Source organism: Apteryx mantelli, chromosome Z, assembly GCF_036417845.1.
Source record: "Apteryx mantelli isolate bAptMan1 chromosome Z, bAptMan1.hap1, whole genome shotgun sequence".
Classification (NCBI taxonomy): domain Eukaryota; kingdom Metazoa; phylum Chordata; class Aves; order Apterygiformes; family Apterygidae; genus Apteryx; species Apteryx mantelli.
The window spans coordinates 40553111-40680104 of NC_090020.1; the positions used below are offsets into that span (position 1 = coordinate 40553111).

General features: G+C 38.6%; 2 protein-coding genes across 6 annotated transcripts; one reads left to right on the top strand and one right to left on the bottom strand.

Annotated features, from left to right (window-relative positions):
• Window positions 1-23487: 23487 nt before the first annotated feature.
• PPIC (peptidylprolyl isomerase C) lies at window positions 23488-31132 on the top strand. Its single transcript, XM_067316057.1, has 5 exons — window positions 23488-23679; window positions 26611-26724; window positions 27214-27307; window positions 28879-29063; window positions 30390-31132. The coding sequence occupies exons 1-5, from the start codon at window positions 23488-23490 to the stop codon at window positions 30516-30518; spliced, it is 714 nt and encodes a 237-aa protein (XP_067172158.1). The 3' UTR covers window positions 30519-31132.
• A 1400-nt stretch (window positions 31133-32532) lies between these two features.
• SNX24 (sorting nexin 24) lies at window positions 32533-120368 on the bottom strand. Of its 5 annotated transcripts, none has more exons than XM_067315378.1 (7): window positions 120179-120368; window positions 76159-76242; window positions 70730-70834; window positions 40625-40719; window positions 38906-38938; window positions 37970-38034; window positions 32533-33507 (listed from the first exon to the last, which is right to left on the bottom strand). In XM_067315378.1, exons 1-7 carry the CDS (start codon window positions 120236-120238, stop codon window positions 33437-33439), a joined length of 513 nt encoding a protein of 170 aa, XP_067171479.1. In that variant the 5' UTR covers window positions 120239-120368; the 3' UTR covers window positions 32533-33436. The 5 variants fall into 5 exon arrangements, with proteins under 5 accessions (XP_067171479.1, XP_067171482.1, XP_067171480.1 ...); XM_067315381.1 differs by lacking the exon at window positions 76159-76242 and adding an exon at window positions 69672-69786 and having other exon boundaries at window positions 120179-120256; XM_067315379.1 differs by lacking the exon at window positions 120179-120368 and adding an exon at window positions 69672-69786 and having other exon boundaries at window positions 76159-76240.
• Window positions 120369-126994: the final 6626 nt, after the last annotated feature.

Genomic DNA, 126994 nt, shown 5'->3' on the forward strand with positions numbered 1-126994 from the left:
CAACCAGACCGGCCTTATTATTTCACTTTGTGCATGTGTGCTAAATCTACACTGGAAGCTAACTCCCTTGTTCGGAGAAAACAAGCAGGTTCTCTGTATGCTGTCACAGATACTTAGCCTCCATCCAGCTGAACAGACATGGAAAAAAAAAACTTTTTGTGCTTTTAGTGCAAAAGATGAAAAAATTCTCCAAAATACAATGTAGCACAGATAAAGAGCTGGAAAGACCAGGGACACCAGTGATGCTACAGGTCTCTGCACTTGGAAAGGAATTTGTCAAGTGAAAATATCCAGGGAACCTTAGAAAGAGAATAGCCCCTCACAGAACAGAGGAAATCAAAATGTCTCCAGTGGTCCAGTGATAACCACAGGGAAAGGTTCCACTAGACCAAAACGTAATGGTCAGTTTTATCTCAGAAAAGTAAGAAAATCCTGGCCAGATAATCTTGAGATCCTCCAAGGTGCACATCAATGCAACTTTAGCTATTTCTGATGCTTTAAAGAAACAAAAATAATGTATCAAAACACTATCTTGCATTAAGAAAAACAAAAACAAAACCACAGACAACTCACTTCCCCTATGGTATTTATAGAGACAACACAAGGAAAAAGGAGGTGGGAGCTAGCCTATAGCAGTTGGGCTCAGGTAACATCCGTGCTGGCAGTCTGGAATAACCAGCAAGGAAAATCAAGGGTTAAACATCAAACAACAACCTATAAAACTCCCTTTAATTTCTTGGCAACAAAATGATGTGTGCAGGAATGCTGGAAGACAGAGCAGCAGGGACTTAGGCACTGGCTATCCAGGCCCTTGCTGCTACCACGCAAACTGTCTACAGAACAGCTAGCAGCTAATGATGGATATACAGAAGGAACTTGAGCAGAATGTGAGGACTTAGATGGCCTTCAGTACCGCTCCGTGAGGATGACTGAGTGAAATGGCATGAACACAAGCTTAAACTCCTGCCTGACAACCAGCACAGACAAATCTCACATCTTTAATCTAACACATATCAGAGTCACTGGCTAAACCATGCTCACTTGCAAAGAGTGTCAAATCTATATACATGATTCATTACCTGCAGCCACTGCAGCAATCACTGGACTTCAGTGCCTTCCCAAAGCCAAGAGCAAACCTTGGAATTCTGTTCCTCCTCCCACACTCCACTTCTGGTAAGCAAACAGTTCCTCCAGCAAAATGAGTGGGATATCTCCTCCCAGTTAATCCCAGAAGGATTACCATTACTGCTTTTGTTCAAGTGAGAGAAGCCTGCTGCAGGGATACCTTCACAACAGCACAGAAGGAAGGCCTTCCTGTTTGCAAACTATGAAATTTGATTTTCTAATGTTCTTTTATATTGGTCATCTAATTTACAGTATGAGAAAGTGCACCTAAAAAACAGTTTTTACAGTCTATACATACTCTGCCATTTTTATGAGAACATGTTAGTAGTAAGGTACCAGCGTTTCATACATTTGTCACTTAACCACACTTAAAGAAGATGGGTCCACGAGGAACTTGTAAAATGACCTCTGCACTCAATATGAAGGCATTTGGGACAACTTTAAGATTTCTTTCTCTGGAAAAGGTCTACTACACAGAATGTGCTTAGTGCTGATCTTGAAAATGTGCTTATTTGCTACTCTATTTTAAGCTAATTAATCATACAAATGTACTCATTCTTTTATTGCAGAGTTTCTGGTAGGAGCTATTGCTTCCACTAGAGCCTTTACAATTTTGAATTTTCCAGAAAAGAATATTTTCATTCTATTACATTTATATTTCCAGGGAATATCAAAAAAGTCAAAGACAAGTTGCCAATGTAATGTATGATCAAGATCTTAAATGTCAAAGAGTGCCAGTTCAATAGAGTTTTTTCCACAGTCAGATTAATCTCTACTTGTGTTGCTTCTTTTCAGACATGCAACCCCAAATTACACTTTTCAAATACACATGGGTTACTATGCTATTCATCTGAAATGGATTCATAACATTCTGGAATGCTTATCACTACTTTTGATATGAAACCACTCATTCCTCTATTAGAATAGACTTTTAATGCATGCCAGGCAAGTCAATTACCTTGTGTCCTCTGACTTTCATTTCAGAATAATTTCCTGTCTACTCTGCTCCTACACAGATTATTAAAATATGCCACATGCTGCAATGCAATGGCACTACTTAAAATAAAATTCCCAAAGAAACACTGAAAATGTAAGAACATTAACAGTGACTTAGTTTGTACTATCTAATTGCTGGCAAGGAAACTCTAGTATTTCATATTAAGCTTAGGGCCCAAGCATGCTTCGTTATAGGGATGGAACAAACTGACTTATAACACAAATCTGAGCTAATCTAAACCGTGAGCTGTCCTAGCCATCTGAATTAAACCTGCAATATTTTTAACACAAATCTGAGCTAATCTAAACCGTGAGCTGTCCTAGCCATCTGAATTAAACCTGCAATATTTTTAAAGTTCCAGCTGGTTTCAGTAAGAAATTAAGTCCACTTTACTGTCCCTGATGCCAGGCTGCTGCCCTCTCTATTCCTGAATAGTAGCTTCTAGTTACATCCAGAGGAGGTGAGACAGGTACATTCTTGACCCTATTCCCCTACCCTGCTAACCTTCCCTTTCCCGGAGCAAGCCTGGCACCTTCCTTTTGAAATGTCTTCTTCCTGCCATTTTCACTGGTTTGATCACCCACCATGCCATCTGGCTCTTCGTAGAACCTCCTGAGAGTTGTTCAGATTTGGGAAACAATCACAGAAGATCAGTCCAGGCACTCACAGAGGCAGAAAGGCTGAGCAGCTGCAAGAGAACCCAGAAAAACTTCCTTCAGAAGTAAGCATCAGGAAAGACTTAGAAAACATATAGGTGGCATTTTTCTGGACACCTCTCAGCTCTCTCAGGTCTCAAAACAAACACTTTACAGAGTTGAGGTACAATAGCAATATTGAATTCCCCCCAGCGCATGCAGAAACTATGTAAGTAGTGTAAAACACAAGGAAACTCTGTATTTAAGAGTTTCTTTTATTATTATATATAGTTTCAAAGAAAAATATTAAGGCTAAAGGAAAGGAAGTATGTTAAGCAAAGACAGAACATGCACTTTAGGAAGCTCCCTATCACTTTCCTCCATTTTGTTTAAGAAGTATTTGGTAAGCAAGAGTAAAGAATAATAAGAATGGGCAAATTTTGCTGCTGTTGGCACACCCATTCTCCATCTTACTATTGCTGGGAAATACTGAGCATTTGCACGCTTTGATCACATATATTAGACAAAAGCAGTAAGAATAATTTTAATATAGATTTCTGTTATGGCAGAGGACCACAGTAGTTCTCTAGAATAGTGACTTGGAGGGAAAATGATTTCTCAGCTAAAACCACACGACTTGAAGAAATGACAGAATCATTATTACTTTGTCTGCCTTCATCATCATCGTTTTTACTTTGTTTAATCACGCACAAAGGGGAAGAACAGTCCTGCCCTGTGCTCACAGTAACCTCAGAACCTTTTTCAGGTTCGGTGGGAGAATTCAGTTTGTTCCACAGGTATATATATATATATGAGCAAAGCTTTTTTAGGCTTTGAGCAAGGCAACATTCAAGGGCACACTTAACTTTCAGAGTGTATCTTCCACTGAGTATGCTCAATGGCTGTTTTCTGCAGTATTTTTCATAATAGAGAGTTTTCCAGAAAGGGAAATGGTGTGCTTATGTGTGTATAGGCAATATAGCATTCCCTGATACAATTTGAATTTGATTCGCAAAGCAGTTATCCCCATCCACTTCTGCCAAAATCTATAGATGTGGACTTAAAAGAATTCTGGAAATTAATCTGATGTCTATGGGCTCTGCATAAAAGAGAGAGTTATACTGTATTTATTAGATCTGGTTTTGTATTCATGAGAATTTTGGAGCATATTTTCACTTGACAAATGACGATGAATATATCTGAGAAAAAGATTAGTTAGTTAAATGTAGTCACCTACTAGCTTGAATAAGCATGTAGGAGCTACCATTTTTTTAAAAAAGTTAATTATTGTCAAGCTGACTTAATTTCAGCTTATTCAATGGGAAGTTTCACACCGTACTAAAAACATTTCTTAAAGCTTTTGCACTAAAATCGGTATAATTGTATCTATTTAAGATCCAAGTGTGACTGTAGTCACCAAAGTGACTATGTAAAAATAGCATATTTTACTCATATTTACTCCTAGTGTGCATTGAGTTATAGATGCTTTTCCTTCTTCTATTTTTCTGTGATTAAAATATATTTTTTACCACTTTTAATTCCTGGTAGTTGTGCAGAATCAACACAGCTGTGGGAGAATGAGCTAGATACTTTTCCATTTGTGTAAGATAAGCAGATTTATTAGCTAACCTCTGATTCTTTAATCTTTATTATCTGTGATATGGTGTGATCAGAAAAAAAACAGCTTTACTTTGAGAACCCAGGTTAGGTTTTCAGAACTGGCTGTATTGAAGCCCCTCAAAAGAACAAATGTGATACAGAAAATCTAAGGGACAATGAAAACACACAACTCTCTTTAAGTTATAGTTGCAGTCACTTAAAAGCCACGTTTTAAGCATTTCCCCACATAATGTCAGCTGAAAAAATTGCCAGTACTTGATACCTTGATTGCTCGATTACTGCACTCATCTCAAATATATTTTTGGTTAAGTACCCCAGTAATATTTCATACATTCTTCTAGTTTCATGACTTGTGCATAAAAAAAATCTCTGGGAAACAATGACCCAAGAAGAATGGAATTAAGATTTCATTCTTCTAACCTTAAAAGATTGGAAGGGAACGTCTCCTCTTTTGTGATTTCACTTTCTACTTGAGGAAAGTCAGATCTCCTATTGGAATATCCCGGATAATTTCAAAATATTCTGGAGAATTGATGTTGACATTAAGAGGGCTTGACTATATAAAACATTTAAAATAATCTAATCTACAAAGAGGAATGAATCAGTATTTTGGCAGCCTCTTCAAGAAACACAATTCCAACTAATTCCAAATGTAACCAAAAAAGACTGAGAATACTACCTATTAGGAGTCTACAAGATAAGAGATACTAAAAAAGCACATTTGATTTATGAGGCAGGAATACGTTGAGCAGTCTAAAATCATCAATGAAGAATGCAAATAAGGAAACTAGCTGCAGTTCTTCTCTGGAACCAACAACTTGTGATTTAGTTTTACATGTCTCAGTTTTACATTTCAAGAAAAGCTGAGCAAAATACCAGTGCTAATAGACACAGCACAGAGAAATGGAGTGATTTAACATCTGAATACCTAAGAAGACTGTATGGCATTAGGTTACATTAGAGCAAATGAACGTCCAGTCGGCTGTGCTGTACCAATAAAATGTCCTAGAACTGAACTTTTTGTGGACAATAGATCAGATTCAGCCAGAGACAAATAGAATCTAAAAGAAACAGGGCCCAAGCCATAATCCTGTTTATATCCTGAATAGTGAGCACAAAACTCTGTCAAATCAATATGCTGAGACAGGATGACTGAAAAGCCATGAGACTTCAGTAACGATACCCCTTTGGTCATGAGCCAGTAACTTGGTTCCTGTTCCCAGCTCAGCTCTGTCCCAAATCATATAATGGGCCAACTTCCCTTCCTGAAACTAGCATCTCTGTAGACATACTACTTCTTATCCATCTCTGTAAAAAGCTTTTACACCTTCAGATGAAAAATAGTGTAAGTGCTAGATTTGACATCTATTATTTAAAGCACAATGAATTAACCTACACATTGGCCAGGAGAGAGGATTATTAATCTTCAGAGCACTTCTGTTTGCCTATTTTGTGCTATGTTATGTACAAGATACTCTTGAGCGTGTGTGCCTGCAAATATATGCGTGAGAGAGAGGGAAAGAGAAAGGCAGAATGACAGTGTGCATAATAGATCTCAATGAAAACAAAAGCTAGTTTGGCAGTCTGGGTTGCCAAGAGACCTAATATTCTATTATGATCAAAATAATGCCAAAGGAAATAGAGAGGTCAAGCAGCAGCAGCAAAAAATTCATCATCAGTCAGGGTATGAAGATCAAAATAAACTCTTAGGAGTGTTGTTGCACAGTGCAGAGGACAGGATCCAGCCTGAGAGTAAGCCAAGAGATCTTGCTTTGAAAGATATTGCCACAGTTGCAGTGTGTTACACTCACTAAAAAAAAGAAGGAAGGTTGAATATTAGATGGCAACATGCTGGATCTTCTATTGGTAACAGATTTTTTTCTTAAAAACTGGACTGATAATTGTTTTACTTTATGGCATTATTAAGAAGTTCTCCACCATCAAAGAAAGATTAACAGTGTGAGAACCCAGAGGGATTAGAGAATCAAGAAAAACTGTAACTATTTAGACCAAAGATTTGGCAAAACATAATAGTGCCCTGAGGAGTTAGAGCATAAAACGCCAGAAGTATTTGTAGCTTGAGAATTGTGACAGGCTCAGGATTTGGAATTACAGAATTGTTAGTGTTGGCAGCTTCGTTAGAGGGCAGCTGACTCCCAAGGATCTTAATTTGGTTCTCAAAGTGGGACGTGAACAGTTCACAAAGTTCTGTTGATGGAGGAAGAGCCAGATTAGACAGCTTCCCTGCAATAAAAAGTTACAAGAGAGTAGGGCAGTCTGCCCGTTCAGCAATTAAGTTGGAATAATAAGCAGATCTGGCTTGTTTCAAAACATTTCTGTACACATTTATACGGTCCAAACTTGTAAGTGTACATGCAGTCAAGAAGTCCTCAAACAGCATTTAACTTATGGCCCAGAACCTTCACTTTTGAGTGCATCTGCCAAAGAGGAGTCTACAGAAGTGGTATGTCCTTTAGGACATTATGAAGATGGTTCAGCTATTCTATATTTAAGAAAAAATAGAGAATTTCATGAGGTAAACAATAATATAACAGAAAGCATTATTTGTCTGGTAGATGACTGTTCAGTTTAGAATGCATAAAAAGATATCAAAAACCTTATTTAGGTTTTACTCGGCCTTAAAGAGATTTGGGGGGATTTGGGCAAGAATAAATGGTAGAAACAAATAACAAGAAATGGTGGCAACTGGCACCTCCCTCACAATTTTTATCTACAAAGCCTCTTAGGAACATCAGTCACACTGCAGATGGCTATCCTCCAGATGAAGAAACCAAGTCAGTGGAAAAAAAAATGGGGCTTGATCCTACACAGAGTAAGTATGGGTTTAGGCTTCACACATAAAAATATATTCTTTGAAATCAATGGAACAAATGTCAGGTGCACAGCTGAACATATGTGCAGTATTTTGGGGACTTCTGTTATATATACACAAACATAATCACTCTGAAACAGAATTAGGACACTGGAATCTCCCACCCCTACTGCCTCTGCCTTTTACAGCTAACCGCAAATAGAGATCACACTGTCACATTTCATTCCCAGCAGCTGAAGAAAAGATGACCTTATAAAGTGCTGAGCACACCTCTGGCACTTTTAAGGTGACAACTTATGACAGAACAGCTTTATTTTATATTGTTTTCCTTCAAGTAGACTATCTTAAAGTTATTTGACTAATGTGAGCACAGTGTTGAACTTTAAAAAAAACAGAGATGAGAATTAAGAAGTACATGGTAAAAATCAGAGATGCTTTAAGAGTATCTGAAATGAACTCAAAAATAAGGGAGGGGAAAAACTCTGAAAACACTACCCTTTCCTCCAGGAGGCATGGAGCAAAAGGTTCCTGCACCACCTGGGAAGCAGGCTAGTGCCTAGGCAAGAAGCATGAGTGGAAAAAAGGTTAGAGCAATCTCTCAAAATGATACCCTTGCTGATAGTGCAGGACTGAGGCAGACTGACAACAGAGGAAAAAGCATTTACTTTATTCCACAGCTGTATCTTCTATGACATATGTCTGTCCCAAACAGCTTGTGGTCTCGACTGATCTTTTAGGAAGCCCCACCAAGAGAGACAGTTAGAATTGGACTATGCAAAGCCTTGGAGATATATTCTGTAGAGGAATTCTGTGCTGTGAGGGGAAAGTCTGTACAACCACCAACTTCAGCTTTCATGTTTTTGATTCTGGGCTTCAGCTGTAGCCCCCATTTCTTTTACAGCATTGAAACAAACAGAAAGCTTAAACCTGGAAAACAAAATCAAATAGCAATACAAATGGATCCATAGATCATCATAGCACATACCAAAAATTGTTCCAATGCAGGAGGAGCACCTCTATATCACAAGGGACACAAGTCTGTTTGGGAGGCACGATCTAAGAGTGCTAGATATTCTTCAGCTATCACTGCTTGATATATGAAGTACATGGTGCGTACTGCAATAATAATAATTCCAATGAACTAATGACATTCTTCCAGAGAGAATGGAGCACAAAGATGACAACTTCATCTGAAAGCCTGAGAAAAACTGGACAGTGGTCTTGTCCACCTGTGGCTGGAACCAGCCACAGAACTGAAGCATTCAGATTGTTTATTTAATGAATTTTGCAGTGGATTCAGTGGAAAGTGGTCCAGAAGTGAATCAGTTTCCTTTGCCTGTACCCTTAAATTTGATGAATAGAGCCTTTGGTAAAGCTACTGAAAGTCCTATTCGTGACAGCTAGATCGTGGAGTACAATGTTCTTGGAACTAACTCTGAGAAATAGGACATGTAAGATTTGGGGGTTTAATGACATATTGCAAAACCTTTCCTAAATTGCCTCCATATTCATATAGGTTTTGCCTTGTTTCTCTTATGCTTTTTCCATATTAATTAGTAGCAGAGACTTCTTCAGTTACTTCTGCATGATGAAGAAGAGGATAACATGTTACTGTTTGTCCTATTTTAGGAAACTGAGCAATTTGCTTCACCCTCAATGGCTTCAGAGTTTATTTTTGTAAGATTAAAGACAGAGTGCATATGGCAGTAATTCTGGTGTTTCTTCTTGTGGGTAAATCATACAGTGCAGTTGGACACATTGGGAAATCATATTATTGCGCATTTTATCATCAGAAAGGGTCTTAAGCAGTAAGTGATAGAAGTTTAAATTCTTGGTAATATCAGGAGGCTAGTACACTTCCAATCATCCCCTTCAGCATTAAAACATTATGATGCCAGACAGTAACTGGTTTTCCTGATTTGGTATCTTAGTTAACAGTATAGATTAATAATGTAAATTACAGTGATGCTATAGAGAAGAACTCTGAGCAGGCAGCTCAGAAAGCAGGGCAGCAAGAAGGCTGTTTGCAAGAACTGTGTGTGTGTGTGAGCACAGCTGCACATTTTAGCTCAACTACCTGAACGTTTTGATCAAAACAAAAACAAGACCATCATTTACCACCTATATAACTCTTAACCTTTTTGTCTCGGGCCTCAGTCCTGCGAGGGGAGAGGAATTCCCTCCTGCTCCTTTCAGAAAGCCTACTGCATTAGCCTAGTTCTGTAGGGCTAGTGAGACGCAAAAGGTAGTAAGAAATAAGATAAAAGGAAGTTGGTAACAGCAAGGGAGTGCAAGGTGGCAAGCCATCACTAGGATACATATCACATCCTGAAAGGAACTGTGGTGTTAAATTAGTCCATTCTCTTTGCAATGCTTTGGAAAGAAAAATACAAAAGCATTATGGCAGTGTTCAATGGAAAAGAAACAGGTACAAGGTCAAATAGACTGTGAGATGCTAGAATCACATCCTTCCTAGATATGTACAGCTAGTTCTAGGGTGCACCTACATGTTCAGTTTAATCTTACCTAACAGCAGGCTTCTCCCACTCTACAAAAAAAATCTACAAAAAAAAAAAAAAAGAGAAAGATTACTTTTCAGTCAGATCAGCAGGTTGATCTGACTCTCTGTACAGCTGCCTGATCCCTGTAAATGAGATAAAAGACTGGCTAGAGCTTGGGATGCACAGGAAGAGAGAAGAAAAAGTGGAATCACCTCTTTTGGCAACCACCCACAATTTCGTCAGGTTGGGTGTAACACAAAAAGGCACCTTCACGGCGCAGTAAGTGCAGTTTCTGAATCCTGCTAGTCCTGCTGCGCACACAGACTGCTGTCAGTTTGGAGTGTTTTATATCTGCTCGCAGACCCTGCCTCCCCGCAGGCCAAGCTGCCAGCAGCACCTTGCTGCAGTGTCGCTACGTGCTGGACCCCGTAACATCTCCTCTGGTTCTTACATAGATCGGCTCCCCACTTCAATGACTGGGGAAGAGGCCTTGGAGAAGAGCAGATTAAGGAGTGCAGATTAAGAAACATCAAAAAAAACCCCTGCATTTCCAGTTATGGAGGCAGAGAATAATCTTTTCACCAACATATCATTGCCTAATCCTCAATAACATACAGTAACATGCAGGGGTCTACTATAAAACTGGGGGCTAATGTGGGGGAATCTGAAGTGAGTGACCACTCTGACTCCATATCTTTTCTGTCCAATCCTGTCTAGTTCCAAGATGCCTGGTTGAAAAGTTTTATGCATAAACACAAAAGGTCTTGATACAATGCCCCTTCCTCCTCCCCTGGAATTCAACAGGAAATGCTCCCTCAGTGATCTTGGCATGCAATGCTATCATGACGGCTTCATATTTGGAGATATGGTAGTCACATTTTGGGCTGATGATGAAGCCACAAAAACCTGGCATGTTCTTGTCTTGATGAACAATCCTGGCTGCTGACTGGACACTACATTTAAGACAGGAAAAAAAAGGGTCAGTAAAAGCAGGTGAACTCCAAAAACAGCTCCATATCTAGAGTACTTATCTCCTGGCCTACTGTTCTGCCATGCTTAGTAAAGAGCAAGATAGCTCTGGTAATAGTTTTTAGGTGACTCTGGCAAATTAATCACATTCAGACAGGACTGGCAACTTCTGATGCATCGACTTTAGTTCTTCTGCTGAAAGAATCCTTTGGTGTCCAAACAGTACGCCAGTCTAATCAAAGTAAGTTCACCCTATTTCTCTACATGTTCCTCAAAGTCCAATACTGCTACTCCTATTTCTTTCATATGTGGACAAAGGTAGGAGAAGTGAATTAAATAAAAGCGAATATAATGGAAATAAGCAATCTATAATTGCTTATATTAATAAAAAAAGGTTATGCCTACATGAATCATATCAATAGTTCTTGGAAATAAAGAACATTTCCATTCTTGAAATATTTTGAACATGTTTCCTCCTGAAAGAAAGTATCTCAACTATTTCCTAGTAACCAGAGTTTGAATAAAGACTGGATTTTATATCATCCCTTCTGAGCCTTACTCCTATTTGAGTCAAGAAAAGTTAGCCACTAAGCCTATGTGTTGTCACCTGGAAACTTTCATAGCACACTTTTCTTGCCTTCAAGTGAGAAAGAAAATAGAAGTTCGTTTTAAAAGTCTGTATTTTCAAGTGTGATTTGGCCTTGTTCTTATTATTTTCTTCCTTCCGTCTTTTCTTTTTTGCTGTTTGGCCATTTCTTGGGGAAGAAAAACACCCTTCAAATAAACATGAATAAACATTCAAATAAACATCTGCTCATCAAGATTATCATCTTTTCACTGGTTCTTTTCCTTGCTATTTCACTGTTTAAACTTTGCAAATAAGGATATGAAAAATGAACTAGCATCATCCTAATTATTCCTTTATTTGCAGGATAAGCTAGACTAAATCTGTTCTCCAAGTCCTACTGAATTTATCACATCGATCATAAGACAGGACTAGAAGCAATGCAATCTCTTAAGTACACAAGATTTGACATAGCTGAATACGGTCTTTCCTGGGGTTGTGGCAGTACTAGCCTGAACTAGATCCCCAAGCCGCTCTTGACACCAGACTTTCAGTGATCTAAGGCCTCCTGAAGTCAACGGCAGCTTTGATGACACCTGAAGTCAGGCCAGGCACTCACTACCTCTGCTAGCCTGCTCACTCTACTCTCACGTGCATTTATGGCTACTCTTTTCAGAAGCTTTTTAAGAGTTTCTCACAGCACTTCCCAGGCTAGTCTGTAAAATTCCTAGCTCATTCTCAAAGTCAAATCATCGAAATACCAAACTCTCTTTTCAACTGCCAATATTTTTTATGAGAGCAATGGAACTGCCACCACAGCTTCTGAGCTTTTATAGTCAGAGATGGCTGTGACAGCCCAAGCAGCCTTTTTCCTGCTCTTCAGTCACACAGTCCTCTTATATGGAGCCTACTTGTTTTTCCTGCCCCTGGACTGGCTCTTGTCAGGTCGCAGACTGTGGACTGCTACCTTATCGAGCTGTCAGGGCTAACGTTCTTAATAAAACAGCAACCAGCTCATGATCTATAGTTATCTATAATTGCATACAATCATTTCTCAGTTCTGTGAGAGCCACAGCACTTTTGGAGGTGTATTTTGTCTGTACATGTTAGGGTGCAACAACTACAGATTTTAAAAGTTTATTAAGAAGAAGACCCAAGGAAATAGTAAACGATGAGTGTGGCTATACATGTAGGGAAGAGAGAAACATTTTAAATGGCAGCTAGGGAAATAAGAGGATAGGAAAAATGAAGTATTATTATTTTAAAGGTGTTGATTTTGTGTACATTTGAAATAGCAGCATTCTGCAGAAAGATACAGAAGTACTTACAAGACTTTTTCCTCCTCCCCACTCTGGTTTTGAAAAACATTTCCTTAGGAAACAAAGGGTTCTGTTAAAAAACAATTCTATTATTTTGAAATATGATGCCTTCCAAATACATTTGTTATTCAGAAAACAAAATACAGACAATCTGCAACTGGTTAGTGGACTACAGTTTTAGAATCAAGTAACTTAACTAACTTCCATCATTTATCCTGAATCCTGGGCATGTACTCAGTTTTATAGTCATTACCTGCATGGTGACACTGAGAGCAGCTGGGATTACTCATGTCAGGAGCTTAATCATTTATTTTCAAGGCATCTCTTTAGCTTCTGTAACTTTGAATGCCTGGGAAAACCCTTCTCCAAAGAATATACTTTCTATTAAATTTGCTGATTTTGCAAGACTGACATTATTGCTAGGTACATACAGAAAGGTAAGATTAGTAGGTAACAAAACCACAGGTTTAGGGAAGATGGTCAGCTGCTTTCTACCTCATTCATTTCACTCTGCCAATTTATGACTTTGAAGAGGATCCAGTCTGAAAAGTAGATGCAAAGGTCGGTAGGAGCTCAGTGACTGATGGGCTCATTACAGCCTCAGCCAGGCAGCTTCACCTGAAACAGCTGAGACCTGTTCAAGATCTCAATAAAATTCAATGATTGCTTTACCAGGTCCTTGTCCAGCTGGAAGAGGCAAAGTTTCCAAGGAATCTAAAAGTTAAATAAGGCATTTGTAGATAGTGATGCTGCCTGATTATCCTGTGTCAGACAGGATGCTAAGGCTTCACTCAGTGACATGGAGGTACGTATAAAGTCCGGAAAAAGTATCTTATTACATGCCAGCACAATTTTCACCTTGCTGTGATTCAGGATGAGCTAGGTGCACCTGATTTCTTGTCAGCATTCTGATATCTTAACAGCAGTAGCAATCGCATCCACTGGAATAGAGAGATGCAGATGTCGTCGTACTGCTGGAAGTAGCTCCAGTGAGGGCCTGTCACTTCCTCCCCCAGCGGTAACTTCTGAAAATTATGGATCCTGATGGGGCCTGCAGCTAAGCTGCTGATCTCTGTGTAGCAATGAGGTAGCAATATAATTCACTGTATAGGCAGATGAGCTGAGACTTCCTAAACCTCAGAAAAAGTCAGTGGGAGAATCCAGAAAGGAAACCTGAAGCCTTTACTTCATGTTTACCCCGACTTGCCACAGTCTGAACCTGTGTCTGTCTTAGCTGTCCCTCACAGATGACCTGCTCCCTCTCCCAGCTCTCACAGAGAAGTTCTTTCTAATGAATTGACCTGAAAGCCATGCTTGTCTTATTTTCCTCTGTAAATTAGGATTGGGACACTTGACAATTTTGCTCATTCAGGCCATGGATGAAATACCACTTGCGATAAGATCTGTAGTCATGCAATGGCCTCCTCCAGCTCTGAAGAAAGAAGCACCAATCACGGCGCCTCCTAGAACTGATAAGAGAGGTTCAGACACAGCTATGGATCAGCTTCATTTAATCAGATCTTGGCTGTGAAGTGTCTCTTTTACTCCTCACACCTTCTGGCAGAAAAGACCACATGTAGACAGTGATAGTCTCACTACAAAAACATCCTTAGCCAAGCCGATCCTTACAGGCTGCCTCAAACACTATGAAATGTAAAAATCCTACTCAGACAGAAAATGCAATTAATGGGGAAGCATCACAGACAGAAGACAGAGAGAAGAGAAGGTCAGCCAACAAGGACATCCCTGCTGGAAGGCTTCACAAATGGGCTGTTCATGTGCTTTTGAATATCCTGCTCCAACAGAGGTGAACATTGCTTTTGAAGAACTGAGTTTACGCTGGTGCTAGAGACAGAAAAAGCTCCAAGTTCTAATTTACATTTGCAGCACCCCTTTTGCTTTCCTAAATAGTTCAAATCTGATTTCCTAATGACATTGTAATTTATGAACCATGCCATTAAAAGACAACACTTCAGCTGTGGATGACGTTGTTTATCCTCTAGGGGAACATTTGCAGCATTAGACATAATATACATAGTCAATGTGTTTATGAAACGAGTACCAATTTTGTCTTCACGTTCCAGAAGATTTACTGGTTCAAATTTGCAGATTGGTGTCCTAAGTGTGAAAACAGTAGTTTGCACGTCATATGATATGCCGGTCTGATTTTATAGCAAAGTATTAGCACAACAGTTGTGAATAAACTCCGGATTTACAACACTACTAAGCTCTCCTAGAAAGGAAAACTTATAAAACTGTCACTTCCCTGGCTATGCTGTCTGAAGTTAGAGGATTCTGACACAGAACACTGCTAAATCCAAGGAGGCACTGGGTTTTCTGTCAACTTGGAGAGAGACAGGGCATAGCCCCAAAAAGGAGAAAGCTTTCCTGGAACTGAATTGTAAGTATTCACTGTAATCCCCTGCCTTGAGCAGCAGCCACAACTGGCAATCTTAGGGGTGACTTTTTTCTCACTTGTCAGGTTGATGGAAGGAAAGATGTGAAGGAAGAGATCTGTAAAAAGTGAGTTCCCTAGAAGCCTGCAGTGCCAATGAAATGATAAGAATGTTAATGTTTAAAAAAGCCTGAACATTTTGGAACAGAGCAGTACATGGACTTTATCAATCTGATGTTTTAATGAGGAGAAAAATGCCACCACTTGTTTGCCAAGCCAAAATCTCTCTGTTTCTAAGAATACCCTTGACATATCCCTAGATACAATCAAAGAAACATCTGCTCTGCTTCTACTCTGCTGTTGCTTCTGCTAAAAACCAGGGACATATTTTAAGAGATGTAAAAATGGACATTAGAGTAAATCAGCTTCCAGGTAATGCAGAGTTTCCAGGTAATTTGCAGAATTTGATTTGAATCTCCAAAGGCCTATTTTGAACAGAAAAACAAAAATTATCATAAGGCTTTCAGGCCCCTAATGAGGAGTACCTAGAATTTAATGGATTGAATAAAATAAATGGGATTTTCTAATCCATTTCATCATCCAAACCATTACTTTGCCAACCAAAACTCTGAGAGATTTGCCATCCAAAACACTATGTTTTTAAGGTACGCTTCCAGACATAGAGAAAATACAGCATCCAGCAAACTATATTCAATCTGAAAACTGGAAAAATAACTGTATTTAAAAATAACTGTAATTATACTAAGTATTTCAGTATGCAAAACATGATATGAAGTCATATTTCCGAAAGCATTTCCCAGTAAAAGGTACCTATACTAACACATCTGATTCTTGAACTCCTTTTCCAGAATCCTCTGGTCACACTCACAAATTTCATTCCTTTCCAAGTTACAGTGCTTTGTATTAACGGAAGATAAAATCATCAATCAGTAAAACAAAATACATTTAGTGACAATGCATTAAGAACAAATATATATAGTTACGGCTGCCAAAGAGTTAGCAGCCCTGCTTCACAGGAAATACAAAAAACACGCAGTGAGTAAAAAACATGTCATCGGCATCAAATTCTGATGAATTAAAAATTGAAAAGTGACAGCACTTTGAGCAAATTAGTTAAGTCATTCCAGACAATTGCATTGCCATGCATTATGTATATCCAATGTATTTTGTCAGGAGTTCTTGTCTTAAAATGTTTTGCATAGTCTTCAGGGCTTAGGGGATTTGTTGTTGACATTTTTTAAAAATCTTTAAAACACTACTCTTTTCCACTAGCCTAAGCCTGTAAAGCCTAAAAACAATTCTGAAAAGTATCTCAATGGCTGGAAGGTCCATTCCTCAAAGTGATCAAGGTGCTTAAAATCCCCAGCTTTCCCTAACCTCAGGCCTCTCGGGATTTCTTTTGATAATGAGAGTTCAATGCTGAGATCATTTAGGCACCTGTGAGCTTTTGACTTGCCTCACTGCCATCCGCACAACTCTCCAAAACTGTAAATCAGAATTATTTTCAAATGATCTAGAAAAACTTTCTCAAAAATAACGCATGAACATTACTATTCATTACTAGCACTTCAAAAAACCCTATGATGAAAGACAGAAGCGACTGCTGTAACAAGCTGCAGGGCACGAAATGTAGAATTTGGAAAACATCCTAGAGTATTTTTTTATAAAAGAAATCGCTTAGAATAGAGGGAATCAACTTAGAATAGATAATGGATAGGGAAAGAAGAATAGCTTCACTGGCAATCATTTGTATGATACGTTCACACCCATACGAACAGCACTAAACTGTCAGTACGTACGCAGTTATTGTATCATGCTAGGCAGCACGCTGGGCTTTTTTTCCAAGCGCAGGAAACCACTGTATGTTTTTTAGACAGAGTGATGTAGCAATCTTTAATGTGGACCACTCTACACTGCTTGACACATAACCAACTTTAACACTGTTCAAACTAAAGGCACTAAAGGAAAATACCAACTATATATGCTTGCCTATAGCTGACTACCTGCTGTTCTTGTAAGCAGCACCAGAGCAGCACCTTTCTAGATCCTGACTTATTCCTGACAGTCCCTTTAGCTAGTGCATACATTTAATGTACAAAATCTTATACGAAGTGATTTTGTATAGACAAAGGATCATGGTATGTATTTCTCAGAAATGTGATCTCTGATTAGTAACATCTCTACAGGGAATATTACACTTCTAATAAAATATTTTCTTTACTTCTGTGTATAATATTTTCAAAATGGAACACACACAATGGACCTGGAGCATTCAGTAAATAGAGTGGTATCTAAGTCAAGTGTATGCAGGCACCTATATACACATAATATGGAATCTTTTTCAAGGTCAAAAGGAAATATGTGAAGAACTGGCCCTAAGTCTTTGTAGGTAGCATAAGATACCTTTCTGAGCATACTCTGTAAGACAGTAAATAAATTTATCTTTTCAGTTACACTGCAGTTTACAGATTAGGAACCTACTAGATAGATGGGGCCTTGTCCAGATACTACTTTTAGCATGGCGATAACAATACTGAACTTTAAGGAGGACAGTGAAATTACACTTATCTATTCCCTCAGTATCTTCTAAGCCATATTTCCTGTACTAATGAAGCTAACATTGTACTTTTGTCAGCACAGCAGGCTCCAGGGTGAGTGGAAGAGAGAAACATCATTTGTCCTCAGCTTTCACTCAGCTTGAAACAAGCCACCAGCATCTTTTTGCCCCTTTAAAAATATCTTTGATGGCGCCCTCTCCCCATTTCAGATACTCAGGTATTTTCTAAACATTATCACTTTTCATATAAAAGCTCTCTAAACATCTGGCCATTTTCTTTATGGTTCATAAAGCAAAAACTCTCGAGGAAGCCACTGACACTTCCATCTTGCAGAGCTGCAAACCCCACTTTTCCTCCTGACTGTTACAATCTTCCCTGCTGTTTGGAAGGTGGGAACTAAACCCCTTCCCATGCCTTCCCATTTCTGAGCCTGTTAGTCTTCTTCTGAGTGATACTTTTGAGTTGCCATTTTCCTCCTAAACAGTTAATGAGCTTCCTCTGTGTCACTCTTCCTATTTCCCCCCTCTCCTATCTCTTCCTTGCTTAAGAATAGTAATTTAGCATTCATTAACAATAACTAAACACCTCACATGCAAACAGCAAAGCTGGATCAATTTTCACCACAGTCATATCATGGGATGTTGTTTCTCAGCTCTCTCAATCTTCCCATTTGTAATTTAGGGCAGAAATTCTCTCTTCTTTTCTCTCAGGAGCCCAGTACACAGGCTGTCTATCCTGATTTTCACCTTTGCGCATTATCAGACTAGAAGTATTGATTACTGGAACTTACAGTTATTGACAAAGGCCCAATTTTCCAACACTTTCATACTAACTTTAGATATGAACAGCTCCACAGAAGTGGGACCACTGCCATAATTGAGGAAAAGCTGAAGTGTCTGGAGAACTAAAATCTTTATTATAAGCAATAATTGGAGAAACAAAACCCTAATTTTCAGATGGTATGAAGTTCTTGCTTTTTTTGCCTTGAAAATAAAGAAAACTGACTGAACACTTCTTTATAGCTAATTTTTACTGCTATAGTTTTTTTTCCCCCTAAAGAATCTTACACGATTGCAGACTATATGAAAGACATAAATCAAATGAATGACTATGTGTTAAATGCTCACTACAGTGAGATGTGCAATTACAGATAGCTCTGATATCCTGTAAACAAATGTGCTCAAAGCAAAAACCATTCTGGCTCCAGCTGCAATATTTTGAAAACACATTGCTGGTATCACCTAAATAAATACTTTGACCATTAGAGTGGAAAGGGTGACACTTCAAATTGTGTTTGGATACAAAATTTAAAAAGCTTAAAAACTATTCACCAAAAGGAAGACGCTTATCCGGAGCATAGGACACATTTATTTTCCATAAGTGCACTAGATGACAGGAGGAGTCTAAGCCATTTTACAAGTGATTTAATAGACGAGACAGCACATATGATACACTCCATCTTTCTGAAGTCACATAAAGGAAAAGACAAAAAAATACAAACAAAACTCCCCATAAACTTCTTTCTTCATTATTCATGAAGGCCATATATCGTGACTTACAATTTTTGTACCTTAAGCTGTTTTTTTTTTTTTAAACTGTGGTTTCTTAGCATTATATACAGTCACAATGGTCCTGATATTTTATATCTTTTATTCTCATTATAATGCAGACCATATATAAGATAAAGCAGCGTCATTTCTTAGTCATTACAAGAGTAAACTTTGGCTTTAAGCATATGCTTATATTCTGCCAACAATACATTAAAAAAGACAAGTAATACTATGGGACTGTGAAATAATATGGGTCAAGATTATGTCTAGTAAAGGTGATACACTTTCAATGTCTTCAGGTTTGAGAATTAAACACATATTGAAGTGAGGAAACACAAAAATAAAAGCTCAGCACAGCAATCCTACAGAACAGAGCGCTTACTCCAAGTTTTATCCTGGCAGCTGTCAAGCAGTTAACATTGATGAAAGTGCCTACAGAACTATAAAGCATTATTATTACGTATGTCATGCCCAGAATTCTTTTTACCTGTATAACATGATATACTAGAGCAGTTTGGATATGAAATATTTCTAAATCACTACAATAAATCATAGCTAACTAAAACGCCACAGTGCTGAAAGGAAGTGCTAGAATTACTGCCAATGCTAGTACTACGAGAAATCAAATCTGTCACATGCTATACGCTTAATATATCTCTCTTTCGTACCCACTTTAAATTGTAAAGAGGCCGTCAGAAGCAATGAAACACCTCATTACAGATACTATTACTTAAATTGAAGGATGTCAAACAGTGGCAAATTATTCTTCTAAAGGCTTGATTACTTCAAAAGGCAACGAGCACCAAAATAACACATGTCTGCTAGAACTGAAACGCAGAATGTTCTGTGAGCAATATTACAAACACAAGATAGTTCGAATGTATTTTAGTATTTTTGTCACAATAGCCTCACATCACTTGATCAATTTAAAAAACTCTGAGAAATGACAAAATGTGCTTATCTGTAATTTCTATACACATTTAAGGATAAAGGTAATATTTCAACTAAAAACTACACAGCCAGATGACGCCAACTCTAATATTTGACCCATATGGAAAGATTGAAGGAACTGGGGTTGTTTAGTCTAGAGAAAAGACGACTGAGGGGTGAAATGATAACAGTCTTCAAATCAGCAGCAGTGAAGAGGGGAACAAATTGTTCAGGCCTAGGGAGGATGGAACAGGAAATAATGGTCTTCTCTTGCAGAGCCTTCCCTGAGTTTGCTTTTTTTTTTTTTCTATATGGAAACTGCCTGCACAAATCCACAGTGAATTCAGTGTGGTTTTCAGGAGACCGTATTCAGTCTGCCTGTATAAACAGTTCACAGAGACCTTCAAAATCTTAAAGGTAGTTGTGAATAATGAAATCAGAAAAATAAAAAAAACACACAAAATTTTTGACATATTATCCTCTAGTCTCATTATAAGGATTTCTTTCTTTTCAGTTAGTACAAACCCTATTGCTTGTCTAACTTTTGTCTACTTTCAATTTGATAGTCATGACATCAACTTCCCAGGGAAAAGAACATGCAGTTGCTCCTTTAGGGTCAGAAAAAAGATTTTCTGTGTAAAACTGAATTTTCATGAACATATTACACTTTTGTCTCTTTTAGAGATTTTTCTCTTTAAATATCACTTAATCTTCTTCCAAAAAATATTTAGCAGCATCACCACTATGCATAACCTTTCCAAGATAATGTAAAACAGATCCTGTCTCATCTTGCTATTTTTAAATCTCTTCAGTGCTAATAAGAGTCCATGTCTCATTTCTTCCCCCTCCCTGCCCCCACCAATACTAGTATCTTGTACATGGATAAAATACACTTAAATTTCCAAAAACAGAGCAACCACTCCCCTAACCCCAGCATTTCTACTGAGAGAGAGTAAATGAGTGTAAAGAAAACTCTGGGTAGTACAGCAGGTAGTAACGATCAGCATATCTGCAGTGAATAAACCCTTCCATATTAAAAGTATTAAAAGGAGCCACAGAGCCAGACCATCTTTTCTTTATTGTTCTTCCAACTCATTGCATGTCCCTCTGCACCTCATGATCTGAGAAAAAATGTACTACTCGGACTGACTTGCTCTGAGAGAATAAAGTCTTATGGGTAATATTTTTCTTCTTGCAAATTCAGAACTTAGAATTAGTTACTGCTCCATCTTTTCCTACATTTCTGTCAACAATCTCCTTGTGACTTGCATCCATCTGGAACAGAAAAAGAACTCTATCCCTATAGGTCTCTTCCCACTCACCTCAAAGCCTAAAAATATTACCTTCAGAGTGCTGGAGAGTACTAACACGCTTATATATGCTTTAAGAGGAACCTTTTTCCATTTTTATCATACACCTCTGAACATCTTACAGTCAATAACATGTCTTCATTAGTATAAGCACAGTAAATACAACTTAAGAGCAGATAAATATTGAACAGGTAGCTATAATAAAGGTGGATTATAGTGATAAAGATGGATGGAAAGTTTCAGTTCTACTCTGATATTTAACAAAGAACAAGAGTGTGAAATACATCAACCACTAACAGGAGGATCAAAGGAGGACTCCTATACCTATATCACATTAACTAGTTTGGTTTTAGCTTTGAAACAAACAGATCTAATTAGCTAAAGAGCAACCAGGTAAATGTCTTGAATCATACCCTAAAGCCCTACAGCTCCCAATGCTAGAAGTGAGTCAGTGCAGGCAAGGCTTCAGAAAAGCCCCTACTTTTACAGAATGTCAGGCCCCACTGCATAGGTCAGGTGCCAAAATTAAGGTCCAGATTAGTCCAGGTGTTTTTTTGACCCATGAGTTCCAACCATGGGTATTTTACAGCTCTTGAAAAACAGGGATTTATTAGAGTCAGTCTGATGACTAAATGAGATGCTAAATGAGTTAAACTTGGCCTTTCAGCTCCAGTGCCAGGTAATGGGGAATCACTAAGCACCGTTCTCTGCAGTGCCTGCTAACTGAGTTTTTACTAGAGTCACCTGATGAAAAATCTCATTGCTATCAGATGTACTAGTGCAGGCAGCAGGTGGGGCAGAATGGATAACAGCAAAGACATGCAAAAACCTGAGTCTACGACCAGTCTGTAGTCAAAGGTACTCGAGGGCTTGCCCATGGTACATTTTAGCTTGAATCGGGAGGGCACTTTTGAAGTGAAGCTTTCAAACACCCTCACTTACTGTGCTGTGGTTCCCAGTGCCGAGAGGCCTTGGCATGCACAGACTGGATCCCTTCCAGATGAAACGAAACCAGAAGACACACTTCCGCAGTGCACCCAACACACATCAGCTGCCAACAGACATTTGGTCTACCACACAGGGCACCTGAAAAGCATACGGTGCAAACATCAACTTCTCAGCACCAAGTGCTTTGTCCTACACATCTCCCCCTACTACTTACTAATGCAGGCACAGCCTTAAGCTGACCAGTTCAGTGGTGGTAACGGCGCAGCTGCAGCAGCACCAAGCTCATCCCCACTCCACCTGAGCTCTGGGCTGGCTTTGCAGCCCGCACCAAACCCTGCCTGAGCCAGAGTTACACAGTTTAATCCTGAATACGTTTACATATACCAGTGTCACCCTTTTGCTTGCAGTGTATGAATATCTATTAATTATTTTTCTTTCATATCCTGTAGCTTGGGAGGCCACAAATTTCAGTGCGCATTACAGTCTGCAAGGTTTTCAGGGACTGTAGCAGCAACACCATTAGGAGAGCTCCTAAATGGAGACAGCTTTTGAGCAGAGAAGGCAACAGGGCTAAAGCTAAAATCACTTGCTAGACTAAGAGCCCTTTCCCCTGTCCTGGCAGGCAATGGTTCGGGAAAGGCAGTGGTTCACGTTTGATGAATTGTTTGGTGCAGCTCTTTCCTGATTGAAGCAAAGGGTACAAACGCAGGCCCCGAGCTGTGCGCTCTTACTGCTAAGGCAAAGGAAACCAAAAAGAGGCTTATTATTCCAGTTTCCACATCTCCCAAACACCCTTCAGGCTTGCGTTGCTCCTCAACACGTTAAATACCTCAGGGATAACAGAATAACGATCCATTTCCAGGCTCCCCTGAAGGGTGCCCGTTTGGGCTACTCCACCCACACTTGGGATCACCGAGGAGCCGCGGGGCGCCCCTGCGCACCGAGACGGCCGCTCCACCGGGCCAACTCGGGGCTCCCCGGGGCGGCTGGGCCCTGGCAGGGCCTGGGGGCGCCGCCGCCCCCCAGCCCCGGGCGGCTCCTCACGGCGGGGGGGACCGTCCGAAAAGGCGGCAACGGCCGCGCGCCTCCCCCCTCCCCTCCGGCCCCGCGCGGAAGCTAAGCAGGGCCGGGCGCGGCCGGGCGCGGAGGGGGGACCCGCGCGGCGACGCCGCCGCCGCCGCCGCGGCCCCTGCCCTCCCCCGCGCCGCCACATGGCGCGGGCGGAGCCGCCGGGCCGGGTTGGGCCGCGCCGCGGGCGCAGGCGCAGCGCTCGCGTCAGCGCCATGGCCGGTGGGGCGCCGCGCCCGGCGGCGGTGCTCGGCGCCCTCGCTTGCCTCTGCCTGCTGGCCCGGGCCCCGGCGGCCGCGGGCTTCAAGAAGAGGGGACCCAGCGTGACGGCTAAGGTGACTCCCGCCCGGCCGGGGCGGCGGGTCGCGGCGCAGCGCTCCCGTTTCGGCGTGTCCCCGCCCCGGGGTGCAGCAAGGCTATCGCGGCTTTAAGGGCCGCGGTGCGCGGCCGCCGCGCGGGCAGTGTTTGCCATGAGCTGGCTCGTCTTGTTGGGTTTGGGTTTTTTAAACTCTGCTTTGTTTCTTAACTCATGCAGTGTTTTTTTTCTCCTTTGCTAAAACGTGAATTGCCTTATTGCTACCGTGTTTTCCACCGCCTGGCTCGTACCTGACCGTGACAGACTTACAAGCCTGGGTCACGTCTAGCTCCTCTGACACTGCCTGAATTAAAACGCAGTCAGCGCTTGAGGTCACCAAGCAGCTCCCATTGCTCGACGTGACGTGCTGTTTCAGCGTGCGCTGCTCTAAAACCTGTAGGCGGCAAACAAACTTGACTTGGATTTGCAGCCGCCTCTGCGGAGCAGGAAGGGATTTGCGTGGGGACGGGCGGGGTGGCCGTGGGCGAAGCTGCCCGACAGACGGCTGGACACGCGGCCGGGCCGGGCCGGGCCAGGCCGGGCCTGGCGGTGGCGAGGCGGCGGCGCTGCCCTGGCGGGAGGCAGAGTGTGTGGCATAGCCTGTCTTGGGGCATCTGCGCTGCCCCTTCTGCACCTGCCCTAGGTCTGTCGCCCCGTTCTGCGATGGAGAAGCCAGAACTGCAGCAGCGCTCGAGGTGCGAGCGCCCAGCGCGGGTGCACACCGGCGCGTCGTTACGTCTGGCTCTTGTCGTCCCTTTCTCATAATTTCTGAGATCCAGTTTCTTTCTCCGACCTTCATGAGCAGTGAGTCAGACTTCTCATCAGGCTGCTCCAGGTGACTCCAGGTGTTGTTTCTGAGTGGTAGCTTGTTTAGGACCCCTCACTGTAAAGTAAATGTAAAGTCTCTTTTCCATATACAGTACTTTGTATGTATGGGCTTCATTTCATTTATCATTATATTATCACTGGTCACTAAGAATCATGGTATCTTTCTTTCACAGTCAACTTTTTTTTTTTCAATCATGAAGTAATTATTGCACATTGTAAATAAGATTAAATGTTTATATAAATATAATAATAATTTTCCTTTTAAGAATTTTTGGTGAAGAATCTGACCAGACAGTTTTGGAAATTCAAGCTTGCTGTGTTGACCAGCTCACTAGTATCTACATGCTCACTGACTTTTCAGAGAACTTTAAAAGATTTGCTTAAAAGAAGATGGCTTCTCTCTGCAAAAATGACATCTAGGGCTACCATATTTCCTTATAGGATTTCCTGGCCAGAAATATGCACAGACACGTTACGTAGTACATAATCAGGAACTGCAGTGCTTTCCAAAAGCACCGAACACGTAGCACAGGTATGGGGAGTGCTAACAGGAGGCCAGGAACTTACTTTTTGTTCACAAATGCAGAATAAGCCCAAGCAATGCTGCTTAGAAATGCTGAGCTGGCCGCTTATGTGCGTAGCTCCACCACGCGTGAAGCCTTCTGCTTGGGTTAGGTTTACCCATGTGAGTGACTGGACCTCGCTGTGCTCTGTAGAAGTGTTTGATGTTCCTACCCAGGAATATTGTATAGAAGGCCCAGTTGCATTGCCAGAGCCTTATGTAGCGCAGGCAGTCCCTCTACCTAGACAGAATAAGATGTGTTTAGAAAGCCTAGGCATATGTAGCCCTTGCCTAGATAGGCCTAGCTGCAAAATTCAGCAAGGTATGTCTACAAACACATTAAGAAATTAATGAAAACTTGCTCTTAATACTTTGTGAGTCACACATTGAAGAAGTATGTTGCTGGTGCCAAGTGCCAAGGAAGTGGATGAGGTGTAGCAAAAGGAATTTTATTTTCTTTATATATCATTATAAAGTTATCCAAAAGTTCAACAAGTCAAAGCCACGTGGAAGATCAAGAAATGGTAGAAATGTTTTGCAGGAGAGCGTGAAAGAAACATTCACATTGGAGAGAGACTGTGGTCATTTATTATCGTTATTGGACTAATTTCGTAGAGTAATACTTGGTTGAGTGCCACAAGGAACAACAAATACCACATCATAGGAATACGCATTGCTGTTTCCTAGAAGTTTTAATAGTCTTTATGTAACTTTTTCTGAACTTCAGAATGCCTCATTTCCTGACAGCTGTTTCTATTTTCAGTAATCATTGGAACATTTTTGCATGTTCAAATATGCATTGATATATTCTGAAATATGTTAAAATGCTTTTTAACTCATTTGTCTTTTTCAAGTATTCTTTTTAGCGACGTCTATGTTGAAGCTTTTAGGCAATGAGCTCTCTAATGCAGCCTCGTTATTTCTCTGGGCAGTTCTGAATTCATATTTAGGAAAACAATTCCCTGCTTTAGCAGTAAGGTTTCATTCCCTTTGTTTGACAACTGAATTAAATTTAGGCTTTCATGTAGAGTTGATCATGTACATACACACTAATGCCTAGAACAGCGAAGACTTAGTGGATAACAAACTGTCTTTTTTGGGAAGTGTCTGTACTATAGTTCCTTGAAATTGTTCATGATGCTGGAATAGCAGCATTGTTCCTCCTTACTTTCATATTTCATCTTTTCTATACAGTTTCCATACTGTGCCTTCTAAACACATGCATATCTGGAAAAAAGCTTCTTGAACCTTACCTACAAACTTATGACAGAGCAAGTCCCACTGAGCACTTAAAAAGGATAAGAACCAAAATGTATAATCAGCAGGTCTCACACAGTATTCTGCATAATCTGAAGTCAGTAGCTCTGAGATTTTTCTTAAACAGCACCCTCAGCAGCTGAAGGATTCGATTAACATAGACCAGCCAAAGGCTGTGTCTTACCATTTTAAGCTTTCAAAAGCTTGGCCTTTTTACTGCGCTCATATTTGTATCGCTTTTGTTTTCTTCACCAAAACATCCAGGTGTTCTTTGACGTGAAGATTGGCAACAGAGATGTTGGCAGAATTATAATTGGATTGTTTGGAAAAGTTGTCCCAAAGACAGTGGAGAACTTCGTTGTGCTGGCAACTGGAGAAGTATGTCTGCAGTTTTCTTTCACCGTGTACTCAAATTTGGTCTGGGAAGTAAATATTTGTTAAATGCCATTTCAAGTGTGAACTGTCCATCTTAATTCAGTGGAATCAGTGAGGGAGAGAGCCATCCCAGAGGCCTTGAGGTCTTGTGTGTATCCCTAAAGCCTTGCAGCTTTATTGGCAAAATGTGAATGTGAGGTGTCACCTCAGTCTACCCATAGCTTGCAGATCTAGCAGGCAGAAATACTGCAATCAGTAAGTACATCAGTCAAAGGAAGATACTTGCTTTCTTCACCTGAGTAATACTTGCTCTGTGCCAGCACAGCCCACCTGCATTCACCTGCATTTCAGTTTAATTTGTTTTCTGTTGGTGTTTGTCTCAGGTTGTGGTATATTCTGCGAGACCTGACCATTCACAGCATGTGCCTATTCCCATATGACTGTATAGGACTGGATGTTATATTCACTTAAAGAATTATTTCCTTTTCTTAGAGAGGATATGGATACAAAGGAAGTAAATTTCATCGTGTGATCAAAGACTTCATGATTCAAGGAGGGGACTTTACAGTTGGAGATGGATCAGGAGGTAACATGCTCAGTATCTTCCAGCTTCCCTGTTACCCCTTTGAATGCTTACTGAAAAGATGGGTGAAACAGCATTGCCTCTCCTTCTTTCAACTAAAGTAAATGAAGAAAACATTTCTTTTAGAAGCATCCAAAACAGTTCTAAGCATCTTGGTGCATTAGCTGCATATATTTGGATTACAGATTATTTGTATGCTTAGGGCTTCCCCTGCCCTCAGTTCTTGCAGATAGATCATCTTTTCTGTCTGTTTCTGCTCTGGCTGTGTGCTTCTGCTCCTTCCCCCCAGTACTCGCTGCATCTCTGCATGAACCAGTTTGAGTCATCCAGCAGAAAACTAACCTGGAAGGAAACGGTGACATGCGTGGAGGGAAGGCACACAGGGAGGGCGCAGGCTGACCTCTCCCTTTGGCTCACCCAGCCTGGTGGAGCTCTCTGAAGTGTGCTAAGGGAAGGAATTTCAAAACAATGGTAGCGAAATTAGAAAATGAGGATTGTGCCCCTCCCCTTTTTTCTCTTAATAAATTAAAAACCATAAACTTACCTTTGGTCTGGCCCTTTATACTTAGGTTCTGGCCATTTACATTGCTTCTCTCTCCTGAGCTTCCAGGAACGAGGTCAGCCAGTAGGCACTTCGGAGGGCAATCCCAGTGCAGCACGTCTCGCATTGCATCGCGTGCCTTCCAGCTTCTGAGCTCTTCTCTTCCTTTGCCACCATGTTCTTCAGGCGCTACGCTTTGAACTTTCTGCACACAGTGTTAGCGACTTCCCCATGGGGACAGAACGGAAAACACGCGCAATGTATGCTTTTCCTTGCAATTTGAACAATGGGGAAGGCTAACACACTAAAGGCACAGTTTAGCATTAAGGTAGACAGTGTTTGTTTGCCTGCTAATACTGTTTGTTGGGATAGTGTCTGGTGGTGTGTTGGGAAGTGTCTCACTGTTAGGCACTGTACAAATAAAAAATGAGACAGCCTTCTCTTTTCAAAATTATGGTGGTTTAAACATGACGCTCATGTTTTTTCTTCTAAACTATTTTAGGAACATCAAAATCCTTATGTAATATTTATACAATTCCACACTGACTCTTTTAAGCTAACTTTCATTTGGTCTCTGTATTTCTAAACATGTCTAAAGCAATTTAATGTACTAGGGGAAAAAGTTATAAAATTAAATATTAAAATTATCACAAAGCACGGTTACCTTATTTGATTGGCCACAACTACCTAATCTAAATTTGCTGAAAAGGGCAAAGTATAGTATTACTTAGTGATGTATATAAGCAGGACCTTTGAAGATACTCAGCTTACTTGTTAAATTCAGAGGCTAAAGGTTGATCAGCTTTAAATATTCTCTCATTATAGTTGGTGTTTTAGCTTTCCTTTTTCTTTCCTCTACATACAAAGTACTTTTAGTTACGGATCACCAATGACGTAGCAATGATGGCGCTGCATTTACTCAACCTCTGAATCTTCTCAAGTCCTGAATTTATACTTATTTTTTTCCATTTTTGAACAAAAAGGGGATTTCTTATTTATTTATTTATTTATGCTTTCTTATTTTGTGTCATAGGAAGGAGTATCTATGGAGAAAGATTTCCAGATGAGAACTTTAAACTCAAACACTATGGAATTGGATGGGTTAGCATGGCTAATTCTGGCCCAGATACTAACGGATCCCAGTTCTTCATCAGTGTGACAAAGCCTTCCTGGTTGGATGGAAAACATGTAGTATTTGGCAAAGTCCTCGATGGAATGGTAAGTTAAAAAATAGCGGTAAGATTACTCCAGGAAAATCGGGACAAATTTCAGGGCATTATATCTCTGTGGGTGTAATTTATCATACCATTGTCATTCAAAACAGTTTATTGTTTGTTTTCCAATGTGGACAAGATAGAAAATGTATGTGAAGTGCTTAAACTGGAATTAAAATGGCAAGTGGTGATTACAGAAATGGAAACTTAAATCATCCCTTTGGCTTTCCGATTTCTTCTTTTAGACCACTAACCATCAAAATGACACCTTTACATACTACACATTGGATAAATTCAGGTCTGTCTTTCACTAACCCCATTAACCATGAAATAGCTGTGTTTCCACAAGCTAAAATCTAATTTTGTAACATGTGCTAGTTGTGGGTAACACTTCCACTGTTCAGGCTTTTAGAAGATGTGAATGTGAAGCATACAAACATATATATTCAGATCTGTTTAAAAAGAAAAAAAAGAAAGATTTATAACCAGCACCCTCAGAATGTACAGCTGCAAAACTGAACAAATATCTGATTGCAGTGGACAGACAGAATTTCAGTTTAAGAAATGGTGCTTCCAACTGACTATACTTCTACTAATCTGGCTTTTCCTTTAACTTACTCCTTTAATGGATTTTGAAATGAATGGGGAAAATATGACCTGTTGCATTGATCAAATCTATGTGGAGTTTGAAAGCCTCATCAAAACACTCCTCCCTTGCCCCACACCCTTTGTATTGAATTCAAGTCTCATCAGCTACAGTAGTAATTAAAAAAAATTTGAGGAGAGTTTTAGGCCAGAGGTATATTAATTGTCAACTATCTAAAGCCAGATACTGGAGAGCGTGGTGCCCACTCTTAATGTCTGGGCATAGGTTATATGAGAGTAACAGGAGTCATCAGACTTTTACCAGCACAATTATGCTGTATGATCAGAAAAAAAACTACTGCTCATCCTTTATGATCTCTAGATTCAGTTGCTGCTCATAGACCACAGAGAGACTTTGTGTTTGCTAGGTCGATCATTTGAAAGGATATTTTCAATTGCTCCTTTCTAACATTTTTGCTGGCTGGAAGTTCTTACAGAAGGGCACGCAGCCTTCCACATTGGTGCTGTCAACTGCGTGTGAGTTGCAGAATGGTAAAATTGATAGCATGGAAAGAGAGTGTCTGTGGGAACTCAATATGGCAAAGGTCTTTGTTCAGAAGTTGCTTAAAAATAAATAAATAAATAATGCTAAGAGCATTTAGTTATTTACCTGGTATTGCACTTGAGCCACAGGAGTTTCCTTGGCTAAACTGAGCTTTTTTTTTTTTTTTTTTTTTTTAAACAGTCTGTGGTGCACTCGATAGAGCTTCAGCAGACAGATGAACACGATCGCCCCCTTCAAGACTGCGTGATTGTGAACAGTGGCAAAATAGCTGTAAAGGAACCATTTGTAGTTGAAGTAGGTGACTGGTGACACCAGCAACCAGAATGGTTAATGAAATGTAATCATTTTTCTTTCAGGCCTAAGTTTTTGACTGATCTCAATTATCCATTGCCTTTTCTCCTCAAAACATATGAGACTATATGTAGACAATACTTAACCATAATTTTATGTATTTGGTAAATGTTATTTCTTAACAATTTCATGGAAGCTTTATTCCTTGAAATTCAAGGCATATCCCACTAAATCCTAGAACTTGCAGAAAACTTCTTACATGAAAGATTTCAAAGTATTTCTATCTTTTCAAAGGTTTGAAATAGTTATTTTGTTTTTCTTAGAAATTTTACAATATTCCATTTTATTTGAAAACACTTTCTGTGAGAATATCTGCATTTTTAAAGATTCCTGTAAAAAGGTAAAATATTTCAAATAAATACTTAATAAAGAAAGAGCTGCTTTTTTGCAAAAGGGCTTTTTTCTAATCTCTGTTGAATCAATTAATGATGTAGGGGTGCTTTTTTCCAAGAAATAAAAGGGCAGGGATGGTAAATCTCTCTAATCTCCTTAATGTGTCAGATAAAGTCCCTGCTGTCTTTCAATAAAAGATTGTATTCAGATACAATACTGTAATCGAGGGAGTGCAGCTTAGTTTATTGTTAAATAAAATCGTTGGTTAGAAACTGATTTAAAAAGCCCTTGTTTTACAGCACAGTAGATTTTATAACACATAAGTAATCATGTCATTCAAGATACAGCTCCAAAACACTAACTAAAAGTGTTGCTGTACGCTGGAGATGCACCTTTAAGTTCATTATTTTTGTAATGCTACTTAAATACCCTTAGCCTTACTCCTTAACTGGTAGCTTTCAAACAAGTTTAGCCTAAGATACCACTTAGACAGCTGTACTACATTTTTTTAACATGTTAATATTTTCCAGGAAAGAGATATGGATTTTCTCCTTTGTGTTAAAATTTAAGATAGATGAGCCGATGCCTAGATCTGGTAATGGATTCACTCACCTGCAAACTGGGTAGCATGACACTTACTTACCTTTTAAGTAAGTGGACAGCATCCTGAAGCTCATGTGAGATAACCAGATTTTGAGGGCTGTGGGGGAAGTGAGCGCTGCAGAGAGGGGGCACCAATCGCCCAGCCCACAGTGTGTAAGTACCTCCTGCCACCCCGCCTCCCAAGGGAACAGGAAAACACTGGGGCAGGGATTTACCTGGGGTCCTGCACCCTAGCACTTGATTTGTAGTTGCAGCACTGCTTCTGCTGGTTCACCATCCACAGCCCCGGGGCCTCTTCTGAAGGTAAGTACTGACACTTTTTGCAAAAACCTGTGGAAGGATTACTCTCCTCTTCAAAATGGAGCCAGAGGAATGGAGAAAGCCTCCGAATTTGCCTAGTACTAGGCAATCAGGCTTTCATTTTACCCCTGTTCAGGTTGTGCTGTGTATTTTTTCCCCTACTAATGTTCAATGTAAAAAGTCACTGAAAAGCTGCACTGAGAAGCAGTGTTTGGAAATAAAGAGCAAGAATACCTTGTTCTCCCTCATCCAAATAGCTTTGCACTAGTAGCTAAAAACACTTTCCTGGAGGTTAATCCCTCAGACAGTGGAGAAGGTTCTACCACCGAAACAAAGGCTCTAATCACAGGTGTCCTTTTTAAACAAGTCCTAACTTTTCATCATCCCCAAGCAGCTTTAAAACAGATTACATAGTCAGCAGGAGGCAACCCTTGCTTCTCCAGGATCAGATTTGTGTTAGTGCCTAGCTTTGCCATTACTGTTTTTGTGCAACATTCCCTTCCTCTGTTTAATGCAATGAATTACTGGCTATCCAGCTACACTGAAAAATGTTTAGCTTTTTTTCCAAGATACACAATTTTATAAATCTTCAGATAGCATGGTGCTGAGAGTCTTAAATGAGCAGACACCCAAGTATTTTCTCATGCTTCATGTGGAGATGTGAGTACCACCTCTGATGGTGCAAGCTCTGAGAAATGTCCTATTTGAACAGATATGCACACGAAGTACATTCATGTTCTATTAATTTATTTTGTAATGTCCAGTAACACAAATTTCCAGTTAAATCTGAACATAAATATACATTTTAGTTTGTTATTTTACTACTTAATCTTATTCTTGCTTCAGCTTATCACAAAGTCGTATGCACTGATTCATAAAATGTTAAAGATATGGAATACAGTCTCAAAGAGTAAACATACACAAACATTAGATGTCATAACTGAATGAGATTAATAAATGCCATGTAAAATCTTCTGGTAGATAAAATCCTTTAGACTAAAATCTAGACAACTTCCTGGAAGAGAGCTATGTGTTTCAAAACTTATAAGCATGTTTTCTAATAGAAACTCTCCATATATGTGCATTGGCTCTTTTCCAACCTAATATTAAGGAGCAGTTTTAAAATAACTTAAGAAAAATGAACAAAATACTTTTAAGTTACTTTCCATTTCTTCTTGCTTTTAAAAATCACTTTTTTGCAATCTCTCACATACTCTCTTCAGTGCCAGCACTTTCAATCCATCCACTGCCAGCAATGGGTAATGTGCTGGGAAAAATCCTGGTGCAGAAAGGTTTAGTGTAATTTATGACAAAAATCCAGAAATAGTAAAACTTTCAATTCTTTTCAAAGTTTAGTGTAATTCAGTGTATGACTTTCAGCTTTTAGTGTTAAATAGTTAGAGCATGTCTATATATAAGGTTTAAATAACTTCAAAACTGTTGTTTCCATATCTTTTTTTTTAAAAAAAGCAGCAGTTACGACATTGATTTTATTTAAAAAGATACAATGCTTGAACTTAAACTGAGGCTGTCTCTCTTCCTTCTGAGCATAATTATCACATCCCAGAATTTTATTCCCATTAATTCCATTGAACATGACTTGGAGACTTGCTTCAGCTTCTTCTAGCCACATGCCGCTTCTACCTGGGCAGTAGATGAGGATAAAATATTCCATGCAGAATGCCTTCTATAACTACATTTGGAAAGTCATCTGAAAAAAACAAATAAAAAAACCCCTTGCTTTCTTATCCATGTCAATACAACATAAATGCTTTTGTGGAACTTAACAAGGTATACTAGGCCTTAACAAGGCCTAGTATAATTTAGGTTATTGCATCACTCAACTGTTTATCCGTGTTGGGGATGTGCTATTAGTAATGCTGTTTCAGCACTAAAGCCACTTTAGTATAGCACTGGGCATTGTATGAATGCGCTGCCAGATTTGTAGCTTATTGATTTAAAGGGATGTTCTAATACTTAATGCTGCTAGGCTCCAGCTCTTTATCTGAATCTTTTCTCACAAGGAAGATGGATTACACTGGCAATTCAATTTCTAACAAAATCTCAATATACTTGAAGGAATTCCAGGATTGCTACTGGGAATACTTCAGAGCTGTTTTTCCATTGTGGTTTACAGCAATGTTTAGACTGAGCAGACTTGAGGATGCCTATACCATCAGAGATGATTATTTGAGACAGGAAAATTTTAGGCTGTCTAATCAACGTAAAATGTCACATATGTTACATAAAGTCATCCTATAATATCTGAAGGAGGAAAAAACACTATATTCTTACCACAGATGTAGCAGAAACTGACACTTTTCATGTTAAATTTACCATGAAAGGATTACCCAATGCGAGACAATAATAGACCCACACAGAGGAAAGGCAGGATGTACATTACTAAAGTGAAAACATTTTTCAAATGCACCAACTCCTGCCTTCTTAATGAAGGGGTTACTTTAACCACTGGGCATTAAGAGCAAGAATTTCTGATCTTATCTTATGATCCTAAAACAGCCAAAGAAATGGGTTTGCCTAGAACACATTTCAGAATAAACAGACTGTATCTCATACAGAACTTCCCTCTCCAGCCAAATCTTTCCTTCAGCTACCAGCCTCCAGGATAGTCAAAAAGAGTGAGATGCAGCTTCCATTAAAATCATAAGATACTTGGTAAATTAGATCACCTAATATGGGTGAGAATTAGTTTTTGCCCCTAGTCCTTCTGCTAAAATCCCTTTGCAGGTAAAAACATTGAGCAATAAGTAGATCAGGACTCAAAAAGAAAAAATTCTTACTGGCTTATAGGTGTTAAAACTAGCAGGTAATAAGGTGATTCTACGGTATTAAAAAATTTACAAATAGAGAGATTTTAAGGATGTTATTATGACTGAATCTCCACCACAAACAATACATGCATAATTCTCCCCAATTTTTGATAGTAAGTCATCATAATAAATTACTCATTAATATTTTGAATCCAATAATGATTTCTGAAGTCCTGCAAGCTCAGCAAACCCAAATCGCTCTGCTAGACTAACCCTATGCTATTGTCATTAACGGTATTAAAAATACACTTTGTAAGAGCAATCTGATGGTTTCATGCTAAATTATATGCTGAAGTTTCAGAAACCCATTTTTACTGGTTCTTCTATAATATATAGGACAAACAGTATATATGGGAAAATGAATATTGATTAAAAAAATGATACAAGTTTACAGCATCAGATTTACTGTGAGGCTGTGTTGCTTAAAAAAAATCAAGCATATTAATTTAACTTTAATGTACTGAAACGCAGTCTCACAGATCCCCTATGTGACTTAAAGAATCACCAGAACAATTTTCAACCAAGTGACAGAAAATATTAGATTCCATTATTCAACTCCTGAGGCATAATTTTAGAAATCTAAAATGATGCATCATTTTAGATTTTTCCTTCATTTTTCTTCAAAACAGGATGTATTGGTCTTTTGCATTTTAATCAAAAAGAAGTGGCTACCTTACACAAAAAAGATGTGTTCAAGCGCACAGCTGTTATGAAGAAGTGCGTTTGAAAAATCAATGATATTTGTAACTGTAAATGGTATTTTTGAAAAATTCTGTTGCAACACAACAATGCTAAAATAATGGCAGCATGGTATTTTATAAAGACAACAGTACAATGAGGAAAAAAAAAATCATCCTTTGAGTATTATGTCCCAGAAACAGCTTTTTTTTTTCTTTAGAAAACCCACAATTACACAATTTCCTATTTTATTGGAAAATGTTAACACAGGCATTCCTGTGTGCAGGTGAGACTAACTCCACTTCTGATCTAAACAACTGTCATAATTCAACTTCTTCAAAGAGTAAATGCAACGAATGGTTATTTGATAATGGACGTGTACTTCTGGTCATAGTTTGAACAACCATGACTGCTTTTTAAAAAGGAATCGGAATCTATCAAAGTCTATCAGCGAAAATTTTAGAAGGCTCATTTATGTTTTCTCTGTGCTGTAAACTGAAAAAAAAAAAGAAGGAAAATTCAAGCCAATGCTAAAAAGCTAAAATTCAAGCCAGTGTAAAAGCTTTGTTTCTTTATAACCAGACTGAGCCAACACAGAATAACCTCTATGTTTATGGCTTGATTCCCCCCCCCCTTTTTTTTTTTTAAGACTAAAACTCGCATTCTAGTTTGTATTCATTCATAAAAATTAAAAAAAATAACTTGCAAGTGAATTTGTTTTTTTAAGGTCTTCCAAATATAAGGAAGGATATTCACCTGCTGCATGAAATTCTAAACACTATGTGTCAAAGCCAAAAAAGGCCTTAGAAAAGGCCTGAAAAGCCCTTTGTTTTAGATGTTATTAACTGAGGTTATTTAATATTTAAACGTCACACATTACAAGTGGCATTTATCTTTGATCTAAAGTAAAGCACTACTTAAAAGGAGCAGTTACAAAATTCATTATAAAGTTCCTAATGAATTCAATAAAAGGAAGTTTAGCCAGGCTCAGAGTACACATTAGGGAAGAAAGAAATACTGTCGCAGAACTGCCAAATCTTGAAAAGAAGTCATACAGCAAAACCTTATGTGTGTGTTGGAAACTTTAAGCGCTATCTTCATGTTTCAGGCTAACTGTATGTAAAATCCATTTTGTCTTTCTCAGGAATAGTATGAAATGATGTTGACTCTCCTCTGGAGGAATCCAAGTTGGTAATTAAAAGGGGTGTTGAACTTTATTAAGAGTGAGACACACAATGTTGCTAACTCTAAATATTAGCATCACAGCATGGTGCAAACTTTCAGACGGAAGTAACTGTGCAGGTGCGCCTACATTAGTGCTGTAGTTTGGGTCAGCAGTGACCTTGTGGGGTGACTCTTCTCACCATCTCCACTCATTGTGCCTTGGTGCTTTGCCCTTGTGCTTTGCCCTCCAGGCTCAAATAGGCATTCAGCCACCTGGCCAGACTCGAGCTAGTCCAAAGCGTAAAAACAAGCAAACAAACAAAAACCTGGAATGTATCTAGTGTGGACCATGGCGATACAGGACCTCTGCACCGACTGTTTCACTCTAGACCTGGGACTTCAAGTTCAGTAGGACTCCAGAGCTCAATCCTGTTGGGCCACACTACTTGCTAACGTGGACACAGCCTGCAAGAGAGACTAACCTTCTCAAAATACATGATCCCAGCCCCTGTGGCTTTGAAGAAAAGCTTGAAAATGTGGAGGAAGTACACATCACTGGCTCAGAAGCTACAAGCAAACACCTGTCCTTTCCCCAAATTACTCTTCAAAGTGCCATGATTTTCAAGGCAGCTCAAGAAACTGACTCTTGATTTCAACCCACAGCATTTTGTAAAATCAAGCAAAACCCCACATTTAAAAGTTTTTACAGTTCTGGGAGAAAATTCTTCTATAGAATTGTATTCAGACATACTAAAAAAAACTAAAAACAAAAATATTTTTAACACAAAACATAGTAGAAGTAACAGTTCTATTGAGTAAAATGACAAATCCAGGTAGAAAGCACTACTAAAAACAGTATTTTCTCCACATATTTAAATCTAGAAAGAAGACAGAGAATAAACTCTCTGAATTAATAATGCAAAGAAAGGAGAACTTAAAAAAAAGAAAAAAGGTTGATAATAAGCTATTTCAAACACTCCTTTGAAGCATGTATTAAAAGATGAAGACTAACATAAATGTCCAGTGAACACATCAATTATACTTAAAGTATACATTCTTTTTTTCTAAAGCGCTCTAGAGGTTATAAACAATAAGAAATAGTAATAATCCAAATGGAAATACAAACATGCTCGCAGTAGATTGACTGGTGTTTAGGGAAAAAGCACTTAAAAGGACTGGGCCTCTTGGTTCAAATGCTTCAGGCAAAACAGCCCAAAGGGTCAACAACAAAAAAAGAAAAGCAACGTTCTTAGTCTTTTGATTTGAATTCTCAGTAGATTTGACTGAGAAAACAACTGGGAGAAAAATTCCATCCTTTTATAAATCATCCATCCCACTTAGGGCTTTAACAGTCTCTTACGTAAGAACTATTGCTTTATTGACAGGTTATTAGATTTTGGACCAGTGTCGTTTGACTAGGCCTGTATTAATAATAATGTGGTTTATGTGGTGCAGGGTCAGATCAGTAAAGCGCTGTTAACAGATGACAGGTTTGATTACCGTTGGCTTTAGGCAAGACATATGGATCCCTTAGGAACAGCAGCACAGGCTGGTGGGACAGTTTGCTGGAAAGGTCAAGAACAGGGATGTCAGTATCAAGGGACAGTAAACAGAATATTCTACAAACTAGCTTTGATAAAGCGAGGCAATCAAGCTGCTCGAGAGCAGTGTCAGCGCGTTTCAGCACGCTGGGGCTGTCAAGAGGAGCAGACCCCATTTCCAGGGAGCAATGCTCGCCTTTCCTCAGCCCCAAAGTGAAACCATCAATGTGAAATCTGAGGTGAACGGGTTGCATCGTGGAGGGACAGCCTGCAGCCAGCTCTGAGTCTTCCTCACTCCCGTCTGCGCTGTGGTACTCAGTGTAATGCAGGCTACCTCACAAGGCTATCTAAGACCAGTGTCCGCAGTCCCCAGGCCATTGAACAGACTCGAAATCTCGTGCTGTTCTTCCATCTGCCTGTCGCACACCTGACCCGGTGGGAGTAAGCCCTTGGCAGCCCATTACACAGCTGTCTCCCATGGGGCTTGGGCAATGGGAACCCTCAGCGCTATCTGCGCCACTGTCTACGTACGCTTGCGAAGTCGTGGAACCAAATACACACAGAGCTCCACCAAATACATAGGAGAAAACCCAAACCCCTAATTCCTTCTGATAAGTCTTGCTACAAACAATACGCTACAATGGTAGAAACATTCAGAGACAATGTCCTACTAAGGTTTTGTAAGAACTTTCTGAATACAAAATGCATGCTCAGTTATACTACAAGTGGATCTAGTAAAGCTGATGAAATCAGCCACACTGTTTAACAAATATATCTAGTTTTAAGGCTAAACTACTGTTATTTTGAAAACTGCAAGGAACAAATACAGGAAACACCAATAATTTCAAGTAGTTTATTAATCTAACATCCTAGAAAGAATAGGAATCGAGCTCACCTTGATTCTTCCGATTCTGTTTCATCAAAAGAGCTGCAATTAAAGTGAGAGGAAACTTTGATTACAATAAAATTAACTTCATAAGAAAAAACAAGTCCTTTAGCAACCACCAAAGGGAACATCCTTTTTCTGGTCAGTGGCTGCATAATGCAACATGATTAAATGAATGTGGGAGACCTTATCATTTTGCAACCACTGCTTGGAAGTGACAGCATCCATTTCACTATAATAAATTTACATGCATACATATCTATCTATATATGCAGTGATAGGATACAATTCCACTGAGGGTATTGGTTGAGATCATTAACTACAAGTGAAAACTACAAGTGTGCTAGCTTGTCCCCAGATCACTAAAAGCTGAATATTTAAATCTGGATTTTTTTGGACAGTAAGGACAGAACATTTATAGTTTCATTCAACTCCTGAAAGTGGTGTGACTGACAATATTACACAGACTGCATATGGAGTATATTTGCTATGATATGAACACTCTCAAAACCATCCTACAAGTGTGATATAAGTAGAATAATTCCTGCAGATCTTTAACATTAGCTGTACTGAAAGTGAACAATAATTTCCAAATTTGATCTTACTACCTGCTTTTGAAACAACAGTGCCAAGAGTCTGCGGAAAAATCACAGCCTGTGATGTAGACCTAAATTACCCTTTGCGAAGCTACCCATTTAAGGAGGTGGAAAATGACTTAAAGCTGTGCTGAATTTCCTTTGCATTCTTGCATCCTACCGAAAGGCAGGTGCAGATTTACTCCCATGTGGGAAAAACTAGACCTCCCCTCCAACCCATTCTCAGCCCTCTGTACACCGTTGTGCTTCCAGTCTGGCTCCAGCACTCATCGATGCAACTGTCCTGACAATGCTTCTGCTTTAATGGTGACGACAGGCGTATCGGGGGGTAGACATCTGAACAACTCTAGGGACTGCTCTGGGCCCTGGACAGCTCTAAGTTAAGGAGGGCCTCAAAATCATTTATAGCTTCTTCAGCTCTCTTCTTGAGTGCGAGTTCTGTGCTGTTAGTGCACAGAAACTCCCCGAAAGCAGGAAAGGGTCATACCACTTTCTTGGGAACAAGTTCTGACAACACTGCTGGACTTGCCAAGTGTGTCAGCTTGTCTAGTAAAAGAGATTCTTCTCCCTACAAACGTTACACTATTTTGGGAATTTCTGTTATCCTTACACTAATCATAACCATACTCAGATTGCTTTCTTCTGCCCTGATCAAGAACCCTTCCCAGGGGAAGGGCAACATGGCCATTGAGGTAGATGCCAAAGAGATGAAAGACACCATTTCCAAACATACATGGGGGGGTCATAAAGATGGTTGCAGAATAAATTTCTATCTTGTCCAAATACTAATAACCAGAAAACACACACACACAAGTGCGTGTTTATGAATATCTTTGAAAATTCCTTTCAATAGATACTCCAAAATCTACAAGAAAATCATATTTTTCTCATCTAAACTCTCCTTTGCTTTCCAAGAATATTACATTAAACCTCACTTCTGTCTTTGAACAGACTGAATTTATTTTACCACCTTTTGGGGATATATAAACATACTTAACATGAACCTAATGCCCATTTATTTTACCGTGTAAGAGTTGGCAGCAAGACCATTTTAAGTCAATGCAATTGCATCAGCACTGAATGGATATGGGCCTTTTGGCCTCAATATATTTTTCAGTAAATGAGAGCTTACCCACAACTTTCTGCTTTTGGCAGGGTAGGTACATGGCGAACATTCAGGAAATCAAGAAATATTTTAGGGAGTTCTTCATTTTCTGAAATGACTGTCTGTAATAAAAAAAAAGGGGGGGACAATAAGAAAACCAAGATTTTTTCGTATTTTAAATATCACACACTTCTACTCAAGCTACCAAAACACTTCTCACTTGCAACACTGTTCAACTCTTCTCCAATCTTTTTCACTTATTATGGAGTGCTTCATTTCATTTGGGAAACCACAATTCTTCATGAATCACATAAAAACATTTAGCTCATGCTACTACATTCTTAGACTATGGGAGATATTTTCACCTGCCATCACCAGTGACAAGCTAGCCGCGTCTCAAGCAGAGATGTCTGATTCCGAAACTAAGGTATTGGCACACTCATTTGTGAATAAAATTCTGTTTATGTAAAACATAAAATAAAGCAGCCACAGCTCAGTGCTTTCACATACACTTCCCAGAAGATTCCTGTCTGGCACATCAGGGAAAAAAGGAAGTCTCCAGTTTGTACAATTTTATTAATGCATGCCTTAGTAAATGCTAACAAGGTAAACTGTTTGCTTGGCTTGACAGATCAGCTTACAATGTACTGCTTACACCTATACTGCGATCCCTAATGACAAAGCTCTCAAAGAGCTGCTGTCTCTCTACACCCGCCACCTTCTTCCATAACAATAACAAAATGGCTGGACTCCATTCTCCTTTCTTTTTTCACTGATGAGATGATTTTATAATTTTAAGTAAATTAATTAGCAATATACTTACTTAAAAATACATAGCAAGTAAATGAGATGGTTAGGCACACAATTGTCATGGAAGACTGACTTTTAAAGAAAAGGATAGATCTCTGACAGTTTTATAGAAGCACCCCCAAATTAATTGCTGATCTGTAATTTTCACACAAGACAGACAAAACGGTTCATAAATTCAACCAATGACTCACCTGAAAGATTCAGCCCCTATTTACTTGTTCATGCTGCTATACAGTTGGATAGCACACGTAGATCTACGTAGCTGTTCGAGCATGGTACTTCACAGACAAATGAAAGCCACAAGCTTCTCCCTAAATAGCTTTCCTTTATAAAGGCCTGATCTTAGACTGAACGTATGTACGGAAGAAGCTTTACTAAATTCATAAATAACTGGTTAAACAAAACTGCTTGCACAAGTAAAGCTATCCATGTAGAGAAGCAACAAGAATGGTAGTGGTTCCTCTGCTGACATTCAGGAGATAACTTATTCCTGCATGCATATTCTTTCACATCATAGTATCAATAAGAAGATGCAGCAGTACGTGGAAGATAATAGAATCACAAAAAAATTTAGGTTGGAAGAAACCTCTAGAGGTCACCTAGTCCAACCTGCTCAAATCAGTCCAACTCCAAGGTTCAACAGCAAACAGCTTTGTTATTTGTGTAATGAAAACCCAGTTAGTGTGACAATTGCCTAAAATGTATATGGACTTAAAGAGAGAAATATATTTTAAAACAAAGATATTTGGGAGCTGGTTTCTTTTTTTTTTTAATATTCCCAACTCTGAATTCAGGGCCAACACTTCAACAACAGTTGAGGTCACCACGAACAAGTTGAAAAAAGGAAGAACACACAAAAGAACTGTTTTATTGTAGATTTTAATGGCTATGTCAACTCCTATGGAAGAAACAGGAATGTCTGAAATGTTGGCAAGTGTTAAGCCTTTCAGTTCACCTCTATATGAGGATGCTGCATTACCTGCCGCCTCATTTGCATTCTGTAAAATCAGCACTCTGCTGCTGCAAAATTCATCTTGTTCTGCATTCAAGATATGCATAAAAGGAGGGGTGGAGGGGGATGCATATTCAGAGGGTGTGTGAATTGCATAACAATGTGAATGATTTGCTCAAACAAAACCACCTCACTAATAATACGCAATGGAGAACTACAAAAAAGTTGTATAAAGATGTTTAAGGGCATCCCACACTTCTGTGCAACCTCATACTTCTTGACAGTTTCTTCCAAAAGTTGAATTGCTGGCTGAGGCTGCTGAGCAGAATAGTGATTGTGGGGGAAGAACAGAAGGATATGTCACCGTATAAAACGAAATAGCCCTGACAATGCTAACAAACCTATTTGTTGCTACTTCCACTCATGCCAGATTAATATCTCATGATGCTGTGCACCGAGTCAACCCAACCCCTCTAACCTGCTATAAGGCCTGCCCTGATTTTAGCAAAAAAAAAAATTTACTATAAGATTTAAGGAAATAGCATCTATTTCAGGGTCCTTTCTAAGTAGTTTGTTAATACCTCTATGTGGTGATCAGTAAGCTTGAAAATGTAGAGTTTGCAAAAAAGCAAAAGCAATTTTGCACAGCACTGTATTTTGCACCCTGCCTCTGCTAAGGTGGAATTCTGTCATTTCCAGAATTTCATGAAGGGAGGTATGATTGCATTGAACATGGGAAGATTTTCCCATTAACATAATGTGATGTGCATTTTAAGAAATTAAAAAAAAAAAAAAAAGCCAATTATACTAATTCAGGGTCAAATTATCTGCCCCCATTGGCTTCAATGGAAAAGGGCCAGCAGATAATCCAGCCCTTCAATTTACACACTAGAAAATGAAGGAGAAGAGAAAAAACTTGGGGACAACAAAAGAACAGCCACACTGCATTAGTTGTGTGTGTCTAGCCATATTTCCTACCTCTAGTAGTGGCCCAAAGTGGACATTAGGGGAAAAACAGAAGTATTCTCAAGTTCATATTCTTTCATTCAATATATACTCTTAAATTAGAAAGAAAAGTGATCACAGTTGTTATAATTTACCTAGAACAAAGGATATCACCACAGATTTTTGACTTATGACTAAAAACTTTAAGAAATGCATATTTTGCAAACTCCATCTTTAAATGATAGCTGAGCAGAAATGAATCAGCAGGTGAATCTCTGAGCCACTATCTACTACTTGTGATGCAGTGGGCTCAAACGTAGCCTTTGTTCAAGTGAATAAATGACACTGCCTTGTAAACATGACTACTGCCTACAACGTTCTGCAGTAAGGAACTTAGAAGATATATTTTCAAAGAAATTGAAAACTCACAATTAGTCTATTAGTAATGTGGTTTTCCAGTGCCTCTGAATTCTACCAAGATTATAGTAATGAGTTTCAAATGTGCGTCCCCCGAGTGTTAAGTAGGCTAATTTAAGAAAAAAGAACAGCATGCATATTTCCTTCCTAAAATAAAAAAGAACTAAAACACCTAATACAGCCTCTAGCAAGTGATTTGGGAAGTGACTCCAGAAATACATTTTTCAAACTCATTGATTTCAGCTGAACTAAGAGCATAAGCACCATATTTTCTTAAAAAATCGTAAAGGGTGTTTATCCGTTACTGTCACACTTTAATGAACTACTGCATGCTTCAGAAAAAAGAAACCACAAGGGAAAGCCTGATGTTTACATCAGCAGAAATGTCTTTTTCATTGAAAGGGTGCAATTATTATTATGTAACACAAATCACTAAAATCCCAATTTTTCTACCTTATCAGTTTCATAAAATCATGCTCCCTAAGGATGTCATTGATTAGTTGCACATGTTCTTTCAGTGACATCTGAAATACTTAATTGTCGGTTATCTTTTCTCCTTCAGCCAGTAAAATATAGTTGCAAAATTGCAAAGGGACTTGTTCTGCCTTAACCTTAGCTAGATGCCATCATGCAGTGGAAAACAGTGCTAAAATATCACAGGATAATGCTCTCCAACAAGGGAGACATATAAACAGCATAATGATTTCCCACGAGTTTCCTTTTTAGAAAATTGTCACTAAAGCCAGGGTAAATGGTGACATATCTTCACAGAGGACACTGCGAAATCGAACACTGGCATTCTAGTTAGGTCCAAACCTACTCATCAGCCAATTATAACAGTAACTGAACATCTTGCTGAAAACTTGAGCAAGACCACTTTGCTAACCTTAGGAGATCATGCCACAGGAATGCATTATTTTCAGGGATTTCTTTTTTTTATTATTATTGTTGGTTTTTTTAAATATGATTTAAAAATTCCTCTCTTATGATCATCTATCATACTTTCTCAAGGCTGCTGGAACACCCGTCAGTGCGGGAGAAATGAGAGTGGGGAGCTAAATTATAAGGTTTTCTAAGAGCCCTTGCAGCCTTTTCCATTCAATCTGGTTCAGTTTGAAATGCCATACTGTTAGGGTGAAAAAGTTCATGACAGTTTTTCCTCTCTTCACAGGGAAAGATGCTTCACAGTACCTAATTCAGTGGTGCAGCTAAAAATGGGGGAGAAGAAAATCAATATGTTGCAGCTACAGTAAGTAGGCTGGAGTGTCAGTCTCCACTGGGACCAAAACCCACATCTTTTAGAACACTTTAGAGTCTATATTCTTCTATTAACCTGCTTTCCTGCTGCTTTACACAGTCCCAGGAAATGATAAAAAGGTTAGCAAAAGACCATATTAACTAAAATCCAAGTAGAGTAGATGAAGGTACTAGACTTTTGAGAGCAAGGTTTCCTTTTTCTAAAAAAGTAATAGCAGATACAATATAATGCTTTATATTACTCAGTGCAAGGAACAATGAAGAAACTCACTCTTCTTCTGCAGTGAGAATGTTGCACATCATCATCAGGAAGTATTTCAAAATATATCACTTAAATTATCACAGTAAGGGCTCTCCACTTTCCATTACCACTGGAAAGGTTCGCCAACATGTGAATTTGTAAGAACAAAAGAAGTATCACCTGAAGTCTGCATACGGACACAAGAAGTATGAAAACACACACGCAGCAAAACAGACGTGATGCTATATAATAAGCACCAGCTAGCTAATGCCCCTAGATCACATACCAAAGGAAAGGCAACAGTGCAGGGGGTCCCCTCTATACAGGGGAGCTTGAAAAGAAACAAGATGTTGACGGTAAGTATTATATGCCAAGAGGCTTTCAACAAAGATCCATAAGATATTACCTGAAAGTTAATGACAGCAATAATAGCAATGGAAATGAAAGGCTGGACTTTGCGTAAAGTCACAAATGTAAAATAAATAAATAAATAAATAAATAAAAAGGAACTGCACCCCCAAACCTCAAGACTGGAGGAGAGTAGAAGAATTCCCGCATCAACTATCAAACCAATTTAGTATACTTTTGGTGAACTTAAGCTCACCAGATACCGCCTGTGTGACAAATACTTCTTTCATAACATTCTCAAGCTCCACAGAGGATAAATGACTGCTGGATCATCATTAAAGATATGCATAAAACTTGATGGCAGTGACTATAAGCTATTAACATTTTCACTTAAGCCTTACCTAACCTAATTTTAGAGCACTTGACTCACTTTGATTTAAAAATACTACCAATTAAGTTTTGAGGTAGTAAGTACTTTGTTTAGTTAGAGGGTTACTTAATTACACATTCACAGTTCCGTTTTACACTTAACTACTAAGTGGATTGGTTTGAGGCCAAGTATAACCCATTTGATGTGGAAAAAAACCCCAAAACAACAAAATATAACAAAATATTACAAAAAAATTTTTGGAAAACCATGAACATAATGAGGTGGAAGCAAACAGTGAATCTCTCTTCACAGAAAAATGGGAAAGTAGCCCTTGAAAGATTAGAAACAAAGTGCAACAGACCATATTTCCTTTGAAAAACAAGAATTAAAGGCAGAAGCAGTCAATATAGTTTTCTGAGACACCGCTCAAAGGATTGGAGGATAAGACAAAGCTGCAACCAAAATGAAAAAAATCAACAGAGCAAAAGGAAAAGAAGCAGAAAGGCAGAATGAGTTAATGCTATGCAAAAAACTTAGCAGTAACAAGAAAGGCTTTTAAAAATAATTAACAGGACAAGGCAGCACACTGAGGAAGCAGATCCATTAATGACAAAGACAGACACCAAAATAAATGTTGACTTTAAAATAGCTGAACAGAAGTGGTTTTTAAAAGTCTGTGGACCACTAGGACAATGAACAATTAACAGGTAATTAAGACTACGTCAATAATGCTGCTGATACCAAACAGATGCAGGAATACTTTATACAATAATACGTATAATTCAGTAGATCCAGCAGATACACATTCTAGGATGCTGAAGAAATTAGGTAGTTATGCCTGAAAGGTCTTAGAGCACAGGGGGAGAAAGTCTGGAAGAAAGCTACTGCGTTAAATCTTTAAAAAAAACCAAACAAATAAGAAAAAAAAAACAGGTAAAAGCAGAAGAGGTTTAAACTTGCAGCACTCTTTTCTAAGCTTAAAGGAGCTAAATATATAATCACATACAAATAAGCAGTAATAAAAGAAAATTATTCAGGTTGCAAATTAGGACACCTGGAAAGTTTGGAAAACAGTAGGTTTTTGGTTCTTATGGAGTCAGATACTGCCCTCTTCCCATGCTGATCTTTGTGCATGTATCTGAGCAGGTAATTAAAGACACCCTCATAAATGCATACTCTACTTAAGGGTGAATAAAGCTGTTACTGGAAATGTCAGTTCTAGATTTTCCAAACTTCCAAGAGTTTTTTCTAATCCCAACAACGTTCCTCTAAATTTGGGGGTGTAGTGCACATTCCTGTTTTTTCAATAAGTGGTAACCCTTCCAGCATTCATCACTGCCAGATCTAAACTCTGAATCCTCAGCATTAAAACACATACTTCTCTTTTTCTTTTTTTTCTCTGTGTGGATCCTCATCAGAGGATGTCTCTAACTGAAGTCATGAAATGCACAGAAGGGTGTTTGCTTTGTTCGCTCAGTAACAAGTCAGCAGGACCACACAATATTCCTCCACAGGATCCTACAGAAGAAACTGCTGAAGCAAAGTGCTGTATAACGCATTGCTCACGGCTGCTTCCGAACCTGAGGACTGAACCACGGCAAACAATGATTTTGAAAAAGACTACCAGGAGAGATCTGGGGATTTACGACCTGGCAAGGTGGTTCCGGGCAAGTTAGTAACAACGACAATAAGGAAGAGAATCAGCGGCACATCGATAAATACATCAGGCTGGAGAAGAATCCACAGGGTTCCTGTCAGGGGCTATCCTGTTTCAAAAACTTACTGAAACCCCTGAAAAGACAACCAAGCTCACAGATAAAGGTGACCCTGTTGATAGAGCCAATCTGCATTTCCAAAAGGCTTATTTTAACAAAGTCCTTCACCCAAGGCTTTCAGGGAAACCAAGCAGACATGGTCTTTCCAAAGGTAAAAACCTAGTTAGAAGTGAAGCATAGGGTAGGAGTAGACAGACCATACTCGCAGCGGAGGGATGTTACCAGTGGCATTGCTCATAGATCTGTGTGGGAATGATGCTGTTCAATGCATTAACAAACATGGAAAACGAACTTAGCAGTGAGGTAACAAAATTTGCCAACAATACCAATTATTTAGTATAGTAAAGAGAAGGGCCAACTGTGAGGAAATGCAGAAACATCTTACAAGACTCAATAATGGGAGGTGAAATGGTGCTTGAAATTCAGTGAGACAAGTGATGCATATACAGAAAAAAGTAACATATACAGTGATGGGTTTTGGGCTGAGCATTACCGATCAGAGGACTGAGGTGCTGGGGGTTTCAACAGATCCATGAAAATATAAACTTATTACTCAGCAGCAATTAAAAAAGCAAACAAAAAGGTTATTAGAAATTATTAGAAAAAGAACCAATAAATTATTAGAAATTATTAGAAAAATGTTATTAGCTATTATTAAAAAAAAGATTAGAAATTGCTAAAAAGGGAATCAAAATAAAAGAGAGAACATATCACTATTCTCTGATTTCCTGGTTTGCTCACTGCTTTGAACAATGTGTGTTGTTCCAGTTCTTAGAAAGGATACTGTGGAGCTGCAACAGGTTCAAAGAAGGACAACGAGGATTATGCAAAGCATGGAATGAGTTCCAAGTTAAAAGAAAAACAACAACAACAAAAATAAGTGAGGACTTTTAAGGCTGAAAAAGATGGCTGGGGGAGAGGAGAGACAGACTTTAGGCCCTGCGCGCAGGCAGCACCCCCAGCTGCAGGCACTGAAGTGGCAGGGGTGATGCAGGGATGATGATCCAACCCTTCGCCCTCACTCTCAGCTGTGAGAAGTCTCACTTTAGAAATATGCCCATTAATGATGTGCAAAGAGAAATAAAATTAGCACAAAGTAAGGATAAAACAGAAGGGAGCTAATGGAAGGCTACAAATGTTTTAAGAGATCTTAAAACATCACTTTAAAGCAAATAGCGCTTGTTTTCTTTCAGACGTATTGAATAAAAATTATGAGAGAAAATGCATCTCTGAATGTGAAATAAAAGTGAAACAAAAGTTTTTGTAATTTACCAGAAGTTTTAAGTAGACAGGCTGTACAATATATTAAAATAATTCACACTTCATTGAAAAACACTATTTAGTAGAGAATATTTTAGCTGCAGAATAACTACAGTGTTTTGTAAGTATTTTCACGTTTAACTTCTAGACATTAAAATATATTCAAAATATCACCCTTTTTCTTGCTCTTAATTATGCTGCCTTTCAAAGAGGGGTTTGAAAGAAATTGTCACCTGCTTTCATACAGAATATGTTTTTCCTCCACTGATGTATTTTCTATATACTACATTTACAGTGCCTGTAAGCAGTCAATAATAAAGAGGAGACCCATGAGCAAGCGTGAAGGAAATGCCACACTTGAGAACGAAGCTGCACCTGACTATCCGGAGAGCAGAGCACCCAGCGCAGCAGCAGGATCCACCAGCACTCCGAGCAAGCGAGCAGCAGCTCCACAGCATCCCTCACTCGCTCCGACCCCCTGCCCCAGCCACCCTCCGCATGAGCCCTGTTCCAATGTGTGTTACAACCCAGCCCACTCTATTAAGATGCAGATGTTGGACTGGATTTTTCGGCTGAATAATGTGGTTTGGGTCAAATAAAACAGCTTCAAACGAACTGAAAAAGCCTGCAAAAATCCTGAAGCATTTAAAGCCCCAAGAAAGACTTAAGAACAACCCTGAAATAGCATTTCTTTTTTTTTCTTTTTTTTTTTTTCTCCTTAAGAAAGATGTCTCATAGCTCTAATTCATATTGTTGGCTTTGCTGGGAACAAGGAAAGGGCCAGGTGGTGGATTAAGAGTGATAAAGTGAGCTATGAAAACAGTCTTGCTCTCCACAAGAATGACAATTTCACACAAACGTCATATCAAAAATCTAGAAATCATCCTCTTCCCAAGATGATTTCCTCATGTACACTGTTTGCGTGAGGCGCTGTAACAAAAACACTATTCAACTCTACAATAACTTTTCTTGTTTTGTCGCCCTGATATTTTCTTGTCAGAGGTTCTGGGTCAGAGTAAACTCTTGAGAAATGCTTCGACGTTCCCTTTGAAACTAATTAGATTAAGCAGCAGGTACCTGCTCCAGAGTCCAAACGGGAGAACGCAGAAAGCACAGGGAATTCACAGCACTCGGGGTTAATGAACTCATTGTGTCATTTTTGCAGAGGTAAAGAAGGGGCAACCTAATTGACCAAATATATTTAGACTTGTATGCATTAAAAAAAAAAATATATATATATATATATTTTTTTTTGAGACATGGTAGCCCATTCAGCAAAAAATGCGTTGCCAGATAAGGACTCTAGGTTATTTTGTTAGAATCTGCAATGTTGGAAGAGTAACTGTAGGGAAATCTGTATGATTAATTTTAAAAACATGGAAGCTCACATCAAATTTAATTGGCTTTTAAAAGAAAATACACTAATATACGTTGCATCTTCAAGACATTTACTTATATTTAGCAGCAAAACCAAGGAAAAAAATCTGGTTTAATTTTTTGCTGAATAATTAGCATGTTAACAATTTACTCTGTGATACCCGAATTCTGGAATTAAATGAGGTCGCCGCTTACCCAAGGCAAAGAAGCACAAAATAAGTTTCAACCACTTGTAAACTCAGAAATGAGAGAGACAGATGGTTTGAGGAAAACAGAAGTCAGTTGTAACAGTATAGACAGACATCACAGGAATGGAACAAAAATACATTTGTTTTAATTTGTGAAAACAACTGGTTTTCTTGTAGAACCATCATAACACAGAAAATCCCCTTTAGAAACATACAGCTTTTTCAGATCTTATTAACTTCTGTTTATAATAATTCTTATGTTTAAAACATTTCCCTAGCCCCACAGGAGAGTAAGACCCAATCAAATTCTAACAACACAGTAATGCTGCTCTGACAGCAGTAGCCATTGATTCAAACACATCTGTTTTCTGAAAAAACTCACTAAGGGTTGTTCTCTTCCAAAAAACATTTTCTTACAATTTTCTACTTTGGATTCCAGCCAACAGATTAAATTCGAAGGTTCAGACAATCTCTTCATACTTCTTTATGCTACAGAAGTATTTGAAACAAATGGCTGAGAGTTAGTGACATCTTACTATATGGACATTATAAACACTTAGCATTTCACGAATTAAACAAGTTGGAAGCTATATCAAAGAACAACAGAAGCTCGAACAGATGAAGCAGGACATTTTTTTAACTATCAGTAATATGCACTTTCAAATTAAATTTTTGATATATAAGTATGCTGTGAGAATTTTTGTCAGGAGTCATAATTTATTGATTATTTACACTGAAAAGGAAGAGAATATAAATGACAAAAAGGAGAGCAAGGCAGTTATAACTGAGTAAATTATTATGTTTTTCCAAACACTATCAGAGCAGGGAGATATGTGAGACAGAACAGTAACCAGTACAAAATGGACAGCAAACACTTCCAGCAATAGAAGTCACTGTAGAACAGTCAGAGGGATGAGGAAGATTTTAATATTTGATATTCACGTTCTCAAAACATTTAGCTGGTCCAGTTTTGCCTGCAAGAAGCTGAGTTTGTTAACTCTCACACCACCACACTTGTGGATCTTGGGGGCAGAGTTATTTGTGTTAGATCAGCCTGATGGAGGGCTGCACTCCATGGCTGCTGCACTGTGCCCACCACTCTTGCCAGAAGCAAACCTTTCCCGTAGCTACGTAACATGCTTTGTCCTAGAACAACCATTCCTATATTCCTGTGCTCTGTTTACTGGAACTGTCTCTTTTATGACATATTTTTGCTTATTGGCATTTCACTAAAATCGGTCTAGCGACTGAAGATTTCTCTCAGTAGTATTTTAGTGCCAGAATGCTGCACCAAATACCCTTTTGAGAAAGCTTTCAAAAAAGGCTCTTTTCATCTCCCCCCACATTACAGGAAAGATCTGATGGAGAATGATCACATTTCTCACTCATCAGTGAAATCAGCTGTTTGCAGAGTCCAGCACAGCATATTGCAGGGTGATTTTGTCCTGCCCAGGAGTCAACTGTCTTTACACATGTGGGAAAAACTATAAATAAATAAAGATTAAAGTAGCTAAGAGCTGTGGTGTAAATTTTGTGACACTGAGTTCTGGATGCTTTTTACAATCCTAAGTAGTTGCCTGTTCACGAATTCAATCTGCAGTGGATATTTTAGCTTTTAGTAGGAATTAATGTTTTCAGAAATGCTAAAACTAGGGAGAGTAACTCTCCCTTTCTCTGCAAGCATACAGACCCTGCTTTTTGTTTGCACAGAGCCAGCAGCATAAGTCAGAAGCTTTTCCTTGTTTTCCCTTTAAAAAACAAAACAAAACAAAAAAACCCCCTGTCCTTCCTTTTTCACTCCCACCAGCCCAGCAAAAAAACTCACCTCTCTTTCAGCAAAACGAGCATGCCTTGTTACATGCTGCTCTGTAACTATAGGAGCAAATCAATAGCAGCTGAATGCCATCTGCTTCGAGCAGCAGAACAGCACCAAAAGTGTGAGCAATGCATCTTCCCTTATTGAAAGGTTATTTTATGCAAGTAAACAATTCATCGTCTTCTTGCACGCTTGATGCTCATTTACCACTTTTGATCAATAAAATATGCAAAACAACAAAAAAATTGAATCCTAAGAGTAGTTCTGATGCCAGCGTGATAGTTAATCAATATCAGGTCTCTGTTCAGTAAGGCAGGCAGTAGGGTAACTCTGTATTGTATGAACCCTGGAAATGTGTGGAAAAGTGTCTTGTTGCTTCTAAAATACAATAGCAGAGTGAGAAACACAACTTTTATCCTGCAAATAAAAAAAGGAGAATGAAACAGGACACGTTATTTTAATTGCAATTTTTTCCTTTGCTGTGCAGAGGGTATTGCGTCAGCGTGTCCAATGATTTGCTGCAACAAAGACCCTGCTGTAATGCTGTTGATAGACTATCCTATCATTTAACATAGTTATTTAGTTAAATCATAGCCATTACAAGGCATGCTTTGGATGGCAACCCACTCTGTTTCTTTCTAAAGCTGCTCTACCTTATTAAATCTTGGTTTGCAATGTATTCACGTTTCAGGTGAACTCAGTTTTTCTGCTAAAAACAAACTGCTATGGGAATTTCTTTTGCACAGTGTTTCTCTTAGTCAGACCGCAAACTGCCTTATTACATTAAGCCTCCTGACAATTGATTCAAGTAGAATACTTCTCTCGCAACAAAGAAAACGACATCATATTACAGGTATTGCAGAACAAACCTTCCAATTCAAACTGGTTCCTAAAATAATACAAAGTACTGAAAATGACTCAAAGGCTCTCTAATCTAGTGGACTATATATCCTAATATTAAAAAAATATATATTGTTTAGAGGAGAAAAATATTTGCAAAATATAACACAGAAATAAAGCTGCAAAATTAGTTGCACATTGTATGTTCTGATCAGCATTTACACCACATTTTCTTCATTCTTTTTTCCTGCTTGTATACAGAAGCACAATTATTCAGGTATCTGACTTTCATTTACTTTTGGTTCTTTGAACTGCAAGAAAGCTTTGGCACGCTTCTGTAAAAGGATATCTTATGTGGGGTTTCCATTTAAGAGAATTAACAAGACTTTTTTTTTTTTTTTTAACTAAATACTGTATATTCTATACATTTGCAAAGCAAAGATGCTTTCAAATGCACTGGCCGTGAACTTTCCAGAAAATATTTACTACAAGAAACCTAAACAATACTGCATAAAAAAGAAATTCATAATAAAAAACAAACTGTTAGACCCAAACACTAACTTTCAGTCAAAAAGCAGCACTGGTATATAGGAGAGAAAGAAAATCTCTCGTCAGTTGTTCAATTCTCATAATTCTTACAAAAATAAGACAACTGGATGAACCTATCTATAAATCAACTTGTATAGGATTTTTAATTGGTAATTAACTGGTAATTAATAAAGCTGATATTTGCAGATATGAAAACAGACCTTCTTAAATATCACCTGACCAACCAATCAAATTTAATGCAAGACTGAGTAGGGTTTGAGATTTGTTTACATGTGTGAATTACAGCTGATTTGTGAGCAATGTTTCAAATCTTTTCTCTTATAATCTTGCAAGAACTCAAACATTTGTAGTTATAACTGTTAGCCCTCGTTCTATTTCCCCGAGCTTGGATCAAGCTCCTTCTGCCTGCCTTCTGCATAAAGCATATAAGCTCATATGAACTTCAACATATAATCACATTTATAGAAACCAAAACAGTTTTGGTCAAATTAATAATACAGAGCATGGTAAAGAAAGTGCAGTAGCTTTGAGTCAATGACCCAACTAGCAGCAAGGGTATAATTTAAAGTCAGAAATTTCCAGTGCATGCACCGTTAGCCACAGTGAACCTGTTACTGCTCTAAAGGGAATTGTTTGCCTCTTATTAGATTTTCTACAGCACAGCCATAAGTGATAAATGTACTGCTGTACTCACTGTCAAGTTAATCAATGCTGCCAAAGTTTTGTTGACCTAACAGTAATCCATAAAGTGAGCGGCATTTTCTCTATCCCTATGACATCTCAGTCCTCAGTGGAGATACAAATCTTACAACAGCATCTTACAAAAAAAATGGAAAAACAAAGCAAAGCAAAGGTGGGGGAGGATATTTTCAAAATTCTGTCTTCTTCAAATTAGCAGACTGAGAATTCCCTGTCTCTGAGAAATTGTTTAAAAATGAAAGCCACACAATGGATTCAGTTTGATGGTTAAAATACTAGCAATTGATAACTTCACAGAGGATAAATCCTTGCCTATAAAAAGAAAGTAAAAAAACAGCTTCAGGAGTCTTCCAAGGAAACGGCTGTGTTTTAGAGCACAATTTACTTGTGAATCTCAATTAGCGCACTGGTCCAAACAGCCCAGTGCAGCAATTCGGAGGATGGTAACGTGAAAGCAATAATAAAACCCACTTCCCAAACTTGTCTGTCACTACGTTTGGCTGTAATTCACAATCCATGAGAGGCATCACCACTGCAAAGACAAAAAAAAGTCAGGAAACAGTCCCCGGTAGAAAGAGCTGCTCTATAAACAAACTGCTGCCATGCTCTCACAAGCAATTATAGACATATGAAATATGAATTGCCATTGATTTTTCTTCTAGAGGTCACTCTGCTCCGTGTTTTACGCACTCTAGGCATTTACTTGGGTGGCAAACTGACAAGTTTGTACAGAATTAACGGAGCAATGTAATCCTTGCTCAATCACAGGTACTTCATTGTGGCTGCTGCTCCTTGACATTTGTCCCTCCCCAAACTCCCCAGCAAGGCGATCCTTGATAAAGACAAGGAACTAGGCAACTACCTGTGGAAAAAAGACCCACCTAACTTGCTCAGTGAATGCCTATTAACCTCTTCTCTGCTGAAGACAAATGAGCAGCATCAGTCAAAGGATTACATTTATCACAGCAGAGCAATCCTACAGCTAATGCTCCGACTCTGCTAAAGCTCTCCACGTTCTTGTTATTGAAAGAGAGATGATTTCTTCCCAAAGGAGAAACAAAATTGCCAGTCAGTCCCTTAACAGAACTAACTTAACTATCCGGATTTCTGTTAAAAATTAAAGTAACATTAAAACACTGCAAGAACGCCAAGCTACTCTCTAGAAATCTCCTGTTTCCGATGTTATTTTCACATTTAGTGATGCTCAGGTTCCTTACTCAGAAACCAGAGAACTACTTAATTTTGACCGGTAAAGCCCCCAAATGAGGTTGAAGCTGGGAATACATGACCACCACCTAGGCTGGCTTTTTTAGTCAGCTACCTTCTTTACATTTATTCCTTATTTTTGGCACACAGTCGCAGCCTCTGGGTTCCCCATGCAAGAGGGATCTGCAAAGAGACTGGGTTGCACCCTCCCCAGTGGTTACTCTGCCTCTGAAGGCTCTGGTTGAATTTACGAGTTGCCTTTGTCATCTGAAGCTAAGTGTAAATTATTATTTTTAGTCACATCTCCTGGTGTCTCAAGAACAGTACTACACTTCTGTGGTACAGAAAGCTTAGTCAGGCTTTGGACAGAAAGATAAGCAAATAAGAGGAATATGCCAACAGCGCAAATGTGTCTGGAGTAGTGGTGCCCAGAAATCAAAGCAGGATGTGGATAAAGTATCAAGGGTTCAGAAGGGAGTTATAAAAAAAACCTGTTAGTCTACAGAAAAAATTGCATTCTCTGTTAACTGGACACAGGGCTGACCTTTAACATGTGATCATCAATATATAACACCATGACTGATATTTAGATTGAATGAATCAGTCAAGAGAACAAAATGGAATTTTGGAAAAGAACCAAAAAGGTGGAAAGATGAATAGTGACATACGAACATGAAGGAATCAGCTACAGATATAAAAATGGTAGCATGGAGACATAGGAAAATGGCAAATTTACTACAGGCAAAATAATTTAGATGGCTCCATCCACACATCAACAAGTGTAAGCTTCTCCACCTGTCTAATATCTCAGCATCAACCAGTGGTCTGATGCTGGATTTTCCTCTGGTTTCATTTGTGAATCTCACTCTTTGTAAAATAAGGCAAAAATAATTGTCCAAACTAGATGCAATTGGGCTCCATGTTTTTTTGGTCGTACTCACTATTTTTTTTTCTTTTTTTTTTTTTTAGCGTGTATCTGGCTTCTAGACCTCTTCATTGAAACTTTGTTCATATTCTTACATGAGTAATACTGTTGCTGAATGTCAACACTAGACCACAGTTATTGACAACCTCCTGCATCATTAGAGCACAGATTCATCATAAAACCCACTAACCTTCATATCCACTACTAAAAAAACCCCATATGATACAGTAACCTACTCTTGCAATAATTATCTTCATTATTCCAACATCTAAAGTTGGATAACAAATTAAGGTCGTATAATTAAACTTGTCCAGATTTAATTGCAAATTAGCAATTATAAAAAGATCCACCAGTAAAGCAGATAGGCACCATTACAAAGCATATAAATACAACGTCATTATAAAAAAGCAAATTGCTTCCTAATCCTGAAGTTACATGACTAGTGTTGTTCAAAACAAGTAGCCTGTATCACTTTGTGATCTTGACTGAGCTTCCAAATGCCCAGAGAAACACCTAAAGGTATCATTTAGAGACAGTTACTAAAATGCTGGTGGCTATAAGACTGTTGATTATGAAACCTGTGAATTTATGGTCTTTGTTCCTCTGTAGCTTTACTGTCATCTGTTATTGCTATGTAAGTGCTTTTGAAATGTGACATTAAGAAATCTTCCCCACTGAACCAGGTGTGAGAGCCAGCTCCCATGCCAAAAAGAGCAGTTGGAAGTCTGGATGCACTGACATCCGAAGAAACTGGAGGAGGTTGCCCCCTTCTCACTTTCTCAAGATTTCTTGGAAGCACACTAAAATTATCCAGAAGCCAATGTTACAGGAAGCTGCTCAGAAAACCAGTTACTCAGAATGCAACTATGATCTCCTACCGTCTTGCCAGCAAGGATACAAAGAAAAACACTGTAACTGACCTGTGCTCCAATGCCATGTCTACAATGGCATGTCTATTATCACAGTAAATGACACCACACTATCACAGTTATGAGTACTGTATTTCCCTACTGATGAGGATATTCAGGAGACAAGAAATACCACACACTGAAAAAATGGAAGAACTCCTCCCTGAGCCAGATACTTGCAACTGGAATGACATTTTCTCAGAACACCTATGGGGAAAGCTATTTGATATTTTGATTTTCTTAGAATAGACATACCCAATAGGCTGCAACAGCACAGGAAGAAAGAATTTTGTCAAACCGTTTGTCCAACCGAATACGTGTCCTGCCACATATTTGCTCTAAAGGCCATGGATGCACCATAGAAACTCCTGTTCTAGGAAAACAATTTTAAGAGCTGCAGTAGTTGGTATACTCATGACATCAGTTTAGGTGAGTTGCACTAGCAGTGCACCCAGCCTAGCTAAAACAGTTCTGTAAAAACTGATTTAGAAATGAAAGTGTGTTTAGTGTGTAACAGATTATGCATGCACTCTCCTACTTTCTTCTTGATGAAATAATCTAGAAGCACTTTATTTGAAAGCCTTACATACAGAACAAATATCATCAGCTGAACCAATGCGCAATACTTCCTTTGACCATATTAATACTCAAAGTCTATACATTTATTTCAACGTTACAAGACAGGGAGGCTTTCTTCTCTGCTGCTGCAGGACCTCCATGCTGACGTGTTCATTCTCAACAAGCTAAAGGCTGCCGCTTTGGGGGAAAACCCAGGCATTTTTCTTGCAGTTTGTCACTAAGGGAAATATCCAGAGGGCCCATGTGCAGGGTGCTGCTTGCAGCCGGTGGGTCAGTACTAACTGGGATGCACAGACAGCTGGGAGGAAGAAACACCCACCAGAACTGCCTAGGGTACACGTCATTAGGGAGACCCACCTGTGTTAAGAGGGAGCGAGAAAATAAGGAAAAGGCATCAAATCTAATGTGCTAGGCTTAAGTCCTCAGCAAACTTAGGGGTTACTGGTTATTAACGTAAACCATAAACAAACCACATTTAGATGTTACTATGTTTATTATACAGTAACAATCTGAAATGCTGTAGATTTGAGTTTTAAATACAATTGGAAGTAGGTTTCGTGACCAGCCCTGAACTGTGGTATCTGTGATTTTTCTGTCTTTTATTTCCTTGAAAGAGAGATGTATGTAGCAAAAGTGTCAAAGATGATTTGACATCCCTGAAACAGAGGCCTTGAAAATAAATGCCTTTTAGTACTTTTGTTGTGAAGAGAAACAAGGCTAATTTCTGTACCACAAATAAAGTTCTCCTTTGTTTTTAGTGGCTACTCTCAACTCTATTTTGTTGCTTCAGTGTTTCTTATTGCTTTATGTAAAATTTGCATTCATTGACAACGTCAGTTTACTCTGACTCTTACACTAAGCTTTGAACTAATTGCTCTCAATTAATCTGTTCCACTCTTTGATAGCTTATTTATCAGATTGGGAAAGATAGATTTAATGGTGCTTGCTGGAAACAAGTTCTTTAATTGGAAACACCAGAGTGTTAAGCTCACTTCGTGCTCTAGCAATTAAGGACAATTTGGAAAAGCGTTTTTCCCCCTGCTATTGTCTCCTTGATTAAATTTCCAAAGAAGCAGACAAAACAAATGACAATACCACCTAGCAATATTGGTTCAAATAAAAGCCCAGCAGCCAAATTACTTACTATGAGAAATGTGAACCATCCCCATCAATTTCAATGCTGTTACATTCATTTTGCTGTATCTTTGCTTCCCAAGTAGGTAAATGGCAAAATTTCTTTCAAAATGCATAGCTCTATGCCTGCCTTTATATAATTATCCCTTTCCACAAATAAGCCAAATCAACAGAAGAAATTATTTTTCTTGATTAAGCTCCCACATTTCTCTTGGGATGAAACAAAACAAACAATTAATCTTTCCTTATTTGTTCTCAGAAGAACCTGCATCCCTTAAACGTACGATAACCAGGGTAGCTGTGGCAGGCAGTCGGCAGCAATTAGGCTTGTGCTGAAAATGAATGGACTAGAGGCAGAATGCCTAATCTGCTGAGAGTTTCTACAAGAGGGCAAGGTTACACCAGGAAAATTCCCTTGCTGCGGAAACACTGTTAAAAATTACCACTTGACTTCAGCATAATTAACAAGGTTTGGGAATTTATATGAACTAAGTAATTGAAAAGAATTAGCAAGAGATATATACATTAATCTTCACCAGTTACAATGTGCTTAATGAAATTAAAGGGTCTACTTCTACTTCACTCTGTTTCTGCAAACTTTTTTCACCTATAGAACAAGAAAAAGTTTATTAGAGAAAGACAACAATAGTTGCAAGAAACGAAAAAGAAACTGCATCACAAAACACAATTTTTTTATTGATACTGTTTGAAGGTTTTGCTGTATACAAATCATAATATTTATCAGAACAAGAAACTACAAAAGTTTCTGATTTTAATCCATGGAACAGCAACAGGGAAAATCCATATCAGGACGTATAGGTTTAGGCATCATTTAGTGATGCTCATTTATTCCTAAATATCATGCAGTTAAAGTCAAGTCTGCCTCAATCAAGACATACTACAATCAACAGATTCAGCAAAATGAGCATTTTTTACTCTGAATTAAATCCACATTATATTTGGATTACAAAGACAATGAGCAAGTGAAAAGAGAAATATAATGGCGAGCAGTGCTGGTATGTGTGGAAGACGACAGTGTTATCACAAGATAATAAGTATTTACGATTTTCCTGTGCTACCTTATGAACACAAGACCTCCTCCCTTTAATTTACCCTGAAATCCTTCAACATATCCTTCAGAAAACACATGGAAGACTGCATAAATGCCAAGAAAAGGCAACACACAGAAGAGAACTATTTCTAAGGCAGGAGAGCCTCATTTACCACAGGACCAAAGCAGAAGGCTCACTGACCACCTTCCCATGACCTGCCTGAAGACGCCCAGTCGCCTCCCTGTCTGCTCGCTTCTCTGAACTACTCCTGGACCAGTTCATACCTCTTTTTAGGCAGCCAAAGAATTTTGCAAAGAATTTTTTTGCTCCTGTGCACTTTCCATGCAACACCCTTAAAGCAGATGCTCAAGAATTATTACTCATTTAATTGAATATCTCATTTAATTGAATATCAGGTAAAACACTGTTAGAAGTTTCATGATGGTGGGTCCTTCAGAATGGTCTGCAGTACATTGAAAACTACAGTATACATACTGCACTAAATAATACACACAAATCCAAATAAAAAACGCTAACGTTATTATGGGATACTTCAAAGTATTCAATATTTGTTTTCTTCCTCTCACCTCCTGATGTGGCCTGTGTCTTCTGTGCAAATTCAAATCCTGCTATAAAGGATTTCCTCACGAACTTTTTTCCTCAGTCATCCACTTCCTCATGAACTTCTCCTCAGTCATCATGGGCTGTTTATAAATGATTTAAGAATATTAACGATTGATCCTCACTCACTCAAAGAGTGTAGGCAGAAGAACACTATCAGATTGCATAAATGCAACCATTTGGCAGACCTAGGACTAAACCACCTGATAATTTAGGTTGCACATTACTGAACAGTCATAACAGAATAGTTACACACGCAGTAACAGTAATAAGTAAGAGTAATACTCTTTCACTGGAGAACAAAATCTTCCCTTCACTGGCAATTCATCAAGTATCTTTACAGAATAGTTTTGAAGAAAAAGACCTTAAGATTTAACTTGCCTTGAAAAGCCTATCTGAGAAAGCAATCACCATTTGTATGCTACAGAATAAGAATTAGCTTATGTAAAACAGCACACAGTTGGAAAGGAAAATGTGTTTAAAATGCTACGGATTGATTTAAAAGATGGGGGAAACTGAGTCATTCTACTATAATACAGGTCAGGATAATAAAGATCCTTTGCAAGAACTGTAGTTCTCTCCTTCCTTTACTATAATGAACAAAAATTGACTTTTTTTTTTTTAAACAGACAAGCTCATGAAAACCTATTAAATATTCACTAATGAAAAAAAGATAAATTTGTCTGCATGTCAAATGAGGAGTTGCCTTCTAGACCAGAAAGGTGACTATTCTTTCCTTTATCATGACTAAATAAAAGAAGTATCCTCAAACTTTGTATTGCTCTAGAGGGAATCACAGATCCTAGAATGATTGACAGGCAGCAGACTACAGCAATGATAGTAGTAAGCCAGAAAATGTGAAATCAAGTTTTAATATTCCTAGTTCAGCTTTAACTGTCTGTGACATCTTGAGCAAAGAACTTAATTTCTTTGTCTCCCCTCTCAAAATATCTTATAGTTATTTAAAGCATATGCAGGTCATGACAGGAACCATTTCTTGCTGCGTATATAGACACAGTTAGTACAGTCTGATGTCCAATTTAGCTGGGGCAAAAGCTTGTGACACTATAGTGTTATGATACATAGAACAATTAAAGGAGAATGAGCACTTGCAGATGGCTTCTAAACCTGTCATGATGTTTAATGTAAATTGTGCTTTTAATTGAAAAATATTTCCTTTGATCAGCTCTGACATGTAAGAATAAAATAAGAGTGAGGGTCATGCAGCACAATTCTATCAGCAAAGAAGCAGATTTTTGAAGATAAAGAAAAAAACCTGAACTGTAAAACACAGAGTAACACTGCTTACGAAGCAAACTGTAACTTTTAAAACAAACACAAACTAGTTAAATTTCCTAAGCATGCTTGAAAAAAGCCTGGAATATTACCACAGGAAACACCTTTGCAAAAAGGTACTCTTAATAAATGGTTCTCCTTTAAATTATCTGCAAAACTATTTTGCTTTCCTCTTTTCCTTTGCTATCTACCTCCTGTTAGCAAATATGCAAGCCTACATCTGTCAAACACACTTCTTTAAAACCAACAGCCCTCTAAAAGCAGCTACCTATCCGCACCACCATGGAAACACGTATGCACAACAGAATCTTTAAACAGCTGGTTGCAGCAGTGATGGATTTAAGTTATTAACTGATCAAAAAAAGATGGATGGTGGTCTGCTTTTCTTAATCTACATCATCATCTAGATCTATTTAAAGATATGTGGTGCACTAACATACTTAGTTAAGGTTTCGATAAAATCAGTAGAATAATCTGCCCTGTTACATTGAGACTGTATCGATCAATAAAATCACTTGTACTAGGAAAGTACTGTTAAGTACTGACAATCCCAGCCATTAATATTATTTAACACTCTGCTCACAATCTTTAATGAGGACAAAGAACATTTTGTCTTTTTATACTTATCATACCATTGCTTCTAGAGGTCCTTATAGGTATAGTTCAACCTTGATTACTGCACACTAGAGTTGGAGGAGGAACACTCTGAATAATTTTGGGTAACAAAGAATTTTCAGTGTCATTAATACATGTGGGTGATTCAACCAACTTTCCAGCCAAACATCAGTTAAATCTTATTTCACTATATTTAACTTTCACTTGCATCTTTATAAAGCTAGATTCATTCTTCCCACTGTATTTAAAACAAAGCTCCTTTCCAGAAACTGCAATCAGGAAGATGAATATTTACTCTGAGCTTGATGGGAATTTTTTTCTGCAAATAAGCCTATTTGGTGTTAAATTAGTTAGAAATAGATCCTAGAATATGTGCACATAGGACAAAGAGAAGGACTGTTTCTCCAGAAATCTTTGTGGCGCTTAATGAATGACACCAGGAAGTCGAAGTGATTTTTATCCGGCTCTCTCTCTCAGATACGGTGAATGGTTAAATAGAAGCCTTGTGAGAAAACACCTACAGGTCAGAAATGCACAGAATAAGATGTAGAAGGAAAAAAAAAAAAAAAAACAGGTCCACATTTTGCACAAAAGTTGTTAAAGCTTAAAATGTCTTCCTGTGAGTTCAGCTTTTAAATATACAGCCCACTACCTCCTGCACATAAAGCATTTGGGCTTATAAGACAGCTTTACAAGAGGTTTTGCACAGTGGCATCTGACTTGCGCACCTCTTTGCTGCATCTCTGTGACTCAACCACGTGGAAATGGTGGCAAACTTTTTTCTTTTAAGATTAGTGTTCACCGTACATACAAGTCTCAATTCATGAAAACATATTTATGTTTAATCTAATTTAATAACAAGATGAAACATAAGGATGTATTTAACTATTTTTAGGACTATATAAGAAAGGCCGTACTGCCGCAGACCAAAGGTCCATTTAGCACTGTATCCCATCTCCAAAAGCAGCCATAAGTAGATATCAAGGAAGAGTATGAGCAAGACAAGCATATGAGATATTTTCCTTTAATACTTTACCAGTTTCCAAAGTTATTTTCAGCTCAGGGATTTTCTATGCCAGATGTAAACTGCTCTTCCATGAGCCTCTCCAGTCTTTCTTTGAACCAGTTTAAACTTCTTGCCTTTGCAACACCCTTTGGCAAAGACACATAGGTCTACAGAAATAACTAAATTCTTAATACAGAAATTCTTAATACATTTCCAAGAGTATTAAGGAGAAAGAACAATAGTAATGAATATTAAAATTGACAAAATGGATAAATGTGATGAATGTGAACTGCACAGAAATAAAATTTGAATAGCTTAACTGTTCTAAGATCATTTTGCTGTTATACTTCCAGAATTAAATAGTAATCAACTTGATTTATTTTTACTTGGCAAAAGCAAAGGAATTCCTCATAAAAGTGTATAAATTAAATACAGAGACCTCAATATTTCTGAAAAGCTCAGGAACAGCACAGGCTCAAAAACTTCTTTTCTTACAAATATTATATTTTTTTTCTTTTTAAATATTGATAACACAAAGCCAGGAACTGTTTCCGTTAGAAAGCACTTACAAATTGCTTCTGATCCTAGAGGCCCACATAAGCCTCAAGTAACCCACAAATCAAGATCCCCTTCACTTTATATGATATCCCAGCTTTTGCTCTGTCTAGCAGAGTTCAAGTTTACTTTAGGTACTACTGTAAGACATTTTTTCCTCTACATCAGAGAGAGAAGAGAAAATAGCACAAAATTGTGCATCACTAAAATTTTGTTTTCCCCACGTTCACACATCTTCTGATCTTCCTCCAACCGGGACAACACTGAAGCAGGATTTCAGCTGTAGTTAACAGAGGAGTATTCTGCTACTGAGAAGCCAAGCTCTAGCCAACGTACGATGTGGAGTACTTGCACACTGGCATCAGGAGTCTAGATGGCTTTTCTGAGTGCAGAGACCAGACTGCTTCATTCTTCTTGAGGATCACCAAGGTTATAAATGACTGGGTTCGCTTTCTTCCTTGTTAAAAGAGTGAGAGGCCAACAGAAATTAAATCATTAAAGCAGTGAAGAACTAATTAAACTTCTCACTAAGTGATGGAAATTTATTTTTTCTTCACAATTAGAGAAAAAAAACCTGAGAAATCAAAGTATCTCACTGCTCAGAATGACAGTGAAAAGGGGCAACAACAGATACCAAGGAAGGTGAAAGATTAGTATCCTTTGTTGCAATATGAAATGCTGCATTAGTTCTGCAGAGCTCTAGAGCATATTTTCCAAATAAGCAACAACTTCCTTTCAGTATTTTAATTAAAAATTTTTTTAATTGAACTCAAAATTTTCTCAAAGCAACATCACACAACTAGATCAACTAAAATCAAGATAGTTCAATAGCTTTAGAATGCAAAAATTCAGATTGATGACTAAAAAGGAATTTTTCTGGGCCTAGGGGAGGTTATTTAAACCTTTCATCCACATTTATTAATTTGTTCATACCCATTGTCCGATTAGAAAAGACTTTATTTATTCCAACTTTATCAAAAGGACTTTAATATCAACATTTATTGAAGCAATTAAAGAAAATCATCAGCTGAAAGGACATCTTGGGCCAAATTTTCAGTAAGATAGTTTTCCTTCTACAGTCACCAATTGTAGAAATATCTCATTCATCTTCACTTTTTCAGCTATTGAACTGCTCCCCAAAACATGGTAAGAAAATGAAGATAATAATGGGCAATCATCTCCTTTATACTTCTGATGAACTTATTCATGAAGCAACTACCCAGTATTCATCACTATATATGCTGTTTTCCTAACTCCACCCTGCTGGAAATGAAGACAGTTAAGGAGAATAGGATTGTATTCTACTTTCTTAACAGCAGAAATCATAACAGATACTGTTTTATTTATCTTTCTAGGAAGGATTGGTAGGGTTTTTTTTTTTTTTTCTTTCCCTCTAAGGGAGTTGCATTTTGGAGAATACTGAAATGCAGGTCAAAGTGCTTCTCAGATCACAAGATTATTTCCTTAAATGGAAAACAAATCTCTAGTCCAGTTGCATAAACTTCATGATTCATTTTGAAGATTTGGATTCCTGAAACTGCTGGAATGCTGAAGTTTACCAAATTTTCAAGTCCCACAGCCAAGCAGCACTTTAACCAATCTTATCTCCAGGAATCAGGACTGTTCTCTTTGTAAAAGTTCAAGACTAAATAAAAGCCAAGTATGTTTTCTTGACCCCAAATGAGGGAGAAAGATTAGCTCTACGTATTATCTCTGGTTACAGACAGACAGAGCAGTTCAGAAGGTTTACAACCCTCTGCTATATACCAGATTCTTGCTGGTCACCAGAACAATTTCTTCAGATCACTCGCACCACAAGAAATGAGTTAGCACTCTGAAGCTCATCAGAAATAAGCGTCTTCTCCAAAACTCCTCTGCATAACTAAATCATTTCAGCAGACACTAGTGGCTACACAGTCCCATCCCAAGGTGTAGGTGCCGCTTCACGGTGGATTCTGTTGGCTACGTCTGTTATCTTGTTGGACTGATATCAGCAAATGATGGGATTTCTTCTGTCCAGGGGGGTTAGAAAATATCTATTCCATTGAACTTTAAAAGGCAGACCTGTCAAAGGGCAAGTCCCTAGGGTAGAGAGACTGGATGGCAATAACATCCAGTATCAGCTTACTGGGACAACAAAGTGAACTAACTCCAGATCAGAAGAGGGCAGATGGTTAAATCAGGTTCCTCCCTGCTATCAATTCACTGGAAATAAGGTCCAGAAAAACTGCTCTTCCAAGACTAAATCGTATAAAATTTACTTGCAACAAATACTGATCAGATTGGCAGCACAGCTGCAGTGGCTTCGATAACCAGTTAGATAAGGTCCCTCAGGGCTGTCCTTAGGAATCCCAATGATGTCTCCAAAGTCCAAGATAAACCCAACTACCTGTTCAGTTGTTCCATCCAAATGACTGACTGTTGTTGCACACCAGTATCTGTGCAAAAGGGAGCATATCAAGTGATCTGTATCTTCTTGAAATACACTATCAAAGGAGACCATACTTCTGTATTGCTTTGTGATAAACAGCCAGTCTGAGATCACACAGTAGATTTAAAAAAGACCCAAAAGCTACAATGCTGATTGACAGTCTGCCTATCATCTTCCACATTTGTCTCTAACTTCTAGTACTTTCAAGTAAACAATCATTTCGCCAAACTCACAGAAGTAACATCAGCAATCACAGACTTTTAATGCAAGTCCAATCGGCAGCCGTTCTCAAACTGGAGGCTCCCTATACAACCACCTTCTTGAAATTTGTATGTTCTATCTCTTTGCAACATCAAACTCTTCAAGAAATCTATCAATAGAAGTTTCATGACCATAAACAAATTATAGCTAAGTTAAAAGTTTTAGTGCAATCTAATACTACTTTCAGAGAGATTTTTGTTAACAATAGTGTAATCCAAGGATTTATTTTAAAAATTTTATATCAGAAACAGCTAGATGCTAATTTCTGCTCTATTACTAGTTATAAGCTCAGATACAGAAATAAGCTTCTATGAGGTCAAGATTTATATCACACAGTAATTGATTTTGGGTGACTGTGAGAGTGCTCTTAGTTGACAGCCACCACAAGGTAATCAGCACAGGTTCAGCCCACCTCCAATGTGAGTAACAGGCAATTGCTTTTTAGTGAAGACAAAACCAGCTCAAATCAAGTCCTACCTCCTATAGGTTAAGATCATGCATGGGAGCAGTTACCATGGATCAGCAGAGGAGCAATAGCTTACCACTTCATACTAGTTTGTCTGAATGTTTGGGCTCCCATTCTGTCTTTCACTTTTTTGCATCTCTTTCCTCACTTATAAATTAAATAATCCTCTTTTCCACTTGTCAGTCAGTTGATTGCTCACAAGCAATCTATATTATTACTGTGCATACTGTTGAATTGCTATACATGTTCTTGAATAAATATATCAGTCCTTACTAGTCAACTGTTCCATAGTATTAAAAGTGAAAGTTATAAATTCCAAACTTGTAAAATATGAAAGTCACTTAAAAATATATAAACCAGTCTTTCACAATTCCATGCAGAAAATCAATCTATTATAAGGAGAAAAAAATCCCCATTTGGCTTTCAAAACCACAAAAACCATCTGATGAACATTTGCTGACAATGGATGGGGATAAATTTAAGAAAATTAACTTTTGTATAGCAGTATCTAATAATATTTGGCTTATTCATAGTTTTGCTATTCTTCAGAAAAACAAAGAAATTATTTTGGACTTCTGTCCCTCCACTCCAAGAAACAAACAACATACTCTGAAAGGATGCAAGAGGGTGGTTTCACCATGAAAAGACCTCAAAGATGTGACAGTGTACTGACAGTTGCAGCACTTTCCATCTTACAGCAATGGAATTTATTGCTTTCCTTGCTTCTTGCTACCAATTACAAATTTCATATAGTAATTCTCATCCAAAGTTCAACCATAGAGGACTATACTTACTTAGTTAAACTTATATTAAAAAAACCAGCATGATTAGACCATGTCTGATACAGGTCTGCATTTGTTTGCAATCTTCAGGGCACATTACTTGATGCCCGTACAGGTTTTCAAGATGTAAAATATATAATAAGAAATGAATATACACTGCACTAAATAAATCATTTGGAAGTAACATCTGCATAAACCCTCAACCTATGCATAAGATCCCATTTTTTTCTGAAAAAACAATAACAAACCAATTACCGAAATGGTTCACTAGCTACAGAAATGGTTAGCTAGCAGTACCATGGTAGTAACCAAACTGCTCTTAAAGACTAACTCTCCTTAGTATCACCCGAAAATGTTTGCAATATTTTATATGCATGATGTTAAATTAAAATCTGATCATACATCTTCTGAAACGGTAACGCATTCCTACATTGTGTCCTGGAAAATGCTTAGCACTTTTAAAGACCTGATAACTCAAATGCTTTGATATGAACTTACAATTTCCTAAAATCTGGACCTCATTATTTTAAAATATAAAATTTCATTGTAGATTAGTTTTGTTTTCTGTTAGCAAATTTAAAATTAATGACTGCTTGCCAAGAATATTAATTTTTTTCTTTTTTCTTTTTTAAATTAGTATGCACATTAGTATGGATTTAGCTTAGAGGCTGGCTTTGTTTTGAAGGGGGTGTTAGACCAGATGACCTCCAGCAGTCTCTTACAACCTAAACTATTCTATATTTCTACAGTAGCCACTGGTGATACAACAGGGGAAAAGTTAATTAAATTTACAAGAATGTAAGTTAATCAACTCCTCCAGTAGAGGGGGATGTTCTTTTACAGTTTATCAGCAATTAGAAAGTGCTAACCAATCTACCTCTATACCTTCGCAACAATATCAACCTCATAACAGAAATAAATACAAGCGCCTTAGTAGTGATAGTCTTCAAAAGATAATTTTATGCAAATCAGAAAAAAGGAAAAAGTCACAGCAAATCACTGTAAGAGAAAAACATACCAACGACAGATAGCCATCAACAACAAAAAGTCCCAACTCCTTTTCCAGATGCGAGTCTTCCAAGAGCAGTTTTCTCCACCCCCATAATAAATGTAATTTTTTAGATGCCACTAATACAATAAAACTCAGAGCAGGAAGGAAAAAAAGGTCTACATGTTTCAATATAGCAATAATAGCAAAATATTTAAAAATAAAAAATGATATTAAAAATAAACTATGTGGCCTGAAACTGTCCCCATATCTTGGAAAAAAAATTAAACTGTATTTTTCTCCTTATTTCCAAACTTCTTTTTAGTAGTTTAATGTCAGAGGCAATACTTTCTAACATCACGTTACAATTCTTTCCTCCTCCTCAATCTGTTTTCTGTTACAAACCTTCCTGAGAATCAGGGAGGTTCCTGAGCAGTGCAGGCCAACATCCATTTGCTGTGATGGCAGTTCACTGTCCATTATGTTGCAGTTCACCACTCCTCCAGCTGTGCCACTGCAACTGTGGACGATGACACAAATCAGACCTCTGAAATGATCTGAGTAAAAATAAAGAAGCCCTACTCTCACTCTTACCCTCCTCCCAAAACAATTATCTTTTGGCTCAGATCATTTCCATGATCTCTTTTAATAAAACAACACTTGCATCAGTACAGCTGAAGGTGCAGTGAACTGGAAAGGTGCACAGAAATACCTTAATCTGGCTTTATCACCAGAAAAATGGCTGTGAAACCACACCACCGGGCTTCTCCAGTTTATAAGAGGAAAGTGTTTGAAACAATCATGGTGAGAGCAGAAATTCCATCTACTAAAAAGGAAGAGATTTATCACCCCTATATTTAGGTATCTGTACGCCCAAGTCATTCCTGAAAACTCCTTTAACAGTTTGTGGTGAAATTCTATGCCAAACAGGTAGAATTTGGTCCTTCAAATGCAAGTGATCAAATAGAACGAGAGGAATATGAGATGACAGGTGCCTAGTTCAACTAAATGAGTAAATCAGACACAGACACATACAGTACAGGGATATGAATTTGTCGAGCTGATTCTTCCCTAGACTGTCCAAACAGAGATGAGTAACAAAGTCTCCTTATTCCTCTTCTGCAGCACTTTTCACTGGTACAGTCAAAATGATTTTGGTAAGAATGACATTCTCCCCATTTTAGGCACAGAAAAATGAGATACTAGTAGGTTCTCCAAAGTTAGACAGCAGCCAGTGGCAGAACCAGAAACAAAACAGAAACAGTCCAGTTTTCTAGCTGCTAAACTCTTCCTAAGTGAACAGAAATTATCACTGCTGCTATGTAACTCATTTTCCACACCTAAAATTGCTCATCAATAAAAGACCCACCTAATACCTGCACTATCTTGAAAATGCTTTGGATACTACCACTCTGAAAAAGGACACAGCTTTCACTGTCACACTGATGAAAGGAGAGACTCACCTGCAAGTACAACTCCAGGCCTTGCCGTCGCTGCTCCAGGACCTTTGGGACCCAGTTCCTGACATGCTTTGAGGGGATCTCTGGCGTTCTTATGAACTTCTTGAGCTGCAGACAAAGAGAAAGAAATCCAGACAAACTCCTAAACACATTTATGACCAAAATGAGACAGAACAGTTAAAATAACTGCACATAACAGACAACAGTACTGCAGTCATGTTACCAACCATCAAGCTCAGTGAAAAAAGCAACAGACTTTATTATATCTCTTCACACCTACAGCTTGCAGACAAAGATTCTCCTGCCCAGCTGCCCTTCTTAGTGAAGAGGAACCCTCCTGACAAATTTCTGGAAATTTTATAAGGAAACTGCAGCAGCTAGGTGAAAACACTTGAAAATGAGGACCCCAAGCCATAGAGGGGAGCCTTGGCTCGAAATGAAGCAAAGCAGTGACAATCTCAGACTGCAAGTGACACCAGTAATGTACGAGGCTGAACCCTGGGAAGCCACCTAGGGGCCGCAGAGGCTGTGGCACAGTGGCTTGAGCTTGTCTCAAAGCCATGACAAGGAAGAAGCTGAGGAGGAAGGAGCATCCAGAATATATGAGGGGGGATTCAACGCCTGGCTCAGCCATGAATGCCCTGGAGATGTAGCATCAGTCTGTCTTGTGCTTCAGTTCCCCATTAGTTAGCCTGGGATCTTGCCTCACAACGTCATTGTTAAGTACTGGGACATTACCTTGATAACGACAATGACAAAGCACCACTGCAGTAATCTCCCACTCCATGTTTCGGCATTTATGAACAGCTGGCAGAAGTACCAGGCAGAGAGCTAACTGGTTTTCTGGAGAGCTAGCAACCAAGAGAGCAAAATACCCCTCCCTCCCAAGCTGCAGCAATAAATTGACAGTTATGTTTAATAGTTTATATGGAGCAATAGCAAGACTGCTACTGAATATAAGTCTAAGAGCTCCACAACTGTTCCTCTAAAGATTCCCACAGGGGAAGCTTTTATAGATACATAAGGAAATGTGTGTATATGCGTACATGTGTCCGAATAAACACACACAAACATATATTCTGACAACACTAACAATCCTCTTTCCAGAGCAAAATACATTTTCAAAACCAATAAAAATTAACATCTTCCTCAAAACTAAAGGGCAAAAACAATAACTGGAACCGACTCCATTGCATTTTAATAGAAGGTGACATTAGACAGTCTTTCTGTTGGATATTGCCTCTGAGTAAACGTAAGGCAAGGAATGCAAAAAAAGAAACTCAAAATTGACTTTGACATGCATACCCACGGGAGACTGAGAATTTACATTTCATCTTTGAGCTTGCTGAGATGTCACTATAGGAAAAAGCAGTGCCAACATATCAATGTCTCTACAATCACAAGTAACGAAGCTCCAACAAGGAAACCTCAATTGCGCTGGAAATATTCTTCAACTTCCTTATTTCTCAACTGTGCTACATTACAATTAAATGTGAAATGAAAAAAAATACCCCAAACATGCGCTTTTACTGACTGATCTGAAAGTCAAAGTATAAAACTCCATTATTTCCTCTAAAACTCTTAATTTATCAGGAATGTTGAAGAAACTACAGTCACAGCTGTTGCAAACCATGACAGCGCTTGCAGATGAGTAACAAATTGCTTCAGATGGAAAGAGACAAATCCAAAACAATACAAGCTTCCACTACAGCTTAGGTGCTTACAAGATAAATACTCTGTGGCTGACACTTCAGCTGATGATTAACAATCCTTTTTTGCTCTGTGACCCTGCAATATAAAGTATCCAATAAACGAGGGCTAAAACGTGCAAGCATACGTACTGGCCATAGGTATAATGTCCCTGCTATATAGATATACAAAGAATAAGTGATAAGCACATTTTCTTAAGCTTATAGTAATCCAAAAAAATTATAAAATAATAATGATTACTATAATATCTAAGCATATTATGCAAATCTCCCTATGTTAGTTATATTGCTCCAGACTTGTCCACTACTCATGAAATACTTATCTGAGGACAATTATTGTCTGTAATACTTTCCTGTCTGTAACACTGACCTAATGCCTAATTGAAATACTGTTGTCTCTCTATTTTGCTCAAGTTTAAAAGATGGCTCAAACTGTCAATTAAAGAACAATTTTTCCAAGTGCGAAAAGTCAATACAATTTAGAGTACATAGTAATTGTTTTAAAATTGTAAATAACTTGTAAACAAAGATGTGAAACTTCATATTTTTGCAGATTCCACTGCAGTTGTCATAATACTGTCACCTTCTAACATTCTGGTACTAAAAAAAACTACCAGTATTTTAAAATGTAAATGGAAAAAAATATATAAAAGAAAATAAGGAATAAATATAAAGATACAGTTGTATTTTCAGCTACATTTTACAGACAAAAAGGGTTTTATTCTTTCTAAAGATCCACCCGAATGAAAATAACAAAAATTTTGTGCAGATTTGAAAACGCTACTGTAATGTGAAAGGTGCAGACCCTGAAAAGCCTACCTTGCCATTCATGACCAGGCCAAAATATAATGGCCTATACAAACTATAAAACAAAAGCCAACAGCAGCAGATGCTTTCTATCAGAGGAGTAACTTGTACTCCCAATGTAACCTACCAGGATGGAAAAGATTTTAAACCTCTTCCATTACAGCCAGATTGCAGAGGAAGTGGGACTTAACTTTTTTATTCAACTGGAATGTAGGAAAAGGTGAATGCAGAAAGGAGACAAATCAAGCCTTGTTTTTGGAGCTGCTTTGTTTTTAAAAAAATGTATCAGAACATTAATTGGTATTCTGATGAATGAATTAACTCTTATCTTATATGAGTAATGGAGTCCTTCTTGCATATAATGCCAGTGTAGTATGTCCTTATCAGGCAAATGGTACCACCTCTCCTGTAGCCTCTATTCCAGTTTTCTACCAATTTTGTTCACAACAAAGGCTTTACTTTTACTACTCACCGTAAGACAACTCCAACACTAAGTACACCTTGAAAACGCAGTAAGTTTAAAGATACCTTCCCATATGCCATGTACTCACAGCTCTCTACAGTGAAACTTGCACTGTAAATTAAAGGGGAAAAGAGGAACAGACAATAAAATGTTCTGCTGGGATGCTGAAAGCATATTTGGTATACAAAGACCAGTGCAGATTGTGCCACATGATGTAAACAAACTGTTTGCATGAGTGAGATACAAGTTTAAAATATTCTTCTTCAGTAAAACCTGTCTGAATACATATTATGTCATTGTAGAAAAGACAAATGTACTTTCTTAACAGAGCTTTGAGATTTTCTGCTTCTTCTAACAGAAAACAAAGAAAAAACAAAGGTGAAATTGCCTAGCATATTACTATAGGAGACTTTCTCCAGTAATTTTGCAACTCTGAAAGCAATAAAACAGTCTCAGAGCAGGAGCTGTTCAACCACTTTGTTTACTGAAAATTTTAGTACAACTAAAAATAAGACTTAAGCAATGAAGCATGTTGTGTCAAAATATGTTGGGTGCTTTGCATCTGTACAGAAAACAAGGAAGAAAAAGTTAGCCAAGCCTGCAGAGTATTTTAAACAGATAACAAGTAGATGAGGAGTAAGATGTAACCAATTGAACAGTGCTGCAAAGAATGTCCTGTTAGAATTCCCAGTTTTCAGGTTTGTTTATTTTGCTACTATTTTTGAGGAGAGAGAAAAGGACCATCATTTATGGTTTTCCTGTTGTTTTAAGATGAAATCTTTAAAGAGAGGAGCTATTGCAGAGGAATGAAGGAGATGAAGCTTAGAGAAAGACTGCAGTCACTCACAACATTTGCGTGGAGCAGTGAGGGAAATGTCTAAGTGAAGCATAAAACGAGAGATAGACAGGAACTAAATTGTGCAGTTCCAGAAACTACAGTGAAATTAGACAACAACTAGAGGACACAGTATACTTGTGTAGGTGTGTTTTAATCATATAAATCCTGATTCTCCCCTCTTAGTGTTTCCTAACTTATTTGCTCCGGTAATCTGTTCTCACCTGCTTTACTTTCAAGTACAGGACTGTTCTCACACAAACAGTAAAACATATGTAATGTGCTGCAGGCCTGGGTGGTGGGTAACTGGGTGGTGGTACCGCTGATTCTGACACTATTGCTCATGAGGTACTGCATTCAATATGAAAACAAGGGGGAAATACCTGAGAGATATCTGAATTAAAACAGCAAACGAGAAAATGCATATTAAAATACAGCAGCTAATACCACAATGGGAGCTAGGGGCAAAAAGTTGAGAAATATGTGCACGTACCAATTACTATGCAGTAAAGCAAAATATATTCTTGCTCTTTGAACTTCTGAGGGCCAACACACAGTTGAGTCAATAGGAGGTGCCTTTTGCTGCCCCACATTTGCATATATCCATGCTACCAGACCATATAAGTTGGCAACACCCACCTTCTCTACCACCTGGATAAAGCCACCCCCCTGAATGACTCAAGGCCACCAGCAAACTTGCTGGTGTGGGTGAGCTCTTGTGACACTGCAACGTCAGGTGCTGGGTCCCTGGGCTCTTCCCCGTGATTCTCACTGCCTTTTGCAGACACAGCTTTTTCATAGCAAAGGCAAGCGGCACCAGTAAAAGCAGACGAGCGTGCACACACCAATGCCCTGAGACCCAGGTCCTAGGCCAGGAGGATTGCCCAGATGCTCTTCATCCTGGCCCCACGCTTGGTAAGCTGCTGCTTTTTCAGAAGTCTCATTCACATTACTAGGCCCTTACAAGGCAGAATAGATGTAAAACTTGTCCTCCAGGTGCACAGCTGTAAAAGCAGCATCCAGTGCAGCCTGGAGAGGAGAAATGATACTTTAACATTGATCAAAATAATTTAAAGACTAGTTAGTGGCTACCCAATTTTGAAAGTAGTCAGGAGTTAGTTTCCTTTAATCAGATGAATCTGTAGATAAGCTGAGCAGCTATTTTATATCACATTCATTCTATAAAGAGCAATGGAATGAGAAGGTCTGCTTGGTCTTTTTCATTTCCAGCTTCCAGGTGTATACAAGTTAGCAACAGTTAGCGGGTTAGCAACACAAATTTTTAGAACTAACAAACTATTTGCCTAATTAAATAAAAACCAAAACCATATTTGTTTGCTATAGGCATGTGCCTTATTTCATGATTTCACAAGGAAAAAATACCACAGGCAGAGCATTTTAGGAATACAGTATATAAACAATAAATGAAAAGAACAGTAAGAAACCTCTGAGAAGTTCTCAATCCCTACAAGGAAATACAGAAGAAACTAAGTTGTCAACTCTTTTGGGGAGACCTCAATCATAAGACATATTTAAGACAGGCAGCAATTTCAAGTGAGGGGAAAGATATCAAGTAAGGCAAAACAAAGCTACATCTACTAAAGAAAGAGATAATTACCTTTTTATGAAGAGCATGGAATTCACTATACCTCTTCTCAACAAAATGTTTTCTTCCACTCATTAGCACCTCTATTTTAAAGACCTATAAAATTGCAAATAATAAAAAGGAGATTAACCTTATTTGCTCAAACAATTCTGTGACATGGTTGTGACTGTACTGAGTCTTACCCCTTTAATTACAGTAGTCAGTCCCAAAAAACGCATGATGACTCAAGAAGCACAGAAGCACAACAATAAATCAATGAGTACTATGGCTAAATCCTACTAACAAGTTTGTTCAGCAAACATATACACAGTCCAAACTTACCTGTCTTTTTGTTGTATATTAAAATCTAAAAATTAAAATATTCCCTTTCAAAAATATTTAATATGATTGGAAGTCAGAAAAAAAAGATGGTAAGAACAAAAAGACAAGAGAGAAAAGAAATATGGATTCATTCTTTTTGCCTCCTACAACACTGCATGCCAACAAACGCACACATGTTCAGTAAGTCCCCGATAAACAAAGTAGTATGTTTTGTACAGAAGAAAAAGAGAAATAAATGCAAACTTTGCATTGTAGGTTAACTTCTTCCCAACCTGCATATTAACCTGTAGTCTAAGCCAAGCTTGTGCTACCATTTACTTTCTGGGAGAGAGGAAAAAAAAAAAACCACACAGCAAAGGCTTGTTTTCTTTGTATGACACATGTGACAGCTTTAGCTGCGGCTGGGGAAGGTTGAAAGGCCAGGAGGAGCCGCTTGCCGGACTCGCTAATTAGTAGTCACTAACATGACATTGGCTTGATTCTCAGGTCACAGGGTCAGTTCTGAGGGCAAGTGATGAGAAATATTTTGAAGCACTCGAGAAAACACAGTCTATTAAATGAAGACAAGAGCAGCAGAAAAGCCATATAAAAAAGGTGCCTGGTCTATCCAGGAATTCTTTGTTTTCTGGTTTGCTCAGCAAATGCTGGAAATAATTGTTTCCAGGACAATGAGGAACCATGTTCAGGACAGATGATTACATCAAGACCCAAGTCTTAGGCCATATCAGAATTCCTTTAAAATAAATTTGCAAACAGCGTTTATGCCTGAATGCAGAACAAACGGGTTTCTGTCACGATACATCCAGCTAGCATTGATCAGAGCAAACATACAGAAATCATTTGAATAAATGCTTTTGATTGTCCACTAGAACCTGCTTTTAAACATAGGTCAAAAACGCTATGGTTCTTACTGGCTAGCCAAACCATATTAGAAACGGACAGTATTTTATTTAATCCAGACTGAAATGTGTCTGCTTCGGTTCCAAGGTGGTATGGATGGGACCACAGTCATCTCGCACCAATGTTTACGTTACCAAAATCAGTTTGGATCTTTGTAATCCATCAAAATAACTTGTGCTACATTCTGCTTCTTTGAAAAGGACTACTTCTGTGTCCTAATCACTGGGAGCAGATGACCTTATTTGGGTGTATTGATTTCCCCCCCCCCTTACCTATTTAGATTATTTTGGGAGAAAGGCTATTGGCTATTAAACAATTTCTCTCCAGAAATTAGTTACACTTGCAAAAGTTCCAAGGCACCCTTAGGAATATCTGGTAGTGTCAGAGCTGTAAACAGGATCACATGCAAAGGGAGAAGAAAAAAAATAATAAAAAAAAAATCAGTGTAGACTTCTTTCTTTAGCTGAGACTTAATATTCTGATTATACGAGGGGAAAACACTATATACATCTTATAGTCTACACACTGTATGAAAGTAGTATTTTTTCAAAATGTTCCATGAGGAACAAAATGCTTTCAATTGCACAGGAAACATGTAGCATTGAAGGAGCCTCAAAGACAAAAAGGTGGGAAAGCTGGATAACAGAATACGAAGCTAGTTAAGTTAGCAGTGACCTAGAGTCATCGTTGTTAAGGTGCTGTGATGGGTTTTGAATTAACTTGATATTAAGTCTCCAGCAACTACTAGCAACTCATACACCCCCGTTACCTGAGTTGGGTAAGGGCTTGCTTATGAATTACACAAATGGTTTCAAGACATGAAAATGTGTGTAGCATTTATTCAAACTCTTTTTTAATCTCAAAGTTTTAACAACCGTTTACACAATTTTTGGTAGCAAAGAGACAGGTCCAATAAACTAAAGAATGTATCTGTTGGTCATTTCCACAGAGGGCAGGAGAACACAGACTCACAGCTTTCCATACGTGCTGATGCCACTTATATCGCACCCCCATATCTGCTAGCTTTGTACCTTCAACTGGTTGTATCGATATACCAGCTTTGACACTGCCTCCTACAGCCCAGAGCGCAGGGCTTCTACTTCAGTAGCAGCCTAACATTTGCAAAGCCAGACAACGGATCTATCGCACGTGAAGTAAAGTTGAAAATTATTCTTTCCACATTTCTAATCTATGCACTGTGGCACCTGTATTTCTGAGGTTTAAAGTAATTGTGATAAGTGTATTAACTGGATAATCTCTCAATGCTTTCAATTAAAACATTTCCAAATACTCAACTGATTTATAAAGCAAAAACAGAGCTAAGTGAAATAGCCCATACTGTGCTTATGAGCTTCATAGTGTTAGAAGACTTCATTTAGACAGCACAAACTCCAAGTTGGCCTCCTCACTGGTTACCAGACTACAATTCACAAGAGCAACCTAAAGGCACAGAAGTCAGTTGCTACATCACTATTTCACCACAAGAGCACGGCTGTGTGGGAAAGACAGAACGATACCTTTGCATACAAGAGCAATGGGATCTCTTTGTGGATTCAAAATAGCTATGCACAAATCTTTCACAAATTTAACTGAGCAACTGCAGGCCCTGACAGAAAAACAATGTAAGGAAACTGGTGAAAGTGCCAAAATAAAGAAGGAAGAACTATGGAAAAAAAATGTAGCACTGCAAGGAAATTACTTTTCTTGTAAAAATGTTCATGTTCTGCAAACAGAAAACTCTGAAAAGACATATGACTTTCTATAAGTGACCATTAGTTAAATGAAAAATGCAACAATTAATCACTGAATAAGACAAGTAAAATGCTTTTCCCATAGTCACTGAAATACCAGAAATTATGCTTCACTGAAAGGTTTGCACTTCATCTTGACCAGGGCAGAGTAGCACAGATACGAATACACCAGTTGGAAAGCTCTCCTTACAAGTACTCCGAAACTAGAAATGACTCCCCTTTCTTGGTTACTAAAACAACACTTATCAGTGATGCTTGCACAGTGCCAGCAGATCATTATTGATTAAAAGCATTCTTCTAACAGAGTTTAACCCACATAAATGATGTATGGGACAAACATCTTTGCACTGGAAATCAGTTTGAATAATGTTGATCTTTTTCCTACCAAAATTGCCAAACTCGAGCTCCAAACTCATAATCATCAAAACTGTGAAGAAAACTCTTTAAGAAGAACTCCTAAAATGTTTTTTAATGAGATATTTCAAAACTTTCAGGTTTATATATATATATATATATATAGCATCTATATAATATACATTATATATATATTTTTTCTTTAATATATATATAATTAAAGAAACCCTATTTTTGCTTTTCTTCCCCTTCATTTTATTCCAATGAAACTGAACACATGCAGATACTGGAAACCATTCTCTTCATATGTTATTGGCAGTGAATATGGCTAATTTTGCAAATTTCCTCTATTTATTGATTTTTGATTGTTATCAAGCCTTTAAGTGAACTGCCCTTTTTCACTATTTTCAAGGGGAATAACCTCTGGTCTTGCATTTCTCTTTTTTGCAGCAGAAACTGCAGCACTTGAATGGTACTACATAATAACTAAAATCTATTAAATACAGACAAATAATTGGTATGCATCATGGTGAATTTCCAAGACAGAAAGCCTAAGTGGAAGAAAATAGGAACAAATAAGACAAATAACCACCATTCATGCTTCCCTATATGCCCACAGATATTCTAAATACATATAAGGAACTGTGTAGAATCACATTCACACTGCCTTCCTTCAGGTCCTACAAATGTCAAATGCTTAGACTTAATGCAAATGGACATCTTTTATCTGATAATTTGACATACAAATATGTAGTTCTTGTAATTTTGTCAGTTTAATGAAAAACAGAAAAGAATGACAAACATGGCCAGGAGTACGGAGGGAGACTAAACAGAAAAGGGACTTACTTTTCATCCTGATTTTCTATTACATGAGAAATACACAGATGATACTTTTATATTCACTCCTGGAAATTCCATTAACTACACAGCTTATAATTATGGTAAATTAATACTACCAGATTGTGTATATTTATAGAGGGAAAATTAATTACAAAGTATATAAATTTCTGAAAACTTACAGTTGAGAGAAAGATTTGTAGCAGTCTTGTCTGGAACGAGGAGATACAAAAACCAGAAGCAGAAAAAGAGAAGCTTACAAAAAAAAAGGTACATTTGTCTAACATTCACCAGAAAAGAAAAACCCACAGAATTCTGTTATTGTGTTTTTCTCTCTTAAGACCAAGCTTACCGATACTGTTTAATATATTACTTACAGAAATAAATACATCCCTTTAGATGCTTCAGTGTACTTGACAGACTTTTGACTGAGGAATAGCTAATGCATTCAAGTGTCAAGAAACTCAACCTTAAACCTTTGTCATAGCCATATCAAAGGGATTCCAGAACAAATGAAATGACAGCTCCGGTCCATGAAACACTAATAGGATTTCCACATGTTTAGTGTTTCATCATTGTTCAGACAACAGCACATTTTCTGTCTGTTGTGCTATGACTAGAACAAGACCATAGCATATGGTAAAGATCAAAAGGTGACTTTAAACCTGTTTTCATCCTACTGATGCAGGCAAAAATGAGGGTCCTCCATCAGCAGGAGTACCTGCATGCCTGCTCTAGCACACAGCTGCAAGTAGATTCAGCAACAACTTGGTATCTCGGGGGTTAAAATGTGTCATGGCAATGCTCCACACTTCAGAAGGCCCTCCAGAGTAGCAGCTAGGATGAGGGCGGCATTCAGAGCCAACTCAAACTTCATAGCTGCCTCGATAAAACTGAATCGTGCGATTCCCCAAAAGAAAACAAATTAACTTATTCTGACTTCATCCTTGGGAGGTAGGGCAGCAAAATTCAGTCCTAGGGTGGGAACAAAGCAGTCCAAGGGCAGAGCCAGGCTGGGGTGGGACATGGAGGCCGAGGCTGGAGAAATCTTGTCTCTCTTTCCTCTCCTCCCTGACCACATGCCCCTGTTCTAATTCTCCCCCTTCCTGCACTCACTGCCGAATTTGGGGTAATGCCCACTTTCTGAGCCTTAGAGATCTTCTCTGCCTTAGGTAAATGGCTTACATAGTCATGCCTCCCCCTCCTCCCTGTAGCAACTCCCCATCCTACATGGGCAGTGCCTACTCAAGCTCCTGGGCGGCAGAAAAGGGAAGAAAGATCAGGTGTGAGGAGCTGAGGGCCCAGGCAGCTGCTCCTTGCGCCAGTGCTGGGATTTCTGACAGTACAGCTCTACGCAACACTGGCATTCCCCTAACGAACAGGGCTCCAAAGACACTCGGATCCATTATGTTTCCAGATACTCTGTCTTACCTAAAGTCAGCCCCAAAGTTGGGCTGGATTTACACACTGCCCCCCTCCCCCACCCAAACACTCTAGTAACTTCTGTTATCTGAAATCAGATCATTTCACTTAGTCCCAATTACCATTTACTTCATCATGTTAGATCACAAGAAAACAGTACCTAGTTTTATCAACTACAGAAATCAAGACTTGACATTATGCAATTATGATATTGCTTTGTCCAGAGTCCATGAAAGAGAAAGGTCACTGCAGGAAAATGTGCCATTAATTCAAGGATTTCAAGCACATATTCCAGATAGTTCCAGACTATATGAAGCAGTTAATTGACACTACTTGGCCTGGAGAAACAGCCTTACTAATTTTTATAGTATAGTAAATAAAGTTGCTACTGTTACCCTTAAATCCACTGAGAAGACAACTATGTTGTTTCATTGAATTGCTCTCTTAAATTTCATGTTATTACAATCTACCCTGGACCTTCATTACTGAAAAAAATTCTGCACTTAACATTCACAAGCACATGTTGTTCTTGCAAATGCTGTTCTGCCTTCAAACTTCTCCTTACTAACTTTATTTAGCTTTCCGTCATTTATTTACTGAAAAATCTGCCTCCTCACTAACACTCACCTGTGTTACTGTATCCTACCTAAACCAAACGGTAGTCTCTTCACAGCAAGCACCTTTTAACATTTGTCTTCCCCACAGATACTACAAAACAACTATAGATATTCCCGATGCCATGCTCTTTTGCAGTATCAGCCTTCTCCACCCATAAAGCAGACTGGTATTGGTAGGAATTATGTACAAAAGACATGCACAGGACTCTGCGTTATTCCTTCCGGAGATGGCCTTTGAGACATGTATGTCGTATAGGGATTAGAGGAACAGAGAGTAAAACCATCATTTGCATTGGAACCCGGTGAGACAGTAGTTCCTACAAAATAGGAAGCTCTGGGGAGGTTTTCTGTGAACTGTCACTGTTGCTGAATGGGAGAGTAGCTGACATATAAGTGTAAGTACTCCTCTGATTTTTTCAGCTCACTTTAAACCACTCTCTTCCAAACACATGGTTCATAAATTCCCATAGGAACTTGTCTGTCATTTCCTGAAAAATAACTTACCTGGCTTTGTAAGCTAAAAAGCCTCTCCCTTGCCAGTGGAACACTGACTATGGAAATCTAATCTGTAACCAAACCAAGAAGCTACAAGATCTGATTTGCTTTTGATATTTTTTCTTCATTAGTCTTGCAGAACACAACTGTTGCACAGATGTCATCCTTTCAAATACTAGTTGTTACTGTGGTCACCTAACTTGACTAACATCCTCAGAATCAAACTTAAGGAAAAAGATGTTGATTTTTTGTGGAAGAAAGTTCCTAACACATTTTAATGCATACATTTACACAGGGGGGAAAAAAAAAAAAAGCTTGCTCTATTTATTGTGCACTGAATCATCTTAATGTCTCTTATCGGAAATATTCCAGTGGTAGAACATCCATGAGCCTTTCTTTCTAATGGAAGAGATTAATTTTCTAATAGAAATAATTCACTGGGACAAAAAAAAAAAAAGAATACTGCAAAAAATCTGGTGACAAAAAAATATCTACATGAAACTGATGAATTCAAAGTTTGATGAAATGTAAGGACTCTTCTGTTTTGTCACAAAATCCCTTTCTGTTTAATCTGGACAGTCTATAAAGAATTCTCTCACTTTACAAAGCAAGACATAACTCCTGACTGAAATGAAAGTGCCCCTTACAGCACCCAGCTAGCTGCAAGAAACCCCCTTTTGCAGGAAACTAAACACAAGACACAGCTTTTCTAGAACTTTGAAGTCTGTGTTACTTGGTTTCTGGTTGTAATTGCTTGCTGGAAAACTTCCAGGTGCTCTAAGAGCCTTCAAAGCATAGATATTGAAGGTTTACAAACAAAAATGTCAAACGGTGTCAAAGAGCACATTTACAAAACATACAATGAGGCAGCACATAACCTTTAATAATTTGGTCCTCTCCAGCTTCTGCCACTTGCTTCTTCAGCTACCGACAACTCTCTAGCATGGCTGGACTGAAGCGCAGCACCCTTTGTGCCAACACAGAATAGTGACCGGCCTCTTCCAATGTCCCTTTCAGAAGCTTATAACTTTTGGTGAACGCTTAATGACGCAGCTAACACCGAGTCCAGACACTTGCACGCATGCATAACAGGGCTGAATGCCATGTGCAAGCAGAGTTGTAGGCAGGAGGAAGATACTGCATCCTGTTCCTCAAGGCTTTGACACAAGACATTAATGACAGAACTAAGCCTGCCTTTGGCACAAACACCTATTTCTCAGAACAGCTGAAGAGTTGTCAAAGACTACATTTAGTGAAATATCTTCCATCTAACCCAAGACCTTCACTCCTCAGTCCAAAATCAATTCAAACAGCCCAAAGCAGGGTGATGAGCATTACACTTCAAAGGAGTTGGCTTTGGAGTGTCTCATACTCCATTATATGCCTGCCACTGTATGTGAATTTAGCCCTTTCCTCTGCTTGGCACTAACTGAACACACAGGAACATGAAACACAACAGTATTTAGTCAAGATACAGTGTACACAAACTATTAAAAATCAGCTCCATATTCTTCACAGTGAGTTATAAATACCAGGGCAAAGAAACAGTGTATACCCAGTCCTTACATCTTTCCTTCTTAGGACCTCTGTGGTAATCCATCTCAGAAGCATTTTTCTCTCTATTCCTCTTTACCTGCCAACATAAACAGTTCACCCAAATCATTTTTCAAAAGCAGTAATCAAAGTAGTCAAAGGTTGCTTTCCCAAATGCCTGTGCAGCTTAGCAAAGAGCCTCCATACGTTACATTTAAATATTGGGATTAGCCTGTCTTCAGCCTCGAAATGGAGGATTCCAATGCTACCTTATCCATAATGAAGATGAACAGACAGGATGCGCACGACATTTTCAGACACCTTTCAAGAGGTTAATGCATACAAACTTTCACTAAATTAACATTGGTCTGCCTTCAGAAATAGAAAACTAATCATCTCTGCTACTGCACGTTACTGCAGTATTCTTGCAAACAAAAGAGAGCTCTATTTCAAACATCATCATCCATTTCTGAGAAGAGCCATTAGATCAATTTACCAAAGAATGCCATCCTGCTCAAAGATTTCCTTTGCCAGGTTAATCTCTTTTGAACAAAAAATCAAAGTGGGATGAAGAAACAAGCTCCAAAAGCTATAAGGTAGTTTCATTTCTTACTGGAAATATGCCTGTTACTACTGAGAGAAGGTTACCAGGAAATAGGTTACCAGGATGTGTCCACCGACACATCCAATTGCAGAAAACAAGGAGGTTCTTTATGCAGATGGAAAGTGGAGAGAACGGAAACAACAAACTCAAAACAGCGACAGCACTGATGATACCATTGTCAAGGCTCAAGTACTAAAGAAGCTACAAGGTCAGCTATCACAAACAAATCAATCATAAACAGGGAAAAAAATCAAAATTCCAGTTTTTACACTTTGGAATTCACACTCTGTGACTAACGGGCTGCTTCTGGTGTAACTGGCACGACGGCACAACAAACATAGATATTCCTGAACTGGAGGCAACCTAGTTGGGGCACTGCTAGCAGTGCAGCAGTGAGGCCAGCACCAGCTGTAGAACTGTGGCACAAGTTCGGAGGGATTCAGGCTCGAGTACAAATCTGGACTTGAGCACAATGGAAGCATACAGGCAAGAGAGAAAAATATTTTCTCATTTGCTCTCCTTTGGGCTACAGTATAAAACTATAGGAAGTAAGTAGCCAGGAAGCAGCTGAACCAAAGGCACTTCAGTCAGAACTATATTGGCACTGGTGGAAGAGTTAAGGCAGCACAGGATTTGACTCAACCACCAATGTCTGAGAAAATGACCTGCTCAGAGAGACCATGTGCAGAGCAATTATGTCAACACATTGCACAGGTTCAAAAGCAGTAGAAATACTAATACAAACCAATATCCAGGACAAGGTATAGAATTCAAGTATGCTACTAGCAATTTTGTGATACAAGATTGAATAACCTATCAGAGAACACTGGTCATGCAATTAAATATTTATCATTTCAAAGACAATTAAAATTGATTCAGTGAGAATTATATTAATTTCTAACTGTCCTCTCATTCGCTTGAAGTTAGTAAGGCAAATATTGAGTAACTACATGTCTGAACATATATTCAGCCAGATTAAGTATTTTATATCCAACACATTTCTGAAAGTCCTTAAGCTATAAATTGAACCTGATGCTGGAAACATGCAAATAAAAGTGTGCGTACTGCAAACAAAGTGACAGGCAACAGACGACTGAAAACAGTGCTAAATGTTTCATTAACTGACTGTTGCTTGAATGAAGATAACACAACACACCAATTTCTTCAAAGGCTAACTAGAAGTGTCTGACTCAAAAAGTATCACTCCCAGGTCTAAAATCTAGGCCTGCCTGCCTTTTCCTCAAAGGAGAAATAAAACTGAAGACAGAGCCATGTGCAGATGACAGAAAAAAAAAATGGCTTGGATACTTCAATAATAAAAACTGTAAGATTCCTAAACACAGCACACTCTGAAAAAGCAACATCCATATCCCTATTTTTAGGAGCCAAAATTCGAGAGTCTGAGCTCATCTATCATGCCCCAGTTTTAGGGTGTAAAAGAAATCCTTATTTTACTCTAGTGGAAAACTTTGAATGTTCATCACCTGCAGATATCAAGTCACCTGTTTAAATACAAAAATACACACTTAAAATCCTAAATTCTGGCATACAAATTCAAACATACCATCAAGAAAAAAGTACAGATAACATTAAGTATCATTTCTTCCCTGATTTTCATGCTTCAAATTTTCTTTCGGCCTTATTGTGAACTTCATAAAAATTTTACTATCCTATGCCACCCTGCCTGAATCTTGGTATTTGCCTGGTTCTCACCTTTTGTAAAGAATATAAACACTTTTGTAGTTTCTATCCACAAAAAACACTGCCATAAATAACTTCTTCAAATATTTTTCCTTACAAATGCTCCATTATTGTGTGCCTCCAGTGTCCCTCTGCAGAAGGAATGTAAACTTTGCTTAGTTTACTTTAACTTCTTTGCTGCAGTGAAAGTTGATTCTTCTACATGTTTACAGAAAGTGCCACTTCCCTACTAAGAGGGCAGAGAAAATACAACTTACCTTATCCTCTCTGTTGCCACTTTATCTCCAGCTGCCTCAGGAAGCAACTACTCACCATTCCAAGCAGCCCCTCTCCCTCCTTACCTCTTCTTTCACCCACATCTGGTTTTCATGGATGAGAAATTTGAAAGGGTAAAGAAACAACACTTACTTACTATCAGCTGATTCTTGCCTTCCTGTTTTGCTGCAGCTCACACACACTATTGCTATTTTTAATTAATATTTCAATAACATTTCAAGAGAAACTGAGATAGAGTTAATTTAATAAAATATACTATGGGAGTTACTGGCAGTGATACGAGTAATTAGACTAATCTAATATTTTCCAGGACTCTGTTCTCAGTTACTTAAAGTTTTGCCAACCTTTAATTTTTGGACTTAGATTTTTCCATACCAGGTATGTGATTCAAGCAGAAAATATTTTTAGAAAGTTTCAGCTAAGACAGTCCAAGCACATATTTAAAGAAAAATAAAATTTATTTTACTCATGCCCCCTCCCCCCCAACCCCCCCCCCCCCCCCAACAAAATAACCAAAGCATTTTCACACAAAGTTCTCCAAGATGTGGACAAGGAAGCCAGGAAGACAGCTGGGAAGCAGTTTTGGCCAGCCTATAAACTTCTGAAAAAAGGCTGAAAAAGGTGTGAAAAGCAGGTTCTCCAATGGCAACTGCATTGCTAGTGCTCTCTTGCTTTATGGTGCCTACATGCTGACTGAACTCATTTTATGGCATCTCCACAAAGTTACCACAAAATTTCAGATCTACAGAAACAACAGCAGCTATTTTTCTGTGGTTACTCCAATACCAGGAGCCATTATGATATTAGGTAGCAGGAGAGTAGAGGATATTCTTAAATTTTTATGAGAGAGATGCAGGAAAGGAATCTAGGCTTTGGCATGTGGGAACAATACCTGAAAAGACCACACTGCATTAAATTAAGCAGGGAATAGCAGAAATAAGGGCTCTCAGTTGAAGCATTCCCTCTCCTATAGCCTGGAAGGAAATCTGTGATTTTGTCATAAGTCAGAAACTTAAATTGCTGCATTTCCTTGGTGTGAAAATCCTCCCTCTCTCTCCACTATTGGAAAAGCAGCTAGATGTTAAAAATTCAGGTGTTTCCTGTTCTAAAGCTCTATACCAGGGACCTGAAGGCTCCACATCCACCGGTTGCATGTCTGGGATCAGCACCCATCCAAAAGATTCAATCCCTTCCCTTCCCTCCCAGTGGCCTTCCCCAGGGTAGAAAGAAGAGAAGTGAGAATGGGGAAACCCTTAAGAAGCAATGGTCGTGAAGGCAAGTACTCAAACATCTGAAGTGTCAGTTAAGTTTTTCACACAACCACAGTGCAGTGCCCTTGCGCATACAGTATACATTTGCGATGGTTAGACATGCACTGCTTTTCCCCGCAGAGCGCCTGCTTTGCTCAGCACGCGATCAAGTCTTGTGGGAACACCTGAGCCTCAGAGCAAAGGGCTTCACGTCTCTAGCTCTTGTTGCCAATTTGTGTAATAACTAATACATAAGAAAAGGCAGGAAAACCATCAATACGGAAAGCAAGGTCTCATGACTTAGGCAAATGATTAAGGTAACACCATGGGCACTTTGGAAATTTTAGACCTAAAACCCAAGTAGTTCCAACAATGCTGAACAACTTAATTCAGACTTTTCCCTAGGAAAACCTACTTTCAGCATCCCAACTTAGGCATGATTCAGAGGCCCAAGGTTAAAAGCCCAAACTCCTTACAGAATTAAAGGACTCAGAGCACAGATATACGATGTGTGTACACCTATGCAGACTGCACATTCTCCTATATGTACTATTTCACAGGTGCCTATTTTGGCACATGAGAAACTCTAACTTTGGTACTTGCTGAACTCTTCCTGATTTTGTCATTTCCACAGTACTCTAACAAGAACTGCAGGTAAAATCTGGAAAAAAAAAAATCTATATAAACACACACAAGCCCAAAGATCCCCTAAAATCATCTCCTCCACACACACTGCCAGTGCTGGACTCTAGCTGATTTAATGTCAGAAGTTGCATTGCTGCAGGAATTACTGTTGTTCTACATGTAGATTTGGTATTTCTCAGCTCCTCCCAGAGTATATTAAAGAGGTAGAGGAGGACATAGCAGAGCTTTTCCACAAAATGTGGTATTGATTTTTCTACCTGGGGAAGGAGACTGTCAATGAGAATCATCTCTTTGCTCCTCTACCTCATGAGAGGAAAGTCTCAAAAAGAGACATTGACCTGCAAAACCATGAGCCGCTGCAGAATTTTGCTTTAGCTAGTGCTTTGGGGATACGTTGACACTACATAAATGGAAGAAGAAATCAACAAGTAGTACTCATACTTAAGACATTCTTGAAATATTTACAAGGAAAAATACCATTTTTCTCAAAACTTCTTAACCACTGCACTTGTTGGCAAATACTAAATGAATCCAATGGAGGATTTCTAACTGGAACAAACGCTTCACATTATCCTTTAAACTCACAGAAAACAGTGTGACCCAGTTCATTAAGATGTATAGGTAAAAAACTGCCACAGTGTTAAAAGGGTGCTATTTTCTTATTTCTGTATTACATATTAGCTTTCAGAGATGTATGCTTTTTAGAAAATATTGACCATTAATACTACATAAAATTGTAACACCTTGTAAAAGTGAACATAACATTTCTGACAGTAAAGACTGATACTATTTGTAATGGTCTTAAAGGAAGGTATGATGTATTATTGTCGTTTAAAATGACAAGATAATAGTTACAAAATGATTTCAGAAAATCCTAGGACTTAAAAGGCTTTGGACAGTTGTTGCTTTGTATAACTATTATCCAATATATTCGGTGTCAAAAAATCTTCCCCTGAAATGTGTCACTACATCACTCTGCAAAATAAATAGCTTGTAAAACTCTACCTACCAGGAATAGAGAGAATTGCCACAAACTGTATAATCTAGTTTCTAGACCACACATTTCTAGCCAGAATAATACTAAAAAAAAATCTTAGTGCCTCTAATGAGATGGATGATCTCAGCTGAAAATAGACAGAACTAATTTTATTCCACAGAAAATATAGACAAAAACAATTTTTTTTCAAACATCATAAAACAGCAAAGTTTTGTTCTTTGCACTGACTCCCCCCTCACATACGCGTTTTCTATCAACTCTCATTCTGCCCAATTACTTACAAGAACTGATGGAAAATTATTGCATGTAAATCTCACTCAGTTTTTCTAGAAAAATATGACTATCACAAGATCTAATGCCAAATACAGCCTATTTAATAGCCTTATCAGAAAGATAAACACTGGAGCAGAGGTCCAGAAAGGCTGTGAAGAAAGTCAAACCGTAGCAGGACAAGACCGTGAGCAACCTGCTCTAGCTGGCCCTGCATTGAGCAGGGGGGCTGGACCATGCAACCTCCAGAGGTCCCTGCCAACCTAAATTACTGATTCTGTGAAAGGTCTTCCCATGTCAGGAGGCAAAGTGAAAGGACAAAAATTTCTGTTTCCTTTTCTATGCTTATTTTAAGACAGAGGATCTAGTTATACATTCACGAGGTTTTTTTTTCTTGCCCACACTAACATTTGAAAGAACTTCTCAAAACATTTGTCACAAATTTGTACATGCTCAGTGTATGCAATTCAGCTGCTTCCTACATTTTTGCATTATCAAGTGGCTCTTAACACTTCAGCCGTTGCAAGTAACTACCTTGAAAAGTTAGTTTTTTTCCAACTTATCCACTCACATCCTGAGTCCGTTTTATCTGTGAAGATCCTGTTGCAATATTTTGAAGGAGGAAGGAGAGATGGAGAGGTTATATCTTCCCATTAACTTCACATTATTCCTCTTAAGAGTCTTTCACCTTTCCCACCAGGCACAGAAGAAAATGTCAAGTCCAAAGGACACTTGGTAATTTATTCACAATCTACAAAATCTTTAAGCTACAAATAACAGTGCTTTGCTCAAATAATAATTCAAGACATTAGCTGACAATCAGACTAGAATCCTAAGCATGTCTCACCTTCATAGTTCTTTTTCATCCCTCTGTATCTCCAGCATTATTTTCTTATACATTCCTTACTTCCACTCCAAATGAGGCTAATATTAGCAAGCTGTTTCAATAGCTTTTATATAGAAGAGTGAAATTTCCCAGATTGGTGGCGATCTAATAATTACATCTTCTTCATTGCTGTCGCCTAACAGTTTAACACACTGCCTTAACAAAGGTTCAGGTGTTAACTAGCAGCAATTGGTTTTCTCAGCCCGCCACAAAAGTTGCTGGGTTAATGAAGAAGCTTATCAGATTATGAACACATAGACTACATACTGATTAATACAGGTAAATAATACAACTAATGTTATTAAAACTGTGTTGTGTGATTAAGATTTAAAGCAAAGTTTCCAGTAAAAGAAGATCCATGCCTCTCCATTTTCAGATGCATTCAAAGGCATCAACCTATGTCCTGTGAAACATACTGAAAATTGAAAAATCAGCGGCAGTTTAAGATAAATTGAATTTAATATGCAATGAATGAACTGTACACTTTTACATAAGCAAAATATCATTATTCTGTGTTTATCTGAAATTGATGCAAGTTGTCATAAAATCACTGCGTTCTACTGGTGACACATTGATGAAAACCTCACAAAGGCTCAGGTAAGAACTGCTGGGCCCAATTCTGAAAATACTCCCAGAAAGCAGCAGCAAAAGCATTATGCTGTTAAAGCAAACTATCATTAAATGTGTATGAGGTAAATAGGACTATATTGCTGAGTAAAAATGAAGATCTGCAAAAAAGCTGAAGGTGTTAAAATAATCTTCCTCAGGAGCAGTGTCTATTAAAAGGATAACTGAAATAAAGCCCAATTCAAAAACACTATAGAAGATGCAAAAATACCTGCATGATCTTTATCAACACAGTTCAGACATTACATGAAAAGGGGAAGTATATGGGAATGGAACAGAAAATAAACTTGTTTTTAAAATACAAATCTTATAAGCAAAAACTTTTAAATCCAACCAATACTACATAGATTCAGGGTGATGTATTTACACTGTAAGATCTGTTTACATTTTAAAGAATTTTACTTTTTTTCTAAGTACCACAACTGGCACAAGTATCCATTTATTAATGAACATACTGTCTTAAAATAGAAAGAAATAAAGAAAAAAGATTGCCTGCTTGCAATAAGAGGCGTTGAAAATAGTTAACATATCAGAAACAGAAGTCTGGAAATAGTTTTGATGTTTTTGCTTGTTCTTAAAAAGGAAATTGAAATGCCTTGAATTTTTTGATGAAAAGTCTCAGTAATGACTGAACGATGATCAAATATCTTCTTTCTTCTACTCGCTTCATGAGGAGGGGCTCGTAGCGCTGTCATAACAACTCTGACAAACATTCGTCTGCAGATTATGGTTCAGTCTAAAATAAGAATTGCAAATGTTTCCTCTCTCCTCTCCCTCCCATCTCAAGGTATTTTAATTAGTCCAAAGTTGTACTTTCTAGACTTTTTGTTAATGCTAAGAAAAAAAGTGCTCTGACCAAAAAAACCTCAAATGACTTGCTCCCAAATCACATTTGTACTGTCCCCTCTCAAGACACCTATTTACATGAAATCTCTTATAGTTTCTCTGCCTGTATAAAATGCAGATGCCACTGCACATCAGGCCTGTGTTTGCCTCTTTGCACAGACAGTCCAAAACAGTTTTCCTGATCTGTTTCAACTTGAAATGTTGTCAATATATGGATTGTCTTGCTTTCTAATTCAGTGAAAAATCTAGTTTTCCATTAGTCTCTGCCTTTCTAATTTTCAATACAGCTTTACTAAATGTAATTATTAAAGGCAGATTCAAGAAAGCAATTACGGAGCTACTGGTTTGTATCTCTGAAGTCTTAATAAGGAACAAGAAGTTGAAGTGACAGAAACACTGCAAAACCCGTATAAAAAAAAAAAATTGACCATGCGTTTATTTTAACATACAAGAAACACAGGGACTACACAACAATAGTATGGAAAATTATTTTGATCAGTATGTTTGGGTTGACCACGCAGCTCCTTGTCATTCTGAATGAATGACATTCTGAAGTTTTAATCTTTATGTCACTGTGCAGTCTATTTAGGGTGCATGGTTATTTCAGAACTGCAGAAATAGATTTAAAAAGAATTTTTAAAACATAACATTGCATCAAGAGTAGGATTGTGAGCAATGGGAAAGTGGCATTTTACCCTCTTCATTTGGGGATTTTCAAGGTATTCTGAAGGTCAGAATATTTGGAAGGGTTATAATGGACTATGAGATATCTAATCTCACTTGCCAGTATTGGCAACCAAGTACTGGAAATTAAATAAAAGTGATTTTTGTAAGAAAATTTAATAGAAAGACAATATACAGTAGACTGGTTTAAACCTAAAAAGTATCCAAAAGCACAGAAAAGCACTAAAAGTTGCAGCAGAGCCCTTTCGCTAGCTTCTAGAGAATTACAGTAATCAACCTCACTTGATACTTGCACAGAGACACACAAGACAGAGCAGCTAGAATATTATCCTACTACATAACGATTTTGCTCCCCCATGAAGTTAATCATCTCCCTTTCTCCCCCTCAAAAAGTGGGTAAAATCCTGGCCAAAATGAGGTCAATGGCAAAAGTCCCATTTAACAGCTGTATAGAGACCCGGATAACACTCTGTTTCTGTGACACATATTCTATGCACACTACCATTGCTTAAGTCATTTTGGTCATTTTACTTGTCAGAAGGATAAGAGACTTATCACCGTCTCTCATTCGCAAACAAACAATATTGCCTCTAAGTCAGCTGATGAGCAGGCTAGAAATCAGCTCAAAATCATTTCCTAATTTAAAGTAACAACTGGCCTGCCTCCACAGAGGCTTTCCAGTAACATCCTTTCTTTCAGGAAAGGTCCATGTACATCATATGGAGCAAGTTAAGGAGTAGGCTAGCAAAGGAGCAATTTTTGGAAGTCCTGTAGGAAGACCCGCAGAGCTGTAGAGATGATGGCTGACCCAGGAGCCAGAACATTCAGGGGCCTCTGACACCAGTCTGCAACGAGGCCTTTCGGCTGAGACATCATCAGACACCATGGTGGCAGCACAGCAAAGGACCGGTGAAGGTCAAATCTCAGCAATATGAGCAGCAGCCACACGGCAGTCACTCAAGGCCTGCAACAGCGAAGCACAGCACCGAACTCGGGGGGCTCCTGAGCTCTTCTTCTTATCATTACACGAAAATCTGATTTGTATGAAGAACATCAATGGGTGATGATTTTTATTAAGGTAGTGAAGCCTCAACTAGATATGCTAGATAGCTAGCTTTGTTACACACACATACACACACGCACACACAAGGATAAAGTCCTCGTCTTGCAAGCGTTTTTGCCAGCGGCTGCAAGAGCAGAGGTCGAGGGCAACCAAGTGACCCGAGGCAGCAGAGCAGGTTGCTGTTAGGAGGAGGTTAGAGTACAGGGGCCTCTGTTATACATAAGCAGGTGTTATTTTGGATTGTTAAAACTAAGGACTTTTTAAAAATAGATTTCATTTTATTAATGCATTTTTCTCTTCTAAATCACAACTTTCACATTTTCCTTCTTATGTGCTAGCAAATACAGTAAAGATGAGCTGTGTATGTTGCACAGGAAGGATTAATCAACCCTAAGACAAAAAGCCAAGTACCATCCTCCTATTAGGACAGCTCAAATGTTTATCTAGCTCCAACCATCCTCACAAAAAAACCTTGGTCTGGGACTTGTAAACTAACTTGTGTTAAAATTGGAGCAAGAGTTCTGTTCCACGGTGCAATACCCACAATCCACCAACTATAAAACAAAATACTGAATAGTGCTGAGCGCTCTCTTCTTGCATAAGGCTGACAGCAGTTGATATGTCATCAGAATTATCAAGTATAACCAATCAATCCAAATGAGACTAAAACTGTACATTTCAGCTAGCATTCAGCCTAGTGGAAAATAACTCTTCTTCTAATACTCCCCTACCTTGTCAGTTTTTAAAGTTGTTTTAAATCACTTTACAATTAAATACCACTCAATTTTTTGACCCTGTGACTAAATATGGAAAAAGCGAATTCTTTGATGCTTTCAAAGAGTATGTTAGCATGGCCAGAAATTAGTCCCATTGTATACTGCCCAGGAGAATATTTTCACTATTTACTTAATTTTCCTTTATTTCAATAGATCCCAGTAGACTACAAGTAGAACCCACAAGTTAATCTCAAGAGAGAAGAATAAAATAAGACCTTGTAAGTGGGCCATTTAAAACATGGTGACCAGTGTCCTCCTATAATACAAAAAGCCTTTTTGAATGATAAATGACTCATGAACAAGCCACAATCATTTTGTTGCATGTTTGCGGAAGATGAAAAGTCTTGTCTGCAGCAATATCAAATCATTTATACACAGCAGATATCAGCTGTCATCTCTGTCTATTCCAGCAGTTTCCCCCCTCCCACACTTCTCTCTTCAGCCTAGGTGAGCTGTCAAGTTTGTAGTTTCTGACGCATATTTACATCATTCAATGATATCTGACAGTAGTGAAAGGCCACAGAAAACTGCTTATTGATCACAGCAAAACTAGTTGACGGAACAGATGAGGTTGTATCACAGAAATGCAGCCACACTCAGGTGATGACATTTTGCTCCCCAGTATATGAGTGCTTAATGGAATACAACTTCATTATATCATGCCACTAGTGCTTAAAGAATCGCACAGCTCTCATGAGTGTTTTGTCTATGCGGTGATGAGGACAATCTATTTGTACTGGTACCAATGTATTACTAACCTGATCTGCTTGTGAACACTTGCAAACTACCAGCCAATGTGTCCTGATGAATATACTAAGAGACACTGAAGACTCAATCTTGCCAAAATCTAATTGAGCTGACCTTTTAAAAAAAAGATGGAATTACCATTTAGGGAGCCACATCTACTCAAGATTTAGTTCTGCAGAATTCTGTGCTGCTTAGTAAAGACATTTTAAACAACCATTTTTATGCTTGGGACTGGTACAGTTTCCCAATGGAAGTGATAACTGATCATTAGTATTTCAGAGGTTATTATACCAACTTGCATGAGAGTCTTCCAGACTGTATTGATTTAAATGCTAAACAGTGCTTGGGCACAGGCTTCCCACATAAACTCTCCTACAGCTAAAATGCTCATTTTCTTATTTTTATTACTTTCATCTTTTTGTTATCTTATTATCTTAGCATACAGAAAACTATGTTAATGTATACTCATTTTCCCCAGAGTAACCTGTAAGTACGTAATTATAATATACAACCTCTCTGCTAACACTCCTCACACAATCTAACAGTACTACTAGTCTAAGTGAAAGACCCAAAGCAGTATGAGCACAAGGTAAACTACAACAATTCCAAAAAATCAGCACATTAAAACAAGTACCTGCAAAACTTGAACTCATGAAACTTCTAGAGGAACATGAAGAACAGCACAGACCTCAGAAGAATGCACTGTCCATTCCATATCTTTCAGCAGATGGAAGTAAGCAGGGCTTTGTTTCAAAGAAAAAAAATCCAGAAGCAAAAAGATGCTGATGGTCCAAAAGTCACTCTTCACAACAGGTAAGTGCTGTCCAGCCTCTCTAAGCTAAGCCTAGCATTCAGGCTAACTGCTTATAATCAGAGAGGTTTTTCAGATCCAAAACAAAACTGCTGGCCACCTCAGACACTTGGAAAATTATTTCCATTTTAAAATGGAAAGCAATAAAAGGTTCAGCTCTCAGAGAAGGCATTTTCTATTGCTTGACTTAGACATGCAGCAGGAGACCAAAGATTCAGACTGCATCCAAGTCCTATATAACTAGAGAAATCCAAGCTTTAACAATGCCAGAGAGGGGCAATACATCTTTCTGCTATTTCTTGGTAGAAACAACATGGACTATCCTATACATGAAAGTCTAAGCAAAAAGATGACAACAATGCTATTCTCTGTTCAGCTGTTGCATCGCAGACACTTCTTTTGGACTAAAAGAGTAACTCTAAGAAAAGCCTTGTTCATTTCCCAGTGTTGTTGTAACACACAATGCAAACAATCTAGAAGAATTTTACTACAAGACTGTGAGAAAAATCTTGGGCTAAGTTGAGATTTTTCAGAGGACACCTGGCAAAGTTTAGAACAAATTTCAGGTAGATAGCAAGGGACTTTTCCCACTCTAATATATCTTCCCTGTTTCTTCTCCAAAGAAAAAAAAAGAAAAAAAGAAAAAAGCACTACAGTCTTGGCACAACAGTTACAAGACTGAATTTATTTTATTAACCTTTGCAAAACACCTTTTCTATTTGTTTTTTCTCAGAAGCAGATGAACTGATACTACTGAAACATAAGAACTTCAGTGTGTACCAGTCACCTCTGATTGAAAATTTCAGCCCAGAAGCTGATGTTTGCAACAGTTACAGAAAAATGAAACTAAGGACTTGATTAAGTTACCAACTGGCTTTTAAATATCTCTTCAATATTTCTCCACAGCCAGCTTTGCCTGTAACTAGCAGTAACTGTGTCATCTCAGATGCTATGGTTAGCTGTCAGCATTTGCTTGCACATTCACAAAAACATATATATTTAACATGTACAGATCTAAAGGGAAAAGAAAGAAAAAACAATAGTCACACATTCAACATATGTAATGCCAAACGCCTGAAAAGTAAACTCTCTGTAATCTTCTTGTAGTTAGTGGGAGGGGAAGAGGAAGTATTCCAGACAATGGACAGCATAAATGAGATGCTATTTTATGTATATTTAAGAAACTTATTTTAGCAGTTACTTTTTTTTAAACAAGGAAAGCAAAGATTTTCTGCATTTCTGCCATAAAGTCTTTTTACCACATAAGCTTTTATTCATAAGAACTCAAAGTTATCAAGAAGAATATCTTTAGACAAGAAGTTGCAGACAAGTTACATTTTGTGCTTTCCAAGTCTGTGCTTGCACTTCGTGCTTATATAGAAAACAGGAAATTCTCTTCATCTCAGTCATCTGATACGCATAAATATCTGGGCTCAAAGCATTGACACTGATACTGATGATGGTGGCAATTCATAACTGATTAGCAAAAAAATAAAAACTCCAAACCACAGTGAACCCACTTTTAAATTAACCCTGGATCTAGAACTGTTTGCTCCATCTGGAGTACAAAGTAGCCATCCAAAGCACAAGAGCTCTCTCTCTTCATTCAGTAAAGTTAATCTATTCCAAGTCACCCTAAAAATCAAGTACTATTCAGTACTAATTATTCTCAAATTTTGCTGGACCTACCTTGGAGTCAGTTCTCATAGGAAAAGCATGAAGCCACATATTTCCACTGTAACGGAAAGGGAATTAAGTGGATTGGAAGCAGAGACTGTATGACAGGCTGTTGTATGGATACACAGAGGATATGCAGAATTTGAAAGTGAAGTATAATAAACACACTTTGCTACTTCAATTTCTTGATAATACACAACGATTGGCACATCTGATAATATTATTACTTAAATCCTTTTGCATTCAACTTCTATCTTCTCATTGCTTGCTGCTTTCTAACAGCAGCAAGCAATAATCAAAATGACTTGCCCACATTTAGGCCATTATTTTAATATTCTTTTATTTCATTACAAGAAAACATACATCCCAGGCATTTGTTTCTATTTTAGAAGAGACAAAAGACTTTTGTTTTCCCTGTGAATGATTCACAGAGAGCCTACATCACCGAATCTGACTTCAAAAGAACAGAGACTGACTCTTTATGACGGGGATATATGAAGTGGGTAAATGCCCGAGCCATTGCTCAAAGCATGCCTGTAGCAGTATCATCATTGCTTTCCAGACAGGCACACTAGCTGAAGCAATGACTTTTCTGTTTTCCTAGCTAAACTCCATGGAGTTTAAGTCAAAGTCAAAAGAAAAACTAATATTTGAATCCATTATGCATCAGAGACTTCTTACTTTGTCAGTGGAAAGGCATAAATTTTAGTGCCATAGGCTGTTGTCTTTTAAAAGATTTACAAAAAAACAAGTACTTAACACTTTTTAAAAGGAATCCTAAAAGACTAAGGAAAACAAATGCACGTAGTTAGAAACACTGACAATGTGCTTTACCTATTTACAGTAATTTACAGTTCTCTCCAGTGTCTTGAATCCCAATGCATGAGACACTACAACCTGTATCACATAACTGGATCTCTCCACTTGAAAATGTGTCCTGCAGGAGGGCTCCTCTGAGCATGGGCCTAAAGGCACCTCACTCAGAAGGGTCCCACGCCTGGCTCCCAGGTGGCGGATCTGGGACAACTCCGGCAGTGCCCTCCCATGTTGCTTTTTGCTCCCTCCTCCAGCTTCAATCTTCTTACTGTGCTCCTTGGCAAAATTATTGATTTATTTTCTATACACAGTTCAAGTGTCCAACTAATAACCCCTAAAACCAGTAAGAGGTTTAGTACTGTAAGATGTAACAGCCTTTCCTCACCACCTAAGTGGCTTCAGTGTTGTCAGCTCTCAACTGTATTACTAAACGTTTGGGTCTAGAGATTGGGGTTTTAATAACTTAACTTTTCACTTATGTTTGATGGGTTTACAATTATACCTGAACACCAGATTTCCTTTTAAAAAAAGTAAATTTATTGCAATGAAAAATGAGAGCAAGGTTTCATTTTGAAGACCAATTCTGAAGAAATACAGGCTACATATAAAGGTGTCAAGATATGCTAAGTTTTAAATGACCAAAACAACTCTCATACTTGGGGGCAGAGGGAAGAAAGTAAAGCTGCAATTTACTTAAACTATAATGACTTTACTGGAGATGCAGAGACCAAGCATTAGAAGAAGGAAAAACAAACACTCTCATGCTACTTTAGAAATACCTAAACTGAAGCTGCAGTAATTTTGTTAATGAATTTAAGTAACATCACTGAAAAGATGCTCACAACATTTTGTTATAAGATTGCTAAAGTTGTTATTTTATTCCAATCAAAATTTATCAGTCATTTGAAGACATTTCTGTGCTTAAGATTTTTTAAAATACCTGGCCAAGTAGAATATAAAATTTATAAAAAAAACAAATACAATGAGAAGATTGATGTTGTTCTTCACTCCTTGTTTTCTTCCCTCACTGCTATACAATTCTTAGTAACAAAAAGACAATTACAGAAAGGAAGAAACAAAGATATTCTTCACTCTAATGCACAGATTACTAATGTAACTAAAATTTCAACCAATTTAGGTTAAAAAAAAAAAAAAAAAACACTCTCGTGCAGATCTTTGGTTCTCTTCTCAGAGTGGCATATGTGTAAAAGTGATCAGCACAAGTTTTCAGATACTGCCCGTGAACCAGCTGATTCGGTATGGTTCCCCATGCTTTTCTGAAGTGAACTGCCAGATCCCAGTGACTTGCCTGCACCAGAAACTGAGCTCTCAGCTCCTGGACCTCAGCTAGGGCATCAGGCTGGGATGGTTTTCCTGGAAAACAGGGGGCCTCATCCACAGACCACTTAAGATGAAGGTTCTTATTAGCATTAACATGTTTTGAAATAAGACTCGAGATCTGTATGCAAGCTCCAGAAAGCACAAATGCAGCAGAGAATAACACATACACAGAAACCACTGCAGGAAGGGGGGAAGAAGAGATCATCTGAAGGATAAGAAAATAAACAGCATAGCTAATTGCATCCAGTTACGTGCAATGTATCCCTCATTAAGAAATCTAGGTGCCCAAAATATTACAAACAACAACTCTTGGTCTTCATATTTCCTTCAAAACTGGACGAATGCACCATTTATGAAAGGAATAAGATATGTATGTTTGTATATATTCACCTTTAAATAGAAAATATTTCAAATACTTATCTACAGATGGGGGGGAGGGGAAGATTTCTCAACATTACCATCACAGAAAATCTGTGGAAACGGATGGTTCTTACACATTGGTTTGAACTTACCACATTGATTATCAGCTAGTTGCACTATTAACCACCTGACTTAAAGGGACAGGACAGATCTATTTCACTTAAAAGATATGCATTTTAAAAGCAAAAACATGCTTGGTATGCTTCCACTGGACTTGTTAAAAATGGTTTGCTTTTCGAGCGAAATGGAAGAAAACATCGCTGAAGCATTTATGCGGCCCGTTACCTGTCTCACCAACCTTTCCACCATCTTTTCAGCTGTGAGGCATTTTACTACGTTTACGTATGGAAATATGGCAGCTCCAGCAAGAGCCACTTTCCAACCACTCAGCTTTTCAGCAGGCTTTGAGGACTGACTCACTCAAAGTCAGACCCTTCCACAACTGTATCAAGTTAGACATCTGGTCTCTGACACAGCCACATTGTGCAGGTAGCTTATAAAATTTTCACTATTACATATGCTTGGTACAGACACTGCCAACTCAAAGATAAGGGAAGAACAGAATAAATAATGAACATATTTTTCTGTAGGATTTCTGATTTAAGTGTGCTAGAATATTTTATTTAAAAAATTAAAATATCCTACATAGTTCCTAAATTCAATGCACACAGTGACCCCTACTGGTCTGCTGAGCACTGGAGCAAAGCTGAAAACTGACAGTACAGACACTCCACACAACGAACTGGAGCTAACTCGTATCCGGTTACCAGTATCCAGGAACTTTTCAGATATAGACTTTGCCTACTTTATTCCAGTTATAGAATGACTGATTCTAATAGCTCATCAGAGGCAGAAGTATCTCAGTGGTTCCTATGGTCTTTTTAAAATTCATTCTTCTTGTTAACAAAAATAAAATAAATCAAGTAAATGGCTTGTAAATAAAGAATACAATGTACCAATATCTTTGCCCAAGAGCCACAATATTATGAAGATTTTAAAATTCTCCAAGAAGTTTTCTTAAAAATCAGCTGGAGAAACAAACTTCAGTCCATTATAGTTTTCAAATTCCTATTTAACAGGAATAGCAACTACTACAATAAGTCCCAGTGAATCAGACTAAGCTTGCTACTGTTTATGTTATACATAAAAAGGTCACAGAAGTGTTTAATTATTTATCTAAATACCATCTGGTCTAATACACAAGTAATTAGTAAGCCAGGTGACCAATAATGTGCTCTATAATACACATACTTTATCATCTATTATACTATTTTATTAATTACAAAACTATTTAAATAATTGCAAGACAGTCCAAGATTTTAACACTGATATAAGAGTACATTCACAGATTAATAAAGAAAAAGAGTAAGGCTGATTATTTGAAATACTGAATGTTCCCCCATTTTATATGCATACATGCTCACACACACACACTTTTATATAAAAATCAGTATCCAACTAGGATCAGTAAAAATTAGAAAGTAGCAACGCTTATGCTAAGTGTGTATTCTAAGGGCATTTCTTCAACCATAAGGCTTTTTAATAGCACACACACAGAATTACAGGGTAAAAGTGTGCAGGAGATGGACCAAATGAAAAGGACATTCGCCTTGGACTTCATTTTGGCCAGGATTAACTCCAAGAATCTAGTAAGAGAAAGCAGTACTGTTTTCAACTTCAAAGGAAAACTTTGCTGAGAAAGCTTAAGTAACAGGACAGAAAGCCAACCCTTTCTCTCTGCTTTAAAATTCCTGAAAATTAAAAGTAAGGAATATTCTGTAGTTACTGCAAGTTTCCACTATGTCTAAACCACATCAGACCAGTGCTCCACTGCACTTGTTCATACTGGGAGCTTGCAAATAACCTCATTAGCTCCAACCATTCAAGAGCAGCTGGATGAAGGCTGAGCCTGGACCTCTGCACTTTCTAGTGGTCACAAGCAGTTTGGCCTATATGCTGCCTCAAAATTTCTGACCACTAGCCAAAGCTGTTGAAGTGAACAAGTACAGTTGAAAGTTATTTTTGAAATGCATTCAACCAGTTCTAACTTAGCATCTCAAATCCCTAGAGCCTTCTACAGGAGGAGCTCAACATTTTATAGAGTTTTTATTTTTGGGAGCCATATTTAAATATTTACAATGTTACACAAAGCAGAATAAGAGAAAAAACAATGACATGCTATAAAACATTTAGGGAGCCTGTAACTCAACATTTTTTTCAAAATTATACAGTGAACTTTGCTACTGTTTTCACTGAAATACACAGAGTACTGCAACATCCATTGTAAAAGTGTAAGTTTAGACATTGTTATGTCAAAAAAAATAGAGCAAAAGAACACTGAGGTTAAAAGTCAATGACTCCAAAATTAGGGAATTCAAGAAACAAAGCTGTCCATGCACAACTTAATCCCTTAGCGCTTAATACCTTAGGGATAATTAAACACTTGTTTCTCAGTATCTCATGTATCGGTATGAGGACAGGCATCCTAGGGTTTGTGGTCTGCCTGACTCACTTCTGACCCCAGGCCTTGTAAGTGCCATCTAATTCCCAAACTGAACCAATTACCAGCTTCCTCATGACCAATTCTTCTGTTGCACCCTCACCAGATTATCCCAACACTTCACAAAAGTGAACCTTATAGTACAAGTAGGTAATGTTACTGTCCTAGTCTGTGAACGTGGAAACAAAGCACTGAAAGTTTTATCCAAAAATATCAAAAACATTTGCTAATTCCAGACACCCAACTTGTGATACTTGCTACTAACTCTGGCAGAAAGCTTCCCTATGACATGACTTATCAAACCTGAGACGTTCCATTCAAAATGGCTGGGAGTCCATTTCCAGCCAGGTTTCCCCAGAAACACTGCCCCGAGTCACGGGAGGTCTCTGGGACCGGGGACATCACGTTTCGCGTTCTGGGACAAACCTACAGGATAGAGGCCTGTAGGACCACAGCCCCCTCTGGCAGAAGGGAGGGCCCAACCTTCCCAGACCCTGCCCAAAGTTGAGGAATCAAGAATTCCAGACCTCTGGTCCCAGCACAAACTGCTTGGCAAAACAGGTGCCAGTACATCAGGAACAGGGACTTTTGAAGTTTCTAAGCTGTCTTCCACCAAAGGAAGGAGGCTAGGTCTATCAGAAACCCCGATTCCCCCCTACAGCAGTAGAAAGTAATGCAAAGATGTCAAAGCTACCATCAAGCCAGCTCCAGTCCCAGAATTATTACCGGGCCAGCAGGCTGCTCTGATCAAACTACTGCCTTAAATCTACACTGGCTTCCAAGCCCTGATCTCTGTACAGCAGTGCAAAGCCACGCTGTGACTGCATAGATGTAAGAGCATACTCAGGTGACTTGCAGCTTTCTGCACTTACCTCCTTTTCAGAGAATGCTCTCAGGGCGCCTAGTCTCTTCTGCAGCCTGAGAGCATCCCAAACTACTCCATGGTGTCCAAAACACCCTCTCCACGTGTGGCTGGACAGTCTGTGCACGCACTGCTCTCAGATAAAAGCCAGTTGTGAGGACTGGATGCGAGTCAGTAATCACAGCTAAAGCTTCTGTCTCCTGCTAACTCTCTCCAAAGTAGCCTGTACTGAAATTGTACCCAAGGAAAAAAAACATTTAACCGTTCTAGTTAAGTGCTGGGGTAACCCAGCATTGGTGCCTCCAAAAGGCTGACAGTCAAAGGCTGTCAGCTACTACACAAAGTTATCTAGCTACTAACTTGCCTTCTAGAGGAACTGATAAATTGGTCCCCAAGTATCTTCTGGAAGTCTGTTGACAATTTGTTAATGAAATTGTATTTCACTATCCACAAACTAGAAATTGCGAACTATTACAATGCAGGAGGTAAAAAGGGGGCTTTTGTCAAACAAATTCTGCAACTGGGGACTGAGCAAATGTTGACTGTTGTCACCTATTTCTCACATTACCCATCATAATCTCAACTCTATTGTCTTGAGAAATATATCTGCTTGATACATCTGCTTACCTGCTTGAGGAATAAAAACCTTCTTTCACCTTAATCACATCCCTTGTTAATAACCACATTTCTAGCAGACTAGGGATTTTTGATTCAGTTAGTACCACACATCCCGCTAAAGGACAGTGGTGAAATACAAGGGGTCTATAATCAGTGCTGAGGACAAAGGCACATCATTATACCTCTGCATACTCAACATTTTGCACCAAAGCCTCTCTTTTTAAGTATTACTCTTGCAGGAACCACAGAAGGTTCTTTGATCCTTTCTTTGTCATTAAGGGCAAAAAGCTAAGTCTAAACATGAGCAAGTCAAACATAGGCTAAGTCTAAACACAATACATGAATTATGCTGAGTATAAAGTAGAGCTAAGCTATTTGTGGATATCTCAGACTAAGAGCAGCAAGAGGGAATGGAAATGGCAGGTGGCGCAGCACTATTTTATTGCCTTGTTCTATCTGTGACTTCAGACAAAGTATGTGGTCTGAGATGCAATGCAGCAGATGGATTAGCATTCAACAGAATGCACAAGGGAACAAACATACAAGAACTTTACTGAAATTTATTACAAAATGTCTCTTACATTAGGTCAGAAAGAAGATGTCCACTAGTAGTGGACATGTAAGAAACAACGGGGGGGGGGGGGGGGGGGGGGGGGGAGACAACACTGAATACCAGAGCACACATTGGCAAGAAGCCGCTCACCCCACAAAGTTAAAAACACATACTTGATAATTCTTTAACCAAAGATAAGATTTTATGATACCTACAGAAATTTCTGCAGACAAAAGTTATAACATGGCACCAATGGCTGCCCTAAAATCCCCCTGAAATACTCCTCCCTTCCTCAGAATTTAGTTCTCTGATCAGCTCCCGAATCATTTGGCAGCAACTGACACAAACTGAGTGGTCTCTGTTCTGTGATTTCTGTTATTAGTAAACCTGAAGTGCCTTCCAGCTTCCCAGGTTCATATGGTCTATCTTCATGCCTCTTCAGATGAGTCAGGATTCAAGTGGAATACATCTGTGCTTTTAAGATGCTAACTCTAGCGAAAAGGCTGCTGCATGGCTTTTCCTTTCTATAAAGTCACACTTGTCTCCTTTCATAGCAGACAGATGAGGACACAGGGCTGGACTAGGGCTGGAAAATGGGAGCTCTGATCAGGCGGTGTCCAAAGTCATTGCTGTCCCTGAATTGCTTTCCACTTCACAGGTAAGCCACCAATCTAGCCACCTCTCTATAAACCACCCATCTAGCAATTTAAACATCTAGAGATTTTATGGCAGAAATTATACACAGGAAGAGGTGTACAGAGGTAACAGTGGCACTGAGTTTTCTTAATTTCTAGTCTGCCTTGTAGAGAGGGAGTTTTTTCCAAAGTGTTGAACCTCCCTATGGGCTTTATTGCTATTTATATGTACAGTTATGGAAACAGATACAGCTGGTCCAATTCTTCACTGTTTGCAAGTGTGAAGTACTAGACAAGGAACATACCAAATACAAATGCTTTACTGAACAGTATTAGCAGTGTTTAAACAAGAAAAAAAAATCCGATGTTACACAAGCCTGCTCCAAGCACTGCTCTTATCTCAAAACTTAAAATTCCTTGAGAGCTGGACAGAAGCACTCAGGAAGAGAAGGACCTTGCAAAAGGGTCCCTTGAGCAACCTGAACAAGAGATGTTTCTTCTTCTACAGCCAGGTAGAGATAGAGCAACTCACGACTGTTTCAGCAACCATGCCAGCAAGAGATGCTTTAACAGTCCCAAGGAGGGAAAAACCCTCTCTATTGCACTGGACTGTGTACAAGTCATGCATTATGATTCCCTGTCCAGGAGAGCAGCCAAACAGGAAAGAAAGCAATGCCAAGCTTGTCTAGCTTTTAGTCTCAGGTTCTTTGTTATCTTATCTGTTATCTTATCTTCCCTAACCAAAGATGAGACACCAGTGAAAAACACAAGAATTGTCAACTCAGAAGGAACTAGGAGCCTAATTTAATCTTTTTACAAACAAGGTGGGGAACTGCAGCAAGAACCACTGCTGGAACAGGAGAAGAGAGTAGATTCACTTTGGGTGACCACTTTTAGAAAGCTTCAGAATTGGTAAGTGAGGAAAAATTAGTCAATGGGTAGAATTTAAATTGTTGAAATAATACAAAGTACAAATCACTAAGTTATAAGCGGAGGCTTACCAAAAAAAAAAAAAAAAAGAGGATGAAAGGTTTATGAAGACTTTGTTGGGACATGGCCAGTTGGACTTCAGAACTTCCACAGACTTTGCTTACACAAGTTTTCTGCATATGCTACAGTCTTTTTGCTTTGCCAGTTCTGACTGACCCAATAATCCCCTCAGGTCTATTACAGTCCTCAACCTACTGTCTCCAGGCAAGATCAACCACACTTCTTACCCTGGACACAAACACCTAAGCCCTGCAAAGACAGAGATTCTGTACCCTGTTCCTGAAAGCTATTCCCATGTTGCAGTATCTTTATTATTCAAAACTGTCCCTTAAGAATATTTCTTGCTTCTGGTAGATAGGACAAGAAATTGCAGGGCATAACTGTACAGCATTTCCAATCCACAGATTGATTACTTCCTCTTTGCAATGGCCTTTTATGTTATTGAGGATTTTTACAAAGTTCCTGCTCAGCATTTTCTTTTTTTAGAGCTAAACCACCCCCAGTTTGTTCTGCTCTTCTAACTGATCAGATGTCTAAAAAGCAGTGTCATATTTTCTCCTACTCTGCCTTCTCCTGCAGACACTCTTTCCAATTGACTGGCATTTTTTCTTGGATTGCAGTACCTATAACTGGACACTGTCCTCCAGCTTAGGTTACGCTCCACTTGGCATTGGTAAGGACTACTTCTCTCTTACACTTTACATTCCTCTTTAAAAATCCCAATATAGATTTGTCTTTTTTGCAACAGCATGACGCTAGTGACCCATGGTCAGCATGTGACCCATGGGTCAGTTTGTGATGCATAATAAATCCCAGTTCCTTTCAGGAAGGACCGCTACCTAATCAGTTGGATCTTACTCTGTGCTACTGATTATTTTTGCTAAATGCAGCACTAAGTATAAGTTCCTACTGAATTCCTCCCCATTTTCCTTTTTTTAAATAATATTTCCAACTTACCAAGCTCATTTTTAATTCTGCTCTTGTTCTCCAGCACACCCACAATCACTTTCACCTTGGTGTCGATGGCAAATTTAAATAAGCACACTCTATTCCATCATCCGCATCATTAAAACATCGACTCATACGGGACCTCAAACAGACCCTTCTGCAATGCTATCCAATAAATCCTTTCATTGCTGATGTATGCATGTGCTTCCGCATCCTGTGCCCACACATGTACAAACACACACGTGTGCACGCACAGCTACTTTCTGTCTCTATCTGAATATAAGATGACGACATTGATCAAAGTAATTAGTTGGTTTTGGTGCTTGGTTAGATGCCAACCATTTAGTTTGCTTCTAATACAAGCAAAAATCATAACTGTAAATAGTGTTTGCACAAGAATCAGCTATCTTGTACTTTCAACTGACAGCATGTTTTAACTAGAAAATATAGCAGAGCTGTTTTATTGATGCATGTATAACACACATCAGTTATCAAATTGCAAAAATCCACATTGTTTTAAGAAATCATGCTACAAAAAACTCACCAAAAATAAAAACAAAACATATTTCCAACAGTTGATCTACCTCAACCTTTAAAAGAAACTTTCCTTCTCTTTTCATTTACAATATTGAACAGTGAGTTCTGATCCTAATACAGAATTTCCCTGAGGAATTGTATAATGTGATAGTATCTTTTTGAATATATTTAGAATCGAAAGAGAAAAAAAATGCAAGCTCGTTTTAACATTTTGCTTAGCTAAGGAAAACTGCTAAGCAAATGTGGAAGGCGAAGTGGGAAAGAAACTGGCAGACTCGTGCAGACTTGCTAGCGGGGTGCTGAGAGTTACACTGCTGTCAGAAATTCCCTAGGTAAAAGTAAAAAGAAATGGTTTTCTGCTCAAGCATTTTTATAAATTCCTCAGAGACACCATGAATATTGATAAGAACATTTTTAAAACAGTCAGTTAAATATTTAAGCATGAGCATGTATGCCACACTGATGTAGAACAATTGAATAAAAATGTGCTCTTTTTGCTCTCCAGAGAAATCCTTGTTAACCCAAACTAACATGTTCAAAATTACAAGATGCAATGATCTGGCAGTTTTTAAGAACAGATTACTGACATGGTTTTGAATGTTTCTTAGATTAAATCACTAGCATTAACACCTTCACATTAATCGATTGGTGTCAGCAGAATTCAGGAGAGCTATGCTGCAGGCTCCAACACCAAAGCAGTAATCAATTAAGGAAGTCAGCTGAAAAAAAAATGATGCAAAGATCAGAGTTGTCAATGGCAAAATAATCTCATCTCAGTGGTGCCAAAAGAAGAGTAAAAAATATGCCATATGCTTATTCCATAATATGCAGGTAAACTACCTAACCAGTCAAAAGATTCAGTTATTCAACAATTCCCAAATAACTATTGTAATCAAAACCAGTGAAGTAACTCTTCATAAATCTATATTCCAGAGAACATTTATAAATTGTACAAGCTGTTCTCTTTTACAGTATTAAAGAACACAACTGTTAAAAAAAATACAGGTATTTTATGTAGAGAATACTAAATCACCAAATAATTGGCACAGACTTAAATACCAAGAAAAAAATGGCATGCATACAGCTTAGTCCCTGGAAATTACTTAGCATTTTTACACCTCTTACTGAAACGTTATTCTTTTTGAATAAGGAGAAACAATGCCACTGATTTGCTTCCATATATTCCACCTGTAAACAACTATTAAGCACAAATAATGCTGCTTTGTTAAACAGCTAAGCTCTTGAACCTGCTGAGTTAGCAAAGATGCCCGCAGCAGGGTGTTGAGAAGGGGGGCGTTAAATACCACTCAAAATAGGGTTCTCATTTCCCCCTACTCTTTGTTTGGCTATCACCATCACGAGGGCCTCTACCATGTTACATGCCATAGAAAGCTACCTGACACAATCTGTAGTGCATTCTTTACCTTCCACAAGCAAACCATCAGAATCTATTAAAATTACTTTACGCTGATAGCGCTAGAGACATGACAAATCACAGGCCAAGAGTCAGATACCGAAGAATGTGTCTCAGGGCTTTGGGGCCAGGCCCATTTGCAAGCAAATGATATTGTGTGAAGCTGGCGTGCTCAGTGCATGACAAACTGATGCAATTTCAGTACTGTCGCAGAAGCTGGGCAAGATTTCTCTGATGCTGGCTACGGTGAGTGTACAGAATTGTGCAGAGTTCCCAGATTTGAATCACTTGGGGCCTGAGAGGGCTTCACTTGACAAGCCACAAATAATTACACTACTCTCTTGTTATTGTACTCTATTATTTTGCCTCTCTTATCTCCAGGCTTTGAGCACTCCTGAACAAGCAAGGTCACTTCTATTTTGACCACCAAAACATTGTTCTTTTGTGATATGATAAATAAAACACAGCCCTGCAGACTAAACATTTTTATCAGGTCCATTTTCCACTTTTATTAGCAACAACAATTTTGGGAGCTTGTTAGGAGAGTAGAGGTTGGAAATAACCATGCAGGCAAGTTCATGAGCTTTTCAGAGTGTGATATAGTTATCCCGTTATTGTAAAAACTCATTTGAGAAATGGGGCATTAAGTTCTTAGCCCCTAACAGATAACAGTTATATCTGTGATTACTTTAAGCAGGTTTTTACCCCCTTTCAAATCAGCCGTTTTTGACAATTTATTTAGCGAGTAGCAAAAAATAGTTTTGAATGTGCAGCATATTGCCAGTACTTTTCCAGGCACCAAATCTTCTTCAAAACTATAGTAATTGCATTTTTTACACCAGTTCACAAAATGTATTATTCAAACACCTAGGCAGTTGGAGTAAGTTTTGCTTTAGTGGGTGTCATGTTAGTCACTGAATTAAAAAAAAAAAAAAAGTGATGATATCACAGCATTCACATAAAAAAGTAGCAAAAGAATCAGAGATGGCTTTCATGGTTTAAGGATCCAATTTTTAGTCATCTTTTCTTGGTTTACAGAACATTCAACTGCTTCTGATTCCTATTAATGTATTCTCCATATGCTTATTTTCCAGATAACTATATCATAGCAATTATGGACCAACAGGTAAGAAGAAAATGTTAAAGGACTTTTCTTAACTGAAAGTACTGAACTTGGAATATATTCCCCTACTTTGTCTCTAGTTCAGCTCAAAATAAGGATTGTACGATTTAAGAGGAGGTGAGAACTACGATCCCCACTAACACTCCTAACAAGTCACTACCAAGTTACCTGTTTTAAAACTCCTCTAAACATATTCTTTCCCTCTTCCTAACTGGCACAAAGAATTTATGGCAGAACCTGGAAGTCTGACATCTCAACATTTCTGCCAAGGGAAGGCAAAACTTGCAACTACCAAAGGAACAGATTTGGATGTGGAGGCAAAATACAGAAGGAAAAAATACAGCATATTCAGCAATCCTTGCATAACTACTTCAGCTTTGCAATCTCTGTCAAACAGGAATTTTAAAACACTGACAGGAAACAGTGCAAAAAATGGATTATGTTGTTGCCAATCACACATCCACATTGTGAGTGATCAGCAAAATGAAAGGTCTTTGGCATTTTCTACTCAATATCAAAAATAGATTGTTTCAGTTATTTACTGCCTTTTTTGCTCCCTCATTATGACATAGAAAGTGAAGCTAGGCTCTCACATTTTAGAGAGAGAATAAAACTTTAATTAAAATCTAGCTTTTAAATGTTCTCTAACTTACTTTTAAGAACCAAATGTCTTGGAATTTCAGCCAGTGTATGTCATCCCAGGTTACAATTTTTCTTAGACAGTAGAAAAAATCAGAAAAACAATAGGCTAATATATGTTCTGATTCTATAATGACAGTCTTCAAACTTGTATTAGAGTTTTCTTTGAATACCCTCTTTTTCACAGCTTTCAACCAAAGTAAATATTTTTGTAACATTCCATGACATTACTATAAACCTATTAGTCCATTAATCAACAATTAAAATGAGGATATGTTCCTTATTTTTCCTCATCTCAGAAGAACAAGAAAGTGGATTGTATTACCATCACAGCTTGACTGCAAGGAAAAAACACGACCAGAGACTCCTATTCATGGGAGGAGGCTTGATGACTAAATAAAAAGGGTAAGGAAGCAAATCTAAATGCAAAGAAAGTCTTGTGCAAGACCAGAAGTAAACTCCAGTTAGCTGAAGTGCATCTGATCACTCTTCATAAAAGCAGTACCCTGCAATCAGTACAGACTTGCTGCTGAACAATTGATTGCTTCACCACATAATCAAGTTTCTTAATTTATCCCTATGTAAGAGATGATAGGAAAGCTTCAGATTTCATTATTTTCCAATCGGGGGATACTGCTGCGTATGAATACTTTCCTGTCCTAGTATAAAAAAACAGAATCCATTTTTATAAAGGGAATCAAACATATCAGGGGACAATGAGTACAAAAAATAAAATAATGAGGACAGATGAGTAATTCGTGTCTCAGTTTTCAAGGGGCACTAGTGGGAGAAAAGACTATCTTAGTAGTCTTGTACCATTTTCACTATATTAAAGAATTCAGTAGTCAAACAATGATAATACAGTTAAGGATAGTCATTAATTTTCACAACTCATCAGGCAGAAGAGTATTACCAATGCAGGCAATGTCTTTTGAAAGTGAGCTGTGAAACTCTCATGCCAAGAAAACGTGCACTATGCACACAATTTAACAACTCTCACCCAGAGGCCCTGGTCTTAGTCGGGACCCACAGACATTACGATATTCAAATGTCTATAATACACGAAATGGAAGATGCAACAGAGGTTTTATTGTCATTTCTTATAAAGTACTTCTTTCTATCTAGACTGGTGACATTTGGCATGTAAAAACGTCTTGGCAAGATTTCCTAGTTACAGGTTTTTAGAGTTGAAAGTTGTTTTGAACAGGAGGGGGAACTCTCACTGCACCAGCAGAGGAAAAATGAGGGGCAACGACGAGTGTTTTAGAATAGGGAACGGGGATGGTGCTCCTTTTTCATAACACGCTCTTTCTGTCACATCTTATTTTAACACCTAAAAACATCCAGGCATCACTGTTGCACATCAAATAATCTGTTAAAAAGAACAAAACAAAACAAGAAAAACTATGTTTAATGGTTTACAAAATGCGATGTGCTTGTAACATTGTATTTAAGTATGATTGCTCCAGGAAAGAGAGTAGTCATGCTGTAGCTACCAGATATTTATCCCCAGGAAACCTAAAAATAAACTGTCCTTTAACAGACTACGTACACTTATCCTTTCACTTCCCATAAAAAACACAGTGCCGTTTTCAAAGTAAATGACAACATTTCTGCTTTGCCATCAAAAATTCTCTTTCAAAATGCTCTACAGAATGCTGTTTTAGTCTTCTCCAAACCACGGAAAGTTAAGTCTTACCAAAAACTGAAAATGAAAATTTGATGCAACTCCTCTCATAGCTCTTGTAAAAGAACTAAGAAAAATAACTGGTATCCACAGCAAGATTATTCAAAGTGCAGTAACTGCAAAGACTCCCTCAGTACACTTCCACAGCGCGTGCCCAACATAACTACTTCCATTGCCTCCACCCATAGCCAAAAGCAGCATAGGAATTTTAACACCAAGCCCTCTGCTTCACAAACCTCTTTTCTCTACAGACTCATCATTCCCAATGTGCCAGGAAGACCTTTCTTGAACTAAGCTGAACTGGATCAGACTCTGACTAAATTTTGTGTTTCTTACTAGGAAGCAGGACAATTTAGTCACCAGGCTGCACTAAAAAATCCATCATTTTCTATTTCTTGTGAATTCCAAGATAATCATCAGTGAACCACTAAGATGGATTTATACACATTCAGCCTCCATATAAGCAACCTTTCAAATCCCTTCATATAAAATCCCAAGAAGTTACTTAAAAAGAGAGTCACTTCAGGTTGAGAAGAAAGCATTCACATAAATCACTAGCACAGACAATGTTCTTCGCAAAGACTGCAAAAATTAATATCCATAAGCAGATGGATAGCTGGTGGTATTTTCCAATGGAAAATTTTGAACTGAATTTTGAAGAATTGCCATTGAAAATTTCCAGTATTTCCAAAAATATATACCTGTTATTAAAACCACAGTTTTCTAAAATTGCTCCTGCAATATCAGCTTAACTAACTTAATAATTTAGTCACTACCGTAGGTGAAATACACATCTTCAGCTTTTTAAGGGCCTCATCAACTACCTTACATAAAACTGTTATCATTAAATACTAAAATTCCAAGGTAACTTCATAAATGCCATTACAATGGTGACTAATTATTAATTAAACCTGAAATGCAATTGTGTTTGACATTAAAAAGTTCAAAGGTCAATTAAAATGTGTGTTACAGTAATAAAAAAGGGAGAGACTTCTTACATTTTCCCTCTGGTTGTATTTATAAGCTCAGTATGTCCTCACTCCTCCCAGGGAGCAAAGAACATATGTATGCTTAATACTATCCTTGGTCATGAGATTTGACAAGTATCATAACTTGACACTACATGGAGAGAAACCACCAGCAACAGGCAGTTAAGCAAGAATCTTTCTGATGAAATAACTTGACTGGTGGTGCATACTAACAACATTTTACTACTACTACTACCACCTCTCAAAGATTCAATGACACTCAAATATATCTTTATTGTGATACGTGTTTGAATGCTCTATTACTCCCAATATTTCTGATAACATCACTTCCTCATCAAAACACCAATCAGTAAGCCTCGGGAGAGAACTGGGAAATGGATGTTTTGCAATTATGCTTTACTGGCAGAATATGTGGCAACTCTTGCTCTTGCAGGAGGTAAATGATACAGATAATCATTCTGCTGCTGTTTATCCTACTTCTGAGCACTCTACGGAATCCATTGAAAGTGATTCCTTGCTCAAAGAAATCTTACACGGCCCTTTCCACCAGGATTTTATGACTAAGGATGAGGGGTTTTTTGAGCATATGCACAGTTACAGAGATCACAGGAGCTATATGTCTGTCTAATCCATCAACACCCCAAATCAGATTAAACACACACACAGAAACGGCTTTAACTGATTGCGATGTATCCATTCAATCAGTGAGTTTTTCACTTTGGCTGTACTTTTTTCCAGTTTCTGACTTAGCTGCCTTCTTCACACACACTGCAAAATTCTCTGTCCTGCTTTATACTCTTTAAGTTCCTGTTGCATACAAAATAGTCGGTTTTATACCACTGATCTAAAGTCTGTCAGCAGGAAAACTAACTGGAGAGAAGAAATTTAATCACCTATACCAAAGTGCTGCCAAACGCAAAAGTTGACCAAAAAAGTATTTTCAATCACAGCAATCTTTAGCCTAAGTCACCAGCTCTATTTAACTTACTAATGCTTTTTCATTAGAATTGAAAAAACAATTGTCTCATGTAGCATTTTTCTAACATTACAAAATCACTGGCGCCTGTCAAATCATCTTTATAGTCTTCATCTTCTCATGCAGGAGAGAAAAGATCTGTACAGAGTTGCTGTGATTCCCTTGCAGAGATACCACAACATCTAAAAGTTCTCTGTGAAGGCAACAGAAAGAGTCTAACTGTTGCTAAAATGGGTCCAATTTTTCTGTTTAAATTTCTTGAAAATCCAATGAACTTAGCTGGAGCAACCACTCTGTCACTGACTGCAACAGAATTTGCAGCACAACTTAACACTTGTTGAGCTCTCGCAAGTCCGACTGGTAAGTAGAAAGTCTTAATTCTTGCAAATTTCCCACCCACTTAAGGCACACAGAGCCTGTTCAGATTTTTAAAACAACCAAGTTTGCACAGTCCAGAGATTCAGTGAAAGGGTTATGACAGCAATACCTCAAGTTATTTTTACATAAACACGTTCACATAATTACTCCCTCCATGTTTTATATCATCAATACTTATAAAATAGCACTAGCTTTCCATCTATAATCTTTTACATTTATCATATGCTATAGTAGCTCACTCTTAGGCTTCAAACGAAAGAACACCTAACAAATTCCCCTTTTGACTCTATGCACATCAACTTCAACATTAAGGAATACCCAAATATATAAGCTACAACAAACTTTAAGTCACTGTAGTTCTACACTTCCATAAGCAGGAGGATAGCCTAGTAATTACACTGCTGCTTCTACAGATGAGATATAGCCTATGAAATTTCAAAAAAACCCCAGTACCTGAGAATCTTACAGGTTACATCTTGCTTTCACAACATTTGAAAGTTTGGAAGTAATTCGGGGAACAGTATTGAAGTGTTAATTAAAAACGCAGTAAGCACACGTGTCAGTCAAGCACAACCTCTGCTCTACAACACATTTAAATGTATGTCACCTTGACCTGCAACATACCTTTGTAAAATTTTTTTGGTCAATATAAATCAAGTGCACACTAATTTATGCAGCAAGTTTCCTAGCCTCTGAATCAACATTAGAAATCTAGCTAGTATTTATTATTCTGTTACTGACAAAAGGAGCATATTTAAATGATAGCAAGAACACGTGTGTCATTTTGAAGTTAAATTGTTCCCTAGGGATATCCTTAGTAAGCGTCTACATCTAAAGGTCATTCACTGCCAAATTATGAACAACTGTTGCATTTATTAGCACAGGCTCAATAGTTTGGAAGCTAGTGTCATCAATTTAAACTGACAATGAAATTTAATTGCCAAAAGGAAAGCAGACATTTTCCCTGTTCTCTTTTTCACCCTTTTAGGTATACCCCAGACAAAACTGGAACAAGTGCAACTATACTCTTGACTATTCTGGAGAAAAAAAGTTTTCAGAGTTTTACACCAGAGGAAGAGTGCTTTGGTAAAGCTGAGCTCCTGAAAGAAAGTCAGGAGGGAACAAGCTCCCTGCACACTTTTTTGACAGAGGATTAACTCAAGTGTTGCACTACAGACACTTCCATCTTTTTTCTTCCCAATCATTTCTTTCCTTTGACCAACCTTTTAACTGGTCAAGACCCTGCTCCTTTTACTTCTTAATTTCTCCCTACATTTCCCTTTGGAGCTAGGGAGAAGTTTCCATGGCAAGTTATTTCCACCCTCTCCCCAAAAGCGCACTGTGCTTCTATAGCTAGCTAATGTTGACAGCTCTTTGCCTATTCCACTTTCCCACTGCTGCCTGGAGGTACCAAGGAGAGAAAGAAAACCACCCAGAGCAACAGGTGTTGAGGAAGCAAGCTCAACAACCAGCAAGGCGGTAACGAGCTTCCTTAAAGAAGAGGACAAGCACCCTTTCCACCTCTTTTCTTTCCAGACAGCGAGAATAAACTGCGGCAGGATGAACACGAGGGGAACTGGAGCTGCTCCCTTCAGCAGGCACCCTGTCCTCCCCGAGACAACCAGGTGTCCAGGGAAACAGGAAAGTGTGTTTCGGCAGCTGTGCGGAGCTGCTGCAGAGAGGATCTCCAGTCACTCTTCTTCCATTCTCTCATTTCATGCAGGAGATGGCCGCCACTGTTTCTAGCAAACACACCACAAAACCCATTGCCACACTTCTCAAAACCCCTTCCTTCAACCCACTTTCTCTGTAACAACCCCTCACAGTCACAAAAGGCAAGACCAACCTTCATGAACTCCTGGCACGTTACTGGGCTTGCATGGAACCGACACACTGGCAAACTTCTGCACAACCCAAGCACCATCATCCCTTTATACCATTAATCACATCATCTCTGATATTTCCTTGTTTCTCACTTCAAGCAAACATTTTCATTTGGAGCTTGGATATACGAAGAAGTAAGTAATCACTTGCGGGAAAGAGAATGGAAAAAGTCAAGTGTGGTAAGTTGTACTCCTATGACCATCATCGTACCTTGTTTTAAAGGTTAACACTGTACATAAGCTGCATGACATAAAATAATTGAAACAGAATTACTTACACCGTTTCATAGAAATAACATACTTCATTGTATTACAGCACTCCAGGATTGTACCCACCCCTTAAATTCAAAGGTTACATTTCAAAGAGATTCAACACTTCCACAGAGTCACCTTCTACTCTTACCACAACTTTTTTAATTCAGCATGTACAGGTAGCCCCACAAAAGTTAAAGGGACTAATTAATCACAAGGTCCTTTATCTTCAACACCCATAGTTTATAGTGCCATCTACTGAAACTACAGCTTCTTCTGACCATTAACTCCCACATGAAGAGGCCCAAATGAAGGAGAGCAGATATGGTCTGGACACTGAAACATTTATTCACAGAAACTCATCAAGTTAAATCATCTTTTGGCTCAATGCAAAATAATTCTTATATCAATGTTTTTCTTATGTAAGTATTTCTTCCCACACAGTATCTTCCTAGCTAGTAGAGAGCAACGGTAAGGTCTCATGAGCTGTTGTTTTGCAGAAGGGAATGCTTACAGTGCATCCATTTGCATTAGTCATGAGTTTCTATGCTTGGTACAAGATTTATGCAAATTATTTAATAATGTAGCATATTCTCACTTGCATTAGAGTATGCCTTGCTCATATATAGTCAATAAACCCTTAATAACAGGGGTTTTTTTGGTTTGGTTTTAATCAGAGGAGACTTCCATATCCTCTCCCACAAGGATACCTGACCCAGGGGAACTTTAGCTGTGACTGCTATTACAGTTTCATGCTCAGTGAAATCCTTGAACTAATGCATCTGATAGTGTAAAGCATCATGGTTTGCATGGGATGTAAAATGGAGATTCAATGCACTCATCTGACTGAAGAAGCACAGTCAGTCATCAACGCAAGAACAACTATTAATCTCTATCGAAACAGACCAAGTTCATATGGGCAAGTTTCAGATGCACGAGAGTCACTCATCACCAGTGACCTGAGACAACCAGGGCTGTAATAAGCACCTTGTTTCACTTTCAAGATTATAATCTGTTTTCTAGAAAGATACAGTTCCAATTCTAATCTCTTTGAAGCTTCGTCAGCAGGGTCTTACACATCAGGCATCCATGTAACATTTATAAAATCTGAAACAAATCCTTTTGACAGCAGGATTCACAGATAGAATTACTGTTAAAAATAAATAATAAATACAAATACTAAAAATAAATCCTAAAAATATATATTGCTATAAAAATATCAATTCACTACTACTTAAATTCACCAGTTTAGTTTGCGGTTCTGACATCAACGAACAATCTAGAGGTCAGAGAGAGTGAAGCAGAACAATGTCCCCACATTTGGCTCATTTTTGGTGACTTAACCTACAACTCCTGTGCATGCAGAGGTACCACATGAGCAAAGGCAAACTGCCCATTGCAGACTTGAAAATCTCTATGCAGATTGGCATGGTTTTGCCAATACAGAAGAACGAACAACATACAGCACCAGCACGAGCTACATGAGCTTATCACTGGGCCAACTTTCTCCAAAAGGTGCAATGGAGAAATGCAGCTGGACTCTACGCAATTAGGCCTACAGTGACCAATCTTTTGTCTATTCTGTAATATCAGATTTGTCCTGGCATTTCTTAACAGCTCAGAAATGCTGAATACATTAAATAAAATAAGCTAGCTTTCAACAGCCACCTTTAGCCAAGTGCCTTGGGCTTTGGTTCAGTGCATCCCATACGTCCACCAAGAAATATGTGAAAAAGCATTTCATCCCAACAGCTCTGCGGGGCCGCAGGATTGCTGAGGTCGGACGGGACTCCCGGAGGCCTCTGGTTCGACCCCCAGCTCAGGCAGGGTCGGGTAGAGCCAGCTGCCCGGGACCGCGTCCAGGTGGGTTTTGAACATCTCCAAAGACAGAGACTCCACAGCCTTCCTGGGCAGCCTGCTCAGTGACCCTCACAGGATAAAAGTTTCTTCTCCTAGGTAGGTGCAATTAGCTGCACTTCGATTTGCGCCCAGCGCCTCTCACCCCGGCTCTGGGCACCACGGGGGGCGCCTGTCCCCCCGCTCTTCGCACCCTCCATCGGGCGTTTGCACAGGCGCCGCCGAGCTGCCCCGAGCCCGCCCTGCTTCGCGGGCCCGGCCCAGCCTCTCGCCAGCCCCGCGGCCTTCGCCGTCTCCCTCCCCTCCCGCAGGCCCGGCGCTGCGCTGGAAGCCCGGACGCAGCGCCGGGCAGGGACGGGCCGCCCCGCCGCCGCCACCGTTATGGCAGTTGTTATAACGGCCCGCGCGCGCGGCAGCGGCTGCCCGCGGCGGGGGCGACACGCAGCCCGGCCCGGCCGCTGCGGCGAGGCCCCGGCGCTGCCCCCGCCGCCAGGCGCGGGGGTCTCGCGCCCGGCAGCGCTCACCGTGTAGCCCCGCTCCAGCTCGCTCTCCTCGTAGCGGAAGGACGGGATGAACACATCCATGGCGGCGGCGCCGCGCCGGGAAGAGAACGGAGAGGGAGGAAGGGAGCGGGGGGCCGTACCCGCCCGCTCCCCCTACAGCCGCCGCCGGCGCCCCGCGAGCGGCGCCGCCGCAGCCATCGGCCGGCGGGCACGTGACACCGCCCACGTGACGCCAAGCGGGGGCGGGGCCTCAGCGCGGGCGTAGGCTGCGTCACAGGGCTCCCAAAGGCGCCGCGGCGGCTTAACCGTGAGATGATGGGTCCCCTCCGAGGACATCGCGGCCGTTGAAACGACGTCCGAGCGCACCTGCTTTAACCCGCCGCGGTTAAAGCGCCAACTGTCGCCTCGGAGCGCAGAGGAAAACAAGGGGATTAATAAATAAATAAATAAATAAATAAATCCAGAACAGCTTTATCATTTAACTTCAAAAAGAGATGAATTGATAGTCTTCAAACCACAGCTCAAACCACTTGGTGAACCAATTCCTGATAACAGTACAAATCTCGTATCCATGATCATCCCCCTCGGGAAACCCATGACACTCGCGTTTTGTCCAGAGCAGAGGAAAACTGGCTGCACTGTGAGGATTCCTGAGAAAACATCTCTTAATTATTTAGCAGAGCAAACCAAACCATTTCAGAGATCACAGAGATGATGCATTTGGGAGGTTAAATAAAAGTTCTTACTCGCCCAAAGAAGCGGCTAGATTGACCACCTGAAAGTACTGAAAGCCAAAACAAAAGCATAATACTCGATGCATGTAGCAGGCAATGCTGTTGCACAAGGTGACACCTCCACCCCACACAAATTTGCAACCCCCAAGTTTCAAACCACAAGATGACACACCACAAGATGACAACAAACCACAGCTGTATTAGCTAGATGACAATACTTTAAAACTGCACCTTAAAAGGTTTTATAAATGCTGGACAGTTTCAGTGGTCAGATGGGTAACTTCGCTGTCTCTCACTGATCTTTTAAAAAAGTAGCTACCACTATAAATTCATGCTCATAAAGGGTTTGATTTTGTATAAGCAGATTCAAATATAACAGCATAGCTTAAAAACAGACACAATTCAAAATAAATGATTTCAGGATTACGCTATCTGTGTCTCAAAGAGCATCTTTTTGGAGAGCCTTCTGAAAACTAATCTGCTTCCTTCTTAGCCTAGAAGCATCAAGGGGAAAAAAGTCTTACAAGCCCTCTTTCTTCCTCCCCCTTCCCCCCACCTTTTTTTTGTTTTACTGCCAGCTAAATTTAGTTATATTTTGCTCTAGGCAAAGACCTGGAGAATTCAATACAAAATAGAATACTTCTGACTAAAAAAAATAGAGAAAAAAGCCAAACTAAAATAATTTAACAGCTATACATAATAAAAACCGACCTGAAATCAAAGCTAGCCAGTCTGGGAGCTCACGTGCCTGCCCTGCGCTGCTCCTGACCACCAGCAGCTCCAGGTCAACTCCAGTGCTGCCTGAGGGCAGGGGTGACGAGAGCAAACGGGTTTTGGTGCCCAGGCCCAGGGTGCTGTTTGATAGTGCTTTACCTGTAGGGATCAAATCTTTAAAATGCAGTGAAAACTAAAAGGCTTGAATATGCAATCCCATTTTTCCCCAAAGCATGTACTGCTAGACATATAGTCATCTCATGGAAAGACAGCCCATATAATAACAGAAAGTTTCTAGTTAGTGTGTTAACTGTAGGCACACTAAAGGACTATTTTCATGCTATCATAAATGTTGGTTTCTGGCAAAGACACCAATCTTTAAGCTTAATTTCTGTTCTTCACCTAATATAAAAAGGATGGACAATAGAAATGACACTATTTACACCATAATACATTTATGCTGATGAGAAGCCAGTGGAAAAAATTCACACTATTTGTGGTTGTCAGTAATCTATCAAACAAAAATTTCCAAAAGTTACTTTTCCTCCTAACGTAGCATAACTTATTAACAAAGAAAAGTTTGAGACATTAATCTGGTTTCAAATTCAATAGTACATAATGGAACTTTTGACTGTGTATCAGCCAAGAGGAACAAGGAAGATTACATGGTGATCTGAATTCAAATACATCAACATGTTTTGGAATGTTAAATACTTAATTTGCACAATGTATCATCATTAGCTGTAACTTTCAAGATTAGCTAACTAAAGAAAAATTAGGATTTCTCCACACGGCTGACAGACCAAGGATCATCTTTTCTGTCTCATACATTTAGGGACAAAAACAAACAAACAAACACACACTTAAGAACATTAATTCCTAAAACACAAATCAACATCTGTGCAGATCACAGATAGCCTGCAGTAAACAGGAGTACTATCCAGGATTCTTGTTTTTCAAAGCTAACTGCACAAATGACAATGATTCCCACAAACAAAAGAAGCAAAGAGAATGGAATATAATTTCAGTGTGGCTTGATTTCAGCTGGGGTAGACTTCCATTAAAATCACAGTAGTAATCTTAACAGCAAAACCATGAAAGGGTTGAGCTATACTGGTAACAGTTACATAGGTCGCCTTCCGATTCATCTGTTAAGCAGACCCAGAAAGGTCCTCTAGAAACTGTAGGTTTTAGTTTAGTTTTTTTTTTTTTTTCTGGGGGGGGGGGGGAGGAGCGGGATTAATTACAGGTATCAGTGTCTTGGGTTGTATTCTTAAATTAATTTGATCCAGAAGCTAAAATAAGTTAATAAATAAATATACCCCTACTTTGACTGGTAGTTGCCGTCAGACTCCATCTTAGCCTTCCACTATCACAGAGACCATACCAACGAGAATGATCACTGCTTATAAAAAGGTCTAATCAGGAAAGCGGGCCACACTTTGAATAAATGATTGAACGAGAATGTCATTTTCACAATCAGATTTCAGTTCTATCTAAAAACTAAATGTCTTTGAGGAAGAAGGAAAAAAAAAGAAAAACGAAGAGCTTTGTGGGCCACTTCTGTTCTCTCCCTGCCCCCCACCCCAGCTTTTTCTTTTCCTCTATCCTCCTGTTGTCTCTGTGCAATTCCTCCTATGGGAATTTGGCATCTTCATGCTAGGATGAAGAGATTATAGATGACAACTATCCTAATAGTAACTCTTCTCCCTGTCCCCTCCTCACAAATATCCTTCTCTCCTCAAGTGTTCCATCTTATTTCCTTTGCCTAAGACTGTGGAGTCCTGAAATTAAAGAAGAGAATCACAGAAGAGGAAGGGAGGAACAGACATTGGCAGCTCTCAAATAACACTTCCCAGTAAGTAATCCTCACTACTCAAGGACTCTCCAAACAGCTAGTTTCCTGAGATTAAAAGTACACAAAGGAAATGCATATAAAAATTCTAATCAAAGTGATAAGTAAAGCACACAAAACATGAGTCCAGATTAAAAAAAAAAAAGTCTTTAATAAGAACACAGTCAACCTCAGTTTGCTAACTTTCCAACTGCTAACAGAAAGATTGGTTTTAAATAAACCAGTCCTTGCGACCTTGGTGCACTTCATTGTAATCCTACAGATACTGATTTCCTAAGTAAATAGTACCAAAAGCAAAGTTCAACACACGTCATAATCTCATAAGTAAAACAACATTTGCTTATTAAGGCGTTCACCTCTTCCTCCCTCCTCTGTGAAGATTTAGCTTTAATTTTTTAAGCGATGTAGTTGTTTCTAAAGCAGCACAAAGCACTTTGAGCATACAACCATTAGTACAACCAAGACCATCTTGTATAAGCATGTGATTTCAGAAAGAAGATGGGAGAAAGATAATTCTGGAAAAATCAGTTTTCTACATACAAGTTTTTCATGCCGCGGGCATCATAGACTCAAACATGAAGTTATTTACCTCTCTTAACAGCCATGATGTTGGGAGCTGCTAAGGAAGTCGCTCTAAGAAAGCAGGGGTGGGCAGATGTACCTGGAGGTTCCACATGGGATGTGAGGCTAAGGTACAAGTATTTCCTTTCTCATGATTTGTGCATCTCTTCCTATTCTGATTCTCTCTTAAACCATAGATATGGTTTCTCTTGAGTCTTTTCTCCCCCTTCCATTTTCACTGTGCATTTTTTTTACTCTAGTTTTCATATAAGTATGCTGTTAAAAGAACAGCTCCAAATTCTGTCCAAGCTGCCTCCCACATTCTTCTGAGACCCCTTTTCTTAATGATGTTACCACAGAAGACAGAGTTAGATTATTTCGTCTCCCCTTCATATAATAGCTGTTTCCTCACAGATTTGGGAGGAGAAAAAGAAAAACAAGTACTCCTAGTAGTGCAGTCAAAAGTTATTTTGCTGATTAGCAAGTTGACCTCTCATTCAACTATGGAAGGCAAAAGAAGAAAGAAACTGGAAGAACCCCTTAGTAGATAACAAGTATGATCTTGAACAGCCCTGAAACCTCAGCTCCTTACATGTTTAATATTAAATTTGTTTTCTTTGTACAGTTGTAACAGATTCATATTTTGCCAGGGATACAAGTCATTACACAGCCTCTTCTACCTTGCAAATGAAAGACCAGACAGAATAATGCCGATTTAAAGATAATCATTTCACCATACCCATAATTATACTGCATGTTTGCTGTTCACTTAAATGCACAGGATATGCTAATCAAGGAATGAAATGATGACTAAGATTGGCAAGGCACACACATCATTTGCTGTACCAAAAAAAAGGAATGTAAATAAAGCATTCATCCCAGTTTTGACCAAGATAAATACCCTTGCTTAGAAATAGCTGTGAAAACTGGAAACTTAGGAAGAAGGCATTTGAAAGCAAGAACAGTGGAAGACTGCAGGTGAATGGAGAACTTCCCATTAGTGGCCAGCAGGTCATTGCCACCAGAATCTGAAAGAAACTGACACATTTGCGGCATGAACTCCAGGTACGTCAAAACACAAACTCCCACCTGAGGTCTTCAGAAGGAAATAATTTGGGAGAGGTACAAGAAAGAATAATTGACAGGGAAAGCAGAATAGTCTCTCTTAAAAGGACAGTGACTAAAGAATAGATGAGAACACTGAATGCCAGTACAAGAAAGAGGTAACAATATCTTCAAGGATATGTTAGTCTTCAATTTGAAATACATCACCTTATCATTCAGTGGCTATACATTTTCAATTCAAAAAACACAATGGATGTGATGGATACAAGAACAGAGATAATGTAAAATTAATGGCTGTAAATGTCTCAGTTTGTTTTAACCTGACAAGTAAACTAGACTTCAATAGCACCACAACTTACCTTTTATACAGCACTACAAATGTATTGCATTCCTGACCTGAACAGTAGCTTTTCACTATTTTCCCAACATTCATTTTGTTCATTCTAAGGATTCTTCAGCATTAGTAACTTGGAGTTTCAGGAAAATGACACTTACACAAGTATAATATCCTGCAGTGACCTCCACAGTGAAAACAGTTCAGCAACACCTCCGTATACTTGGTTTGAGTAGTATCTGCTAGTACAGACATTACTCATTCTTGTACTAGGAAAGACAGTTAGCAACCCCTCAGTCTTTACGGTGCAAGGGAACAGTTTGCCAGAAGCAAAACAATCAAACAAGTCCTGGAAACACTCCTGTTCTACGCAAGCCAAAAGTGACAGTTCATCAGGTCTGGTGTTCAAATTAATCTTGTGATGCTAATGACTATGAAATGTTTGTATTAGTAACTCCCTGCCATTTAATTCCAGAAATGTTATTATCCTTTTGTTCTCCCACAGGTTTTGCTTTTTAAGAAAAAAACAACAACAAAACACACTCTACACAACACATTCTTGTTTTTAGCTGTCTAGCATAATCAGACAAAAAGACAGTCACACTATCCCTGCCAGAAGACTAAGCAGCTTCACACCTACATGAAAGGTGCTGCTCATTCTCATTTTGTTCACTCATTACAGAGAAAAAATTGGATCTGGAATTCATCTCGGTTCAGATCGTGATGCAAGCAAAAAGGATCAAGAGCAAAGAAAGCTGGAGAATATGCTTAAAGAAAAGAGATCATAAAAGCACATGTTTACCCATTTTGAAACTAAGTCTTTAATTCTGAAAGTACCCACTCTCAATCTCATTGTAACTAATTTCAGGTTTAATGTTGAGCTGCCTATCAATTTTCATTAGCACTGAGCAAGTCAAAGTCAAGCATATTATAACACCCAGGGTGTTAGGCCTAGTTCAAATTCTTCACAACAAACCTGTTACACACTTGAGCTGAACAAGATCAGTTATAGGCTAAATGACTAAGGCTGACGCACAAGTTGCTAAAACCTTAAGCTTGTAGTATTTCAGCTTTTTTAAAAAAATGCTTGATAAAGACTTGATAAAGGCTTTTTCAAATTGTTTAGCTTCTGTACTAGTTTCCTTGAAAATTCCTAGAAATACTGAGTCAACAAAACTCTGTGCAGAAGTAAGGGAAGGCACTAATCTTGAAAGTTTAAACTAGTTTCCTCGTGTAAATCAGAGTGCATGATTTTTCAGCTGAATCTAAGTTTCCATTTTGTTCAGAAATGGTATTGAGTGTTTCTTTATTTTTGACCATAAGCCATACAAATTCTTTTCCTCCCCCTGATTACCAGAATTAATGAAAGATTTTTTTCCTTTTTGTATCCTGAAATCATTCAAAACAAGATTAAAACTGATTAAATTTATCAGTCCAACATGACATCTATATTTGACCAGCAGGTGAACTTAGCCCTTCAGCAGCTTTGTAAGATATTCAGAAAAGATTTCAGTTCATGCATGTCCGTTAGCCAAGCTTCAGTCTTTTGATCTTAACAGTATTAAGGTATTAAA

Excerpts from the sequence above, each read along its gene's own strand:
- PPIC (XM_067316057.1), top strand. The coding sequence starts at position 23,488 with ATGGCGCGGGCGGAGCCGCCGGGCCGGGTTGGGCCGCGCCGCGGGCGC. Across the intron at positions 26,725-27,213 it reads TTGTGCTGGCAACTGGAGAA|AGAGGATATGGATACAAAGG; the intron begins GTATGTCTGCAG and ends TCCTTTTCTTAG. Across the intron at positions 27,308-28,878 it reads AGTTGGAGATGGATCAGGAG|GAAGGAGTATCTATGGAGAA; the intron begins GTAACATGCTCA and ends TTTGTGTCATAG.
- SNX24 (XM_067315378.1), bottom strand. The coding sequence starts at position 120,238 with ATGGATGTGTTCATCCCGTCCTTCCGCTACGAGGAGAGCGAGCTGGAG. Across the intron at positions 70,835-76,158 it reads TCCATGCTCTTCATAAAAAG|CTCAAGAAGTTCATAAGAAC; the intron begins GTAATTATCTCT and ends CTTTGTCTGCAG. Across the intron at positions 40,720-70,729 it reads GCCTGGAGTTGTACTTGCAG|ACAGTCATTTCAGAAAATGA; the intron begins GTGAGTCTCTCC and ends TTTTTATTACAG.